We start from the raw sequence: 141,655 nt of genomic DNA, 5'->3' as shown, positions 1-141,655 counted from the left end.
GGTCTGGTGGGTGGGCGCAGGGATGTGCCCACACCCTGCAGGACCCTGCACACAGGCACCCCCACCACAGAGGACAATCTGGCCCCAGAACTGGGCCCTGGGGGTTGCCCAGGGTGGTGGAGCCTGGGGCCCTCACTGTCCACAGCAAACCCCCCCCACCAAGTCGCTTTTCTCTTCCCTGGCCCTGTTGTCAGATGACAGCCAAGGAACACACACAGGAATTCCCGGGAGCTGGGCCCACAGCCTGGAGGATTTGGGGCTCATGGTAACTAGGCCCTTCCCATTCATGCACCATGAGGCCAGGCTGCCACCTGGCCACCACATAGACACTGAAGACAGGGCAAAGGGTGCTGGGGGACAGATCCTGTGCAGCCTGGGGTGATGAGAGTGCACAGGCACCTCAGGACATTTGTATGTGAGGGACCTGGATTAGACTCAAATGAACAGCCTGGCTGATCCCGTGGACAGATGCCACCATGTCCTTACATACAAGGTGCCCCAGGGGTCCTTGTCCCCTGACCCCTCTGCCTCTCATGGATGGAGGCCAACAAGAGACCCATGAGGGCTCCTGACACCCCCATCCTGCCCAGCTGAACACACCCAGCCCCCAGCAGCCCCTAGGGAGCAGAGCCAGCGCCAGCACCCCTCGATGTAAACAGCAGTGCTCATACCCACTGCCCAGGGCAGAGGACCCTCCCAAACTCTGGCCCGATTGCAACAGCCTCAGGGACCCCTCACCTGACACGGGACCTTGGGTCAAATGCACACAAGGGAGGTGTGGGCAGCTAGGGGTCTATGTCATGCTCACGCGGGTTCCAGCCCTTGGCCTGCACACCAACTCCTGATGGCAAACCCTCCTGGGTCTGAGGCATTTCTAGCACTTGTCACCATGCTCTGGAGAGACAGGTTGGAGGAAGATATTTGTAGAAAGAAAGGAGGAAAGTGTTTCACCCTTGCAGCTCATGCACAGCCTGGTCTGCTCCCTTCCCACCGTCCCATGAGCTGGGGTGGCTGCTTCCCCGTTGCACCCCCACCCTGGCTCCCATCCGGCCTCCAGCGCCAGGCCTGGCAAACATTTGCCGCATGTATTTTGAGTGAATGATATGCAACCTCAGGACTCCAAAAAATATTTTGTCAGCAGAGCCCTGCCACTGCAGGGTCACCCCGAGGGTCACCATGGGGGTCAGCAGCATGTCCTGGTCGAGACTGTGCTGGGCAGACAGTGCCTAAGTATCCCACGTGAGTGGTCTGCAATCCTCAGAGGACCGTCCCAGCCACTCGTGCAGTCCAGCCTGGTGAGCCCCACAGTAATGCTGGCGGCGTTCAGAAGAGGCGGCAGGAAGGGGCAGACGGCATGGCCTCTGTGACACTGCCTGGCCGCGCCCCTCCCGGATCTCAGGTTTGGATCCTGCTGCCTGCACAGCGAGCAGTGTGGTATGGAGCCTGTCCTGGAGCCGGTCAGTAACCCCCACCCTGTCCACGGTCCTCAGGTGTGACCTCTGACGTTCCTAGGGACCCCTGCCCTGGATGTCTGGGGTTTGAGGGGCTGGCCAGGCCCTGGGATATAGGTGAGTCCATAGCAGCAGGCCCCATCCTGCCTACCTTGGTGACCTTTGCAGGGCTGGCTGGTCCCCGCCTTCGCTTGGACTGTCAGGAAAAGGCGCCCTTTCCCGGATGCTTGGCCACCACCTGGGGTTGTTCCTGTTGCTCTGCAGCCAGGAGCCTGGACTGTCAGCTGCCCCACCCATAGGGGAAGCTTCTTCCAGGTCGGAGGCCACAGCAGGGAGCCACGCCGCTGGCCAGGAGCAAGGCTGAGCAAGGCAGGATCAGGGAGGGGGCGACAAGTGTTGGGGGGGCAGTGCCTGGGGGTCTGGGACCCTGTCCCTTGCAGGCAGCCACTGGCACCCGGCCTGGCCCAAGCCTTGGAGGGGCGACAGAAGGAGCCGATGGGGCATTTACTTGTCCATCGGAAACAGGTTCCCGGGAACAACCCGGACCACAGGCCTGGAGGGGTGAGGCGGTTCCATCTGAGGAGTGGGGAGGGCTCCAGGGCCAGGTCTAGAAGGCGGTCCCCTCCTTGTGCCACCTGGGGGTCGGTGGCTCCCGCAGGCCCAGATCAGGGTGTCAGCATGGAGCTTTCCTGATGCCCTGCCCCTGCAGGTCTGTCCCCGGAGGCCACCCCCTGGGCCCTGCCAGCCGGGATCTGGGGAGCCTGACTGCCCCCTGGGACCCGCGGGCCACTCCTTCAGGGAAGGCCGCTGCCAGAGGCATTCCTTTCACTAAAACAGACAAGTAGGAAGAAAGAACAAACACCGGAAGAGAGGCGTCCTGGGAGGCGGCTTCTCCCTCCTCTCCTGAGTCCCGCCCCGCTCCATCTTGGTCAGACATTCAATACTTCCTTTTGGAGAACACATAGATTTGTTTGACTTGGAATATTGAATTTGGAGGCCGTTCAGCAATTTCAAATTTCAGGAGTGGGGCAGTGGGGAGACACTGTAAATTAAAAAATTCTTTCCTCTTCGGTTTCTACCCAAGATTGTATATTTTTTGATGGCAAAATTAGGGATTAACTATAAACATCTGTTTGTTCAATACTGACATGGTTGGGGGAACAATGACCACAGCACAGGCGGGGGGGGTGGGGGTGGGGGGGTGCTGAAAGCCCCAGGCCTCCGACCAGGACTCTGAGAAGGTGCAGAGGGAGAGGTGTGGGCAGGGATGGGGACGGGAGGAGGTGGGGGAGAAACAGCAGACGACCCCAGGGCACCTGCACAAGCCTCAGCCACCATCTGTCCACACCCGCAGGCTTTCCCTGCTCTGCCCTTCCCGCTCAGTCCTCCCGGGGGAACTCCACGCGCACCTGGTGAGCAGCAGGCTCTGTGCTGTGCCCTGAGGACATGTGGGCATGGGCAGCGGCCACCGCACTCTACATGGGAAAGTGACACTGAATGACAATTCTCAGCTCATGACAGGTAAGAGGTAAGGGCCCGAATGGGGACACAGAGTGAGTGCAGGTGGACAGTGAGCCATGTCTGTGTGCGGCAGGGCTGTTGAAGAGGGTGTTCTCCCCACAGGGAAGGGGAAGACTCGGAGGAGGAACTTGGGGCAGGCCTTCCAGGCAGAGGGGGTGGCCCATGCAAGGACCCAGGGGCCGGAAGGCACACACATGTGGTGCTTACACAGGCTGCTGAGTGCAGAGGGCACGCAGGTGTAGGGGGTGAGGCCACAGGTGCAAAGCCACAAGAACCCTGGAGCTTTGTGAGCCATCAGGGAGCAAGATGAGTTCTGTGCATGGTGGGTCCTGCCCACAGCGTTTAGGAAGCAGATGGAAGGATGAAGGGAGGGCCATGGGACCACGCAGAGGCCAAGGTCTCCGTGGAGGTAGGTGAAGGTGGGTCAGATGAGGGTGGACACGGTCTGGGGGTGGTGCTGCCATTTGCTGTGGTGGGCCTGGGGAAGGGGGCTTGAGAGAGAAGGCAGGAACTGTGCTGCAGACACGGTGGGTTTGGGGGGCCTTGGAGACACGCGGGGAGGCCCACGGCACACTCACTGTCTGCACCCTTGCCACAGGAGCCTCAGGTCTCTCTGTCAGCATCCCCAACCACCGCACTCATGTCCACCTCCCTGTGATGGGCCCCCCTAGACTTAGATGTTCAAGTCCTGACAACAGAATGTGACCTTGTTCAGGAATAGATCATCGTGGACGTCAGTTGTTTAAGATGAGGTCAGGCTGGAGTCGGGAAAACCCTAATCCAGAAAGGGGACCCCTGGGCACAGACGCACTCTGGAGATGCCGCCGCCGGGTGCAGAGGGAGGCAGAGGCAGGAGGAGGCTCCCGCAGCCTAGGACAGTCAGCGCACTTCCAGAAGCTCAGGGGTGGCCCCGAGCCCCCGAGCCCACTGTCCCTTGGAGCAGGGAGAGGCTAGCCCACCCACACCTGCGATGGATTTCTGTGATGTAAGCTGCCCTGTGTGATGCTTTGTGCGGTTGCCCCAGGAGGTCGGAGGACGCAGAGCTCAGGACAGAGGCTGGCTCCTGCAGGGGCCTGGCGGGAGCAGGGCGATGACAAGGGGCCACCAGGGAGGCTGGGGGCTCCTGTTCCTGCAGCAGCAGAACTCCAGGGTCTTCCTGAGAGATGGGGGAGCAGGGAGGCCTGAGCAGCAGTGCCCTGTCAGCTGCTGCCCCATCAGAACCCCCAAAGCCTGGTGGCCCCACACCACATCTGCTGCATCTGTGTGGGCGCCGGGCTCCTCTGCCCTGGGGACTTGTGAAGGTTGGTGATGTGCCCGGGAGGTGGCAGGAGCCTCCTGCTGATCCAGCGAAGGGATCAAAGGATGGAGAGCCAGCCCGGCTCCCCACCCTCTGTCTTGTCTTTAGTTCCTCAAGGCACCATGGCAGAACGGACTGCCCTTTGCCCAAAGAGTGAGTGAGGAGTGAATGAGTGAATTGAGTGAATGGGTGAGTGAAGGAGTGAATGAATGAATGAATACATGAGTGAATGAGTGAATAAATGAGTGAATTGAGTGAATGAATGAGTGAACGAATGAATGAATGAGTGAATTGAGTGAACAAGTGAACGAATGAATGAATGAGTGAATGAATGAGTGAGTGCACCAGGGAGTGAATGTCGCTCCCTTCCCCTCCTCTCCCCCTCCCCTCTCCCCTCCCCTCTCCCCTCCCCTCCCCTCTCTTCCCCTCTATGCCCCAGCAGACCTTGGGAGGGCAGCTAGGTGAGGGGAGTGACCAGGGGACTATGGTCACTGTGCTGCCCAGGCCCAGGTAGGGGGCAGCTGCTCCCTGGAAGCTTGGGCAGGACCTGGCTCCCAGCCCCAAGCCTATGCACAGGGAGAACCCGCGGGGCTTTGTCAGTCTGCTGGCCCACCATGACCAGACCCCGCTGTCCCTCCGTCCCTGCAGCGCGCAGGCCGTCTCCCCGAGGCCTCTCTCCCAGCGCTGGACGCCGTCCTCTCCAGTGCTCGCTGCCTCTTCTTCATGGGGCTGCTGTCATGGCCTTGCCACCGCATGGGCCGGGGAAGGCCCCTCTGCAAACAGCCGCCCACGGGGGTGGCCAAGTGGGCTGACCGTCCAGCTCCGGGGACTCACCCTGGGGTGCATGCGAGTCCCGGCCGTTCTCACGGGTGTCCGTGGCAGCCCTGGCTGCACCTGCCAGAACTTGGAAGCACCCGGGATGCCCTTCGGTGGGTGACGGGCACATGAACCATGATCCATGGGGACCCGGGAAGACCGTCCAGCTCGGGAGCCCCCCGGGCCTCAGAGCCAAGGACACAGAGGAGCTGGGCGTGCGGAGAGGGGGCGAGGCTCCCCGCCGTGACACTGCGCGTGCGGGACCGCAGCAGACACGCCTGGTGGATGCACCCAAACGCCCCAGGGTTATGGGCTCTGGGGTGCTGGGCGGTGCGTGGGGCGGGGAGGGCGGCGTCACCACCCCAGGGCAGCTTCCGCATCCCCAGGTGACACGGTCCCCACGTGCGCACATCAGTGGTAGCGGCTGTACCATCTGGCAGGGGTGTGGAGGGTGGGGGGCACACATTTTAGTACCTTTTCAATTTGCTATGAAGCGAAAACGGCTCTAAAAATAGTGTTTATAGCCTTTCGGCACTGCGGCCGCAGCCATGAGTATGCTCAGGCTTCAGAAGAGGCTTGCCTCCAGTGTCCTCCGCTGTGGCAAAAAGAAGGTCTGGTTGGACCCCAATGAGACCAATGAAATCGCCAATGCAAACTCCCGTCAGCAGATACGAAAACTCATCAAAGATGGGCTGATAATCTGGAAGCCTGTGACTGTCCATTCCTGAGCTTGGTGCTGGAAAAACACTCTGGCCCGTGGAAGGGCAGGCATATGGGCATTGGTAAGAGAAAAGGTACTGCCAATGCTCGAATGCCTGAGAAGGTAACGTGGATGAGGAGGACGAGAATTCTATGCAGGCTGCTCAGAAGATACCGTGAATCTAAAAAGATTGACCACCACGTGTATCATAGCCTGTACCTGAAAGTGAAGGGTAACGTGTTCAAGAACAAGCGGATTCTCATGGAACACATCCACAAGCTGAAGGCAGACAAGGCTCGCAAGAAGCTTCTGGCTGACCAGGCTGAGGCCCGCAGATCTAAGACCAAGGAGGCCAGCAAGCACCGTGAAGAGCAGCTCCAGGCCAAGAAGGAGGAAATCATCAAGACTCTCTCCAAGGAGGAAGAGACCAAGAAATAAAACTCCCTTTCTCTTGTCTGTACATAGTGGCCTCAGCATGAATCAGATCAGTTATTCAATAAAACAAACCTTTATCTGCCAAAAAACAAAAAAATAAAATAAAATATAGTGTTTATATTAATAAAAAGATACTGAAAAATTCTAAAATCTAGAAACAGGAATTTATTATTATTTTTTTAATTAATGAAGAGGTCTACCGACACAGGGGGACACTAGTGTCCTCTCTGCAGCCTCTGCTGGCCGACCAGGGAGAGGACACAGCTCCAAGACTCTGACTCATATGTCACCCGGGAGCACCCACTGTGCCCTGGACCTGCCGTGTGTGGGCAGAGGGCTCTGAGGCCAGGGAAGCAGTGGCCCTGCCCTTCTAAGTCTCCCACTTGGCTGAGAGGCAGGCACATCGTTGAGGATGGTGCAACTGAGTTGTGGGACTCCAGGGTAGGAAGATCTCGGAGGGCTTCCTGGGGGGAGGTGGCTTCTCAACTGAATCTGAAAGGGAAGCAGGAGTTCAGCAGACCAGGAGATCAGGGGGGCGTCCCCACAAAGCATCCAGGACATGGCCAGCTAGGGAGGGTGGGGGGTAGGCTGCAGGGGGGCACCCACATCCCTGAGCACATTCTCTATGATGCCACCCTACAAAGAACATTTGCAAGGTGCTGTGTTAATATAACCATTGACAATGGCAAATAGGCAGCAGGAATTGGCACAGGCCTGGGGGCACATGTCTATGGGTCCTGCCTGAGGGGCCGCCTGAGGAGGGGAGGAGGGCCAGGTGGCACTCCCCAGGCCAGGCCCTCCCGGCAGCCCTAGTGTAACCAAGGATTTAATCTACAATGTGCACAGTCTCCTACAACTTCATAAGGAAAAAAAACCAGAAAACAAACCAGGTGGCCCATAGGAACGGGGAAGAGGTCCCAAATGAGCACGTCACCGATCAGGATGCCTACATGGCAATCATCACAGCAGAAGGCGCTAGTGGAAAATTCCCGGCGAGCCGACACTGCATCCACGGAATGGGAGCCCAAGGGGCCTCGGGGAGAGGCAGAGGGCATGGCTGGCTCACCCATCTCCGCACTCTGGGAGCTACCCCATGGCAGGTTCTCAAAAGTACAGGGCCCCCTGGCTGCCTGGTGCACCCCAGCATCCAGCCCAGGACCTGATGTTCCTTACCTGACCCGGCTGTCCCTTGGAGCAGGTCTCAGGGTCCCAGGGCGGGCAGCTCATGCTGCTGAGCACAGAGGCAGGCAGCCTGCATGCCTGGCCCAGCGTCTGCGGCACCCCAGAGGGGCCCACTGGGCATGGGCACGGCCTGGAACCCATGCGGCAGACCTGCCCCGCACGCTGTTTACTACTCTCCGTCCCTATAAATACCCGGCCGAGGCAGAGAGCCTCCCGATCATATTATGACCAGCCAAATAAGACGCCTTTAGTAAAAAGAAACACACGGCCCCATTTATACACAAGTGTGTAAAATATATTAAAATAATTTTAAACGCATGAGTCACCCAGAGAAGAGTGTGTTTTTTAAAATCTCACAAACAGCACTTTGTGGTCAAGAAGGCAGGGAATGGGGGCTCGTCCTACAGACCCAGACCTGGCAGGGATTGGGGCACAGACGTGAGTGGGGCACAACCGTGTCCCCCACACTGGTCGGCCTTCCCTTGGTGGGCGCATCGAGTCCCAGCTCCCGCCAAGCGTGGGAGCCTGAGTCTGGCGCACCTTCCCCCTGGCACAGTAATCCTCTCATGGCCCCTCTCACACCTCACACCACCCGTGTCGGGGAGCTCACGCCCTCAAGGCCTCCTTGGGCAGCTGACAGGAGCCCCAGCCCAGCCCTGCTCCTGCTCGAGGCCCCCACCGTCAACCGTTTCTAAGCTTACAGGTCAGTGGTTGTGCATCCACGTCCAGAACTCTGTTCATGTCGTAAAACTGAAACTGCACGTGTGACGCGCTGATCCCCGAGCCCTCCCCCTCCTTTCTGTCTGAGTCTGACTGCTGTCAGAGAAAAGTGTGTTTTTTAAAATCCTGTGGGCTGCGTCCTCGTGTGATCCTCATTTCTCCTGGCAAGGTGCCCCCTGGGTCCATCCATGGTGTAGCAGGTGCCAGGATGTTCTTTTATTCCATGCTCTGGATATACCTCGTTTTCCTTATCTATTCATCCATTGGTGAACACTTGGGTGGTTTCCACCTCTTGGCCACTGGGAAGGATGCTGCTGTGAACATGGATGTGCAAATAGGCATAAATACCTTTTTGTTACAGAATCAAAGGAGGCGGTGAGATGTGCACGCATTCATGGGGCATGCAGGCTGAGGGTGCTCCCGCAGACCCTCTGGAATGGCCCCTGTGTCCCACCCCACCCCCTCGCACCGCCCTGGGCTTGCACATCCTCCAGCAGCTGGGTGCCGCTCACCTGGCAGGGCCTAGGCTCCAACAACCACGTGGCCCCCTCTCTACAGGGGCTCCTGCCAGGTTGTGCTTCACAACACTGTCTACCACTCAGGTCTCCTAGACACACAGGAAGTGCAGGCTGGTGTTCAGAAGTCTGGACGGCGCTGGCAGGGACTCTGGGGCTGGGCTGGTGTCCTTCTCTGCTTCCACCCTCAGCTTCCTTCCCGCCCCCTGCCACACGCCAGGGACCATGGCCATGCAGAGCCTGCAGTGCTTGAAGGTGGGTGGATGGCATCAAGGGCCCCAGAAGCTCTGAGCTGGGAGGGGTCCTCAGGAGGCCCTACAGTCCCAGACCCCATGGCTCAAATGCAATCATACCAGAGCCCCACTAACTCAGAGCTGTCAGGGGAATGCTTGCTATGGTCCCACTCACGTTACCAACAGCAACACGCCACACAGGTGACAGAGGGGTATGTTTTCCAGTAAGTTCTGCGGTGGGCCACTGGGAGTGAGTGGCCACGCTCCCCCTCCAATTTCACCAGCCATGGCTCACTCACTGGGGGCGGGGGCTGGTGACAGCAGAGGCCCCCAGCCAGTCCAAGGCCGGCCCTGGCAGGTGGAAGTCAGACCTGGGCCAGCATTCATTCACGCACTCACTCATTCCCTCGTAACAGGCCTGCCAGTGTCTGCCCACAACCTGGAGGGGACGTGTATTCGCATCCAGGTTCTGGGCAAGCCTAGGGACTGTGGGAGCACAGCCTGGGGTCGGGCCCAGTGCCAACTGGGATGGGGATGCTGCTTCTGCAAAGCATTTGTGGGCAGCCTGCTAAGGAAGAGCAGAGCGGAGCCTTGGACCGAGGAGTCAACATAGCCCTGGAGGCCGGGGCCTGGACAGGCTGGCCCCTGGAACTAGCCGGAAAAGGTGTGTTCAGAGAAGAGGGTGCAGGGAGGGCTGGCCTGATGAAGAGTTAGCAGTAGCCCTGTCCCCGAGAGCATGTAGCCCCCCTGCCCGGGGCCACACCCAGGTTGCCCTGGCATAGCCTGCCACCCCAAGGCGCTGGGAGGAGGGTCCCTGCGTTCTAGAGCAAAAATCAGGAGAACTTTCTCAGGTGAGACCTTCACGGGCATCCTCAGGGCACAGCAGGGGTCTGGGCCCAGATCTCCAGGCCTCTAAGTGGCATCTAGTCCTCTGGCCTGCAGGTGTTTCTGGTACACTCAGCATGTCCCAGGAAGAGGGGTGCAGGGGCCAGCAGGACACCAGGACAGACATGCCAGAAATCCATCAACTCACGACCACGACGATGACAAGGATAGTAAGTGCCATGATGACATGAGGGGGGAGTCGGGAAGGCAGGGGCTACTTCCTTGCTGGCATCCCAGCAGCTCCCATCAGCCGCTGAGACACCACACCATGTCATGCCCTCAAACTCATTCCAAAACTCCTTTGTGAGCAAATCCCATTCACTTCAGTAGTCAGGCACCTCAAGGAGGACATGAGATTTTTTTTTTTAAGATTTTATTTATTTGAGAGAGAGAGAGAGTATAAGCTGGAGGAGGGGCAGAGGGAGAAGCAGGCAATTTGCTCCCCTGCAGGGAGCCTGATGCAGGACTCAATCTCAGGACCCCAGGATCATGATCTGAGTTGAAGGCAGATGCTCAACCACAGCCACCCAGGTGCCCCAGGATGTGAGATTTTATGATCAGTCACTATTTTAATGAGAGAGAGAGGCATGGAAAGAATGCATCACCCAGCCAGTGAGTGGTGAAGTCAGGCCACCTGGCTCAGGAGCCATGCCCTTCACTGTGAGGCAAGCTGCTTCCATTGCTCCTGGCCAGACAGTCCCAGGAGCCTCCATGGGGTCAAGGACACGGAGCTGGAGCTGGAGCTAGAGCCAGAGGAGCTCTGTCTGCCCTGGAAGTGGAGGCGGGTCACCCAGGTTCCTCACCTATGACAAGGGCTCGACTCGATAGTCTCTGTGTCTAAGGGCTTTGAGGCTATTCGGTGCGCAGTGACCGGGGCGCTGCCCTGAAAAGGGTGGAGGCAGCGTGTGGCAGGCTTGCAAGCCTGGGGAGGGTGGTGTCGTGCAGAACTCTGCACACCCTCAGGCAGCACCCTGGAAGGTGGACAGTGCTTGGCTCCAGACCCCGCTCCCAGGCCAGCCCCCCACCCCCAGCCTGTTCAGGCAGGAAGGAAGGACCCAGCGGAGGCCCTGGCAAGGGGAAAGATCTTGGCCACAGGTCACCTGGGCTCTTGGAGCTTACAGAACCCCTGCAGGGGGTGCCCGCCCCCGCCCTCCCCGCCCCCCCCAGCCAAAGCCCAGAGGTCCCAATCCGGGTTGCCTGGCCGAACAACCAGCACTGCCTGTCATGCAAGGGAATGCCAGGTGCAGAGCAGCTATGCTGTGGGGTCCCAGGGCTGTGGGCGGGTGGGAGAGCTGGGGCTGCCATCTGGCACAGACCCGAGGGAAAGGCACAAGGCAGCAGGGCCGAAAGAGTCCCAGCCAGCAAGCTGCGCTGGGAAGGCCAGGGCCCAGGAAGCAGGGAGGCTGGAGCCTTTGAGAAGCTGACACACAGTGGGAAAGCCTCGGGCAAAGGCACCTGAGCTGCCTGCCTTCCATGTCCCGTCTCCGGGCCACACCACCCTCAGGTGAGCAACACCTGGTGTCACCTGGCCATGGGGGATACGGCCCTGGGAGGAGCCCCAGCCCTGAGGTCCCCAGCTCTGAGGTCCCTGACAGGTCCTCCCCTCCCCTGCTCCTCAGTCCCCTTCCTGTACCCCCCACCCCACCCCCACCTCACCCCTGCAGGGCCCTGCCCTCTGTCTGCGCCTAGGCCAGGCTGTGCGCTCCTGGTGCACGCAGCGCCCACTCCCTCCCAACCACATTCGTGGCTCCAGTTCTGCTCTGGGTCCGGCACGCCCCCTCCTGCTGTCTCTCCTCTCTCCCGCGTTCCCCAGGGCCCGCCCCGCCTCCACCTGCCCTTTCCCGGTGCCGCCTCCAGTGCACAGCGCCTGAGCCTCGCTAATGCGTTTCGCATGGCGCGTCAGTCAAACGCCCTTCTAATGTCCTTAAAGCACGCAGAAAATTGCATCCTTATGAAAAAAAAAAAAAAAGCAAATTGCCTGGTGGAGGCGGAGCTGCCGCTGGGCTCTGGCAGCCGGGCGCCCAGTTTGGAGGGGCCAGCAGCGGAGGCGCCTGCCCCAGGCTCTGAGGGCTGCCGATTGGAGGGAGCCAGGATGCTGCCTTCCCGGTAGGCCTGGGCCCACAGTCTCGTCCCCTCACCCACTACCTTTAACCACCTCCCCACCCTTGTTCCCCCACTCCTGCCAGCATTTAAGGACAAACTCCTAACTGCCTCAGGACCTTTGCACTTGCTATGTGGGCTGCCTGGCATACATTCCTTCAGGTCTCAACTGTAGGTTCAGCTCCTGCCAGAGCCTCACTGACCATGCTGACCACACTGACTAAGCCCCCAACCCACTCATTGTCTATCACCTGCTTTATTTTCTATAAGGCATGTGTGACTCTGAAATCATCTTGTGGGTTTAATTGTGGCTCCTTTGGGACCTACCCAAGGCCCCTCACTTCCCAGATAAGCTCCTGGGGTCAGAGGCTATAGTGCAGTGCCTGGTGCACAACAGGCATTTAATAAATACTTAATGAACAAGTGGACACACTCATTCTGGGCAGGCAGAGGCTGTTGGGAACCCTAAGGCATCTGGGACTGCCCAAACTGAACCTCTTCGCTGCTGGGTGAGGGGCAATAGAGACCCAGAGTGGTGAAGTCAATCCAAATTCTGCTGCTAATAGCTGTGTGTCCCTGGGCAAGTTGCCGAACATCTCTAAACTTTATATTCATTTGCAAAACGGAAGTAAGGTACCTACCTTGCTGGGCTGTCACTGGATCAACACAGAGGAGGGGCCTGTCGGGACTGCACTGGGCACTGCCCACCATGCTCAGTAACCGCTTTGTTAAACAAAGGAATGGCCCAAGGAACTGCTTGATGAACATCAGGGTCCATGATGCCACTAAAGTCAGACACTGATATTTCTGGAGGCTCTAATAAAGAAACATTTGTGAAGATATTGCCAATAGAGTCGTTACCTGATGTTTTCATGTTGCCGGAATTTTTATGTCATACTTACTCAAAGATTTCTTTGGGAGCCCTATTAAGACATTGATTTTTTTCCCCCCCACAGATCACTACTGAGTTTATATAAAAAGGAAATTTTACATAAAAAGGAAGTCCGTGGCTCGGGGTGTCCCAACACTTTTCTAAGGTCAGAGCTGTGTCTGAATCTGCGCCATCCTGCAGCCAAAGCCTGAGCCCCTTGGCCTCTGCCTGGAAGGCCATCTGTCCCCTGTCCCCCACCCCCATCTCCCTGCACCTCAAGGAAGGTCTCCCTCTTCCAGCTGGCTTCCTGGATCTCTCCTTGAGGTGAGGGGTCTGTGCACCTGCTGCTGGGACAGTTGCATCCTGCAGACACGAAGCCCACAGGGCCCTGGACACCTCCCCCAAACTGTCATATGAACTGAGAGTTCAGAAAAGGGAAGATGTTGTCTTAAACCTAGTGAGGTTCAGGAAATCGGTGTAAGAACTAGGGCAAGGGGGGTATAAGTGAGAGGCCTCTGCAGAGTTAGGCCATGAGGTACCTCCCTGGGCCCTACTGCAGACAGGAACAGGACCTGCCTTACTTTTTTTTTTTATTATTGGAGTTCAATTTGCCAACATATAGCATAAGACCCAGTGCTCATCCCGCCAAGTACTCCCCTCAGTGCCCAACACCCAGTCACCCCCAACCCCCCACCCACCTCCTTTTCTACTACCCCTTGTTCGTTTCCCAGAGTTAGGTTTCTCTCATGTTTTGTCACCCTCGCTGATATTTTCACTCATTTTCTCTCCTTTCCCTTTATTCCCTTTCATTAATTCAGTCGGAGAAAGACAAATATTATATGGTCTCATTCATTTGGGGGATATAAAAATTAAAGCACCTGCCTTTCACCGAATCCTGTGCATCTGGGGTCGGGGCCAGGGCCAGGCTGGCTCTGTGTGCCTGGCCCTGTCTCTGTGGCCACCCATCTGCCCTAGTCACTGAGTAAGACTCCCCCGCTCCCGGAGAGGTGGTGTCAGACATTCCCTTCAGCTCCAAGAGTGCAGGCCTGGCTGAGCTGGAGAGGCTGGTGGGGCACTTGTGGTCCTCCTCAGCCTTACTGTGGCTCCTGGAGAGGCCTAGAGAGTAGAGGCTTCCTGGATGAGCTGGGACTCTCTCTGGAAGCGGGATCTCTAGGTGGGATCAGAGCTGTCACTTCCGAGGCAGGAGCTCCTCTAGACTGTATAAAAATATCAGGCCGTGAGTGACCTACAATGAAGGAGATGCCCGGTTTGTCCTCTCACCCTGGAGGCCTGTGAGGGTGGGCAGTTGTGCCAAGTCCAGGCTGAGCAGCTAAGGCTGCTCCCTCCTCTGCGTAATGGAGCCCCCTCCCTCCAGGAGGCACAAACTTCCCACCGGCCTGACTGGTGTGGCTGGGCCTGGGTTCCTGCTCATCCAACCTACGGGTCCCACCAGTGGCGTCCAGGACTCCAGAGAGGGAGAGGGTGAAGCCAGAGTAAACTCTCTGTTTTATGCGGTGGAGTGGCATGAGGAACCCCCGCTTCCGGCTGCACCTGTCACGTCTAGCGGTGCGGGCTCTGCACCCACCCTGCGTGCCCCAGGCCCGCCTGCATCGGACCACCCGTCCCCAGAAGCTCCAAGGTGCCACAGCCCAGCTAGGCTCCCGCTTCCACCGACGAGTGCTGCGTTCTCGGGGCCGGGGTCACAGTGCCCCCTCCCTGCCTCGGACCGGCAGCCAGCCGTCCTCCAAGGTCTCCGCCGGCTGCGGGGCCTCGTCCCAGAAGCACGGAGAGCGCAGATCTGGCGGCTGTCGCCTAGCGCGGCAGCCCCGCTCACCCAGCGCTGAGCAGCCCTCCGGGGGACCTGGACCTTCCAGCGGAGGCGGGGGTCCCAGGTGCCCAGGACGCTTCCCCCACCCAGCACCTCGGTTCTTGCGAGACGCCTGAGCCCGCTCCCTTCCCCGGCCGCCGGCCCTGCGCTCCGGAGGCGCCGCCGCGACCTCGCTCAGCCCCCGGCTAGTGTTTCCCAGGACTTGGGAGCGGAGAGACGTTCGCGCGGCAGGGGAGCGGAGAGGAGAGCGGAGAGGACAGCGGGGAGGGGAGCGGGGAGGGGAGCGGACAGGGGGTGAGCAGACCGTCCCTCCCTGCCCGCCGGGCCCGCGGTGAGGGTCCTCTGCGCCGGGTGGCTCCCCGCGGACTCAGCGCGTCACCTCCGACGGGGAGGATGCGGCCCTTCCTGCAGTCCCGGCTCTGCGCGCCACGGCTGGGGCGCCGCGGGCACGCCGTGGCTTCTCCGGGAAGGGCTGAGCTCCTCCTCCCGGGCTGTCCCGAGCTGCCCAGCCGGCCGCCCCTTCCGGGCCCAGCGAGGGCCGCAGCGGCGGGCAGCGCCGGGAACCCCTCCCACCCGCTCGCGCACGAGGCCGCTCCGCCTCTGACGGGCTGGCGACCTCGACAGCAGTGCCTGCTTGGCTCCCCATCTGCTTCTGGTGGGCCTGTGGTCCTTAGACTGTTGGGGCCCCTATGCTCAGGCGCCCGATTCTCCCTCCCCTCCCACCCCCCACACTCCGCTCTGGTCCCTCAGGCCCTTCCGTGTGCTCCAGTGAGGGGCTGCCTTGGGGAATCCCCGCAGGACCGCAGGCCAGGTGCCTAAAGTCGCATTCCTCGCAGTAAGTTCAACCCAGAACCCAGAACCGAGTGGGAGGGGTGGGTCAGAACCCCTCCTGCTCTCCTCTGGGACCCTCCTTGCTTCTACAGCTGCCCCAGCTGCCAGAGGCTGAAGCTGGAGTCCAGGCCCAGGGCCCAGGGGGCCGAACTGTGGGACAGAACTTTCCCTGCCCTTTGAAGCGCACATAAGGAAACGCAGCAGGCCGAGAGTTGGGCTGGCGCCCCGGGGGTGGGAAGGATACCGCCCACGCCACAGGCAGTGGCTGGGAGGCTGGGAGGTAATCCCCCAGGGCCGGGAAGGATGGGGCGCTGTCAGCCCGACACCCCCTCCATTGGCTCCAGCGGCCTGGGCCCCCAGGGGACGTGCCACCTAGTAGACTAGAAGCTGTTTGCAAAGTCGGGGTAACGGCCTTTGAGCAGGAGTTAGTTTCCCTGAGACCTGGCAGGGCCGGGGCCTCTGAGATTGTCTGCAGCCCTGGGAAAACCCACTCTCCCCTCCTCCTGCCCTAACCAAGGCCCCGGGGTGCTCGGGGACTGGAAATCCCAGTGCTGATTTCACCCAGGAAGGTCAGGCTTCCATGTGAAGGGCAGCCGTGGCCACCCCAGGTGGAGGCCATCACTGTCATTTTCACATTCCGACATGCGAAACCCGAATCTGGGTATGCTGTTCCTCTGTCCCCCGTATTTGCGGCTGGAGGACCCACCTGGAATTCTGCAGGGCCAAGATGGGGTCTCTCCCTGGACTTTAGCCAGCAAAGTGGCCATCTCTCCATCCCCATACTCTGGTGGTGGTCCTCATAGAAGTACAAGGACAGGAAGCCACAGGCCTGCCCAATCCAGCCTAGAGGGACAGAAGTCAACCGAAACCCTCCCGCAAGGAGAGGGCGACTGGGGGCCCACGCGGCGGAGCTGCACCTCTGGAAAGGGCGTCTTGGCACCAGCTGGGTTGGCCCGATGTCCTCCGCCTGGTCAGGTGCCCTCGCTGCCGGGAGCTGGGGCAAGGTGCCGGCACTTGGCGTGTACCACGTACATCGCAGAACGTGAAGACCCGGCCGCAGGCGCGCTGCGGGTGGAGCTGCGGCGGGTGGCGCACCGCGGTGCGGGCCTCGAATCCCAGGCGTCCCGTCTGCCTGTTGAAGAGCGGGCCGGGACCATCTCCAGGACCTCTCAGGCGGTTCTCCGAGTCCCTGGAGACCGAACCAGCAACCCAAGGGGCTCCAAGCCCCGGGACACGTCCGGAGCCACCTCCGCGGCTCTGGGGCTCCGGGGCTCCGGGGCTCCGGGGCTCCTGGTCCTTTCCGACCCCTGTGCGGCCAGGCTGCCCGTGCCCGTGCCCGTGCCCGTGCCCATGCCCTGGCCTGGGAAGAAAGTGCAGGAGGCTCACCCTGGCCCCTCACCGAGAGGAAGCGGCGCCGCGGATCCTGCAGCGACCGGGCCGCCTGCCGAGCATTCCGAGCCCAGGGGCAGGTCACCTTTTGCTTCCACAGCCCGGGGTGGGGGTGGGGGTCCCTCTCACCTCGCCGCGACCCCCTCTCCAGCCCCGCAGACTCAGAAACCCCTTCATCAAGGCCCACTGTGTCATAAAATATTTTATTGGAAAAAAAATCACTGTCTTCGCAAGAGAGGGGTAGAAGCCCCAGCGACGGATGTCGGGGACCCGGCCTCGGGGTGGGATCTGTCCCGGCGGGCCGGTCCGCGCCAGCCTCGGGGGCCCCGACAGGCGGGAGCAGGTGCGCGCCGGCGACGTCGGGACGCGGAGGGCCGGCTGAGGCGGGTGGGGGTGCGGGAGAGGTGCGGGCGTGAGTGCGCGGAGCTCCAGGCCCGGGTGCCGGACGCCAGTCTCCAGGCCGGGGCTGGGAGCGCACGGGGGCCGGGCTTGGCTGCAGGCTCTGTGTCCTTTCTTGCTTGGCCCCAACTGTCCGCATTCAAGGTAATAACAAAACGTTTAGAAAGCAAACGGCGTGGCCGCGGAAGGGCCGCTCTCGGCTTCCAGCGGGCGGAGGGGCCTCGGCGGCGCGGGGCGCGCTCAGTCCTCTCGGCTCCTGTCGATGGTGTCGCCGGGCGCCTCCGCCGGCTTCTCCGCCTCCTTGGCGCGCTCCTGCTCCGTGAGCTGCTCGCTCGTGGGAATGGAATTCTTCTTGGGCCGCCCCTTGGGCTTGGTGGGAGACTCCAGGCCGCCGCCCTGCAGCACCTGCGCGGAGGACGGCCGGCCGGGCGGTGAGCGGGGCCGCGCAGCGGAACCCGCGCTCTGTGCGCAGGCACGGCCTCCCCGGCACAGCCAGGCTCTCTGAGGCCGCGCCTAGCCCGGGGACAGGGCAGCCGCCATCTGAGCGCTGCTGGGGAAAAGCAACTGAAGGGTTGCGCCTAGGGGTTCAAGGCTGCCGGAAGGCCTGAGGGCGCAGCAGAGCAGAAAGGAATGTGGGCTGTGCTGGGGCACCCAGGGGCAGGGACAGAGCAGAGAGGGTCCCTGCGGGCACCAGGCCCCAAGGGAACAACAGGAAGGGTTGGGTGGAGGTCTCCGCGGTGGGGGTGAGGGTAGGGGGAGCTCCTGGAAGGCAAGGCGGCCTGGGCAGGAGCTCCTGGAGGGCAGGGGGTCCTGGTGGGTGGGTGGGAGCTCCTGGATGGCACAGAGGGTGACTGGGGTGCGAAAAGTCACAAGCACACTCACTATTTTCTTCCACTTCATCCTGCGATTCTGGTACCACGTCTTCACCTGCAACTGGCTCAGACCCAGGGATTCCGCGAGATCTATTCTGGAAAGAGCAGGATGCACCTTCAGCGGAACAAGGAGACCCCCTCCCACCCACCCTTCCACCCACGTTGGGCTCAGCCTGGCCCCCGCGGCTACCTGTCGGGCGTGGAGAGGTATTTCTGCTTCTCAAAGCGTTTCTCTAGGCCCATCAGCTGGAGCTCAGTGAACACGGTGCGGCTCCGACGCCCCTTCTTGGCTTTGGCACCCGGCTCTCCGGGGCCCGGTGTCTCCAACTTCCCCCGGAGCTGCAGCTCAAGCGGCAGGTGCGGTGCGCTGGGGGCACCGGGCAGTCCAGGCCCCGCTGCCAGCAACGCAGAGCCCAGCCCGGAGCAGCCGAGCGGTGCCAGCGGGAACTTAAACACCGCTGCCTGCTCGGCCTTCAACACGGCTGCAGGGAGAAGAGAGTGGAGAGCCGGTGAGCTGGGGCCGCGCTCTCCTCCTGGAGATCCCCGAACTGTGCATCCTGGGAGAGCTCACGCTAGGCCAGTGCCACCCAGCTCGAAACCTTCCTTCCTGCCTGGCCACTAAGTGCAAGATTTGTGCTGCACGCCTCCAGTGACCCTCTTCAAAGCCAGTGTCACTGGAGTCTGGGAGGAGGGACCTCCCCACCCCCCAGGCCTCCGCCTGGTGTTCCCCAGGCCCCAGCGGCCTCTGGGATTCTCTGAGAAGCACAGTGTGTCTTTCACAGAAAAAGGAAAGCAGGAGGAAACGGCGGCAGCGAGTCAGGAAGGTGAGCGTTTGCCCCCACCAAGTCGGCATTGCCACGTCCCAAAGCAGGAATGGTAACTGCCTGAGCACATCTGCTCTGTGGAGCGGGAGCACAGCCACGCGGCATGCAAGCGGGGGTCTTCAGCCCCGGAGGGCTTGGGCACTTCCTGGAAACTCCAAGCACCCCCTGCACCAGGAAACTGTCCTTCCTGTTGTCTCTGTTTGGACTGTTCCTGCAAGATGTTTCCATGTTTTCATTAGTCCTATGATGATTTTTTTTTTTTTGCCCGCTTCAAACGAATTGTTAGGCACAGTGCAAAGAGCAGCGGAGAGGCTGCATCTGAGCTGCACTTCAAACGAACAAGCTGGCCCTGCTGCCCTTCGTGCTGGTGGGGCAGTGCCTGGGGGCTCGTGGGTGCAGAGCAAGGCCAGGGGCAGCTCCTGCTGGAATGTAGGCAGCCTCCTTTCTCGGATGCTCGCCCTGCTGGAATCGGCAAGGGACCGGGCAAGGTGCCGGCAAATGTGCAGAGGGGAGAAGCCATCCTGGGGTGGAAGGTGGGAGAGCCAGGACACACAGACCCCATGGAAAGAAGGCCACCTATGAGTGGAGAGGGCCTGGCGAAGGCTGGAAGAAGAAGAGGTGCAGTGGAGAGAGCACCGGCAAGGAAAGGTGGCATTAGCCAACGAAGAGAACCAGTGGCGGCAGCTCAAGCTCCAAGGAGGCCCAGCCGACCTGGAGTTAGGGCCAGGCGGACACGGCTCACCGCCAGGCCTCTGGTCTCCCGGCAAGGCCCGAAGGCAGCGGAGCAGCAGCACGGGCCACGGGTGCCCCACCCGAGACCCCACCCGAGACCCCAAAGCCAGCGTCTGCCCCCAGCACGGCTCTCGGAGACTCGGGCTTCTTCCCCCCACGGTCCGGCTTGGCCGCCGTGGGTAGCCGCGGCCACTCCCGACCACTGTCCTCGGCGTAGGCCCGGGAGCCCGAGGCCCGAGGTCACTCCGACCCGCAGTCTGACATCCGCAGTGTGGTCGGGCGCCCGCGCTGGGGATGCGGGCTCGGGGGCTCGTGGGCTCATGGGCTCGTGGGAGGCCGCAGGTCCGCGCCGAAGGAGCGGACGCCCGCCCGGCCCGCCCGGCCCGCCGACACCAGGCCTGCTTTCTGCGCGGCCCAGCGCCCACCGCTCCCTTCCCGGCCCGCGCGCCCGGAGCACCCGAGCTGCGTCCTGGTCCTCGAGGCTGCCGGCCCGCTCCCGCCCCACCCCGCCCCCGTCGGCCCCGCACGTACCCAGGTGGCTGTGGAAGGGCCGCGCCGCCAGCAGCGCCTGCACACCGAACTTGAGCAGCTCGCCCGCGGCGGCGGCGGCGGCGGCGGCTGGCGCGGCGCCCTTGGGCCCCGGCGGCTCGGTGAGGATCTCCTCGATCATGAAGCTGCGGTAGCGGTGCGGCGGGGGGTCGGCGCAGCCCTCGGGCGGCCCGAAGCGCGCGGCGCCCGGCTCCCCAGGCCGCTGCATCGCGGCGCCCGCTGCTCGGTGGCGGCGGCGGCTCGGGCGCGGGGGCCCGCGCGGGGCTCTAGGCCGGCCCGCAGCTCGGGGCGGTGCGCGGGCGCCGGCTCATGCCCCCTCCCCCGCCGGCCGGCCGGACCCGGGACTGCGCCCCCGCCCCGCGCCGCCGCGCCTCTAGCCCGGCTGGCCCCGCGTCACCGCCCCGCCCCGCCCCGCCCTCGCCACCGCCCCCACCCCCCGGGCCGAGCCCGAGGGAGGCCGGAGCCGGGAAGGAGGCGGGAGGGAGGGGGCCGCGAGAGGGGCGGGCCGGCGGGCCAGAGGGGACCCGGCGGAGCGCACGCCCAGGAGGGCGAGAGCGGGAGAGAGCTCGGAGACCAGACCCCCAGACATGGGAGCGGAGGGTTCGAGACAGAGGTGAGAGAGGGGCCAGCGCGAAACGGCGAGGCCACACAAGACGCGAGACAGTGATGAGAGGGTGCCACGGACGCCGGGGCGTGCGCACGGAGAGGCCGGCGGAAGCGCGGGAGCCAGCGGGCCGCGACGTGCCGGAGGGCACAGAGGCAGGCAGGGCCGGGCGAGGGGCAGTGGAGAAGCAGCGGGGACGGCGAGGAAGGCAGCGGCTCGGCCCCGCCGGGGTTAGGGAGGCCTGCAGGGTCGGGGGAGGAGAGGCGAAGGCCGCGCAGCGTGGCTGGGAAAGAAGTCGCCATGCGCAGCCTCCCCGCAGGCGCTCACAACCACCCGCCAGCGCAGGATGCAGCAGCAGGCAGGGGTGCAGGTCTCAGACGGGGGCTGCACCTGTGCACTCCCGCCTCAGTTTACCAGACACGGCCTCACCTGTCCCGAGCTGCCCTGACGGCTTCTCCTGCCCAGATGCGCTTATTATATTGCCAAGTGATGTAGGGACACATCCTCCCTGGCGATCCCCCTCCTGAGGGGCGGGTTCTGTCCCCCAGCTTAGAGGGAGAGATGGTGCCATGCCACCGCCTCACCTCCTCCCAGCTTTAGAGTGAGAGGGAAAACTGGCACAAGGCGGAGCTGGGTGAGGGGGCACTGGGTGCACTGGGAGTCCCCCCATATGCCTGAGACAGGTCCAACTTTCCCTGGTCCCCCGCCCGTCACTGCAGGAATATAAATCCAAGCTGTGGGGTGAAGGATCCCCCCAGCTCTCTGCCCAGTCTCTCTTTCTGGCTCTGCCACTCCCAGCAAGCCACTGCCCAATCAGGGCCTCAGCCTCCTGACGGGTCCTGAGGAGCTGCTGCCTCAGGGCTCCTGGGAGGCTGTGATGACTGAACAGGATATGCCTTAAGGTCTGTTGGGGAGGATGCACCATTTGTCTGGGCAAGGAGGGTGGGGTGTCCATGGGTGTCGATGGGTGTCTCTGGGAGGCTGGGGACAGTGCCAGCCCTCTCCTCTTATCCCTCTGGAGTCCATCTGCCTGGGTCCTGGACCATTTCTCCCATGATGTGAGCTCTGCTCCCGGCCTCAGTGTTTGCTTCTGGGAAATAGGGCCTACCATACCTATGGCCCTACACTCTGCAAGTTGATGCAATTTCTCTAGTTCCAGCTGCTGGCAATGAGATCTTGTGGCCAGTTCCAAGCACTGGCACCTGCCCTAGACCCTTCAAGAACTAGGAGATGGCCAAGACATCCCTCTGGATGTCCCTATGGACAAAGAGAATGTCTTAGCAGAGGCTCTAAGATCCCAGCTGCCTCTCTCCACAGTGGTTGGGTGACTTGCTGGGGCTGCCCCTTCCTGAAAATAACAGCCATCATCAGGTCTGAAAGGTGGTCTCCAAGTGTTCTACCTGTGGGTGGTCCTCTGAATCACTTGGTGATTGTTTGGAAGGGGACAGGATTAGTATCTCACACCCAGCAGGCCTCCCCCCCAGTGAGAGGTGGCAGGATGGTGGGTGGGGCCATGCTGCCACCAGTCCAAAAGAGAAAAGCCAGTGTCTCCTGCCACGCTGGGCAGCTTAGCCTGGACGCACTGCCCGGGGGGGGGGCCAGAGGAGTGGGCTGCTTTGCTGTTACCCCCTGCATGCATCAGCACCACAGCCTATTCCTCTCAGCTCCCCCCACCCCAGTAGGACCCACAGGCCACTGCTGCCTCCATCTCCTCCCCCACCTCCTCCTCCTCTCCACTTCAGGGTCTTTCCAAGGGCATAGCCTGGGGGTGTTTTCATTGGAGGGTTAGGCCCAGCCACCCCCATTCTATCCCTTCACTCCCATTTGGACCCCTGATGGAAGCTGCCCAGCTTTGAACCACCTCTTCTGGGCAGCTGCTATTCTGGGGGGGGGGAGGGGCTCATGTCCCTTAGATGAAGACCTGGTGGGAGTCCCATTGCGTATTGAGCAGCCCTCACCAAAGCTATTTGGCCGGCAGTCGGTCTCCTAGGTCTGGTTTGGGGGAAGGTCATTTTCAGGGTGAGACCTCCCGTCTAGATTTTGGGGAGTCAGAAAACCAGCGCAGCCCAGACTGTACCTCATTCCACAGGTGCCTCCCCCAGCCCTTTGGACATCCGCCAGGGCTCCTTCCCTGTGGCCCAGCGGGGGCTGCTGCACAGGGAACCAGGCCCGTGGCTCTTTGGGGAATGCCTTTCGGGAAGAGTGGAAGGCCTTGTCGAGGTAAAGTTCTGCCTGGCAGGCCCGTCACCATCCCCCTGCATCCCAGAGGCGGGAAGGCCTCTGACCTCCCCCAGCCCGACAAGGTCTCCCCGCGTCTGGCGATCCCAAAGCAGACCCAAAGATAAACCCCTTTTAGGCGAAAAACTGCGCGCACACAGCGGCAGGGCCTCCTCTGCTGGGGAACTGCGGCGTCGGCCGACAGAGGGTTCACAGCGGGTCCCTCCTGCCCGTTCGAGCCCCGCAGCCCCCACCCCAGGGGCGCAGCAGCCCGGCCAACGCCTGGGACCCTGCCGGGGCCTCTCGCCGCCGCCGCCGCGAAAATCCCGGAAACCGTCCGCTCGCGGCGGGCGCAGTGGAAAAGGTGACCTCAGCGCCCAGGCCAGCCACCCACTCCGGCGGCGGGCGCGAGGGGCTTCGGGCGGCAGGGGGGTCCCGGCGCCGCCCCGACGCCGGCTGGGGCCCTCCCCCCAGCGCTCAGCTCTTCCGGACCCCACGGCCCAGCCGGAGGGGAGGCGCGGGGCAGGGGCTCCCTCCTCCCCTAGCCAAGCCCCCGGCCGGGGTGCGCAGGTTCCAGACGCTCCCCCTCCGCCAGCCCAGCCTCCCCCTCCCCGGAGCCTCCCCGCGGGATGCTACAGTCGTTGGCCCGGAGGGGTCCCGAGCCCCGCGCAGCCGGGAAGCTGAGCCGGGAGCGCGCAGGCCCGGGTGAGGTCGGCGGCCCCGCGCCGCCTCCGCGCGGGTGGAAGGTCCCGGCACCAACTCCCCGCCGGCCCCCACCCCGCCCCTCCCGGCCCGGCCCGTTTCCCGGCGTCTCCTCTCGCACCTGCGGCTGCGGGTTAGAATCTTATGCGGCAAAACGGAGCGGGGTGGGCATGCAGGGTGGGGTGCTTCTGGACCTGCGGTCTCCTCTCCGAGTGCAGTCACCCAGCAGCCGCCTGCGGCGAGTCCCACACCTCCTCCCGGTGGATAGAATCGGGAACCCGGGTCCCCCTGGCTCCGGCCCGCGCAGGCCTCCGGCCCCAGCACGCGGTCCTCCTCCGCTCGGCGCTGCGCTCCAGGAAGCCCCGCGTCCGATGGCCCCGCTCCGCCTCAGTGGGCAGCACCGGGAGCGGGAGCGCACCGTCCGGCTTCGGCCCCGGCTCTGCTCGCGCTCCTGGTGCGTGGGTTCGAGCCTGGTGACCGCCGTCCTGCCTTCGGAGGGGGAAATCGCGGTGTCCTCACGCTCGCAGGTCACATGGTCCAGGGACGCCGAGTTACTTGCTCGTTGGAGAAGCCGGTCTCTGTGGCGCCTTCGTTTAACAAAATTTCGATGTCGAGGGTGGACTTTTCGTTTTGGATCATTTCAAACCCTTGTGAGCTCAGGGCTCAAATCGGGTTTGGGGACAGTGCCTCAGGACACATCCCTCTGTCTTCCCTTCAAATTATCCCTTTTTGGGTATTTTACAAACTTGCTTCTTTGGAATGTGTTACTTTATTTTTGTTGTGTGGTTATTTTTCTTCAGCGTATGGTTTTCTTTAAAAAGGATGAATTTTAAAAGAAATCTACAAGCAGGTAATGACTGGCCTGACATATCAAAGACCCAGAGTGACCCTGCTGGACAAGCACAGACCCGGCCACCTCGGCTTCATGCCCACCTTTTAGGCGGCTCCCGCAGGGACCTCAGATCCCAGCTAAGCGGCACACGCTAGTCTGGTCAGCGGCTGAGTCCACACCCAGGGCCGGAACTGGTGGCCACTGAGGCCTGGGTTTGGTGGGGCCCCGCAGCGCGTGCTGGAGCTGCTGGGTGACCGCACTGGGGCAGGATGTGGGTAGTCCCACGGCCTCCTAGATGTGCCCCTCCTAGATGTGCCGTGTGCTCTGGGCACTGCGTACCCGGGAACGGGCGCCAGGACCTGGAGACTGGGTCTGACTCCTGCCCTGCGCCCATCCGGGATCACACTGGGACTCAGGGGCTGCTCCGCCTTCCGGGAGAGTGAGTGTCGGTGCAGGCCGCCCCCAGGGCCCTTGCGGCTTCATCCTGACAGGTGCCAGGTCTTGGAGGCGCAGAAAAGGAGAGGCCCTGGGGCAGCGGCCAAATCCCTCGGGCGCCATCGGCCAAGTGGCCGGGTCTCCTTCCTTTCGTTTTCTTTGTCCTTCATTCTTTGCTCTCTTGGTTTTCTTCCCTCCCTCCATTTAGTTACCCTCTTTCTTTTACTTTCCAGCTCTTCCACCACCTGGCCCACCTTCCGCTCTGGCAGTCTGGCTGGTGCTTCCTCTTGCCCTTCAGCTCCCCTCTCCCCTCCTTCCCTTGCTTCTTTTAGTGAGCTGGAGAGCCTAGCCACCACAAAGGGGAGGAGTCGCACTCACCCGTGGCCCCCAGGTGCCAGAGGCACAGACGTAGATGTAGAGGTGAGGGGTCTGTGGCCTGTGTGCTGGGTGAGGGTGAGGGTCTCCTTCCCCCCCAATCCGAGAGGCTGCCTGGGGGCCAGGCTGAGTACCCCCAGTCCTCAGGTAGGTTGCAAGGGGCTTGCTACCTCCTCCAGGTTCTGTTCGGCAGCAGGTAGGAGGCCAGTCCACGTTAAAGTAAGGACTCACACTTGCATCTCTCCTGCCTGATGCAGAAATCCCTTCTCCTGGGGACTGGGGCTGAGGCTGGGGCTCCAGGGGACAGAGAAGGCACAGCTGCCCTATCCCTCAGATACCAGGGCAGAACCAGCCCCTGGCCCCCAGATTCCAGGCCAGCGCTCCTCCCTCCTGCTGGTCTGAGTGATGATGGGGTCGGGAGTCTGGTGCCCATCCACATGCACTGGGGCTTTTGGGGCACCCCCAGGGCACCCCCCCACCCCCACCCGTGCTTCCTGCACCACCTGACCTGTCCCTGGGTGCCAAGAAGGGACTCAGAGGCCCAACTCACAAATGTCCAAAGGCCACGCAGAACACAAAGGACTCCCATGACCCCAGGACCCCTGGTTTCCAGTCCTTTCCTCCTCCTGCCTTGGAGCAAGCCCACTCCCTGTCCACACCTCAGTGTCCCCAAATGATACCATGAAAGGGGTGACCTGAATGAATGCTCCTCCTTGCCACTTCTAATAGCCTAGATCAGGGTCCCCCAACTTTTTCTGTAAAGGACCAGATAAGTCAATAGTTTAGACTTTACACCCAGTCTACTGCAGTAGTCCCGCTCTGCCCTTCCATGTGGACATCCCACCACACTTCATTTCTGCACACTGACACTTGAGTTTTATTTAATTTTCATGCGTAACAAAATACTATTCTTATTTTTATTTGTTCTGACCATTTAAAAATGTAAAAGCCATTGGCAGTTTACTGGCCATAGAAAACCAGGGCTGATGGTTTTCTAGTCTACTTTCAATTCTCATGGCACAAACATACACACTTGCATGTCAAAAGCATTGCATATATATATACATACATATATATATGTGTTTTTTAGCTTTTCTCACAAAAGCACCCATTAGTTTTACAGCACTGGGGCCTTGGACACATAAATTATGTAGTTCATTCCTTATGACCATATTTGATGTCTCAACGATTTAAAATCTTCTTTTTTTAAAATTCTTTTTTATTCATTTATGATAGTCACAGAGAGAGAGAGAGAGAGAGAGAAAGAGAGGCAGAGACACAGTCCGAGGGAGAAGCAGGCTCCATGCACCGGGAGCCCGGCGTGGGATTCAATCCCAGGTCTCCAGGATCGCGCCCTGGGCCAAAGGCAGGCACCAAACCGCTGCGCCACCCAGGGATCCCTAAAATCTTCTTGATGCTAATATTGTATTATACCTGGATGGTGTACAGCTCATTTAATAGATGGACTTTCTTGGAGATCCCTGGGTGGCTCAGTGATTTAGTTCCTGCCTTCAGTCCAGGGCGTGATCCTGGAGACCCGGGATCGAGTCCCACATCAGGCTCCCTGCATGGAGCCTGCTTCTCCCTCTGCCTGTGTCTCTGCCTCTCTCTCTGTGTCTCTCATAAATAAATAAAATCTTAAAAAAAAATAATCGATGGGCTTTCACAATAGTCCTTAGGGATTGTTCGCCCCACTTCTCAGTGCCTTGCATACTCCTGGTAACAGGGAGCTCACTCTCATCAGTGGTAGCCCTAAGAGTCTCTAAGGGCTGAATCCTCTGGAGAACCCTAGCTACCAAAAGCCCAGTGACCTGCCTGATAGCCCTGGAGGGACAGAGACCACTGTGGATATGAGTACCCCCTCCAGGGCCCATCCTTTTCCATCTCTGCTCAATTCTATCTAAATCCTCTCCAGCTGCTGAAATGTGGATGGACAAAGCAGCAGTGGGGGTGAGGGGGTGGGGGTACAGCCTTGATTTTCTGGAAGTTTCCCAAGCCCTGAGCCTTTGCAGGCTTTTGCAGCTGCCAAGTGACAAATCTTGCAAGGAATAGGCGTAGGGAAAGGATATGACAGAGAAATAGCTATTACAAATGTGTTACTTGCTAGAAATATTTCCAGGAAATCTTGCTCATGATGAGGCCTCCCCTCGACACCCCCTGCTTGTGTATCTTCAATGGGTCTTGCGCCCTCTGCTGGTGGGATTGAGTTCTAGCCAGGCCCCAGGACCTCCATCCCTCATGAAAATGAAAAACAAGCCAGAATTTTCTCTCCCTTTGTATATCAGATGCTGACTGGATACTAAAGAGACAAAAAAAAAAAAGGCATGTTGCCTGTCCTCCGGGAGCGCAGTTTAGCGATTTTGCTGTGGAGAGCTGTCGACAACGTGCTCATGGCTGATGGCAGGGACGGAGCTGTGGACGCAGGTGGGGACAGGTGGGGACAGGTGTACAGCTTCCCAGACCAGGTGACACGGCATCACACGGAGCCAGGGGCGAGGAACTTGCAGACACAGTTGTGGTGAGCTCACAGCTCATATGGGGGTGTTAACGCTCCAATCAGGGGGCTGGCGGTGCATGTCGGTGTTTAAATTTTGGATATTTTTAGTGCCTGCCACAGCGGGCCCTTGGAGACTGCCCAGCTGGGACCCCATGCCCCATGCGCCCTCCTGAGGGCCATGAATGTTTTCTGGCCCCTGCTGCTGAGAGAGGGCATCTCTGCACCCAGTTATCGGCTCCAGCGTGCGCTCCCTAACTGGCATCGCTCTGGGAACTGTCTGAGCACCAGCCCCCCAAATTATGTCACTTAATTCCGCTTCTGGGCAAGGGCACTTTTACCCTGAATTCACAGGTCAGGAAGCAGGCACAGAGAGGCAGGGCCAGAGCTTGGACCGCTCTCCCCGTAGATCCACCACGGCCTTTTTTGGGCTCCGCCACCTACTGACTCAGCCCCAACTTTCTCTCCAGCCCTGATTGCCACCGAGCTTCAGACTAGTAGCCCTCACAGCCAAAGGCCCACCGCTGTACCATGCGCACAGTGTCTAAATCTGGACTCATCATCCCCTGCACACCCCCCTCCCCAGGCCGCTGTTCCTGCTCCCACAGGAGGGCCGGGGGCGGGGGGGCTGGAGATCCACAGAGCAGTCCTCGCTGCAAACATACCTCGCTGCCTGCCGGCTGGAGGCAGCCCTGGGAGGCCCCACTCCGGCCAGAAAGCACACAGAAGGCAGGGTGTCCCCATCAGGGGGCAGGGCAAGCAGGGTACTGGCCCCTTCCACAGGCTGGCCCCTTACTGGCCCCGACTGGAGCCCATCCTGACTGTCTGGGAGAGCAGATGTTCGTCAAGGACAGAGGATGACCACACATGGTGGCTTTGAGTACCCCAGGAGCAGTCAGGGGAGAAGGCAGCCAGGTAGGTGTCAGGGCGGGGTGGGCAGGCCGAGGAGGCCAAGGGAGGAGGCCAAGGAGCAGTGTGTGCTGGGGCTGGAAAGCTCTCTGGAGCCTAGCTCAGAGGGGTGTCCAAGCCCTCCTGGGAGGTCTGTTTAGTCCCCTTGCTTTGAAACTGAAAGGCTTGTTCTAGAAACACAGAGGTTCCCAAATGGTTTGACATTTAGTGCTGCATATGGCAGCATCCTCGGCCAGGGAGTTGTAGACCTTTCTGGTGCCCAGGGACAGCTGTTGGAGGCCCGTGGAAGGTCTGGAGACCTCTGTGGTAAACACAGAGCCAGACAGCCTCGTACAGACTATGTTGTTCTCGGGAGTATCGTTGACTGTGCTCTGAAGGGCACTTCAGTGCACAACCCGCACAACTGTCCAGCAGTCCTGCCAGGTACTCATTGCCTTCATTTGCTCTCATGGAGCAAAATGGGGTGGATGAGACTATTGTTGTTCAGCTTATCCTGGTCTCCAGGCGCCTTTCCCAGATGAGGAGCCACGTGTTGGAGCGAGGGGGAAGCACATCCTTTCCACACACATCACATAACGGACCTACTTAGTTCAGAAATCCAGTTTTAAAATGCTTTGCTGTTTTGTGTTTCTATTACAGAGGAGAATAAAATTTATGTGTTGAAGTTCTGAGCAGGGAGGGATGGACGCAAGGCCGGTTGAGTTCCGTGAGCGCCCCCTGGTGACATGCCCTGGGTGACCCCGAATGTGGGCCCACCTGTGGTTTGATGGGCTTGTTACCTCACCTGCAGAAGGGACGTGCTGATGTAAGGAGGGTCCCTCACCGGTTGTGTTGAATAGACAGAGAGGGAGATGAGCCCGGATCTGACCTAATGGGGGGACAGGGCCTCCTTGAGTCAGAGCTGTTCTGCAGGCCTGGAGGTCAGATGCATGTGCTGAGGGGCCCACGGATGAGCCACGGGGCCAGGACCCAGGGCGGACTCTGGGAGCGGAGGGTGAGGACGTAGCTTCTGCCGACATCCTGGGAGAGCTCTGAGGCAGCCCTGTGGTCAGTGGGCCTGCAGCTGGGCCGTCTTGGAACCCTGGCAGAGGACTCCCCCCCCCGCCACTGGGCATGCTGGAGCCACAGACACACTGAGCTGACAGGGTGTCCAGTGCTGGGCCCCTGCGCTTGTAGAAGCTTGTTAGGCAGCAGTAGAAACGGATTCAGGGAGAAGCCCTGTGCTGTCAGACCTGACGTCTGCCCCGGGAGGCAGAATACAAGACGATAGGATGGTCTGGGGACCCAGGGGTAGAACTGGGGGTCTGCCCTGCTGAGGGCCCACCGTGCTCCTGGTCCCCACTCACCTGCTGACCCCCAAGGAGGCCCTTTTGGCAGCAAGCTGGCCGCATGGGCCGGCCCTCTGGCGGAGGACAGGGGGTGTCGCTGTGGTCACTTGATGTCCTGGCATCCAGATGCCATCTCGCTGTGATTAAGTCCCAGGAGGCCCTGCCTGTGTCTGTAGCTGCAGAGAGGCCCAACGGTGGACACGGCTGCTCTGTCACCCACAACTACTTGACTTTGTGGGGCTCTGGGGGGCAACACAAAGTAGCAGGTAGAATTTAGGCCTGTTCTTTGACCTGGGTCTGGTGGGGGGGGCCAGCCGTCTCAGCCCCCATACCCACTCCCCTGCAAAGGCACTGCCCACAGGGGGCCTCTCCTCCCTTGCCTTGACAGACTTCCCTGTGCCCTTGCTTCCCTTGTCCCTCCAACAGACGCTTCTCCCTACAGGAGGACATGATGGGCACAGCAGCCTTGGCAGCCTTGCCTACGCAGTGAGGTGAGCACATGAGGAGTCGGGAAGGTTCTGACTACCCCATGGCTGTGCCGTGTGGACACCATGGGAGGAGCCCCTGCCATCTGGCAGAGGTTTGCCCAACTCCGTTGTAGCTGAACACAGCCCACTGGCAGCCACCCTGCAGTGTGTACGGACAGGCTCTGGAGCTACGTGCCAAGGACACGTGTCCAGCAGTCGGGGCCCAGGGCCACGTCCACTAGCACCCCCGAGGCAGAGCAGGGAGCCAGGCCTTAGGCAGCAGCCAGTCTCTCCCCACCTGGAGGGGCTGGGTGGGCGCAGGTGGTGGAGGCATCGGAGGCCGGCCCACACCCTGCAGGAGCCCCCTCAGCAGCTGCAGCAGCTCAGAGGTGCGCAGCCAGAGCGCCCCAGATGCCCAGTCCCAGAGACTGGCAAGGAGACTGCGGTGGTTCTTCTGGAAAGCTCACAGTGCTGGGAGCCGGGTGAGTGTCTCGGGGTTTGGGGTCTGTCTCCCTCCACCACCACCCTGAGGCCTGGTGGAGGCTGTGATCCAGATAAGCACTGCTGTGGACAGTCCCTCCTGAAGCCACCTATGGACAGTCCCTCCTGACAGCCATGTTGCTGAGGGTGGGAGGTCAAGGGACGGGGATGCCAGCTTCCCGGTGAAATCACTGGGCTGGGGGGCCTCGGGTCCAGCTGTGTCCCGGCCCCCAGACACCGCTCACCCCTCCCCAGGCTTGGGCCAGGCCCTCCTTGGGGCCCTTCACCTGCGTGGCTCCCCCTCCTAGAGGGGGCCCGAGCTCCCCCCTCCCTGTCCCCCAATCCTCGGACCCCCTCCATCTCCTATGTGCACTGCCTGTGCCTCTGGCATGGGGTGGGTCATGTTCACATGGTCGCCGTGCCCCGGGTGGAGGGTACAGGGGTGAGGGTGTGGCTGCCTTCCTGCCTGGCCCACGACGGGAGCCAAATGAACAAAGCTCCCCCCCACACACACACCCATATGAGTACCCACCGCTAGGGTGACTCCATGTCTCCTGCTCGGGGCTCCTGCCTTCCCTGGACCCTGGGTCATCGACCCCACCCCACGGCCCTGCTTCTGCTCTTCCTTCCTGCTCCCCTCAATTCCCACCCTCTGCCTCTCTCTGGATCCTACTCTCCAGTCACTGGTACTGCTCCTGCACTTCCCAATGGGGAAACTGAAGCCTGGGCAGGGCCCCCACTCTGAGCCATGTAGGTGGCAGCAGAACCTGGAGGACCTCGGTCAAGACACTGCAGGGGAGGCTGTGGTGTGTGCCAGCCTCCCTGCGAGTCCCTCTCAGGAGGCTCCTATGGGACCACTGGCCATGAGGGGCTCTGGGGACTTCCCATTGGTTGGCATGGTTTGGCCCGGGGGTGACCGTGGTCACCCCCCTGGGCAATCCCAGCACACCTAGAAGGGGTAGGCCAGGCATTTGGGAAGCAGGGGCTCTGAGTCTGGTCCCTACTCTCCACGGAGGGTGCAGCTGGGGGTGCGCTTTCCCAGGGCCCTCCTCGTCTGATGAAACCAGACTGTGCCATGTTTCCAGGACGGATCACTGCACCCCAATAGCCCTGGCCCCCCTTGTTGGCCTGGGACTGCGGACAAGCCGCAGGATTCGCTGAGCCTCAACTTTACTGTCTGTATGGTGGGGACGGTAACAGCCCCACGTTCAGGGATTACTGAACCTGAAATGAGGTGCTACTTGCAAGGTGCTTCACAAAAGATCAGCCTCAGAGGAAGTGCTCACCGACTGGAAAAAGTAGACACTTTCTGGTGCTCTGACAATCCTCGCTGGTGGTCACTGTGGGCGCAGGCATTGAGCTGCACGCATAAGTCCCATGGATTAGGTAGCTTTGTCTTCATTCTTCTGGCAAGGACGCTGGCCTGGAGGCATTCCCCACACCAAGCAGGGCAGCCACGGTCCGACTCCTGTTCCAGGAGACCTGCAGGTGCCTGGCTGAGGAGGGGGAGCTAAGTGGCCCAGCAGCGATGGACCGGGCTGGAGGGAGAGATGGAGGAAGGTCCCAGAGCCCCTGTGGTGGGTGGCAGGGGGGTGGGGTGGGGTGGGGTGGGGTGGGGTGGGGTGGGGTGGGGTGGGAGTGGGCAGGCAGGCCTGGTGCTGGATATGTGTGTTTGAGAGTGGCTCAGAGGCTTGAGGGTAAAGGCCTGCTGCAGGCGGTTCTAGGCACAAAGGTGGCATGGCCTGGTACCCTGCGGCCCCGTCCCTGTGGACCCTGTCCCTGCAGACGGCTGAGTGCTCGCCGCCTGGAACTGCTGGCTGGCTGCTGTCACATGCCCGTCCCCTCTCTTGTCCAGGCTTGGCTTTGGGTTTCAAGTCTTGGGGTGAAGCCAGGTGCGTTCCCAGGACAGATGGGGACAGAGGAGATATGAGCATCCGGACTGGACTGTCCCTGCCCCTCTGGAGCCCCGGCTTTCTACCCCAGGACTGTGGGCCTCGCCTGTGTTGGGAGGACCTGGGACCCCACAGACAGGGTGGTGGTGGAGCTATGAGGGGGGGGGAACCCTGGGAATTGCCCCCAGGGCTCTGAGCTCAGCCTGCCCCTGGCCTAGTACAGGGTGGAGGGCTGACCGCGTGGCCCCATCGCCCTCTGCTGGGCTCTGGGGGAACTACAGGGCCTCTCCAGCCCCGGCTGCCTCCTTGGAACCTTCCTGCAGTCCTTCCTGCAGTCCGGGTTGCATGTCTCCTGTCTTCTCTCAGCCACAAGCCTCTCAGGCCTCTGAGAGCGAGACTCACGGCCCCACCACCATCCCAGCAGAGAGCCTCATGTGTCCAGGGGCATGGGGGACGTTCTGACATTTAACAACGGCCATGAGGAGGGTTCTGGAACAGGGGCAGCTCAGAACAGCAGCGTGTCTCGTCCCACGGTGCTGGAGGCTGGAGGGGTGAGACCAAGGTGTCCACAGGCTCCCCTATGATGCCAGGGCCTTCTTCCCCTGTGTCTGTGTCTCCAGATCTCCCTCCTCAAGAGGCCTCCAGGGCTCACCCTGACCCAGCCTGATCTCATCTCAACTACTTACACCTGCAAAAATACCTGTTTCCCAAGAGAGTGACCCTCAGGGGTCACAGGGAGTTAGGACTTTGGTAGGTCTCTCTGGGGGAACACAATTCACCAGGACCGCCCTGGGAGCATCTTTGTACAAGTTGGAGATGCCGCCTCTCGCAGGTCGGCATGGCCACAGCAGCAGACCACAGGCTGGCACTGAGCCTCTCACTTGCCCTCGAGGCAGTGCCCTTGTGCAGTGGAGAGCCCGCACAGCTGTGAGCAGCCCCGTCCCGGAACCTCTCGTGTATAACACCCACCCAGGTGGAACGTCCAGACTGGAATTTCAATTTCAAGCTGGGCCAGAAGGAGCTTTGGAGCCAAGGGTGGAGGCCAAGGCCAGGTCTGCAGCCGGTGAGACCATACAAGGTGCATTGTCGGCAGAGAAGTGAAGAACAATCACAAAGCTGAGCACGAATTGATCTGCTTTTTATTATCACCGTGCGCCATCTGCGCTAATGTAGCCCAAATCTTCCGTTGGTTTTAGTTCCAGACAACCGAGACGGAGATTTCAGACCAGCACATGCTCCCTCTCTGCCTGTCCATGACTGCCGCGGCCTGATGAGAGTTGTTCTGAGAACTGGGACGTCCGCATCTATCATGAGGGCAGGAGGCCTCGGGACCGTTGGCGGCTGTGGCACTGCCGGATTGCACGTCCCGGACACCCAGGGTAGCCCACGTCCCTCCGGAAGCACAGCAACCACCAGGACAAAGGCAGATCTCAAGCTCTATCGAGTGGCCATCGTGTGAGACCGCTGGGAGTTTCTATTTGTGTTTAAACCTCCCGACAGTGAGGCGGACACTTCTGTGCCCTGAACGTGGAGGTCACTACTAAACTGTGGTCAAATGGCAAAGAACAGGGGCGCCTGGGGGGCTCCATTGGTGAAGCGTCTGCCTTCGGCTCAGGTCGTGACCTCAGGGTCTTGGGATCGAGTTCCGCATGGACCCCGGGATCACGCCCTGAGCCAAAGGCAGATGCTCAACCACTGAGCCACCCAGGCGTCTCGGTTCTTCCCCTTTGAAAAAAATACATTCGAGGGAGTTAGAGGTATTAATCCGTCAGTTTCTTCCTATTGTGTATATGTCTGTTTTTCACTGGCATGTAGGTCAGGAAAAGTTGACTGAGCTCTTTTAGGGCCGTGATAGTGGTTATGATTCATGTCATTTCGTGATTATAACTAAAACCAGCTTTGTGGCATAGTAGGGGGCAGTGCTAAATAACGAGCCCCTCGGGCATGCTGGGAGCGCTGCTGGGCCCAGCCCACACCATTAACTGGAATCATCTCCACTAGCTTGGGGCCCAAGCCCGGCTCTGCCCAGAGCCCTCCACCCTCTGACCCATCTGTACACCTGCAGCTCAGTGTCTGCAAGGTGGACACAGGTGCGCCGCTGGCCCTGACGCCAAATACAGGCTGATTCCGCGTTTGGTTCCCAGGACCCAAACAAGTTTCAGGAAGCTTTGCCCCCAACGATGAAAGCTGCCCCGCTCAGGTAAGCTTATAAGCACCCCCGTGGTGCTGACTTGTGGTCAGTGCGGGGCCGGCGCACGTGGACACGGGGGGCCAGACTGTGGGCAGGAGTCCTGAGGGCAGGTGTGTCCCCTCCGTGGGCCTCCCACGGACCCACAGACACTCGTCGTGGTGCCGCCGTCAGAAGGCAGCAGGCCGCGTCCTCACCACTGTACACACAGCACAGCTCTCTGCTGCTGTGTACGCAGCCTGGGTCCCACTCCTTGCCTTGGCCCAGTTTCCCCGCCTGTGATTGGATGGCTCTCCAGGTGCCCCTTCCCCTGCGGTGCTGTCGTTTGTGTGCCGGCTCTCATTGTCCAGCACCTGTTCCTCCGTGAGCGAGCCACTTACTCGCTCAGCCCTGGGGGCCAGGCACAGTCTCCTACAGATGAGCAACCCCAGGTGAGCTCACTGATAAGTTGCCTGTTTCCTTGGCCGTGAGCGTGGAGCTGGGGCTGGAACCTCAGTGCTTGCAGCACTCGCTGGCCGCTAGGTAGGTCACCAGTGTCCACTGGTGACATTGAAACATCGTGTGGCAGTGAGCCCACTAACCTTGGAGGTGTGCGTGCAGAGACGGGGTGATTTGTCAGGCAACTTGTGGAGGCTCAGATGGAGGGTCGGTGAACACCCCGTGTCGGTAGCAGCATCGTGTTAGTGTGGATCGTGCGGACATATTAATGGTGGTGACTCTTCCAATCCACAAGCGTGGAATGTCTTTCCATTGATTTGTATCTTTTTCAGTTTTTTTCATTGCTATCTTATAGTTTTCAGTATATAGGACCTTCCTTGGGTTAAATGTATTTCTGAGTATTTTATTCTTCTTTGATGCAATTGTAAACGGGATTCTTTTCTCTCTCTCTCTCTCTCTCTTTTGAGAGAGCATGTGCACACACGAGCAGGGTGAGGGGGGAGAGAGAGAATCGTAAACAGGCTCCACGCCCAGCTCAGAGCCCAACACAGGACTCAATCCCATGACCCTGAGATCATAACCTGAGCTAAAATCAAGAGTCAGATGTTTAACTGAGCTGCCCAGGTGCCCTGTGATTGTTTTCTTAATTTCTCTTTCCAATAGTCTATTATTAGTGTATAGAAGCGCAACATATCTTTGTGTATTTTGTATCTGGCAATATTACTGAATTAATTTATGAGTTCTTGAAATTTGGGGGGTGGAGTCTTTAGGGTTTTCTGTATATAATACTGTGTTTCTGCAAATTGTGGCTATTTGGCTTCTTCCTTTCCAATTCCAAAGCTTTGTATTTCTTTTTCTTTCTTAAATACCCTGGCTAGGAGCTTGTGTTTTTATATTTAAATGAATTTCTTTTTTGTTGACAACACTTAATTGGGTCTTGCTTTTTTATCCATGTGACTCTTTTAATATGAACATTTAAAGCACTGATGTCTAATATAGTTATCCATATGGCTGGATTTAATTCTGCAGTATGGATATTGTTTTATTTTTCTTTATTGCTTTTTTACTTTTTATCCCTGTCTCCTTTTAGGGCAATAATTTTTGTGGTTTTAGCTTGTCTCTATGCTTATTTTATTATGTGGATCTCTTTTATTTACTTATTTGTTTTATTAGTTGCCCTAGGGTTTACACTGGTCACAACTTATGTTCAAATAACATTATATCACCTCATATATCATATATGAATCTTACAACAGTCAACCTGCATGTCCTTCACCCCTATATTTGTGGGTTGTTATCAAACATTTTAACCCTACATATGTTGTAAACTGCAAAATACCTTGTTGGGTTTTGCTTTAAGCAATCCATCTTCTTCCTTTAAGAAGATTTAAAAATGGGAAAATGTATTTTTTTTTAATTCCATTTATTTATTCAGGAGAGACACAGAGAGGCAGCAACGTAGGCAGAGAGAGAAGCAGGCTCCATGCAGGGAGCCCAATGTGGGACTTGATCCTGGGACTGCAGAATCATGACCTGAGCTCAACCGCTGAGCAGCCCAGGCATCCCATGGGAAAATGTCTTTCAAATTTACCCACATATTTGCCAGTCTAGATGCTCTCCATTTCTTTTCTGGAGGAACACAATTTCCTCCTGGTAGCATTCCCCTAGTTCTTGGAGCAATCCCTTTAATGTTTCTGGTAGTCAGGTCCACTGGTAGCTCAGCTTTTCTTTCATCATTCTTGAAAGATGTGTTCACTGAGTATGGAATTCTGGGTTGATATATATTTTTTCTCTCAGCACCTAAAAGTGATGTTACCTTGTGTCCTGGCTCTCATGGTTTCTGCATAAAAGGCCACTGTCCCTGTCCCCTTGGCTGTGTGCCTTTTCTTCTCTAGCTGTTTAGATTATGAGGTAACTTTATGGGGTTTTCTTTATATTTCTTCTGTTTAGCATTTGCTGAGCTTCATGGATATTTGGATTTGCAATTTTCCTCAAATTTGGAAGTTTTCAAGCATAATTCTTCAAATATTTTTATGTTTTTCCTCTCCTCCTGGGACTCCAATTACAAGTCTGTTGGACCACCTAATATAGTCCCACAGCTCACTAAAGTTCCAGGAGGGCTTTTTTAGGATTCTTTTTCCCTGCGTGCTTCATTTTGGTTATTCCCAATTGCTAGCTGTGAGGTCGCTGGTCTTTTCTTCTACAGAATCTCATTTGCGCTCAATCCCATCCAGTTTATTTTTCACTTCAACGTCACATTCTTCATCTCTGCAACTTCCGACTTCCATCTTTTTCATACTTTCCCTTTCTTTTCTCACGATGTTCACATTCTCCTTCATAGCCTTGAACACAGTTACAAGATTTTTAATGTAATTGTCTAGTATTTTCATCCATTAACACCATTATCTGTCACTTCTTGGTCTGTTTATGTTGACTGCTATTTTTCCTGATAGTGGGTCCTTCTTCTTGCTTCTCTGTATCTCCAGTCATTTGTGGATATTATAACTTTATGGTGCTATTTGGTGCTAGGTGGTGTTACATTATTTTACAGGAGATTGTGTTTTGTTCTGGCTGTAGTTACTTGCAGATGATTCCAATCCTTTTGAAATTTTTTTAAAAGATTTTATTTATTTATTCATGAGAGACACACACAGAGAGAGAGGCAGAGACATAAGCAGAGGGAGAAGCAGGCTCCATGCAGGGAGCCCGATGTGGGATTCAATCCTACAACTCCAGGATCATGCCCTGACCCAAAGGCAGGCACTCAACCACTGAGCCACCCAGGCATCCCTCAATCCTTTTGAATTTTAAGATTTACTGCAGGGATTTCAGAGCAGTACTGGGTCTAGGGATAACTTAGCCCTGCCACTAGGCCCTTGTGAACACACTGCTCAGTGTCCCAGGCATGGCAAGGACTATGGGAACATGGACTATTCCCAGCCTTATCTAAACTCCAGGAATTGTTGCCTACTACTTTGCGGGTTTCTTTCCTTGGTCTCAGAGAGTTTCTTCCCATATATGCGCAGGTACTCTGACCAAGACTCATTGGACCCTTCTGCAGATGTCTACAATTCCGTCTACAACACCGTCCCCTTCTGCATTCTGTCCTGAAATTTCTGACCTTCTCGACGTCCCCAGAACCCAATATCTGCATCCTTAGCTCAGCGAGACCTCTGAGTCCTGCTCTGCTACTCAGATGACACCCCCAGGCAGCAAGTCAGGGCACCTGTGCGGATCGCCTGCCTTTCTGCGTCTCAGTCCTGTGCTACCTGCTTTCCGATGCCTGGAAACTGTCATTTCAGACATTTTCCCAAGTGTTCTATTTTTGTATGGCCAGAGGGCAATTCCCATAGCATTTAATCCTTCATGGGCAGAAGTAGAAGTCATCCACTGAGTTCTTAATTTCAGTTATTATGGTTTTCAATTCTAAAATTTCTGTTTGATTGTTTTTAATGGTTTCCAGTTCTCTGAGAAGAATTTTCCATGTTCTTGTTGGACTTATTGAAGACATGAAATATGAAACTTAAGTATTTTCAAGTTCATGTCTGATAATCCCAGTATCAAGGCATTCTGCGGATCTGTCTTCAGGCTTATTTTTTCTCTTAATTTTTGGTCAATTATTGTCTTTTTTTATGCTTTCCTAAATATGGTTGAATGCCAGAACTTTGCGGTGTAAAAACTATGAAGACAGCTAGAGACTTTGGATTTTTTCCTCATACAGAGAAGATTTACTTCTGCTTCTAGCAGGCAGTTAGGAAGTGAAGGGTCACCTTATTCACACAAGACACTGAGTGGCCTTTTGTCCTCGTGATTGATGGTCTGCTCTCCATCTGCCCTTTCTGTTAGGGTGTATCCCTCCGGGGACCCAGCCAAGAGCCTGGAGTGTTGGACATCCACCCCTCCTCTGCCACCTGTGAATGACACTTGTCCCCAGGTCCATGCAGCTACCAACAGTGCACTCCACAGCCTCTGCAGAAGCAGCATTTTTAACTGGCAGGTACATTCCTTGAGGGGAAGATATACCAGATGTCGAGCTCCCTACCCTCCTTCTGCAATGCTGTTGAGAGATGCTTGTTTGGACTGGGTCGTTTCTACTGGTCATTCTTGGTTCAAGGGTTAGTTCAAGACAACTGTTCACTGGTTCACTGTTACAGGAAATAAAACTCAGCCCTAATTTCTTCCTAGCGATACTTCTGGAGCCTGAGAGGGCAGAGGCTGCGCCCAGTGGTGAGACCCACATAACTGGAAACTTCCCCACAGCTGAGGCTCACTCTGAGCTCCTGAATGCCAAGGCTGGAAATGTGAACACACCTCTCTCCACATCTTCCTGAAGCCAGGCAGCAGGATCCTTGAACCACAACAACTTTGCACAGAAGAGGTTGACTGCTATGACATGTGCAGCCACCTTGTTAGGGTATAGTAGGTATGATCCTAAGCTTAGGGACACAGTTATCCTATTAATATCCAGGAAAAATCATTCAGGTGGCAGTTGCTGGCAAATCCAGGCCCTAGGAGTTGGATTTTCTGAGGGTATATCATGGAAATCAAGTCCAAATGTCTGTACAAACTCCGGACCCATTTCGTCAGTCACCCCTGGAGACCTCCTCAGATGTCCACTAGCACCTGGGCTTGAGGGCCCAGGCTAAACTTCCTGTCTTTCCCCCAGATCCCTGATTTTCAGAGAAACACTTCTGAAAGGACACAGATGATACTGTTTTCATAGGGGCCACATCTGGGGAGTTGGAGAACCAGAAGGTGGGGGCCGCTTTTGCTTTGTATCTTTTGCTCCTCTGTGGTCTTGAAAACAAATTTAAACTATGAATTGGGTTAAATAAAATAAAATAAAACAAACCTGTCTCCCCATGCTCCCCATCATGGCCATCAAGGCAAGAAGCCCTGGAGCCTCCCTGACGTGCCATCCCAGACATCCCAGCTCACCTGGGGCCTGACCCCCTGCAACCCCACCTGCAGCTGCCCTGGGGACCTCTGGCCTGCCCCCCTCCTGCCTACCCCCACCCCAGTCCAGCTCCACTCCTGCCCCCTTCCTAATTGTCCCGAGTGTGTGCCTGCTCGGTAGAGCGGTGACAGCGCCCTGTCCCCATTCCCGGGTTAAAGTCCCAAGTGCAAACATAGAACAGAAACTCCTCCCAACCTGAACCCAGGCCAGCCGGCTGTCAGAGGGTCCATTGGCAGAGATGTCAGCTCTAGTCATGATGAAAAAAACTGCCACTGCCAGGGAGCCTGCTACGGTGCCTTACGGAGGTCAGCCTCTGGGTGCTGCTGGTACAAGGGAGGGAACGGATCTGATGGGCAAGCAGACTACCAGTACGCCAGCCCAGGTTCAAATCTGGTGGCCCCCAGACGTCTCTTGTAGCTGCTTTGGGAAAGCTGGGTTCCCAGCAGGCCTCAGAGAGGGTTGCCCGTCCCAGGTTGTCTGGCTGTGTCCCTCTTCTCTGCAGTGGGGAGAGGTGGGAAACACTGACCTTGTGTGAGCTGAGGGAGGACACACACGGTGGCAGTATTCTAGCTCACTGCTTGCCTCCAACTCTCCTGATGCAGGTTCCACCGGATTCCTCACCCGAGAGCAAGGCTGCTGGTAGAGACATGACCAGCTGTCCTCCAAAACTGGACATGGCCACCCAGCCAGCCTCCCTGGCATTGCGTGTGACCCTCACCATGGCCACAGGGTGGTGAGTAGACGTGCTGAATGAATGTCAGTCCTGGGAGAGGGTACCCTCCTGTCTTTCCGTCACCTCTGTAATGGTTTTCTCGGGCTGCCATAACAAAGTACCGCAGCCCAGGAGGCTTTAACACAGAGACTATTCTGTCCTGGGCCCGGGGGCCAGCAGGCTGAGGTCTGGGTGTAGGCAGGCCATCTCCTCGAGGCCTCTCTCGCGGCAGGTGGACCCTGCCCTCCCCGGGTCCACACACAGTTGTCCCTCTGTCCCTTGCGTGTCTGCACCCTGACCTCTGCTCAGTCATACTGGTTGAGGGCCCACCCTAATGACCCCATGAGAACCAATCTTTATCATCTGTGAAGACCCTCCCCCCAAAGAGTCACATTCTGAAGCACCAGAGGTCAGGGCTTTGACTCAAAAATGCTTTGAACTGAAAAAAATGAAAACACACATCAAAACACGTGAGGTGCACCTAACGTGGTGCAAACCATGTCTGGTGCTCTGCAAACTAGTGAGGTGTTTGCAGTGTAGAGGGAACCGTGTTGACACATCCATGGCTGCCCAGCAAGTGCCAGAGGCCGTGTGATCGGCCCCAGTAAATGCCGACCCAGAACCCCCATCTGCTCAGCCCACTGACCTCCTTCAGGAGCTCTTGCACGGGTCCAGCTGCCGGGTCCAGTGGGGACACCACGGGATAACCACTCCTTCCTTCGGGGCTTTGATGGCAGCCTTCATTCCTGCCAATTTGCCATCCTGGGGGAGCAGAAGGTCCAGGTGCTGCCATCTAGCCTCTCCTACCACGATGAAATCCAGATCCTCCTGGGCCACTGTGCATACCTGCTCCCAAAGGTCATGCTAAGTCCAACCCTACTTCTGCGTTGAGAGGAACAGGGAGCGGTAGTGGTGTCTTGGAAAGAACGAGGATCCCCCCGTGAGGCATCAGCCCAGGAGAAGTTATCAAAGGGCTTTAAAGCAGAAGAAGCTGCCTCCCTGGGCAGCAGAAGACGAGCTGCTTCTGCTGGTGGGGGAGGCTCAGGGTGACTTGTGGGCTCAGGATTGCTGGTTTCATCTGGGTCCAACCACATTTCTCCCTTCCGAGTTTCTCCATCGTCAACTTTCAAGATCCCATTCCTTTCTGATCAATACCCTAACTTTTATGTGAGAAACTTGGCCAAAATTGAACTCAACTGTCGAAATTCAGCAACCCGCATAGATAAATGTGCTTGATTCCCATCAATATCAGTCTTGTGGCCACAAGAAATGATGCCTTTCAGGGGCTGTCATGGCACCTCCCTGGTTCCCAGAAATGGCTTGAGCCAAGAATTAACACCTTCGAGCTTCTCATTGTTTCTGGGAAAGAGCTCAAGGGCACTCATTCCTGCTGTGATGGCCAAGTACAGCTGCTGCTGCTCCAAGGCACATCCCGTTACCACCTCTTGCTTCCCCTTGGTGAGTACAGGTCTGCATCCTGGGACCAGTCTCAGAGTCAGTTCTCTACCCATTTGGATCCACACAAGGGACAGAAACCACATAGTGATTCAAGGGGGAGGGGAGTTGAGTCTAAAGAAATATTAGGCTGTGATGGGCATAACAACGAGATGAATAGAACTCTCTAGAGGGAGCCTGATGGCTGGATAAACAAACCGTGGCTCATCACAGGGAAAACACGTGTGCCACATGGTTCTTGCGTGTAGCACACCTGGGGAGAGCAGACTTGGGAGGGGTCCTGTTTCCCCAAGCCTGGGGCTCTGACATCGGCAGCAGCAGGTGGCTGCAGCCCAAGATGGCACAGGATTCTGCTGGTGGCCTGGCGGGAGGTGGTCCGTGGTCTCTGGGTTCACCTTTGCTTTGACCAGGCAGCACATGGTCTCAAGTATGGGGGGGATCATGTTGGGAGAGGCGCAGCTGCGTGGGTGCAGCAGTAGAGAGAAAACGTGGGATACAGCACGTGGCTGTCAGAGGGAAGGACCCCTTCTTCCTGCCCTGGCCTCTGGTGCTGCCCGCTGACATGCTGGGCCCCCTTACCCTGACAAACAGAGACGTGGGTGGAGCCCAGGCTGTAGGAAGAGGTACTTCTGGGGACATGCTGGGGCTCAGGGGCAAGGAACACACTTGGCACGTGCCCCGGCACAGAAGCCATGCCAGTGTTTATCAGCAGGTGGACGGGTACACAATCGTGGCATGTCTGTGCCTCGGGAAACACCAGGAGCGCCTGGCTGGCCTGCGCCCAGCACACGCCCATCCCATCGCAGAGGCATTTTCCTGAGCAGGAGCAGCAAACACAAAAGGGCACCAGCATGTGGCTGTGTTTATGGGAAAGACTCTAACAGGCAAAGCGTCCGCTGGGTGGGGCTCCGGGGAGGAGAGTTCACCCCCAAGGGGCACACAGAACTTTCTGGGATGATGGGAAATGTTCTCTATTTTTATAGTCACGCTGCTTAAGTGGCTGTACATATTTTTCAAGACTCCTAGGCTCTACACTAAAACCAGTGCATGTTACTCATGTAAGATATGCCAGAATAAAGCTATTTTTTGAAAAGTTAGTGGAAAACTATGGCCTCTCAGTAAAAGCAGGACTGTGGGGGATTCAGACCGTCCAGTGTTGGGGCAGGGACCCCACGCCGAGGGGCAGGCTGACAGGAGGAGAACACACAGGGGGCGGTGGGAGACACCGACGTGTTGACTGTGGCGTCAGGACCAGTTGTTCACATGACCACTGTGGAAGCTGTGCACATTCGTGTGGGCTTCCCTCCTGGGCTCCTGGGTGTGTAAACCGAGCTTTCCTGCCTCCTCCTCCCTTTGTGCGTTCAGCAATTTGGGCAACGATTCATTTCTGTGACTTTCTGGGGTCACAACATTTCCAAGTAGGGACTGAGCCTGAACAGGAATGAGCCTCCGGACACTGTAATGGGGAGTAGGGGGACTTTGTGCGCCTCCTCCAGGGGATGGGAAGGGAGGACCCCCACAACGTGTGACTGCATCCTGTTGGAAAAGTAGGAGGCTTCTGTTCCATGGTCATCAGGACGTTAGGCGCAGGTGGTGGGAGGCAGCGATGCTGGGCGCCGCAGGGGCAGGCTCGGGGTTGTGCTGCTGTCACTGAGGCACTGCTGCCGTTTGCCCTTGGCTTTTGCTGCTGGAGCGGAGCGTCTGAAGCCTGCCTCTCCTAGGGGCTCCCAACAGCTGGCTTCTTGGCCCTGATTTGAGAGGCGCTGGCAGGAGCCCCAAAACAGGTGGAGGGAAGATGCTCCTCTGGCTGTGACCCCTGGAGGTTGCTCTGCAGGTGGGGGGGCATTGCTGTGCTCCGGGACCCTGGGCTCCTGCATCCCACCCCAACCCCGGGGGGAGCAGGCGGGAGCAGGTGGCCAGTCCCAAGCAGGAATAGTGGTAGCCCCTTGGGCTCCTGGTTATCATTCCTTCCTGTTTGTTCCTCTATCTCTTCAGTAAACAAAGCCCACAACAAAGGCACTACTGTCTCTGGAGGGATGTTCTGGCTCAGACCCTTCAGAACCTTCATCCCAGGCTCTCCCCAAGCAGCTCTTCCCCTCCTGCTACTTTCCCTGAGGGCAGATCTCTAACTGTCCGCTCCCTTCAGTGACTGGAGCTGGCCGGCCTGGCCTGGCTGAACAGAACTGTGGTTCCTTCCCAAGGGCCCTGAAGCCCTGAGCTCTCTGGTGGCCCTGAATGGTGGTGGGGGTGGGGCTTGTGCCTATAGGGCCCTCCCACCACTCCTGGCTCCCATGGCCCCACCCTCACTGTTAGGCCACCGCAGAGAAGATGCACAGACGTTGGGAAACGTTGGGAAAGTGCGGAAACTGAGGATTTAAATAGGAACTGGCGTCTTATGACCTATTATGTCCAGAATGTAATAGAAAACCACTAGTTCACCCAAGACCCAGGCAAATCTCAACTTCACTGAGAGAAGACAATGAAAAGAAGCTAACACTTAGAGGATGCAGATGCTGAAATTATCTGGGAAGGATTTTATTTTTATTTCTTTTTTAAAGATTTTATTTATTTATTCATGAGAGACACAGAGGCAGAGACACAGGCAGAGAGACAAGCAGGCTCCCTGCGGGGAGCCCCATGCGGGACTTGATCCCAGGATCCCAGGATCACAACCTGAGCCAAAGGCAGATGCTCAACCCTTGAGCCACGCAGGCGTCCCTCCAGCAAGGATTTTAAAGCAGCCATCACAGAAATGCCCCAGAGAGCAGCTCTGAGCACAGTTGCAACAAATGAAGAAAATAGAAAGTCTAAGGAGAGAAACAGAAGATGTAAAGGAGATTCAATGGAACATACAAATGAACAACTCAGTGGATGGACATGTGGCCCATGGACAGGAGGGGTTGGAGGCAGAAAGAGAAATGACCCAACCCCAACAAGAAGATAAGCTGGAGAAACACACACATGGAGCCCCCAGATCCTGTGGACAGAAATCACACATTGAGGCACCAGAATCTCACAAGGACGAAGAAGGTGAGCCAAAAGATTTTCAAGGAAATCACTGCAAAGATTCCCCAAATTTAGCAAAAGACATAAACTTGAAGATGCAAGGAGTTGAGGATAAACAGGATAACGCCAAGGAAGTCCACACCAAACATCACAGCCGAACCCGACACAGAAGCAGAACACTCAGGCAGTGGGACAGAGGACCCCTTATCTGCAGAGCAAACAAGCCACCGGGAATCGTGGCGGCTGGAGGATGCGACGTCCCTTGCTGTGAGCACAGACAGAGGACAACGTGGCCCCAGAACCCCATCAAGAGGAAAGAGGAGGGACGCCTGGGGGGCTCAGTGGTTGAGTGTCTGCCTTTGACTGGGGGCGTGATCCTGGGATCCTGGGATTGAGTCCCACATCGGGCTCCCGCAGGGAGCCTGCTTTTCCCTCTGCCTGTGACTCTGCCTCTCTGTGTCTCTCATGAATAAATAAATAAAGTCTTTTAAAAAAAGATTACATGATAATAGTTTATACCTTTAAACCTATGATTGGACTATTTTAAACATGGTTTTAAAAAATTTAAATGTAGATGTGAAGATCTTCCCAAATCTTAACCAACATGGAACATTCTTTATCGGTTTCCCAAGCACCTGAACTAGACACCAAGTAGCTAGGGTGGCCAGTGGGTACTGCATGGCGTGGGCCTTGCCTGCCTTCGGCTGCTCCTCGTCCACTACCTGGGCTGTCCTGCGTTGTGGGGAGGCACCAGGCCTTATCCCCACTAGCCACTTCTTGATAATGACTGCAAATAAATTGACAAACAGTTTAAGCTCAAGGACAGACGTGGGGTCATGTCCTTTCTCTGGGGCTCTTGTCTCCTCCATCTGTAAAATAAGAAGGCTGGACTGGACTGGAGTTCAGCACCCAAAACAGGATTGGGATTCCTGGGGAGCCTCGGCGGTGGGAGCAGACGGGCGTGCTAACAACCCACGGCGCGGCCCATGGAGGGACTTGCCGGCCAGGTGCAGCTTGACTCAGTTCATGAAGGAGGGGCTCCTCTACCTATTGTACCATTTCCACGTTCAGAAGGGGGAATTGTCCACGGAAGTGAGGTGGGGAAAGCAGAGCCGGGGTTCTCCGAGGCCGAGTGAAACCAGAACCACGCTTCTCTGCTTTTAAATGGAATTTATCAGTTTAATAATGTAACTGGGATCATCCAGTTAACAGGGGCGACAAAGATAAAAAGAAGTGTACTCTCGCTTTACAGACGCTTTTCAAAATGTGACCCCTCCCAGGGATGACTGCACATCCTTCTGATAAAGTTGGAAGCCAGTGGAATAGTCAGTCGTCTGCTCGAGCAGTTCGGGGAGTACTGGGCTTGAGAAAACCTGACTTGCAGTGTGTTCCTCAGTCATCTGCTGCCATGGGGTGGCACAGCTCTCGGTGACAGCATCAGTCTGGACCCATGCCTCTGCCTTCACTCACAGTACCTTTTTCCTTTTAAAAATCTAGTCTTGATTGTTCTCTTTGGTAAGGACTGGACTACAAGCCTGAGGTTACTACTTCAGCCTGGAGCTTTTCCCAGCCTCCCCTTAATCACTCACATCAATAATAAAAACAATGAGCTGCCACTCGGACCTCCCACCCAAGAGCGTCCACTGCTCTTTCTAGTACCTTCTGTCTTCCAGTGTATTGGCTGGGTGGCTCTCTTTTGAATAGATATAACAGGCAGGTGGCAGGCTCCCCCTAACCATGAGTGTGCCAGCACCCACAGCCACTAGGAATTGCAAGCCAGCCTGCCAAGGTCAAGTCATCTCTGGAAAGAGCCATGCTGCTGAGGAAGAGAGCCGCACATAAGTCACCTGTTGTCTTCCCTCTCCAGGGCCAGGCTGGAGAATCATGCAAGGTCAAGGTGCTCTCGCTGGCTCACGTGCTCTTGTGCCAGCTGTGGTTGTGGGCCTTGTCCATTCTGGAAGATAAACACTCCCATGAACTGCCTCAGGTGTGTACATGCCTACAGCATGGCCAGGCTTCCCCACCACGGGGATCTGTGCACTATCCAGAGACTGTCCGTGAGCATTGGGAAACCCCTTGGGCCTTGGGATCAGACTGTTCGGGGGTTTAGAGCTTGATTCCTCCACTTAATTGGTAACCTTTGTTCCTCTCTGAGCTGCTTCTCCTGGGTGAAATGCAGCAATCAGAGTATTCCTATCTTGTGGAGATCGGATAGGCTAAGTGTGCAGAGCACTTACTGCAGAAACAGGCACTCCACAAACGGGCTACTTTGGTTGTCAGAATGTGGCTAAGCTCCTCTTGAATACCTACACATTTATTTCCTCAAACCATCAATCACTTATCCCGTAAACATTCACTAAGTGCCTAAGAACACACCAGTTGTGGAGCTGCGAGGGGGGCTGAGATGCATGGGAGACGATGGTGGGGGGACCCCACACAGAGCAGGGCTCTGTGCTAAGTGCGGGGTATTGAGCAGATCAGCCCCAGCATCTGAATTTCGGGTTCACACATTCATTTAGCTAAGAGACATCATGGCCCATGGCAGCTCTTGTAGCTTTCTGGGCACCAGAATTTCTTTAGGAGTCAGTGTGCTCAGGAGAGAGCACCCGGGAGGCCCACTTTCCACTCCAGCCTGTCCTGTGCTGAGACCCTGCTTCCCGCCTGCAGCAAGGGGTACCTGCTTTCTCACCAGGAGCCTCGTGCCCTCTGCCTCGATGGTACTGAAAGCAATGGTGCCTGGCAAGATCATCCTGGCCTCTTCCTTAAGGGCTGTGTGGTTTTGGTCCTTATCCTGGGTCCTCCTGATTGGTCATGTTGATTTGTTCGTGTTGTCAGCCCTGTCACTCAGCCTGTCCTCTGACATCATGTTATTACAGTACAAGTGACACACTTGCATAAAAATTTCAGGAAAAAGTGGATATTCCTGGAAACAAAATTACTCAGAGGCCACATGTTAAAGACATTCCACTGGGCTAATTTATTCTGTTTCCCACAGATCTGCTGCCATGAGTGACTCATCTTTAAAATAGCTCTAGAGGGATGCCTAGGTAGCTCAGTAGTTGAGCATCTGCCTTCAGCTCAGGGCGTGATCCCAGGGTCCTGGGATCGAGTCCCGCATCGGGCTCCCTACAGGGAGCCTGCTTCTCCTCCTTCTGCCTGTGTCTCTGCCTCTCTCTGTCTCTCATTTAAAAATAAGTAACCTCTAAAAATAAATAAATAAATAAAATAGCTCTGGAGTTGTGCATCTAGAATAACTCAAGGAAAAAAAAAAAAAACAACCCTTGTCATGATCCTCACTGAAGCATCAGTCTTATAGCACAATCATTCCAGAACAATGAAAACTAAAGACGTAAGATGAAACCATAAGAATTTTACAATCATGCTGTGTGAACATTTTTACACTTCTGAGGGTGGAAGAGATATTTCTAAGCATGACATCAACGGCAAAAAGCATTAATAAAATGACTAACAAAATTAAAGCTTAAAACTTTTATATGACCAATGATTTCCCAAAATAGTGACATAAATTGGGAAAAACACTTGCAACCCACAAGGGGTACTTAAGAAACAAAGTGCTTTCACAATTGCAAAGCCAGCAAGTCATTTAAGGATAATTTACAAAATAATGTCCAATAAGCCTAAACATATTCAACCTCACCAATCAAAGAAATACAAATGAGGGACACCTGGGTGGCTCAGCGGCTGAGCCTCTGCCTTTGGCTCAGAGCATGATCCTGGGGTCCTGGGATAGAGTCCCGTATCAGGCTTCCTGCATGGAGCCTGCTTCTCCCTCTGCCTATGTCTCTGCCTCTCTCTGTGTGTCTCTCATGAATAAATACATAAAATCTTTAAAAAAAATACAAATGAAAACAATGAGATATAATTTTTTACCATTACATTGGCAGAGCTTAAATTCATGCATGATGCCAGTGTTGGCAAGTATGTGCACCAATCCACACTCTCACACATTCTTTGTAGAAGTGTAATGGGATTAATTTTCTGGATGGCTGTTTTCTAAATATAAAGAAGCTTTTCTTATTTTTTTTAAGATTTTATTTTTAAGTAATCTGCACACGCTATGTGGGGCTCAAATTTACAACATGGAGGTCAAGAGTCGGGTGCTCCAATGACTGGGCCAGCCAGGTGCCCCTAGCTGTAAAAATATTTTAAGTGTGTATTGTTTGGCCCGGCAGTTCCACTTCTAGGCATTACACTAAGGAAAGAACAGGAGCTCACAAAGTGAGTTGTAGCTTTGTTTATAATTAAGAAAAATTTTAACCTAATACCTCTAGAGGAGAGTTAAATTATGTCACATTCACACAATGGAATATTATGCTTCCACTGAAATGATAATGATTCTGTGCTCGATTTGGCAGCACATACCCACAAACTGGAAGGACACAGAGATCAACATGGTTCCCTCTCAAGGGTGACATGCATATTCATGATGTGTGCCCTGTTTTTTTTTTTTTAAGCTACACCTGTGGTAAACGTGGCATAATGGACAGGGCTGTCGAACCACTGTGTTGTACACCTGAAACTGATGTAACATTGTGAAGCAACTCCATTTTTTTTAAAGTAAAAAAAATAAAGGTAGGCCTTGGATAGTAAAAATAATTTTTAAAATGATGAATCTTTGTCCTTTGTTGGCTTCAAGAAGCTGCTGTGTGGTGAGACAGTGTAGGAAGGACCACGTCGTGAGAACTGAGGGCAGCTTCAGAGCTGCGAACAGCACACTGCTGACCTCAGCAAAGAAAGTGAATTTCCTGCAGCTGCACTGAGGCCAATGCAGCCAGTAACTCAGTGGAGGAGCTTGGAAGCAGGTTGTTCCTCATCAAGTTTTTGATGAGGCTGCCACCCTGTCTAACACCTCAGTTACAGCCTGGCTGCGAAAACCATGAGATCATAAATATGTGTTGTCTTCAGCTGCACAGTGTGTGCTGGTTTGTTGTTGTTTTTTTTTAAAAACACATTTATTCAGTGTCATGATCAGACTATTACATTTAGCCATCAACAGCATGGGTGCAACAAAAAAAAATCGACATTAAAACGCTTTGTTGGAATGCTTTACACTTTCCACAAAATAGAAACTAAAATAACCTGTTATACAATTAGTCACAAATACAGTCCTCAAGGTTTTTGCCCATACATGAGTATTGTCTAAAATATGTCTTCTTTGTAGCAGCTAGGCCCTGCCACCACTGTGCTTGGCTGAGTTCACAAATCCATTGTAACCTGTACCTTCCCTGTCACTTCTCTGGCTCTCCTCTCCTGCTAAGCTTTGTTTCCTGGCAGAAATTAAAACCTTCTGCCACAGTGCCGGTGGCTCAGCAGTTTAGCACTGCCTTCAGCCCAGGGCCTGATCCTGGAGACCCGGGATTGAGTCCCACGTCAGATTCCCTGCATGGAGCCTGCTTGTGTCTCTGCCTCTCTGTCTGTGTGTGTGTGTGTGTGTGTGTGTGTGTGTGTCTCATGAATAAATAAATAAAATCTTCTGCCACTGCCATAGCTGCTGCTGCTGCTGCTGGAACTGCCATAGCCACCTTGGTTTTGTGGTTTGGCAAAATATTGGCCTCCACCACCATAGGAGCCAGAGCTTCTGCCTCCAAAATTTCCTCCTTTCATGGCTCCAAAATTTGAGGATTGATTGTTGTAATTGCCAAAATTGTTGTAGCTTCTGCCACCTCCAAAGTTGCTTCCACTAGCACCGCCATAGCCGCCTCCACCTCCTCCGTTGTTATAGCTGTCATAGCTGCCACTCCCACCATAGCCACTGCCCTGGTTTCCATAACCCTGTCCACCACTCCCATAGCCTCTGCTTCCTCCAGAGTAACCAGGGCCACCTCCTCTATAACCACCATCATTACCAAATCCGTTACAGCCATCCCCACTGCCACTGTATCCACCACCATCTCAACTGCCACCGAAGCCACCTTTGACCACTGAGGTTCCCTCCACAACCAAAGTTTTCATTCCCACCAAAACCACCTCCACAACCACCACCAAAGTTTCCAGAACAACTTTGGCCTCTTTGGCTGGATGAAGCACTAGCCATCTCTTGCTTCAATAGGGCTTTCCTCACTTCACAGTTGTGGCCATTCACAGTATGGTATTTTTGAATGACAATCTTGTCTACAGAGTCATGGGCATCAAATGTTACAAAAGCAAAACTTCTCTTATTGCCACTGCCTCGGTCAGTCATGATCTCAATCACTTCAATTTTCCCATAGTGTTCAAAATAATCTCTTAGATGATGTTGTTCAGTGTCTTCTTTAATGCCACCAACAAAAATCTTTTTCACAGTTAAGTGGGCACCAGGTCTTTGAGAATCTTCTCTTGAGACAGCCTTCTTCAGTTCCACAACTCTTTCATCCACCTTGTGTGGCCTTACATTCATGGCTGCATCCACGTCCTCCACAGTGGCATATGTGAGAAACTCAAAGCCTCTGGAGCACTTGGTGTTTGGATCTCTCATTACCACACAGTCTGTAAGCATTCCCCATTTCATTCATTAAGTGGTCTATGGATATGGTTAAACATGAATCCCGTCTTATATTAAGAAATAAAATGAAAGAAATTGCAGTCAGAGCTTTTGCACTGCTAAGAATAGCTCATATTAAATGGAGAAAATTGCATTATGGCTATTTCAAACACAGTTGCAACGGTGATAAGGAAACAAAATCACAACTGGGATGACTGCTATGCCGGACAACTCACTCTGCCTGAAAGAGGACATTGGAGCTAGGCTAACAGGCCACATGCTTCAATACAAGCCCACAGCCTGTTCAGGAGTGATTATCCATTTATCTTCACTGCACTGGATGGAAGCAGTGAGTAGACTATATACTTGAGAAGAACATAACTGGAAATGATGCCATCAAGTAAACCATTTTAATATTAAGCAAAGAATGTGGAAGGTTGAAAATATGACTTAAAGATTCTTATTTGTATCAGAATTTTCTCATTAATGCTGTAACTCATTGGCCAGGCTACTGAATTAGTCCAATCAATCATTAGTTTTTAGAGATTTGAGTGGAAAGAAAAAATAGGTAGGAATTAAAATAAATGGAAATGCTAAAAAAAGAAAAACCCTATCATCTTAATGTAATCTAATTTGCAACTTTTTTATGCCCTAAGAAAAAACATTACTTAGAAGGTGTCACCAGCAACATAGTATCACATATCAAAAATAAGTTAAAGATTTTCCTTGCAAGTGGCTCTAACTTAAGAGCAAAGCTGTGTTTTCCTTCCATACCACCCACGGTGTCCTCTTATCTCAACATTATTGCTCTTTATCATGAGCCCATCATAGGGCTCCCTTGTTCCAAAGTTAATACCAATTTGTCTAGGCAGGGTTTCCTGTAGCAGGAATAATTAAGAAGCTTCCCTGATGGATCACCTAAGTCATTTTTAGGTAAACAGAGCAGTCACTAGACAGATGAGAACTGACATTTCCATCCACATTAGTTTGAAAGGTATTCCGTATGTGATAGGCTTCTCACAATGATACTTGTACCCCAGGGTAGCAGCAAAAGGAGAGAAAGTACGTGTTAGCACGTCAGTTCTAATTGACTCTCAGCGTTAGAAAATGCATCTACACTAAAATCCACAACTTTATCCACTAGGAAAGAAGGATTCGGACTCATGGGAATACATTTAGTTGATAACTAAGCCTCTGATCAATTTTTCTTCCCTTATCAATATTTTGACTAGAAAGCGCTATACTTAGCTTGTCTTCTCCAGTTTGTTTTCAAGACCCCCATTCTGTTATCACTTCTTGGGGTCCTGACAACCCCCCTCCTTCTTCCTTGCCTCCCCTCCAGGGTGAATGTGTTTCCACACCATCCAGGGTTACCCTCTCCTGTGCTCTTTTCTCCCCACAGACCTGTAGGGGCTCCCTACAGGCAGAGCAGTGTCTAATTTTCCTCAGTAATGGCGGATGCTTGGTGCAGCAACAAGCATTGGAGAGCCATTTAAACCAGTCCTGGTGCTTATTAATAAACCCTAGTAGGGGTACTCTTCTCCCTTGGACAGTGCTGAGGAATAGCAAGTTCAACCTTTTTCACCTCACTTTCGGACTCCACTATTTATTTAACATGTTCTTTTGCATTGTCTCGACATGACAATATTCTTACATTGGTTTATTATGAGGCCTGCTTCCTGAGCTACAGAAGAGTAGCCTTGTCTTGTTATTTCCTCCACCCCCCCCCCTTTTTTTTTAAGATTTTATTTATTTATTTGGGAGAGCAAGCGAGAAAGCACGAGCAGGGGGAGAGGCCTAGGCAGAGGGAGAAGCAGGCTCCCCAGGGTGGGGGGAGCAGGAAGCCCCATGCAGGGCTGGTTCCCAGGACCAGGGATTATGACCAGAGCAGGCCCACCGAGCCACCAGGCGCCTCGTCATCTCGCTAATTCGCGTCATCTGTAGGTCAGGGCGGCCCCCGTTGACTTAGCACAGTTACATTCCTTGGCCCAAGCGCTGGCGACAGTGCCTAGCAGCCGGTCCCCCATCGCTTGCTGGATCTCCAAGCCCTAAGCACCCTGCACGTGCCCGCCTTTCTGTGCACCGTGGGGTTGCTGAGAACTCGGCAAGGGGATGCCAGTGAAGCCCTGGCTCAGGGTCAGGCAGAGCGTGTAGGTAGCTCCGCACACCGCGGGCACCGTCCCCCTCCTTCCTGGAGGGAGAGCTCAACCGGGTATCTCCCGGCCCGGGACGTGCTAGGTCCGTAAGGGTGGGAGGGACTGCAGGCCGGGTCCCCGCGTCCCCAGCTGACCCCGCCCCCCAGGAGGGAGAGGGCAGCCTCGGGCATCGGCGCGGGCCCCGGGGTTCGGGCTCTGACCAGGTCCGCGCGCCGGGCAGCAGGTGCGGGAGCCACGCCGGGGCCAGGGGGAGCGCGGGCGTCGGGGCGGGACCGCCTGCGCGCGGGGACGGCGGGACCCGGGAGCCCCCGGCCGAGCCCCCACCGCCCCGCCGCCCGCCGCCCGCCGCCTCCCGGGCCGCCTCGGGCCGCCATTGGCTGGCGCGCATCACGTGCGGCAGTGCGCGGCGGTGATTGGCGCGCGGCGCGGGGGGCGGGGCGGCGGCGCGGCCCTGGAGCGGCCTCAGCCGGCGACCCGGCGGCCCTGGCAGGCGCAGGCTGTTGCGGTGCGCGCGAGGGGCGCGGCGGGGCGTGCGGCTGCGGGAGCGACCTCGGCGAGCGCGGTGAGTGCGGCGGGGCGCGGCGGGGCGCGGCGGCGCGGGGGCCAGTCGGGCCTGGCAGGTCTCCGGACAGGCGGGGGTCGGCGCCGTGCGGTCCAAGCCGCATCCCGGTGCGGCGGCCGCGGGGGCGGGGGGAAGCGCGTGGGAGGCCGGGCGGGGGTCGTTCCGCTGTCTGCGCCGGGGAAGCTGAGGCTGGGGTGGAAACCTGAGCCGGAGCCCCCTGCGCGCTACCCCGCCGCCCGCTTGCCCGCCCCTAGTGCGGAGGCCCTCGGGTGCGCGTCCCTCCTGGTGCAAGAGACCGCAGGTGTGGATCCCTCCAGGTGCAGGGGCCCCATGTGCGTGTCCCTCCAGGTGCAGAGGCCCCAGCTTCGGGTCCCTCCAGCTCTGGGGATCTCCAGGTGCGAGAGCCCTCAGGTGTGTGGATCCCTCCAGGTGCAGGGGCCCCAGGTGCGTGTCCCTCCAGCTCTGGTGTGTGTGTGGGGGGGGGTCTCCAGCTGCTGATCCTCAGGTGCGAGAGCCCTCAGGTGTGTGGGTCCCTCCAGATGCAGGGACCCGGCTGCAGGTCCGTCCCAGGTGTGGGTCCTCCCAGGTGCGGGGGTCCCTCAGCTGCCGGTCCTCCGGTGCTGCACCCCTCCCCAGGTCTGGCAGGGACGCCGCTGCTGGCCCTGCGGAGCTCCTGAATGGGCGCACCTGCTGGGAAAGTGCTCACAGGTTGGCTTTGCCCTGTCGTCCTCCCCTCCCGTCCCGTCCCGTCTGGGGAGCGCTCCCTTCCACGCTTCTCCGAGCCTCGGGAACTCCGGGCCCAAGGCAGTTCCTTTAGAGTTAATATTAGACCGCAGCGCGCCGCGGACGGGGTCCAGGACTCCGTCCACCTCAACCTGCCAGCCGGGGCGGTTACGTGCACGGCCCGCCTGTGCCTCTGCTGTAATGAACGGTCTCCCCGGTGTGGGTGTGGATCTTACACTTTTCGGGGTCACAGCAGTTAGGAGAGGCTTCCGACAGGGATGGGGCTTGCGCGTCAAAATTCCACTCGGAAATCTGGAAATTATCCTGAGGACAAACCTGAAATCACAGTTCTCTTAAAAGCACATCTCAACCTTTTTGCAAACTAAAAATGCCTTAGAATCTGAAGATTTTCTCTAGCTTTAAGCAGTATAGCGGGTGTGAAAGTGTACACATTGGGATGTTTCTTTTCTGGTGACTTTATCTGTTCTTTCTCCCATCACTGCAGCCTCACCAAGAGATACATGTAATTATTTAGTTTATTCGTGTATTTCCTTTCCCAAAACGTATGTAAGTCGAATAATCAAAACATTTTTTTTTGCAAATGTTAACTGTATCATTTAATGCACTTAATGTGTTGTTACTGAAAAAAATACATATTTTTTTGTGGTTCCTGTGAAGGCAGCATTGGGGAGAGGAAATAATGTGGGTTTTGGTTTAAGGAAGAACTGGTGTTCTCATCCCAATTCCAACACTTTCTTGACCTTGGGCCACGGACTTTCTGGCTGATTGTCACTTTGCTCATGTTGAAGACAGCGATGGTGCCTCCAGAGGGTTTTATCTGAGACAGTGGATAGAAGGCCTTGGTAGAGTACTAAGCACAGCTGTTTTTCTACTGTTCTCTTTCTCCTTCACTGTTTTTTTTTTTTTCCTTCACTGTTTTTAGAGCAGATTTGTGAGCTCCAATCCTGCTATAATATTCAGGGTCATTTTCATTTCCAAAAAGGATGCAGTTTACTTTTGAGAATCTACTCTGTGCAAGGCATTAAAAAATCCATAAAAATAAGAATGAGCCACCTTTTAAATTTTTTGAGAACTCGGAGAGCGTGGACTATTTAGCTCCTAATCATGCTTTCCTTTCTGTGACTAAAATCATCCATTTGTTAACTTAGTATTTGTGAATGGTTTTTAGTATCAGGCTTTATGTTAGGTGAAGGGGATATACCAGTGAGAAAGGCAGACAGCATCCCTGATCTTACAGAAATTATATAGGAAAAAAAAAGCAATCAGCAAATAAAACAAGATAATTACAGATTATGATAAATGCTTGAACAATGAAACTATAAAGTCTCTGAATGTTAACATGATGAAGAAATGTGTTTCTGAGTTTATAAAAAATAGTGGTTGGAACATTCTCTTAAACTCTTAAGTCTCATTTAACCTTATGAAAAGTATATTGTGTCAGAAAAAGGAAACTTCAGGAAAATAAAAGAACACAGTTAAAGATTTCACAGGCCTGAAATACCTTTTACAGTTGATCTAAGAGATGTAACTTATGTTGGTTCCATAAAAATGTCAAGGCTTCCATAGTTCTTTGGCTTAATTTTTAAGAGGTTGTAATCATTTTTTTTTTTTCTTGGAAATCATTCCCTTTAATGGCGATTAGAATGGACAACCTAGTTTGGTAGAAAATTGTGGCCCCAAAAATCTGTCTCTGTGATCTCTGAAATTATTTTTTAAAAGATTTATTTCAGAGAGAGAGCATGTGAGCAGGAGGAGGGGCAGACTCCTCACTGAGCACAGAGTCCCACTCCCAGTTCTGTCTCACAAACCTGAGACCACAACCCGATGATCACCACCTGAGACAAAACCAAGAGACGCTTAACCGACCGAACCACCCAGGTGCCTCTCCATGGTCTCTAATTTATTGATCCTTAAGCTCATGAGAATTTTAACACAAACAATGAGTATGGACTGACCATTAAACAAGTGTCTGAGGGATGCCTGTGTGGCTCAGCGGTTGGGCATCTGCCTTTGGCTCAGGTCGTGATCCTGGGGTCCTGGGATCAAGTCCTGCATCCGGCTCCCTGAGAAGAGCCTGCTTCTCGCTCTGCTTATGTCTCTGCCTCTTTCTCTGTGTCTCTCATGAATAAATAAATAAAATCTTTTTAAAAAAAATAGGTGTCAGGGAGCAACTAGCCCAGGAACCTTAGACATAATGTATAAGTTACCCATTTTTATGTTTCTGGTTGACCAAACAGTGATCAATCCAATCACAGCAAATTAAACAAATTGGATTTTTAAGGAAAATTTTGCAAATAACTAGTTTGCAATGATGAGAATTTGAAATTTCCCAACTACTTACACTTGCATGAAAAAATAATAGGGTTTCTGCTTATTATTTTCTCAGTTTGTTATTAGTCACATTTTCTGGGCTATATCTAGGTAAGTATTTGGACATGACTTTTTTGTCATGGTTTACAACCTAACATTTGTCCTCTTGGGTGGTAAATCTGTTTTTTAAGTTTATTTATTCACGAGAGACCCAGAGAGAGGGGCAGAGATAGAGGCAGAGGGAGAAGCAGGCTCCCTGCAGGTGAGCTCAGAACCCTGGGATCACGACCGTAGCCAAAGGCAGATTCTCCACTACTGAGCCACCCAGGTGCCCCTTGGGTGGTAAATCTTATTATTTTAGTCCAAAACCTTTTGAATGGCAGGTCTCACCACAGGGCCATTGCCTAGCCTCATTGTAGCAGCTAAGAAAGAGCACTCCTGCTCCTCTTTCCTTCTGTGTGAGTGTGAACACAATCTCTCTCTGGTCAAACCTTCCTGTCTGGATACTGTCTTGATTTTAGCATAGAAGGTGGCCACTGCAGGTGGAGCTTGGCTGGGAGAAAGCCCACTGCTAGTTCCTTGAGGAAACAAAATCACTAACTTGATTAGTGATCACTAATACCTTGGTCTTGCAGCCATTTCTATTCACTGCAGTCCAAGCAGCACCATCTTTTCTGCATGGTTGATCTCATAGTTTGTGCTTTTCAACCCTTCAAGAGAAAAGATGTCTGGCCCTATATATAAACTCAGGACTTTATTTCATCAATAATTTTTTTTAAGATTTTATTTATTCATGAGAGACACACAGAGAGAGGCAGAGACACAGGAAGAGGGAGAAGCAGGCTCCATGCAGGGAGCCCGACGTGGGACTTGAACCCAGGACTCTAGGATCACACCCTGGGCTGAAGGCGGTGCTAAACCACTGAGCCACCTGGGCTGCCCTCATCAATAATTTTTGAGCCCTTACTATGTGCCAGGCATTGTAATGCTTTAAATGGATCTGTTTTGATGGATCAGTGGTAAATTCTTGTATAAGAAGGGCCACATGGGGATCCCTGGGTGGCTCGGTGGTTTAATGCCTGCCTTCAGCCCAGGGCGTGATCATGGAGTCCCGGGATGGAAAACAACATCAGGCTCCCTGCATGGGGCCTGCTTCTCCCTCTGTCCCTCTGCCTGTGTCTCTGCCTCTCTCTCTCTCTCTCTCTCTGTCTCTCTCTGTCTCATGAATTTAAAAAATATATATATTAAAAAAAAAAAAGGGCCATGTGATCTTAGCTCCTCACAGAAACATGTTCTTATTTAGAATCGTGCCTTTCCACAGTCAATCCTGATGCATTACCTTTATAGTTTATAAAGACTAAATCAACTCTACGTGGAAAAATATCAGAGATTTTATATTTTCTCCTTTTTACTATACTAAATTAAAAAAAAATTTTTTTAATTGTCTTTTAGGAATTAAATTGCTCAGTAGTTTGGTGTCGTGATGGTGTTTTTATTTTATTCTCATCCTGGTACTTTTTTATAAGAAGTTTGCATATAGCATATAGGGTTTTTTTTTTTTAATTACATATTTTCCCTTAAAGGTAATAAGTACTTAGTGTCAAATTTAGAAAGTATTGATAATCAGAAAATAAAACACACCCTGTTAATATTTTGATATATATTCTTCTAATCTTTTGTCTAAATACATATTTTATTTATATATTTCTTTTATAAAAGATTGTACTCTGCATTCTATTTTATAGCTTCTATTTTTTTCTAGTTATATGATAAATAAATATACTTTTTGCTCAGGTGATTCTGATTCTTTTTAAATGGGTGTTTTATTGCTAGAATAGGGACCAGAAAAATCCATTTATTAAATTACAGGATAAATTTAGAAACCCAAGTCACCAGTCCAAGAACAAACTCCAGTTCTCTGTTGCTTTCCTTCCCAATTGTGGCTTCCACCCGCACTGCAAGGGCTGTGTCCGAGAGCCTCTGAAGGAAGGTTACCCAAGCAGTTGCCCATCGGTAATACTGTGGGTTCTCTTCAAACCTTGTCAGCCAGTCCTTAGAATTTTTATCTTTTACTTAATTTCCTGGAGGCAAAGCATGGATAGTAGACTCGGGAGGATTTGGGGTTAGTACCAGAAAGTAAAATCACAGGCTGAAGTTTTTTCTCAGAATTGTAGGGAAAGCGGAGGTAGCTGACTAAAAATGTATTTAGCGTTGAGTAATAAATATTTGAGTTTAAAAAAAAATTTTTAAGCATTTTATTTATTTATTCATGAGACACACACACACACACACACACACACACACAGGCAGAGACACAGGCAGAAGGAGAAGAAGGCTCTAAGTGGGGAGCCTGATGTGGGACTCAATCCCAGGTCTCCAGGACCAGGCCCTGGGCTGAAGGTGGCGCTAAACCGCTGAGCCACCCAGGCTGCTCAGTTTAAAATTTTTGTATTCCAAAGAAAGTGGCCCCAGTTTTTAAATTCCACTAAGCCTTTTGTATAGTACCTCAGACTTTCTAGGAATTTTGTTGTGTTATCATTGATGTGTAAATATATTTGACTATTAAACTATGGCTGTTTTGAAATATATGATAGTTTTGTCTTCATCCACAGTGAGAAATTATATATAAAAGACTCAGGCCACAAATTAAATTTATAACAGACATTAAGAACAGTTGTAGGAATATATTGTAATATGTAGCATGAAAATAAATACCTAAAATGTATATAATAGTAACCAGGAGAACTATAGAATCTTTTGAAAATAGAAATATCATTCCCATACAAGTAAAACTTTACTGAATATAAATATTCAAGGAATACTGATAAGCCAGAAAGAAAAGAAAACAATTCCACCACTGTTAATATTCCGTTAGTTTACTTTGTTACTCCACAGTGGGTTTATTCATAATGGTCATATAAAAGGACAGCTCTCCTGTGAGTGCTTTACCCTCTTTATTTGCAGAGAACATACATCCATTGTATGTTATCTATTTTGAACCTGTTCTGTGAATGAACAAACTTATTTCAAGGTCAAAAGCTTTGATCCACTCTGTTAAAAAACTAGAGCGGATTTTGACTTTGGCTATCTTCAGACATCTGGCTCATTGTGTATCTTTAGGGAAAGGTATGAGTGAACTAACTTTTTGAGTTTGGGTTAGTCATTTGAGTAGCAACTGAACAATAGCAAAATAAATAAGTACTAATGGAAAATATGGAACATATAAGGGAAAATAAGTCAGCTGTACTCTCCTGCCAGCATTTAGTCTCTTTATGTACAACTTTTGTGTTTGACTTTCTTTAACAGAAATGTTTTATCATTTCAATTCAATTTTTAATATTTTAATATGTTCCTAAAATGACACACTGCTGCTCCCACCAGCCTGTCTTTCTCAGCTCCAGCAGGCTGTGCTCCTGGCTGCCACCCACCCTCACCTGGGTCCTTTGTAGGGCTCAATGTCATCATTGCTGTGGTTCCTGGAACACTTCTTGGGCTTCTTGGTGTGTGTCAGTGGCCTACCCAAACAAGCTCGCCTTCACCGTGTCTTGTGAGCACCGACATCACGCTGTTCTCTCCTTCCCCTCTCTTCCCTTCCTCCCCCAGCTGACTTGCTCTCCACATTCCCTTCATAAGGCTCTTTTGCAAAGATCCTAGCATGCATCCCATGTAGCCTACATGTGCTGATTTTGTCAGTGTTTGTCAGAATCGGCATGTTTTTTCCCGTTGAACAAAAGCTCATTGAAAGCAGAGATGATAAGTAGGAGCATGGAGGAGGTTTTCTTCTCTCGGTGATTAATTGTGTGTGTTTCCTGGTGCACATGGGAAAAGCATTCTCATTTAGATAATTTTTCTTCTCTTCCATCTGACGCAACAAGTTGATACTTCAAAACAGGGAAACAGAATGCTAATTATGTGTAGAGTTTTAAAGTGTGAGTGCCTTTAATGGTCTAAAGTTCTAGAAAGTGATCATGCAATAATTGTGCTTTTCAGTTAGTGCCACCCAGAGTGTTGTTTTCTAATTGCCTATCACTTGGATCTGCAATAGACTCCTTGAGTCAAACTAGAAAATTCCCCATGTTCATGTAGGCCGAAACAAATCTGAACTCTTTTTCTTTAGACTTAAATTTTAGACTTTTAAATTCTATACTTAAAAAAAAAAACAAAACAAAAAACCTCTCCAGTTGATTATAACAGTATAGAATGGAAGTAATATCCTTTTGTCACCTAAGTGGTGAAATTTGTTGGTTTCAACAGTTGGTTTCAATGCCTGTTGTACTGGGCATTTGGGGGAGAGATCTTCGCATACATTCGTCACTTATTTTGTGCCAGATATTGAACCCAAGTCAGCCTGTTACAACATCTGGCCTTCATCCTAAGCTGTCCCTCAGGCCATGCAGGTCAGGAACTGTTTTATTCATCCTCGTATTCCCCCATGTTTCTATAGTTCTTGGTGCCCAGTAGAGACTCCAGTATTAATTATATTGCATTGGACTATTGTTCATGTGAATCCTGAAGCATCCTGGCCTTTCCCCTCTCTAAAACATACTCCAGTTTGTCCTTCTTAATTTGAGTTCCTGATATATTCTGCCCTCCTACTTTTAAAAAAATATACCTGCACAATGACACAGTTTTATATTATTATTGAGCGTGTCAAAGGTTTCTGTTACTAGCTATAACTGAAAACTGCATTTTTGTTTTATTATTTTGTAGCTCAGATTGTTCCAGCTTTTGCCATTGGGAGCTCTTTCATTTGGTTTCTGTATCTCTGACATATTCCCAGCAGTTTATGTTTTGAGTACTTCCCCACTTTCTGGTACTAGAGGATGCTCCAGACTCATCGTGTATATTGCCTGTTCCAGGCCTAAAATCAGCCATTTCAACAAGGGTCTCTGGATCCTTTTATTGGAGAATGGTATTAAAATCAGAATTTGCTCTGATGTGCTCATTGCTACTGGAGTGTCATTGTTTTTAGGTCCTGGCAGTGAGCAGAGCTAGGAAATAAATGTATGTGGGGAATCCCTGGGTGGCTTAGCGGTTTGGCACCTGCCTTCAGCCCAGGACATGATCCTGCGAGACCCGGGATCGAGTTCCGCATCGGGCTCCCTGCATGGAGCCTGCTTCTCCCTCTGCCTGTGTCTCTGCCTCTCTCTCTCTCTCTCTGTGTGTGTCTCTCATGAATAAATAAATAAAATCTTTTTTTAAAAAAAAGGAAATAAATATATGTGTATTTATTTACCTGTGTATGCATACACGTCTATAATTTTTACTTTTACTCATCGGTTTCTGTATTAAGCAAAACAGGAATTCCCACTGATGTCTCAGACTCTAATTCAGAACCCCATGGTTCATTTTAACCTTTTACCCTTTACTTACCTGCTGTCTGTAATCTTACACTCCCTCAGTGAGAAGCCTGACTTCTGCCATTCACCATGTTTTTAACCTACTTTTTCAGTCCCAGTATATATGTACAGCAGTATCATAATAGTTAATCAGCACCTCCAGGAGAAACAGTATTTCCAACTACAGTGGAAGTAGTTCGGTTCTTTTGTTTTTCAGTATCCAGTCATTTCCAAACTTAGGTCCCTTTTTCCCATCCTCCCCGTGAGTTTATGTAGTACATTTCTAATATTATATTCTTTTTTTAAGGATTTATTTATTTTTGAGAGAGAGCACATACATGTGAGCAGGGGAGAGGCAGAGGGAGAGGAAGAGATAGAATCTGAAGCAGGTTCCACACGGCACACGCAGTCTGTTGTGGGATAGATCCCATGATGCTGGGATTACGACTTGACCTGAAATCATAAGTCGGACACTTAATCGACTGAGCCATCCCGGCACCCCATAATACAATTAAATTCTTTTGTCGTAGTCTGCATCCCCCATCTCTCCACCTCCTTGTTGATTTTTAAAATTTTCATTTTAAAATATTACTTTAACGATTATTGTTTGTGCTACAAAATAGTTCTAGGGGTTTTGACAATGGATGGCATCATGTATCCATCCCTGTAGCTGCCCTCTGAATGGCTGGACCATGCTGCAGTCATTTCCACCCGCAGGGAAAGAAGGTTCCTGTTGCTCTCCACTTGTACCACCATTGATACTGCTAGGTTTTCCTGTGTTTGGTTTTTGCTAATCTAATAGTTGTACAACAGCATATCATTGTGATTTTAACTAGCATCCCTATACTGAGCATCTTTTCGTATGCTTCTTTTCATCTGTAGATCTTTAGTGAGGTATCTGTTCAGATCTTTTGCCCATTTTTTTTTTTGTTTCAGTAGAAACTAAAAAATATATCAAGGTTTCATTTTTAATTTCAAAGTAAAGCTCAAATAATACAGAAGTGTATAAAGGGAATAAAATAAGATAAATGCTCCCTGTTTTTCTCCAAATGTAAATCTTTTAAAACTGGTGTTTACAGATTGACACATGCTGCCAATTTCCCCCTGTGCTTCTAATTCACAAATGCATTTTTCTATCATTTTGAAAATATTTACAGATAAATGTAACTAGACTAAAATTATTACTCTGAAACTTGCTTTTATTTTTAACTTATCACTCTGTTACAGTCCATCTTCTAGCTCAGTACATGTATACCTAATTTGGTGAAAACAACTGGTTTGTATTCCATGAGAAATACATGCTAGAATTTGCTCAGCCATTTCTTTAAAAATTTCAAATTAATATCAGTTTCTTTTCTACAAGAAAAATACTATAGCAACCACAATTCATACACGCTGATGGCCTTCCCAGTTTTTCCTTAAATAAAGATACAATATGTAGGTATCTATAATATTTCTAATTACCAACCAGTATATGAGCAGAAAAGAGTAGTAGTCCTCCTGCAAATGTTAAATTATTTTCTCTCTATCCTGGAACCTGCTCTTAGTGCCATCATGCTCTCCCGCCGTCTCCGGTCACCCATTCTCTCACTCATTTGCAAATTTTAAAAAATTGAGTAGTCTTCTTATCCAGCCTTACAAGCTCTCGGCCGATGCAGGGTGCATGTCCTCTATCAGACGTGGGATTTGCAGGCATTTTCTCCCAGTCTGTCTTCTCATCCTCTTCACAGTGGCTTTCACAGAGTTCAGTTTTCTTTTTTTTTCTTTTTTATTTTTTCAGTTTTCATTTTAATTAAATCCAACTTAAAAATTTTTTTCTTTCATAAATTTGCTTTTGCTTTGTACTTAAAAATCATCACCAAACCCAACATCAAGCAGATTTCCCCATGTTTTCTTCTAGAAATTGTATAGTGTCTGCATTTTATGTGCAGGTCAATGATCCATTTTGAGTTAATATTTGTGTGAAGCTCAGTTTCTGGCATCACTTGTTGAAAGGTTGTTCTTTGTTGAATTGTCTTTGCACCTTTGTCAAAAACTGTGTTTTTGTGGGTCTTTTTCCAACTCTGTTACTTACCATTGATTGGTGAGTCCATTTCTCTTGCCCCTCTATGGTCATTACTGTAGCTTTATAGTAAGTCTTGATATCAGATAGTATGTGTCCTCCAACTTTGTTCTTCTTTTCTAGAATTGAATTGGCTATTCTAGTAACTTTACTTATTCATGTAAATGTTAGAATAAGCCTAAGTATGTTTCATAAAATCTGGCTGTGATTTCAATAGGAATTACATTAGGCTATAGATCTGCTAAAGGAGAACTGACATCTTTACTATGTTGAGTCCTCCAATGCAAGAACACTGATCCTGTACTTAAGAACTTAAATAATAGTGAAAGGGAATATAAGGGAAGGGAGAAGAAATGTGTGGGAAATATCAGAAAGGGAGACAGAACATAAAGACTCCTAACTCTGGGAAACGAACTAGGGGTGGTGGAAGGGGAGGAGGGCGGGGGGTGGGGGTGAATGGGTGACGGGCACTGAGGGGGGCACTTGATGGGATGAGCACTGGGTGTTATTCTGTATGTTGGTAAATTGAACACCAATAAAAAATAAATTTATTATAAAAAAACTTCATTTTGGGGGATGCTATTATAAATGTATTGTTTTTTAAAATTCATATTCCAAGTATTCACTGCTGGTATATAGGAAAGCAGTTGACTTTTATATCTTGGCTATGTACCCTTCAATTTTGCTAAATTCACTTAGATGTACAGGAGTTATTTAGTAGATTCTTTGGGGTTTTCTGGGGGTTTCATAGACAGTTATGTTGTTTGTGAATAAAGACAGTTTTAATTCTTTTTTTCCAATTTGTATACCTTTCATTTATTTTCCTTGTCTGATTATACTAGCTAGGACTTTTAGTATGAAGTTGAATTAGAAGTGGTGAGAGAAGACATCCTTGCCTCATTCCTGATCTTAGGGAGAAAATTTAACATCTCATGATTTAGTATGATGTTAGCTGTTATTTTAAAAAATAATATTATTAGGTTAAGGAAGTTCCCTTCTAAGTTTTTTGAGAGTTTTTATCATGAATGGATGTTGAACTTTCTGATGCATATATTTTTTTAAAAAGATTTTACTTAAAGTGAGCAAAACAGAGGGAGAAGCAGACTCCTTTCTGAGCAGGAATTCCCCATGCAGGGCTCAATCCCAGGTTCCCAGGATCATTATCTGAGCCGAAGGCAGACGCTTAACCAACTGAGCCACCCAGGTGCCCCAATCCTATCTTTTTTTCATTCAGTCCATTAATATGAATTATATTGATTTACAGATGGTGAATCAGCCTTGCATTGTTAGAATGAACCCCATGTGATCATGATGTATTGCCCTTTTTATATAGTCAATTTGCTAATATTTACATCTAAATTCATGAAAGATGGGGATCCCTGGGTGGCTCAGTGGTTTAGCGCCTGCCTTTGGCCCAGGGCATGATCCTGGAGCCCCAGGATGGAGTCCTGCATCAGGCTCCCTGCATGGAGCCTGCTTCTCCCTCTGCCTGTGTCTCTGCCTCTCTCTCTGTGTCTCTCATGAATAAATTAATAAAATCTTAAATATAAATAAGTAAATTCATGAAAGATGTTGGTTTATTGGTTGTTTTTTAATAATCTATTTATCTAGTTTTGGGATAAAGTAATGCTGGCCTTACAAAATGAGTTGAAAAGTAATCTCCCTTCTGATTTCTGGAAGAAATTGTGAAAGTGGTATTATTTCTTCCTTAGGTGTTTGGTAAAATTCACCAGTAAAACCATCTGAACCTAGTGTTCATTCTTGGGGAACATTTTCTTCTAATTTAATGCCTTTTTTAGATATAGTGCTATTCATATTGTGTGTATTTTTTGGAGTGAGTTTTGTCTCCTTCAATAATTGGTCCATCCATTTTATCTGAATTATCAAATTTATGTCCATAGAACGGTTTGTACTATTCACTTGCTAACTTTCTGATGTCTCTAGGATTTAGTAGTGATGGCTCCTATTTTATTTCTGATTTTGATAATTTGTGTCTTCTCTTTTTTTTTTTTTTTTTCTTCTTGGTTTGGTTTACCATTTATTCCCTTCTACTTGCTTTAGGCTTCATTTGTTTTTCTTTATCCCATTTTTGAAGTTGGAAGCTTAGATTATTGATTTTAGATCTTTTTTCTATGTCCATCTTAAAAGTAAAACAGCCAGTTGTTTTATAAGCAAAATGGCTATGTATGGGAATAGAAGATGAATTGCAATGTAGGATGTTTAGGTTACTACAAACGATGGGCACATTTAGAGAACAAAGGAGAGGAATGTACTTTTATGGAGGAAAGGGGGAGTTGGGAAAGTGTTCTAAGCAAAAGTCCATTGGAGGAAAGAGAGTACCCAGTAATGCAGCCTTTCATTGGCTGGGCCTTGACCCTCTCTCATTGGCTGGGCCTTGACCCTCACTCATTGGCTGGGCCCTGACCCACTCTCATTGGCGGGGCCATGAGCCTCATTGGGCTGTTGGCAGGTGAAGAGAAAATCTTCCTTCCCCTGCAGGAGATAGAAAGTGAATTAGGTCCTGTGGGAATGCAGCCTACAGCTCCTCCTGTTGCAGCTACAAGAAGGGGTGGGCATGAGAACTTCCCTGTCTGACACACCAACTCCATTTTATTTTATTTTATTTTTTAAGATTTTAAAATTTATACGTGAGAGATACAGAGAGAGAAGCAGAGACATAGGCAGGGGAAGAAGCAGGATCCTTGGGGGGAGCCTCATGCAGGACTCGATCCCAGAACCCCAGGATCATGACCTAAGCCAAAGGCAGATGCTCAACCACTGAGCCACCCAGGCTTCCCCCAACTCCATTTTATTTTATTTTTTTTAAAGATTTTATTTATTTATGAGAGACACAGAGAGAGGCAGAGACATAGACAGAGGGAGAGGCAGGCTCCATGCAGGGAGCAGGATGCGGGACTCGATCCCGGGACTCCAGGATCACGCCCTGGGCTGAAGGCAGATGCTCAACCGCTGAGCCACCCAGGCGTCCCTCAACTCCATTTTAAATGAGGTTTCCTTTACTCATTTCCACATTGCCCCTTTTAATCAAGATCTTTCCCTGAAAGCATAGCTGGTCCCAAGTCAGGTAGGTTTTCTTTCTTTCTTTCTTTCTTTCTTTCTTTCTTTCTTTCTTTCTTTCTTTCTTTCTTTCTTTCTTTCTTTCTATTTATTTATTTTTAATTTTCATTTATTTATGATAGTCACACACACACAGAGAGAGAGAGAGAGAGAGAGAGGCAGAGACATAGGCAGAGGGAGAAGCAGGCTCCAAGCACCGGGAGCCCGACGTGCGATTCGATCCTGGGTCTCCAGGATTGCGCCCTGGGCCAAAGGCAGGCGCCAAACCGCTTCGCCACCCAGGGATCCCAGGTTTTCTGTATTTAGTGGTTGTCCTGCCCTAGGTCAGAGGGAAAGTGCATAGTAGTTGGAAAGCACTTCAGGCACAGTTGAGTAACAAGGAAGGTGAGGAGGGAGAAACTCCCAGGTACTTTCCATCTGAAGTCTCTGTCTTTTCAAGGTTGTTAAGTGTTGGAAATCATCTTGAAGTATGAGTTAGAATCACCTTATTGTGCACATAATGTTTGCAAAAGTTTGACGGGCGATAAAATGCAAAATTTGGGGCACCTGCATGGTTCAGTTGGTGGAGCGTCCAACTCTTGATCTCAGGACCTGATCTTAGTTTGTGAGTTCAAGCCCACTGTTGGGCATGGAGTCTACTTTTTAAAAAATGCGAGACTTAAAAATAGTTATAAAAAACAGAAAAAGTTACATGACAATTTCAAGTTATATTATGGTCTTTGCAAGTTTTGCCATGTGAGACGTCATGGTGCCATCAGCAAGTGTGACCAGCTCTGAGGACTGAGGATGGTGGGCACAGGGCAAGTGTGGTGACACCAGCCAGACAGTGCATATTTGTTGAAGCATCTGACAGGTAAAGCAGGTTCCCCGATCGCTGTGAATGTTGAGAGGAGTCTCCAGGTAGGACAATCTTTCTTAAGAATTTTAGCCACAGAAGAAATAATAGCCTGTCTACAGGGGAAGCTTTGGTCTCAGAACATGCAGACCACGACTAAGATGGGGAAGCGGTATGAGATCCATTCGCCAAACCTGGAGTGAGAGTCTGGGAGCAGGGCGGTTATCCCTGGATCATGGTTTGAGCAGGTGGAATGAGCAATGTAGGCACTTTCTGTGGCCCCATTACCTTTCCCTCACCAGTATCGGTTCATGAACGTGATTGCTGTGTTAAGAGACCAAGGGTTTAAAGCATGTACATGGTAAGTACTGGGAATCTTGGAACCTCTGGTGGGCAGATTGTTATTTGGTCCAAACCAGAGTTCTCCCTTTTATCAAACCAGAAACTATTAGATTTCCAACACTGTTTTTCCTTTTCTGAAGCCAATTTTTGTGATTTCTGGTAAATTTTTCCAAATTAATATTTGGGAGAATGTCCCTTTGGACCATGATAGAAGTCCAGCTATTGGTTTCCTTGAGAGCAGCTTCCCCCCAGAAATACCCGTGAAGTGGTTTCTTTAGGCCTCCAGGGAGTCATATCCAGAATGCCCGGGAACATTAGCAATAGCCTGAGCAGCCAGCAAAAATATGACATGTAATAAATTTTGGATATAGCCACTTAAAATTTTATCTCTATTGGAGGTAAACCTCACTATTTCCATAATAGTAAAAGTCATGGGCTAGTGGAAGGTGTATCATCTCTTGGTATAAATGCTTGTTGGTTTACCCTTGGCTAGGGTATCAAGCTCGAGTCTGGGCATGTAATTCAGCCTGTTTGGCTGAAGTAGCCAAAGGTAAATGTGCTGCCTCAGTGACTTGAAAGGGAGTTCACGTAGCAGACCCAGCACAATACATACCAATTTCATTTTTTAAATAAGAACCATCAGTAAAATGTAAGAAATCTGTGTTTCATCTGCAGAGCAATTCCTGTAAATTGTCACAGGGTGTGGAAAGGTGATCTGTCAGCCTCAAGCAGTCACAAGGGGTCTTGTCAGGGATGGAGGGGAGAAGAGTGGCAGGATTAAGGCTATCGCAGTGAGGTAGAATTACACGAGGAGCAGTTAGCGGAGGATGTCAGGAGGTGAAGCAACTGGCTGAAAGTATGGAGCCTGAGGGGAACTCAGGAGGGCTCCTACTGCGTGGGGCACAGGGATGGCTAGAGGGGACCCCGTGACTGTTTCCGCAGTGGCCTTAACTAAGAGGGCAGTGACAGGAATGGCTGCGAGGCAAGGGGGGATATACCCGAGCCATAGTCAGGGCCCAGTTGTTGGCTGTAATGCCCTACGGGGAGAGGATGGTCCCCGTGTTTTGGGGGTGAGCGCTCTGAGGGCATTCCCTTTCCTCTCACATACAAAGAACAAGGGAGGGATCCCTGGGTGGCTCAGCGGTTTAGCACCTGCCTTTGGCCCAAGACATGATCCTGGAGTCCCGGGATCAAGTCCCACATCAGGCTCCCTGCACGGAGCCTGCTTCTCCCTCTGCCTGTGTCTCTGCCTCTGTCTCTCTGTGTGTCTTTCATGAATAAATAAATAAAATCTTAAAAAAAAAAAAAACAAAGAACAAGGGAAGTTGATAATTAGGATGTCCAAACTGTCCAAAGTCTTTTCCTCAGAGTCCCAAAAGCTCTGTCATCCTTATCTTTCCAAATAATAGGGTCAGATGTGTTGATTTTCAGGAAAGCATATAGAGGTTGAGCTGTAAGAGTTTGCAATCCAATTTCGACCATACTCAGTCCAAGAAAACCTCATCATTGGTGCTTAGTTGTAGGTTTAGGGACATTCTGGATGCCTTGAAGTCTATCTGGATCCAAGTCTAGTCCTGGTTCTGAGATCAGGGGCCCTAAGTATCAAACCTCAGTTGGAGCAAACTACCATTTTTCTTTGAAGATTTTATGTCGCTCTAAGGGCAGAAGTTTTAACAGATGAGCAGTGCCTTCCTGTGAAGAGGTTTGAGAGGAGGAGCAGAAGAGCAAATCACCTACATATTGGAACAAAGTAAAGCCTGGAGAAAACCTTCTGTTGTCCTATCAGCTTTTCAGGTTTGTGAAAAGTAAGGACTCAGAAACCCTGCAGCATAACTGTCCAGATGGATTTCAGTTCTTCCCTAGTGAAAGCAAAAAGATTTTGTCTGTCCTTACTGGAATGCTGAAGAATGCACTGCATAGATCAGTTACAGTGAAAAACTTGTCTTCAGTGGGGTTGGGTGACAGTATGGGTGGGGTCAGGAACAGCAGGGTGCTGAGGGGTAGCAGTGCTGTTTGTTGCTCAGGATCCTGGACCACCCTGCATGCTCAGCCACTGAGTGTTCTCACAGGTAATCTAGAAAGATCACAGAGACTAGTGCAGGAGATAACAAGGCCCCGAACCTTATCATCTTCTGTTATGGGACTTGATGCCTTGAAGGGCTGCTTTATCTACAGGGTATTACTTATTTCTGGGGAGAGATTTAGAAAGATCTATCTGAATCTTGATGGGAGGTGCACTGTGGATTCCTCCAAAATCCACTGGAGATTTTGCCCATAAGGGGGATGGCCGCTGATCTAATAGGAACAGATGATTCATGTCTTTGGAATCAGCTCCGGTTAGCTCAGATGCAGAGCAAATAAAAGATATTGAAGGGGCACTTGATTTAACTTCTTATAAGTGGAGTAACCTGTAGGTATGCTTTCTGTCTGCCTTATTTAGTAATTTATTTCATCTTGCTTTTGCATTTTTGTAAAAAGTCAGTCATCTAGCAGATGTGGATAGATAGATTTTTGTTCCATTGCTCCATTTATCTGGCTTTAAGCTCCTACCTCATTGTTTTTATTACTTCAGTTAGAAATTAAGTAGTGTTAGATGGACAACTTTTTTCTTCTTTTTCAACAGTGTTTTGGCTACTGGGGATTCTTTGCAATTCATATGTTTCATAATTGGCTTTCAATTTCTACAAAACACCTCATGGGATTTTGGTTGAGATTGTGATGGTTGTGTTGGTCATTATGGGAAGAATCGGTATCTTAAGTAGTCTTCTGAACTATGAACACAGTAGATCTTGCCGCCAACCCCCCTTTTAGGTCCTCTTTAATTTTCTCAGTAGTGCTTTTTTAAAAAAAAAAATTTATTTATTTATTTGACAGAGAGAAAGAATGAGAGTAGGTACAATCCGGGGGAGTGATAGAGGAACAGGGAGCACCAGACTCCCTGCTGAGCGGGGAGCCCTATGTGAGGCTTGATCCCAGGACCTGGAGATCATGGCCTGAGCCAAAGGCAGATGCTTCACCAACTAAGCCACCCAGACGCTCCTTAGAGTACTATATAGTTTTCAATATACAACCTTTTTATCTTTTTTATCAGATACATCCCTAAATATTTCATATTTTTCAGTACAATTGTAAATGTGTTTTTAATTTTAATTTAGTTATTTATTCTTATTATATAAGAATGTGATTAATTTTATATATTGGTATGTATACCATAGCCTTGCTAAATTGGCTTATTATCTTTTTTAAAATTTAATTTCAATTTGCCAATGTAGAGTATAACATCCAGTGTGCATCACATCACCTGCCCTCCTAATGCCCATCACCCAGTCATGGCTTATTATTTCTAATAGGTTTTTTGTGGATTGCATCAGATGTTCTGTTCTATGTATGATAATTTGTCATCCTTCAATAAACATAATTTTACTTTTTCCTTTCCAGTATGAAAGCCTTTCACTTATTTTTCTTGCATTATTGCTCTGACCTCCATACTGTGTTAAATAAAAGTGGCAAGAGTGGATGTGCTTGTCTTGGGAAATACATTGAGTTGAATGAAATCTCAACATATCAAGAATTTGTCGGCCCTCTCTGAAAGAGAGTGCAAGGCTGGTTCAATATTTGAAAATCATTTAGGGTAATCCACTATATCAACAGGTTAAAAAAACAAAAATTATGTATCTATATCAGTTGATGCAGAAAAAGCATCTGACACAACTAAACAGTGACTCATTATTAAAAACTCTCAAAATCAGGAGTAGAGGGAACTGACTCCACTTGAAAAAGAGCATCTTGGGACACCTGGGTGGCTCAGTGGTTGAGTACCTGTTTTTGGCTCAGGTTGTGATCCCGGATTCCTGGGATCGAATCCCAGGAATCCCTGCATGGAGCCTGCTTCTCCCTCTGCCTATATCTCTGCCTCTCTCTCTGTGTTTCTCATGAATAAATAAATAAAATATTAAAAAGAAAAGAAAAAGCATCTCAAATGGTTTATAGAAATAAAACTATAATTCAAGCTTAGAGAAGTAAAATTGGATTTGTGTATCAATCTTAAGTCTTGCCAACTTACTGAACTCACTTATCAGTTCTGTAGTTTTTTAAGTCAATTCCTTAGAACTTTCTAAATACAACATCCTATCTGCAAATAGAAATAGTTTTACTCCCTCCTTTCCAATATGGAAGCCTTTTCTTTTTCTTGCACTGACTGGAGCCTCCATTACAGTGCTGAGTAGACATGATGGAGTACATATCCTTGTCTTACTCATGATTTTAGGAGAAAGCCCTCCATCTTTCTGTAAATCATGATGTTAGTTGTGGATTTTTCATAGATGCCCTTTATCAGGTTGAGGAAATTCCCTTCTTCTGCTAGTGTATTGAATGTTTTTACCTTGAGAGAACGTTGGATCTTGTCAAATGCTCTCTCTGTGTCTGTTGAGATGATCATGTGGTTTTTGTCTTTTATTACTGATATATTACATTGATTTTTGAATGTAAACCAACCTTGCATTCCTGAGATAAATTCCACTTGCTCAGGGTATATATATTTTTCTATATGTTGTTAGATTTAGTTTGTGAACATTGAGGATTTTTGCCTCCATATTTAAAAGAGATGTAGTCAATATTTCTTTTCCTGTGATATCTTTCTCATTTTAGTATCAATTTAATACTGTGCTCATAAAAGGAATTATGACATGTTCTTCTATTTTTTGAAAGAATTTGAAAAAGGATTGATGTGAAGTCTTCTTTTTTTTTTTTTAAATTTTTATTTATGATAGTCACAGAGAGAGAGAAAGAGGCAGAGACACAGGCAGAGGGAGAAGCAGGCTCCATGCACCGGGAGCCGATGTGGGATTCGATCCCGGTCTCTAGGATCGCGCCCTGGGCTAAAGGCAGGCGCCAAACCGCTGCGCCACCCAGGGATCCCTGAATTCTTCTTTACATGTCTAGTAGAGGGACGCCTGGGTGGCTCACCGTTGAACATCTGCCTTTGGCTTAGGGCATGATCCTGAAGTTCTGGGATCGAGTCCTACATCGGGCTCCTGCAGGGAGTCTGCATGCTTCTCCCTCTGCCTCTCTCTCTATGTCTCTCAGGAATGAATGAATGAATGAATGAATGAATGAATGAATGAATAAATTAATTAATTAATTAATTAAAATTTATTTTTTTAAAAAATAAATAAATGTTTGGTAGAACTCACTAGTAAAACCCCATCTTGGCTTGGCATTTCTTTGTGTGAAGTTTTTTGTTTTTTAAAATATTTTATTTATTTATTCATGAGAGACACACAGAGAGGCAGAGAGACAGGCAGAGGGAGAAACAGGCTCCATGCAGAGAGTCTGATGTGGGACTCCATCCCAGGACCCCGGGATCACGCCCTGGGCCAAAGGCAAATGCTCAACCACTGAGCCACCTGTCCCTGTGTGAAGTTTTTTAAATAATTTAATTTCTTTACTTGTAGATCTGTTCAGATTTTTCTATTTCTTCATGAAGGTATTCTTGGTAGTTTGTATCTTTCTAGTAATTTATTTCATCTTACTATAGTTGGATGTGTCTTTTGCAGATATTTTCTCCCAGACTCTGGCTTACCTTCTCATTCTCTTGCTATTGCCTTTTGCAAAGCATAATTTTATAATCAAGTCCAGCTTATTAATTATTTCCTTCCTAGGTCATGTGTTTGGTGTTGTATCTAAAAAGGCATCACTAAAAAAAAAAAAAAAAAAAAAAAAAGAAAAGGCATCACTACACTAGGGATCATCTAGGTTTTCTCCCGAGTTCTCCTCTAGGATATTTGTGGGTTTGCATTTTGCATTTTGCATTTTTTGGTGAGGTCTGCCATCCACTTGAGTTAATTTTTATGAAGAGTGTAAGGTTTGTGTCTAGATTTTTTTTTTTTTTTGTAGTGGTTATCCAGTTGTCCCAACACCATTTGTTGAAGAGACTGTCTTTCCTCCATTCCTTGTGTCAACTTTGCTCCTTTGTCAAAGATCAGTTGACTGTATTTATGTCAGTTTATTTCAGGGCCTTCTGTTCTATGGATCTATATTTTTGTGCTTTGGCTAATTCCAAACTGTCTTGATTACTGTCACTTTATAGTAAGTTTTGAAGTTGGGTAGTGTTAGTCCTCCAGCTTTGTTCTCCCTAAGTATTGTGTTGGCTATTCTAAGTCTTTTGCCTCTCCATATAAACTTTAGAATCATTTTAATGATGTCTATAAAATAACTTATTGTTATTTTGGCCAGGACTGCATTGAATCTATATATTGAGAAGAATTGACATCTTGACAATAGTGAACCTTCCTATCCATGAATATAAATAGCTCTCCATGTATTTAGTTTTTCTTTGATTTTATCAGAGTTTTGTAGTTTTTCTTATGTAGATCTTATATATTTTTTGTTAGATGGATCATTTTAAAATCCATTCTGCTAGTCTTTTACTTGAGTGAGTGGGCATGTGATCCATTTACATTTAATATAATTACTGATAAATTAGAATTTATGCCTGCCATGTTTATATTTGTTTTTTTTATATGTCCTATGTCTTTTGCATTTCTTTATTCCTTGATTCTTGCCTTCTTTTATATTAGATTTTTTAAAAGATTTTATTTATTTGAGAGAGAATGTGTGGCAGGGGGCTGAGAAAGAGCAGAGGGAGAGATGGAGGGAGAGGGAGAGAGAGGATCACAAGCAGATTCTGAGCTGAGCATGAATCTCATGACCCTGAGATCATGACCTGATCCAAAATTAAGTTGGATGCTTAACCTACTGGGCTACATAGGCACCCCATTTATAGTTATTTTTATAATACCTATTTTGTGAACTTTTTATTACTCTGTGTGGATTCTGGTTACCCTTTAGTGTCCTTTATTTTGGCCTCAAGTATAGTATTTCTCATAAGGCAAGTCTTCTATCAACAAATTCTATTTTGTTTTGTTGCGGGTTTTTTTTTTTGGGGGGGGGAGATGGTTTGTTTTTAAACCTGGAGATGTTTTAATTTCTCCTTAATTTTTTTCAGGGAAAGTTTAGCTGGACATGAAATTCTTGGTTAACTATTTCTTTCAATACTTGGAAGATGGTTACCTTCCTCTCTCTTCCATCTTTCTGATGAGATGCAGCCATGTGTTCTATGGGGGGTATACTCTCTGCATGGCATATTCTGAGCTGCAACTTCCTCAACTCTAGCTTAGTGGCTTATTTCTACCTGCTTTCTTTCCTCCAAAAGCTTACTGAGGTAACTAGTCCACAGATAACCTCTTCTTGTTCCTTGCTCTGTCAGATTATTCTTTTTTAAATATCTTTTCACTGAAGTCTTAGAAGGAGAAAGCTAGTTTATAAGCCCTAATCCACCACCTAAACCAGACATTCTGTATATCTTGCTATAGAAGGTCTGATCTAAGCCTTTGAAGAGCCAGGAGCCACATACCTGCTTATGTTTTAAATCACCCAGGCTTGTCACCCAAGTATTTGAAATATGTTTCGCAGAATAGTTTTCTCATAGGGAAATAGTTCAGGAGTTGAAGAGATAGAAAATCACGTTATCTTCATAGTCTAGAAATAAATGGGAATAATCAAGAGAATCACAAGCTGCTTTACCTATTTTAAGCTTTTCATGTTGAACTACCTGAAATAGAGAAAAAAATTGAACAATATGTCATAGGGATATTTAAATGTGAACATAATTATATATCCAAAATATTTATGTACTTATGAAAAGGAATATTCAGTTAATAAACATCTGTTGGTTAATAATCCAAATTATGCTGTCCAAAATGGTGTGGTATTTGTTGCTTGACCAAAAAGTGGTCCTGTGGGGAGTCTTACTTCCTGCTGATAACAACCACATGTCAGTGACCTGATTCCAGGTGATCACTTGGTCCAAACTAAGATTTGGGGAGGAATATTAGTACCCAGGTCTCACCTAGGAATATGAAGCTTTTTCTAGGTCTGGTTGATGATATGGGGCTTCTTAATGCATTTCAGAATTTCATGAAGATTGAGGAACTGTAAAAGGAAGGTTTTATTATCTGACAGCTGAACAGAACCCAGGAGACACACTTTCACAGTAACCTCTATTAATATCTGCTGTTAGATAAATGTAATGGTTTACCTAATGCAGCAGTTCTCAAAGTATTGCTGGAAACCAGGTAGAAATGCAGATTCTCAGCCACACCCAGACCTACTGAGTGGAAATTCTGTGGGTAGGACCCAAAAGTCTGGGTTTTTAAGAAAACCCCTCTGATAGGTGTCAGATCGGTAACTGTTGATATCTTGATGAATTCGAAGTATCTATGGTGGTGACATTAATGTCAGGTGGGTTCAAACCTGTAAGAATGAACCTTGTGTGGCTGTAGGAAAAGGCTAGGGACAATGGAAACCTTGCTTGCAAAAAATCTGCTCCACCTATGGTTAACATTTTACCCATTTGCTTTATCATAATATGTTTTCTGAAGAATCTGAACCAAACAGCATATTTCTTTAAATGATGAAAAAGCAAGGATCCTGCTGTGGTGTTGTTTTTCCCTGATCTGTGATGAGTCTCCTGAGAGCCCAATGACCTTCCCTGAGGTGCATTTAAGGTGTGAGATCACAGAAGTGGGTGAAATTCATAGCAAACTGTAAGACATCCGTATATTCAAGGCAGCCCTTAGTCCTTTCCCTGAGGACTTAGCTTGCTGGAAAAGGCTGGAGGGGTCTCAAGAACAAATAAACATTTTTTTAAATGTTGCCTGCCTGCCCCCAGGGGTGATTTGAGGAGAAAAAGAATTTTATCCAGTTTCATCATTTTTTTTGAGGTGCAGATTCAGAAGTGAGGTTGTTTGTTTTACTTCATGTGGAATCATAAAGAGTGCTTTAATTCCTTAAGGACAAAATACTAGTGTGGTATCAGGAAGCTATGCTTTATAGCATTCGGGCCACTACATCTTCAGTCAGCCCTACATGATAAGGGATGTAAGAAAATGTGTAGTTGGTATTAGGGAAGCCATCCTAAAGCAGATAAAATTTGGGTCAAGGATTGAAAATAAACACCCACCTCTCAAGGAATTAGAAGGAACACAGATCTGTCTGGTTGAAGACCTGCAAGAAGTTAGAGACATAAATGTGATCAGGAAAGCTAAGAGAAATGCCACCCCTTGTGTTTGTACGGTGGTACTGTTGTTTCCTTTCATGGCCTCAGCAATAACCTTGACATGAGGAAAGGCATGATTACGGTTTCCCCTTTACAGATGGAAAGGTTGAGGTTCAGCGAGACTAAATGGTGGTGGTGGTGGCAGCTACCTTTGACTGAGCAGTAATTCGTGTATTCATTCATTCAGTCTTTACTGAGGACCTGCTATGCACTGGGCCCTGTTCTATGCAGTAGTTGACAAAGCAGACAAAACTATATGCCTTCATGGAGCTGAGATTCTATTCTAGTAGAGGAAGACAGTAGGATAAATCAGTAAAGTATGTACCATGTTAGGTGTGTTTTCTTCAAACATCCTGAGGAGAACAATGAAACAGGGAAAGGGAGCTGGTTTAAACTGTGAACAGGGTGGCAAGATGGGTTTTGAAGAGAGGGGTAGCATGACTTGGCTGAAGTTAACAAGGTCACTCTGGCTGCTGTGTTAAGGACAGACTGAATTATTGATAAGGCATGGAATTAGGTCTGTTATATGGGCTTGTAGGTCATCTCGGCAATGACTGCAGGGCAGATGTGAGTCTACGAGATACTAGTAAATGTGCTTAAGATCACAGAGCTGTTAAGTGGCAACAACTCTGTCTAACATGTGTGTGGATTTTATGACTGTGCAGTCAGATCAGCTGTGTTTTTGTTTCTGTTCAGGGGGAGGTGGCCAGAATGTGTAAAGGAGCTTTGTTCTTGATACTTGTCTTTGGCACAGCAGTGAATTAAGATTTGGCTAAAGGATTAGCAAAATGTCTGCACAAAGCAAAACAATTTTGAAAATCTTGCTATGGATAGAGGTCTGAAGTTTTTCTGCAAGCTAAGGAATTATCAGGGTAGCAGAGTTAAAATGCATACAGTAACATTGAAGTTTCTTTTATCCAGTGTGAGGTCTTTGCTGTTGAGAGGCTGTATGTGTGGTGGTGAAGAGCACGAAAAGAGTAAAAGGTGGGGGATCCTTGGGTGGCTCAGCGGTTTAGCGCCTGCCTTTGGCCCAGGGCGTGATCCTGGAGTCCTGGGATCGAGTCCCATGTCGGGCTCCCGTCATGGAGCCTGTTTCTCCCTCTGCCTGTGTCTCTGCCTCTCTCTCTCTCTCTGTCTATCATAAATAAATAAATAAAATCTTTAAAAAAAAAAAAAAAGTAAAAGGTGTGAATTCAGATCCTAGCTCCACTATTTAATAGCCGTGATTTGACTTTTCTTTACGTTTGTTTTCTAATCTGTAATATGGGAATAATGTATGAAACTAAACACATTTTTGCCAGAAGATCCAGCAGTCATGCTCCTTGGTGTTTGCCCATAGGAGCTGAGAACCTATGCACACACAAACACCTACACATGAATGCATACAGCAGCTTCATTCATAACTGCCAGGCCTTAGAAGCAAGTCAGATGTCCTTCAGCAGGTGACTGGATAAATAAAATGTGGTTCATCTAGATAATAGAATATTATCCAGCACTCAGAAGAAATGGACTGCCAGGCGATGAAGACATGTAGAAATCTTAAATGCCTATCACGAAATGAAAGAAGCTAATCTGAAAAGGTGATGTACTGTTTGATTCCAATTATATGACATTCTGGGAAAGGCAAATCTGTGGAGACAGTGAAAGATCAGGAGTTGTTGGGGTAGGACAGAGAAGGGGATGGCTGAATGGAGCACAGAGGATTTTTAGAACAGTGAAAATTCTCTGTGTGATCCTATGATGGCACATATGTGTTCATCTATGTTTATCCAAATCCATAAGATGTCCACCATCAAGAGTGAGCCCTAAAGTAAACTGTGGGCTCTGGGTGATGACGATGAGTCCATGTGGACTCATCGGCTATAATAAATGTGCTATCAGACCAGAGTTTTGATAGGGAGGCTGTGCGTGTGGGATTGGAACAAGGTGTACAGAGGAACTCCTTGTACCTTCCATTTGGTTTTGCTATGAACCTAAAACTGCTCTAAAATACACAGTATTTTTTTTTTTATTGAACTAATAGTAGTAATCCCCAAATGGCGTTGTGGTGAGGATTATGAGTTAAGACAAATAAGGGTCTTGGAACAATGACTGGCATGGACCAAGCTTATGTGTTTTATTTGTGAACATAAAAGTATATAACTTCTGTAAGTTCACTCCCATACTTGGAGATCCCTATTTTTGCCTGTACAAACTTAAATTTTTCAACCTCAAATTCTTCTACCATGATTGCCATATAGGAAGTAATCCTGCTGACACATGTCTTTAATGTGGGCAGAGGGCCTCTTGCAGCAGGAGAGGTAGAGTGCAGGTTGACTCCTCACCAGAGGTCCCACCTCGGGTATCTTGAGGCATCCCTGATGGCCCTGATGCCAGTGGAGCACAAGTGCTCTGCAAGTCTGGGGAGGATTATGCTGCACTTCTGACCTCCCAGCATTTCTTCTTCTTCTTTTTTTTTTAATATGATTTTATTTATTTATTTATTCATGAGAGACAGAGGCAGAAACACAGGCAGAGGGAGAAGCAGGCTTCCTGCAGGGGAGCCCAATGTGGGACTCGATCCCAGGCCCCGGGGATCATGACCTGAGCCGAAGGCAGATGCTTAACCACGGAGCCACCCAGGCATCCCTTACCCCCTGCACTTTTAACACAGTCCCCACACATTCTCCCCTAAAGTACACCTGCAGGCTTTTTGTCGGGAAGATGGAAGAGAAAACGATGACCTCAGAACTTGAATCACCATAGAGCCCGTCTTTTGTGTGAAATGACCTTTATGAAGGAGAACATTCTTTATGTCAAACTCTTACTTTGTGACGACTCTTCTTAATGGTATGAGTGATCATCCATTGCTGTTCTGAGTTTTAAGTATTAGGTACTAATTAGTGAGCCTGTGATTAATCCTAAATGTTGAGTCATTTTGAAGAACTTCTTGGGATGAAAGCAAATTGTAGGATAGAGAGAGCAAAATATCTGTCATTAGCAGCAGGAAATGAAATTAAATAAGATGATTGTACAGTGAAATGACAGGATTGCTGTTCCAACCCTCTTTCTCCTGACTCTGCAACCAGGACTCATGAAATGAATTCAGTTGTGAATGAAGTTAATGTTTTATAAATCTTCTTGAGAAAGTCAGCCATTACTAACTGCCAGCAAGACTGTTTTATAGATAATGAAGGGAATACTTAATGAAGTCTCATACTCTGATACTGGTTTGCAAATTAAAATAACAGTACTATATTGGATAACTGTATGCCAGAAATTATGCTAGAAAAGCACAGACTCAAACAATCGTTCTTTATCCCCACAACAAGCTAAGAAAGATATAATAATTCTCATTTGCAGAAGAGAAAATTGAAGCTTAAAATGGTTTGTATAGCTGGCAATGAACAGAGTCAAAGTTTAAACACAGAACTTCTGGCTGAGTTTAACCTCATCGGGCTGGATGTGACTGGGCAGCAGTTATATCCAGTGGGCTATATATGTCAGTGTCTTCAGGCAGAGTTCCCGTGACTTCCAGTTATTCAGAGAGATCCAGGGAGGGGATTCTGCTTCCAACCACAGTGAAATTACAGAGACCAGCGTTACCCTTCTGCCTTAGACAACTGGAAAACCAGACAAAGTATATAAAAATGGGTTTGGGACTGTAGAAAGCAGGCAGCTCGGGACGATAATCTCTGAGACAAGAGAAGAGACACGGGTAGCCTGAGATGGCACTGGCTCCTTCCCTGGAAGCAGTTTCCAGCTGCCGCATGGGAGGAAGAACGTCCTCGGGGATGCACCAAGAGCCAGAGTGGCTAGAGTTTGTGATGACGGGAGCAGCACAGAGAGGGCGGTGGCCGCGTGCAGAGGGCCTGCCGGTCTCTGCTGGTCCCGGTGTTTACGTGAATACTGATTCATGCACACTACCCAAGGCTGGGGACAGACGCAGGAAGGAGTGGACAGTACAACTGCCAGGGCTCTCAAGGGCTGGAAGCGGATCGTGTGCCCACCAGCCAGAGAGGAAAGGCCTCGCGACGCCCAGAGGAGCAGGTGGAAGCCTCAGAGAGATGTCACTTAAACCATGAGACTGATCTAGCCTGGAATGAAGGCTGCCCTACAGCTGCCCTACTGGTTCCAAAGAATTAATCTAATGAGACAAGGAAGAGAAGTGAGTGGTTGAGGTCGTTGGGTAATTAATTGGGGTTTTCTGGAGGAAGCTGGAAGGTGAAGCCGACAGCAGGACCAGTGTTTGGGCAAAGAGGGGGCTGTTCACTTTGTCAGGCAGTGGAACTGGGGCTGCTAGACTTTGTAGATCAGAGCAGGTGATGAGCGGCTGCAAGGAGAAGGAAGAGGAGCCTGTGTGGATGGTTTTGATTATCTGTTTTAACTCTCAGACTGAAAGGTCTGGAAATACTCCGTTTCCCGTTTCCCAAACTGATGTTTATTACATATCTCGGATCTTTGAAGGTTTATAGTTTACTCTAAGCATATACAGTAACTCTCAGGTAATTAGACCATTCAAGAATACTTTCCTTTTTTCCACTGGTTTTTCTAGGTTAAAAGAATTACTTTTTCATAAAAAGCATGTATTCGTGTTGTTTGACATATATTTAAGCCACACATAGATTATTAACAAATAGAGCTTTTATTTTACTTTTTTTAATTTTACTATTTTTAAGATGACTTTTATAGTCACATTTGGATACATATGATATTGTTTGAAGTTGGGTCATCTTTAATTTTGTAGATTAACTATATGTTTTAGCAATACTGTCAGCCTGCAACAAAGGGATAGCATTTATCTATTATCTATTATTAAATTGAGATTTACATGCTGCATTAGAGAAACTTTTCTTATTTTGGTAGGAAAGTTAAAGTTAAAGGAAAAATCTCACAGGTTGGACAACATGAAACAGTAGTACTGCTAGGCAAAATACACCAAGAACATATATATGATAAACTAATTCTTAAAAGTGTGATTTTTAAAATTACGTTCTTAAAAAAGATTTTATCTATTTATTTGGGAGAGAGAGCATGTCTGGCAGGTGGGCAGGGAGAGGAAGGGGGGAAGCAGACTTCCCGCTGAGCAGGGAGCCGGACATGGGGCTCAATCCCATGACCCCAGGATCATAACCTGAACTAAAGGCAGATGCTTCACCGACTATGCCGTTTTAAGTTTTAAGCTTTAATTCCAGTAGTTAACACACAGTGTTATATTAGTTTCAGGTGTACAATATAGTGATTCAACACTTCATACATCACTCCGTGCTCATCACGACAGGTGCACTCCTTCCTCCCATTACCTGTCCTCCCCATCCCTCACCTACCTCCCCTCTCCTAACCATCAGTGTGTTCTCTGTAGGTAAGAGTGTGTTTTTTGGTTTCTCTCTCTCTCTTCCTGTGCTCTTTGTTTGGTTTTTTAATTTCCACACAAGATTTCATTCTTTTTTAATGGCTTAGTAATACTCCATTATGTGTGTGTGCACACACATGCCACATCTTTATCCATTCATCAGTCAATGGACGCTTGGGCTGCTTCCATATCTTGGCTATCGTAAATGCTATAGTGGATATAGGGGTGCATGTATCCCTTTGAATTCATGCTTTTAAGGGGAGGAAGCAAACACCCAGTAGTATGATTAATGGATCATAGGTTCTATTTTTAACTTTTTGAGGAAACTCTATACTGTTTTCCAGAGCAACTGCACTAGTTTGCGTTTTTGCGTTTCTACCAGTAGTGCACAAGGGATTCTTTTTTTTCTCTACATCCTTGCCAACACTGGTTTCTTGTCTTTTTTTATTTTAGCCATTCGGACAGGTGTGAGGTCATATCTTACTGTGGTTTTGATTTATATTTCCCTGATGATGAGTGCTGTTGAGCATCTTTTTATGTATCTGTCGTGTCTGTGTCTGTTGTGCCATTTGTCTGGATGTCTTCTTTGAAAAAAATGTCTATTCATGACTTCTGCCCATTTTATAACTGGATTATTTGTTTTCTGAGTATTGAATTTTATAAGTTCCTTATATATTTTTATACTAACCCTTTATCAGATATGTCATTTGCAAATATCTTCTCTCGTTCAGTACAGACTGTCTTTTAGTTTTGTTGATTGTTTCCGTATTTTGATGTGGTCCCGTTGGTTTATTTTTGCTATTATTTCCTTTGCCTCAGGAGACATATCTAGAAAAACGTTGCCACAGCTGATGTCAGAAACATTATTGCCTGTGCTCCCTTCTAGGACTTTATGGCTTCAGGTCTCACATTTAGGTCCTTGATCCATTTTGCATTTATTTTTGTCTATGGTGTAAGAAAGTGATCCAGTTTGATTCTTTTGCATGTAACTGTCCCACTTCCCCAACACCATTTTTTAAAAATTTTTTATTTTATTTTATTTATGATAGGCACACAGTGAGAGAGAGAGGCAGAGACATAGGCAGAGGGAGAAGCAGGCTCCATGCACCGGGAGCCCGATGTGGGATTCGATCCCGGGTCTCCAGGATCGCGCCCTGGGCCAAAGGCAGGCGCTAAACCGCTGCGCCACCCAGGGATCCCCCCAACACCATTTATTGAAGAGAATATATCTTTCCCATTGGGTATTCTAACCTGCTTTGTTGAAGATTAATTGACCACATAATTGTGGGGTTTTTTTCATGGGCTTTCTATTCTGTTCCATTGATCTGTGTGTCTGTTTTTATGTCAGCACTGTATTGTTTTGATTACTACAGCTTTGTAATATAACTTGAAGTCTGGAATTGTGATACTACTAGTTTTGTTTATTCTTTTTCAAGATTGCTTTGGCTATTTGGGGTCTTCCATGGTTCCATAATAATTTTAGGATTGTTCTAGTTTCATGAAAAATGCTGTTGGCATTTTGTTAGGGATTGCATTAAATCTGGAGATGGCTCTAAGTAGTATAGACATTTTAACAATATTTGTTCTGCCAAGTCATGAGCATTAAATGTCTTCCATTTCTTTGTGTTGTCTTCAGTTCTTTTCACCAGTGTTTTGTAGTTTTCAGAGTACAAATCTTTCACATCCTTGGTTATGTTTATTCTTAGGGGTTTTATTACTTTTGGTACATTTACAAATGAAACTGTTTTCTTAATTTATCTTTCTACCACTTCATTATTGTTGTATAAAAACACAACAGCTGTCTGTGCATTGATTTTTATATCCTGCAACTTTGCTGAAGTTAATCAGTTTTAGTAGTTTTTTGGTGGAGTCTATCAGGTTTTCTACTACAGTATCACATCATCTGCCAATAGAATTTTACTTCTTTCTTACTAATCTGGATGCCTTTTATTTCTTTTTGTTGTCTGATTGGTGTGGGTAGGACTTCCAGTACTATGTTGAATAAAAGTGGTGAGAGTAGACATCCTTGTCTTCTAAACTTAATCCAACCTCTTCCCTTAGGGGAAGAGCTCTCAGTTTTTCCCCATTGAGGATGATTAGCTGTGGGTTTTTCATATATGGCCTTTATTATGTTGAAGCATGTTCTTTTAACCCTACTTCCTTAAGGGTTTTTATCATGAATGGTTGTTGTGCTTTGTAAGTGCTTTTTTCTACATCTATTGAAATGACCATGTGGTTCTTATCCTTTCTCTTATTGATGTGATGTATCACATTGATTCATTTATGAATGTTGAACTACTCTTGCATCCCAAGAATAAATCCCACTTGACTGTGATGAATGATTTTTTAAATACATTGTTAGATTTGGTTTGCTAGTATTTTGTTGAGGATTTTTGCATCCGTGTTAATCAGAGATATTGGCCTGTAGTTCCCCATTTTAGTGGTGTCTTGATCTGGTTTTGGTATCGGGGTAATGCTGACCTCGTAGAATGAATTTGGAAGTTTTCCTTTCTCTTCTATTTTTTGGAATGGTTTGAGAAGAATAGGGATTAACTCTTCTTTAAATGTTTGGTAGAATTTGCCTGTGAAGTCATCAGGTCCTGGGCTTTTGCTTATGGGAATTTGTTGATTACTGATTCAGTTTCATTGCTGGTAATCAGTCTGTTCAAATTTTCTATTTCTTCCTGCTTCAATTTTGGTAGTTTATATGTTTCTAGGAATTTGTCTGCTTCTTCTAGGTTATCCAATTTCTTGGCATATAATTTTTCATAGTAGTCTCTTAAATTGTTTGTATTCCTGTGTTTTTGGTTATTTCTCCTCCTTGATTAGTGATTTTATTTGAGTCCCCTCTCTGTTTTTTTTTTTTTTTTTTTTTTTTTTTATGAGTCTGGCTAGAGGTTTATCAATTTTGTTGATCTTTTCAGAGAATCACCTCCTGGTTTCATTGATCTGTTCTATTGGTTTCTTTAGTTTCTATATCATTTATTTCCTGCTTGAATATTTTTTTAAAGATTTACTTATTTGAGAGAGTGTGTGTGTGCATGTGTGCTAGTGGGGGGAGGGGCAGAGAGAGGGGAAGAGAATCCTCAAGCGGACTCTACACTGAACATGGAGCCCAACTTGGGGCTCAATCCCAGGACCCCGAGATCATGACCCAAGTCAAAATCAAGAGGTGGATGACCAGCTGACTGAACCATCCAGGAGCCCCATTTCTGCTCTATTCTTGATGATTTCAGCTGCCTTCTACTGGTTTGGGCTTTGCTTGTTCTTTTTCTAGCTCATTCAGGTTATTATTTTTTTTAAGATTTTATTTATTTATTCATGAAAGACACAGAGAGAGGCAGAGACAGAAGCAGGCTCCATGCAGGGAGCCTGATATGGGACTCAATCCCAGGACTCCAAGATCACACCATGGGCCAAAGGTAGGCGCAACCGCTGAGCCACCCAGGGATTCCCCACAGTCAGGTTATTTTATTAGAGATGTTTCCTGCTTCTTGAGAGAGGTCAGTTATTGCTGTAAACTTCCTCTTAGAACCACTTTGGCTGCATCCCAAAGATTCTGGACCCTTGTGTTTGAATTTTTTTTTAATTTTTAAGTTTTATTTAAATTCAATTAATTAACATATAGTATATTATTAGTTTCAGAGGTACAGTTCAGTGATTCATCAGTTGCATATAACCCCCTCATTATATCACGTGCCCTCCTTAATGTCATCACCTAGTTACCCCGTCCTCCACCCACCTCCCCTCCAGCAATCCTCAGTGTGAGAGGGTTCCCCTTTCTCCACATCCTCACCAACATCTGTTGTTTCCTGACTGTTGAGTTTACCCATTCTCACAGGTGTGAGATGGTATCTCATTATGATTTTGATTTGTATTCCCTGATGACGAGTGATACAGAGCATTTTCTCATGTGCTTGTTGACCATATGTAGGTTGTTTTTGGAGAAATGTCTGTTCATGTCTTCTCATTTCATGACTGGATTTTTTTTTTTTTGTTTTGGGGGTGTTAAGCTTGATACATTCTTTATAGATTTTGGATACTAGCCCTTTATCTGATAAGACATTTGCAAATATCTTCAACCATTCTATAGGTTGTCTTTTAGTTTTGTTGACTATTTCCTTTGCTGTACAAAAGCTTTATATCTTGATGAAGTCCCAATAGTTCATTTTTGCTTTTGTTTCCCTTGTGTTGGAGATGTATCTTGCAAATTTGCTACAGCTGATGTCCAAGAAGGTGCTGCCTGTGTTTGATGGATTTTGATGGATTTCTGTTTCATATTCAGATCTTTCATCTATTTTGAGTCTATTTTTTTAAAGATTTATTTATTTATGATAGACATAGAGAGAGGCAGAGACCCAGGAGGAGGGAGAAGCAGGCTCCATGCTGGGAGCCCGACACGGGACTCGATCCCGGGACCCCAGGGTCGTGCCCTGGGCCAAAGGCAGGCGCTAAACCGCTGAGCCACCCAGGGATCCGTTGAGTCTATTTTTGTGTATAGTGTAAGAAAATGGTCCAGTTTCATTCTTCTGTGTGTGGCTTGGACCCTTGTGTTTTCATTTTAATTTGTCTCCATTTCTTATTTCTTTGATTTCTTGGCTCACCCATTGGTGTATGATTTTTTTTAATGAAGAATTGATATTCTTAATATAGAAAAACATCTTGTAAGTCCATAAGAAAGGGGCAAATGTCCCAGTAGGGAACAGGGCTAATAAGCTCTGAAGCAGGCAGTTTAAAATTCATTTTTTCATTTAAGTATAGTTATATTTATTTCAGGTATATAACATAGTGATTCTATATTTATACATTACAAAATAATCACCATAATAAATCTAGGTACCGTCTGTCACCATACAAAGTTATTACAATATTATTAAATTTTCAGGTTTTCCCCATTGAGTCTCATGTTAGCAGTGGGTTTGTGTCTATAATGTCCATATCTCGTAGCATGGCACTGTCCAGTGGAATATAGTGTGAGCCTTGTAGTCAATTTTAGATTTTCTAACAGCAACATTAAGGATAAAAAGAATCAGAGAAAATTAATTTTGATAATATATTTTATTTAACCCAGTATATCAAAAATATTTCAATGTAGAATCAAGGTAAAAAAATTGTAGTGAACTATTTTAGTCTATTTTGTGCTAGACACAAAATCTTGTATTTGACATTTGACACCTACAGCACATCTCGAGTCTGTACTAGTCACATTTCAGGTGCTGGGGAGACATTTAGCTAATGGCTATTATAGGCAGCAGGAGTCTGGCACTTGATAGGTGATTCATAAATGAACATGCCATAGGTAAATTCGCAAAAACTAATCCTTTTTTTTTTCCCTTTTCCCTCGACAGACTACCATGCCTGCGGGCATCTTGCCTGAAAATGAAGAACCATGTTCCACTTTGGTGAATAACGGTGCATATGCTGCAAACATGAAGGGTAAGAGTGCTTTGATATATTTGTTGCCTCTTTGTACAAAGTGGCCTTAATAAAACAGTGTGAGCAGACATGACACACAGCTCGAGGCATCATACTGGGATCCTGAGTGCAGCTGCTGCTTATGGCTTTTGTTTATTTCTGCCTCACTGTTTTGACCTATTAAAATTCATTTTCAAAATCCTGAATAACAGGTCTTTTGAGAAGACATGTTGAAAACAACGTTTATCTCCTGTGTTATCCTCTCAGACTGAAATTATCTGCTCCTCTCATCAAACGCCTCCTTGTGAGTCAAGCTTTCCTTTCTTTCTTCTCTCCTTCCTCCAAGTGTCACTTAGAGGCACGTTGAGGAGCACGGAGCCCCAGGTCCCCCAGTCTTTCTCTCCTCTGTGCCATCCCTCAGTTTGGATCTTTTCCACGGCAGCCCTGGAAAGGAAGGGCGCCATGACTGCACCTCTCGCTGCCACACCGGCCCTCAGGCTGTCCCACCGTCGCAGGTGCTAAGCCAGGGGCACACCCCGACTTCCTGCCACATTGGCACCACCAGTGGGGCCACCACCACCAGCACTGAGCCAGATGTTGAGTCATTTTTCTTGGCAGTGCCCTTTGCGTGATTTTCTTGTGGCCTGCTGTCGGTTCGCATTGTTCACAGTAGTGCTCCTGCTCAGGGAGCTCTGAAGGACTGTCCCCTAGGGTGGATCAGGTGATGTAAGGAGGAGTAAAGGAGGAAGGGTGCCTCCAGGTACTGGACTTCTTTGTCCGCTGGGAGCATCTGGCTCTCCGTGATTGTAGCAATCCAACCAGCCACCAGGGGGAGCCGTCTCTCTCCAGGAAACTAAGAGTGTCCTTCCTGAGACCCGGCAATTGGAAGTCCTCCCAACCATCCTTCATGAGTCGGTGCGGGCAGCGCTCCACCATCCCTGTGCACCTGCTTCCTGGCCCAGTGGTCTTTTCCTCTTTTCCCTGTCCCAGCCCTGGAGTCACCCAGGGAGCTCTGGTCCCTTTCAGTGGAGAATCATGTCCAGGAACCATGATGTGCTCACTACTGCAAGGGCAGAGCTAGGATGAATGTGTTAATAAGTGTGCACAGTGAGAATCCACAGAAAACTTGTGACTCCCCAAGGACTTGAACCCTGCCAGCTGCCTGTTGACCGGGAGCCTTATCCATAACCATTGATTGACACAGCTTTCGTGTGTTACATACTGTAATTGTACAATAAAGCAACGTAGAGAAAACACATTCACCATACTGTGCTGTATTTACCAAAGGCACATGCAGTTCACATGCATGCCATTCAGGGGTCACCTGCCGGCGCCTCCTTGTGTTGGGCCCAACTTCTGCTACGTGACCCTCCCCCTGAGGCCTGCCTCATGGCTGTGTTTGATTATGTATACACTTTTAATTAACTGAGGTAACTGTACCATCACACGCAACTGCCAGTTGCAAACAGAAAGACCCTTGAGGCAGTTTCCACCACTGGTAACGTCTTGCAGATGCAGCGTGATATCGCAGCCAGGATGTTGACGTAGTTACAGTCACCATACAGGACAGCACCAGGGCGCCTGGACGTTCGGTCGGTTGGGTGTCTGCCTCTTGGTCTCGGCTCAGGTCGTGATCTCAGGATTGTGCTCCACACTGGGTGTGGAGCCTGCTTGAGATTCCCTCTCCTGCTCTCTCTCCCTTACCCCATGCTCAGGCGTGCTCACTTTCTCTCTTTAAAAAAAAGGATACGGGACCACGCTGTCACTACAGGGATCCTCTTGTTGCCCTTCTGTATCCAGACCCACTTCCACCCATGATCTGGCCCCTCACAAGAACTGATCTGTCCCCATTTCCCCATAAATGAAGTCATACAGCACAGGACCTTTAAACATGGCTCTTCTTACCTGGCCTTGTTCCCTTGGTTTGTGTGTCTCTCCGGTGTGCTTGTTAATGCTGAATGGCACTCACCAGCAGGGCTGTGCCATGGGGTCGACCCATCCACTTCTGAAGGGTGGCCTGGTTGTTGCAGTCCGGGGCAATCTTGGACAGAGCTGCTAGAAACGCACACATGCGGGTTGACACGTGAGCAGGAGTTTCTGTCACTCTGGGAGAATTGGTTAGGAGGGCGACCCCTGGGTCGTGCATGCTGCAGGGGCATGTTTAGTTTTCTCTGAAACTGCCAAGGGATTATCCAAAATGTATGTGTCAGGGATCCCTGGGTGGCGCAGCGGTTTGGCGCCTGCCTTTGGCCCAGGGCGTGATCCTGGAGACCCGGGATCGAATCCCACATCGGGCTCCCGGTGCATGGAGCCTGCTTCTCCTTCTGCCTATGTCTCTCTCTCTCTCTCTCTGTGTGTGACTATCATAAATAAATAAAAAATTAAAACAAACAAACAAACAAACAAAAAAAACACAAAATGTATGTGTCATTTTACGTCTCCCAGCAGTGGATAAGTGGTCAGGTCCCCCTGCAGCCTCATGGGGTGAGGGGCTGTCACTGTTACCTTCCCGTCCCTGCAGGTGTGTGGTGGTGTCTCATCCTGGTTGCTGGCCTCACTCACTAGGCCCAGGAGGTTCTGGGAGATTCCCTGGGATTTTCTGTATAAATAATCACATCTGCAGATAAGGGGCATTTTCTTTCTTTTCTTTACAGTCTCTGTGCCATTCTCTCCTTTCCTCATTGTGGCGGGCTGATACTTCAGAGCAGAGAGGGCATTAGGAGGGCAGACAGCCTTGCCTTCCCGCTGACCCTGGAGAAGATTTTGCGGGCGCTCTGGAGCAAGGGTAACCCAGTGCCCTCCACTGTGAAATTACTCAGATCTTTTGTCACGGATGTTGTTGGAATTTGTCGTGTGCTTTTTCTGTGTCCATTGATAGAATCATGTCTTCTCTAGCTCATTGATGCGGTGGATTATATTGGTTTTTGATGTCTAACTGTCCTTCCCATACCTGCAATACATCCCATTTGGCAGTGCCGTACAGTCATTCATGCATCGCTCGGCTTGGTTTGCTGACACTTTGTTCAAGATTTTGTCTTAAGTTCTGGGGAGACACTGGACTGTCATTCCCTTTTTTTGTACTATCCCTGTCTGCTTAGGTAAAAGAGTAATCCTAGCTTCATAAAAGGGGTTGGAAATGTTCCTTCCTCATCTGTTTTCTGGAAGATATTTTGAAAACCAGTTTTAATTCTTCTTTAAACATTTGGTAGCATTTTCCAGTGTCTTAGCAGGAGGCTTCAGCCCCCGGAGGCTGCAGATTTTGGGCTCATCATAGCTTATTTTCAAGTCACACCTGTGGCCTTTCTGCCCCTCAAGATGCTGAGGTGCCCAGACAGGTTAGAATAAATGCACACAAGAATCTTCAAATCAGGACTTCTGTGCTGGTCCTGGAACTAGCGATCAGGGTCCCACACTGGGAAGGTAGACTGCCACGCTGGGGAGAGGGTGGGCGAGGACAAGTGATTAGTCCATAGACGGGGTGGTCCCGGCACAGAGACAGACGTAAACCAGTGACTGAAATAGAGATCCCAGGGAGACCCCTCACGTAGGTGGTCAGATGCCATCTGCCAAGGGCGACGAGACTGTCACCAGTTGGTGGTGGACAACCTGGGTGTACATGTGTAGGGGAATGACACTGGGCCCTTACCGTGTACCATGCACAAAAGTTAACTCAAAATAGCTCAAAATCCTAAATGTAAGAGCTGAAGGTATAAAACTCTTAGAGCATTTCCAGGGGAAAAGCTGCAGAACCCTGGATTTGGCAGTGATTTCGTGGCTGTGACACCAACAGTACAGGCAACAAAAGAAACAGTAGATAAATCAGACTTCATCAAAATTTAAAACTTTCCTTCACAAATGATGCCATCAGCAGAAAGGAAAGTCTGTCTGTGAATGGGAGAGACTGCTTGCAGATCACACATCCCTCTCATTCGGACCAGTCTCCAGAAGGTGTAGAGAATCCTAGATCTCAACAAGCAAACATGAGCGAGCGGATTCAGAAACAGGTGCAATAGATGTGTCTCTGAAAGGACACACAGAGGCCCCACATGTGCAGGAGACGTTCACTGTACCCATTACAGACATGCAGGTGAAAACCACACTGAGGTACCACTGTGTGTCCAGTTGGATGGCTGTTAGCCAGCACGAGGACCGGAAATGACTGGTGTCAGTGACTTGTGGAGAAACCGGCGCCCTCATCTTCCTGCTGGTGTGGGTGGTGCAGCCACCATGGACATCTGCCTGGGCATTTCTCAAGAAATTTAAAAAGCAGTTAGGATGTGATCCAGCAGTTCTGCTTCTGGCTGTAAGCAGAGAACAGAAAGCAGACTCGGCAGGTGTCTGTGCACCCACATTCCTGGAGACGATCGCAGTAGCCCAAAGCGGGAAACACCCCACAGAGTGTGGGTGGACCCTGAGGACACTACACTGAGCGACAGCAGCCAGACATGCAAGGACGGACACTGTGCAACCCCTCATCTGCAGGAGACCCGGAGTGCTCACATTCTAGGGACAGAGGGGTGGGTGCCAGGCGCTGGGGTGGGGGAGATGAGGAATTAGTGTTTAATGGGGATAGATGGCGGGATGGTCACACATGCAGATGGATGTCCTTAACGCCAGTGTAGGTAGTGTGCCCTTCAAAAGGGCTACAGTGGCCTACCTTGTGTTATATATATTTTACCGCAATTAACAAAGGGAGGTTGGGATCCCTGGGTGGCGCAGCGGTTTAGCGCCTGCCTTTGGCCCAGGGCGCGATCCTGGAGATCCGGGATCGAATCCCACGTCAGGCTCCCGGTGCATGGAGCCTGCTTCTCCCTCTGCCTGTGTCTCTGCCTCTCTCTCTCTCACTGTGTGCCTATCATGAATAAATAAAAATTAAAAAAAAAATCATTAAAAAAAAAACAAAGGGAGGTTGGAAGGCACTTTCTCTTCCTCTTCTTTTCCCTTCTCTTCCTGAATACGTTGGTCCAAAGCCATTGACGGGGCCACAAAAAGTAGCCGCACACACCAGAGGGCGGGTGAGGCTGCAGTGCTGGAGACCAGGCGAGGGGCGGCCCCAGCCATGACACCCACACAGGGGGCCCCACTTGGGCATTAGGGCCTCGGGTCAGGTTGGGAGGGTACCTGTCCGCCCGGAGGGCCTGCATGCTGATGGCTAGGAGCACACCCAGCGCCCGGACTCGTGTCCTAAGCACCACTGCTCAGCCGTGAGCACCCGGGCTACTTGGGTCTCATCATGAGGAAACAGATCGTCTGCTAAATAATGGGTGTGTTCCCTGCACAAGTCAGGGAAAGACTGGAGCTTGCCCTGGAGCAAATCGGTGAGATGTGGGCCAACGTGTGGTTCTGACATGCTGTGGGCTGATTTGCCGCAAGGAGCATGAGATCTGGGGACAGAGGCACCTGGTCCTGTGTCTGTCGTAACCTTCTGGCTTGGGGGAATCTACAGGATGTCTTGTTTATGGGAAACATATGCTAAATTATTTGGGGTACTAGGGCAGTGTATCAGCAGCTTATTCTCAGATGGTTCAAGAAAAAAAATACTTTATTATCGCTTTCTGTAAGTTTGAGATTGCTTCAAAATGAAATGTAAAGTCTTCTCCAAAAAATTTTTAACATCAAACTGAATTGTCCAGTTGTGGTGTGTGCTGCTGAGCAGCCTACTGAGACCACAGCCGTCCGGCACCATCGGAGACCTTAGCTAGAGCAGAATTCAGTGGCTGGTGGAGGCAGAGGCCAGAACGATAGGTGGGACAGGCGACCTGCATGTGAAGTTTTGCCAAGAAGGGGAATGGAGGGCCTTCTGACACAGGGGCCTGTGGTGAGGGGTCTGGAAACAGTGATGTATGCAGGAACGCTGGGACAATTAAGAAACCGCGGCCCTTGGAGGGGATGACCTGGAGAAGTTCTGCTTCAGATACTTGAAGATCTTAAAAAAAAAAAAAAAAAAGATACTTGAAGATCTTGCAAAGTCAAAGAGATGCTTTGTTTTAATTTTTGGAGGAAAGAAGTAGAGTCCCTGTTCACGCTTTGGGCCGTCCAGCCACTGAGAGTTTGGTAGCTGTGCCTCCCACCACAAAGCACGGCAAGCAGAAGCTGCTCCCGGATGTGAGTGCTCTGGTGGCTTCCAGCTGAGGACATGTGGTTGTCCAGCTCCCACTGTGCCCTCGGCCCACGGTCACATGGCTTTGTTCTCAGCCCCTTCTGAGATCTTGAGTATAAGAGAAAATGACTGGAGCCTGGGGTTCCGCTCTGACCACCAGGTGTGCGGAGTGAAGAGGAATCACAGAGGGTCTCCCCGTCGCTTCCTGTGTGCACCCCTGGGGTAGACGGCCCGCGTTTGTAGTGACCAGGGACTCCCGCAGCCCTTTAGCACTGTCGTGTGTCGGGGAAGGCCTGTTGCCCACCTGCAGTCAGGTTGAGGGCCACAAAGGTATAACGGTGTGGAGCCTGGAGCCCAGTGCTCACGTTCCCAATGCCCTGGTGGCAGCAGAGGCATGGACTATATAGGATGGGCCCTGGGGAGTACCCCGTGTCTTGTGTTCCTGCTTTCTCCTGGAGCCTGGTCTCTTTAGAGACAGCATGTGTGGAGGTAAGCAGAAGAAGAATGGTAGCATGGCAGCGCCCCTGAGTCCACGGCCCTGGGATGCAGACGTTTGCCTTCCTCCGTCCTTAGAAGAACACGTCAGAGGAGCAAAAACATGAGATCTTAGCAGGGGGTGGGACAACTGCACTCATGTGGATTCTAGTGGCCTGCAAATAAATGACAGTGATGTTCTCTCCATGGCTGCCAGGAGGACACTCTACCTTTTAAGTGTCTGCGGACAGCTTGGCCCTTCACAAAACCACTCAGAAACATCCCATTTTATTAGTCATGACATCACACGGCTCCTGTATCTAGAGAGAGCCTCTGTTGGTTTTCCTGCTGGTAATTTACATATTAAAATGTTACCTCTGAGAGTTGGAACAGTTCATCACTGACAATCTGTGATTCATCCCAACGTAAAATTTTTGGTGGATTTTTAGGTTGTTAGATGACTTTATGCCATTTAGCATAAATAAAAACTGGCTTTCAAAGATGGGTTTGGCTGCAGTTTAGGCATTTTGCCAACAAATAGCGTGGAGCTGGAGATGGTGGGTGACAGTCCTGCTGTGTGGGGAAGGAGCACCCACGGGGGGACAGAGCCCCTCTTGAGCAGCAGATGTGGCCCCCACACCCTCAGAAATCGAGGGATGGTGCAGACTCGTGTTTGCCTTTGGCTCCGCTTCACTGAAGACCTGGCTGCGGGGGCCCTGAGTGCCAGTGAGCCCACACGGGTAGTTACACGTTTGTGGGAGGTCGGCTTGGTTCTCCACATGTCACAGCAGAGATAGTTCTTGAGCTGATGCACAGCCACCCCTTCTCGGTGTCGCCCAGATGAGGCCAGCCATCGTCAAATTCATTTTCATGCTCGGTGCTGTTGAAAACCCCACAGCGGGGCCTGGTCTGCGGACGTGCACCTCTCGCTCCCGCACTGGCGCCAACTTTCTGGGACTTGGGCTGCTGCTCCTTGTGCCGTGGTGCCCCCAGAGCTCTGTGCTGGGCTTCCCCATGGCCACCTGAGCCGCCTCGGCCTCTTGCCAGCGCCCTGGCTGCCGTCTGTCCACCTACATGGCTTCGGGCCTCGCATAAGTCCATTCCTGGCATCACTGTCCCACAGGCCCAGAGCCCCCACAGAGACCTGCCTGGACCCCCTGCCCTGCGTGGCTGGTGCAGCGCCCTGGCTTTGTGTGCACTAGGGCTGGGCCACCAGGCCTCCCTCTCCTGTAAGGCTCTGTGGAGGCCCTGCTTCTCCTCCATTGCTTACATTAAAGAAAATTCTTTTCGGTCACCTTGTGCACATAACAAGGGTGTGAACCGGCCCTTGGGGAGGAGTTAGGGCACCACATGGAGCTCCGTGTCCATCCTGTTTGACAGAGTCTGTTCAGGTGGGAGATGGGGGAGCGCTGGAAAGGGCACATACTTCCAGTGTCACCGAGCACAAGAACCAGAGTGGCCTCTGCGACCCGAGGTTGTTTCTGTCTGTATGGGGCTAAGACCCCACTGGAGACAGAGACGTGGGCTGGGGCGGGCCTAGCATTCTCCCGGGCGGAGGCAGCGGCAGTGTGAGAGTTTCTGTGTTCTCCACATCCTTTGCCCTCACATCACAGCCTCCTCCTCATCCAGCTCCTGAGAAGAATGTGATTCTTGGTGGATTTTTTCCGCCAGCCTCCCCAGAGACCTTCCTGGAGCTTCGTTTCCCCCAAAGTGGGTGACAACAGGCATAAGATGGGGTCCTGGAGTCTGTGCCAGGCAGGGCCGCCTGCCCACCTGATGCAGGCATGATCCGGGTCTGTGTTTTCACGTTCTGGAAGCCCGTGTCTTCTGATTGAAACATGGGCCCTACAGACATTTAATGTGTTCTGTCCAAGCATTTCTTTCTTTTATTTTTTTAAACAGTTCTATCAAGAAAATTCCAGGGGACTTTCTGGTTTTGATGAACTAAATGCTGTTTTATTCATGTTACGAGGTACACTGCGCATCCTACTTCATTACGGTTCACTTCCTATTTTCTCTGTTCCGGAGAGGAGTAGAACGAGAAGCTTTTTCAGAATGTTCAGATAATAAGTACCTAAGGAATAGCAGAATTTACACCTTTCAGTATGTGTATAAAAGGCAGTGTCTGTATCATAAACGCATTTTTCTAAATTTATTGCACCGCGTCAGGTGTAATTGTTTGTGCTGGCAGACCTATCCACGGGGGATGAGAAACAAAACAGCACAGCTGCAATTTAGTGTAATCTATTTAAAATACATGTTCTTCCCTCTCCTTGAACAATCTGTCCAAAAGGCTGTCGGTTCATGTGGGACTCCGCCTGTACGGATTCCCATTCTCCGAGCGGGAATCAGTAGTTTCTTTGTTCGTCGCCATGGGAACAAACCAGCCTATCCCCAGCGGCTGTCAGGTCTCGCAGGGCAGTGCGGGGTGGCTCAGCGGAACTTGGTCGCTGAGCGGGCTGGCGCGCTGCAGTCCCGTGCTGTCCCCGCAGCCCAGCCATGCAGGACCTGCCCCGGCGGTGCTCCGCCCTGCCCTTCCTCAGCTCCTTCCTCCAGGGCCGCCGGCACTCGTCTTCGGACCCCATCCTGCAGCAGGACCGGCGTGGCTCGGCCGCCCAGACGCTGTCCTCATCCTCTCTCCAGGTGATGGTGGCCGTGGCCTCAGTCAGCTGTGCCGAAGGAAACCCAGCCTGCCTCCAGAGAAAAAGTAAAGCACAGCTTTGAGTTTAAATTCAGACTGTTGACGGTTAATTCTCCGTTGTTCTTTCTACTCTCTTGTGCTAAGAGCTTCAGTGGACATGTACTAGCAGATAAAGGGATTAAATGTATTGTGCTTTTGCATTTAAAAATGTAATTTTTGAAAAAAGTCATCCCCTTGTTAAGAGATCTGCTTTTACTGTTTCTTCCTCTTCATTACCAATGTGACAGGTGGAGATTATTGTGTGTGGAAGCCTTTTCTGTATTAAGAGACCGTGCACTCAGATGAAAAGGAAACGGTTTTACTTCTGACAAAATGACAGAAATGTAGCACCGGCTTGTCATCTACAATCCTGAGATAACACAGAAGCTGTTTCTGGTGTTACTGTTCCATTTGGAGAGTGGAATCTTGAGTCCTTCCTCCCTTGTATGTTCTAGGAAACTCAGGACGTCCAACACCAAAGTACACGAAAGTCGGAGAGCGCTTACGGCATGTGATTCCCGGACACATGGCCTGCTCCATGGCGTGTGGTGGCAGAGCGTGCAAGTATGAAAACCCTGCCCGCTGGAGTGAGCAGGAGCAAGCCATTAAGGGGGTCTACTCGTCGTGGTAAGTGACCCTGTGGGTGTGCAGCAGGCAGTGGCTGTGGAGGAGGCCGCGTGTGGGTGTGAAGTCAGAGCACCACACCTCCGCCTGGCCTGCAGCATGATGAGCTGTGTGATCTCAGCATGCCAAGCCTCATCTGTAAAACAGAAATAATAAAACCAACCTGTAGGGCTTTTATTGATGAAATGATGTACGTAACGTATCTTAAAGAAATGATAACAAGATAGCTCTTGTTATCATTTATTGTTAAGATATCTTCTCAAGTTGCTAGAAATAACGTGTTCAGCTACACATTTGAGAAGGCAGGAGGTAATTACATGTTTTGTCCCTTTCACACGGGTACATATTAGCCCCGTTTTTCTTTTGTTCCCGTCTTCTGTATGAAAGGGCACGCTTACACGCAAGTACACTGTCCGTGTGCCTCAGTACACAGTGGAACGCCTTGTGGGCTCAGCACAGGGTAAGATGCTGCATGGTTTGTGGTGTGCAGATGCGACCTGCCTTTCAGAGGGCTTGGTTTCCCTCTTCTCCTTATTAATAGTAAACTATTGAGTAGGCCTCTTTTGATATAGTGATATCTCTGACAGATTCTGATCATCAAGCCATGTTACCTTTGAAACCCGCTGAGAGGAATTTGGGGTTTAAAGAACACTAGTGGTGGATCATTTCCTGCAGTGAAAATCCATTTCCAAACTAGACTTTTGTCAGCTGGCCTCCCTAACCTGCAGCTGGGGCTTTTTCACACAGGCCTGGCTGGCACGTGTGTGGTGACAGAGTCGGGATCTGCTGTTGCTACTGTTCCCCACAGATCACAGTCTGGTCTGAAGACTGTTGTGCGAAAGCAAGTGCTGTGCCTCGGTTCAGTCAGACCACAGGTCTCCAATAACGCAGCTTGAGATCACAGTGATGTTTTTGGGTCATTGTTGACTAAACATCTGAGTCTTTTTCACCTCCTGCGCTTTCACAGCACTTCTCTCCTTGTCTCCATATAAGTGCTACTGAATTTGGGGGGGCCCCCATCAAATTTCAGGGCTTGCCCCCGTGGGGAGGCATGATGTCTTTTGGGATCGTGCTCTGCTCAGCTGATGTCTCCGTCACTCCTTGGGCTCCTGTGACCCACTGCTCCTGACAGACTGCCTGGCATATCTGTCACCAGAGCCCTTGTGTGTGGGGGGTGGCGGCTGTCTGTTGGGCCTCTGCCCGTCTATCCTCAGGCCAGGCACTGTGCTAGACACTATCAAACTTATCATCTTCATAAGGCTCCTGAAAAGTAGCCATGGTTAGTGTCATTGTACTGATGAAGGAACTGGGGTCCAGAGTAACCTACTACCCAGCTAGACATAGAAAATCCAGCACTTGAAACCAGGCCCAGTGGACTGCCAAGCCCATATGTTCTGCTGAATTACAACAACTCAGCATTTATTCATAACCACACGCCAGAATTTGTGCTAAAGATTTCACACCCACATGGTATTGAATGCTCATGCCAACCCGGCGAGGCGGGCGTTATCACTGCTTAACACCATCAGTAACCAAGGGGCAGAGTTATTTTGGCTGCAGAACGAGGGGCATCTACCAGGCCCTCCAGAGTCTCATGAGAGTCCTTGGAAATATGCTGCCAGAGTCCACAGATACTTTACATGCTGGGGTTTTTTTCAGGGATTCAGGTTTCTTAGAGCCCTCATCAGGGTGCAAAATTGAAGCCAGAACCTATATAAGAAAATTGTTCTAGGGGCACCTGCGTGGCTCAGGGCTGAGTGCCTTCAGCTCAGGTGGTGATCCTGGGGTCCTGGGATCAAGTCCCACATCGGTCTCCCCACAGGGAGCCTGCTTCTCCCTCTGCCTGTGTCTCTGCCTTTCTCTCTGTGTCTCGAATGAATGAATGAATGAATGAATGAATGAAAAGAAAATTGTTCTAGAGTTGTTAACATCGTAGAAAAAATAGGGACTTGATATCTCATTCTCTTAGTTCTTAGAGCTAGAACCTTCCAGGTTTTTGCATCTCATCAGCCCCTGCTCCTTTCTAGGGTCACTGAGAATATCCTGGCCATGGCTCGCCCATCCACCGAGCTCCTGGAGAAGTATCACCTCATTGAGCAATTCCAGAGGTAAAGGCCATGTTGCTGACACGCTTGCTAAGCCAACTTGAGTTTTCTCATCCATTGCTTTTGGCTTCAAATAAACAATAGCTGCTTATTTCAACTAGGAAATTGAGGTTTGGAGAGTGATTAATAATGTTTATTATTGCCAAAAATGGGTTGGTTTTTTTAAAACCCTAGCTCTCAATGTGATGACTTTTTTCTTTTCTCCTGTAAGCCATGGCATAAAAACAATCATCAACCTGCAGCGCCCTGGTGAACATGCCAGCTGTGGGAACCCTCTGGAACAGGAAAGCGGCTTCACGTACCTTCCTGAAGCTTTCATGGAGGCTGGCAGTGAGTGTTCCACCTCCCCTCCATGAGTCACCAAGAACAGTACCCAGACTCGTCAGCTCACAGGGTGATAGAATGACCGCTTTCTGCGGGGGCAGGGGCGGGCTCCCCACAGAGAAGATGAGCGCTGATTCCAAATAATGCCACCATTCTTCTCTAGTGCTGCTGCTCAAAGTACAGGATTGCTTTTGTCTGTGGGAGGGATCCTGGGAGGAGCCCTGTCAAGACAATGTCCTCATTCGCTACCCTAACAGTGCCCTGGACCATCCCAGAGTACTTTCTGCTTCACACAGGCACCATGCAGGTGCAGTGAGCACCCACTTGCCTGGATCACACAGCATGTGCATGGCAACGGGATTGGAACACAGGACTAACTCATGCTTTTATTGCTGTCCAGCTCTGCTCCCGGGTGGAAATCAGGGGTTCTTTAGGTGACAGTCCCAGAAGCTCCAGTCTTGGGAGCCTAGGGATGGAGTCAGGACCAGGCTGGAAAGGACCAGCCCTGGCCACTTTGGGGACTTGTTTTTAAGAAACGTGTATCTAGCTTTTTTGTCTCCCCTGGATGGAAAATCTGTATGTCCCCACCTATGCCACTTATCAGTCCTTCAGACACATCTCCGTGCTTACACAACATGCCCTGCCTTCCCTCCGTAGCTGAGTGATTTGGGCAAAGGTCATGGGCTTTATTAATTTCCAATCCTGTTTCATCTTAATTCTCTCTGGCTGAGTTTTAGCAGGCAATGTCTTAGGTAATATAGAAGGTGCTTTGTAAGAAGTGTTGTTAACAATGAACTTGCTGGAAATGTAAAAAGCCTATTATTTTAGGCCTATGCATCCAGTTCAATCCATGTGCCTTACAGCTTTACACTTCTCATGACTTCACTCACTCTCTTCAAATGGCTATGCAAGGATATCTCCTGTATGTTGATTGTTTTTTCCTGTTTTCTTATTTTCATCATCCAGTTTATTTCTACAATTTTGGATGGAAGGATTATGGTGTAGCATCGCTTACCACCATCTTAGATATGGTGAAGGTGATGACATTTGCCTTACAAGAAGGAAAAGTAGCTGTCCATTGTCATGCAGGGCTTGGTCGAACAGGTAAATTCTAGGAAGTGGGCTTATTGTCTTATAACATATTTAAATATGTAAAGAATAATATTTCATAACTCTAGAAGATAAATATTTTTCAGAATCCAATCAATGTTTTGAAGTCAAATGGTAGGAGCTACAGAAAATTTGAAATGTCTTAAACAGTTTCAGTGACCATTTTTTTGTGAGAGTATTTTTGAGAGATTTAGGCCTGAAAACTCCTCATATTTAGTAAACAGATGGGTTTCCACAGCTCACTAAATGACCACTCTGGTTTTTCTTCAAAGGAAAAAACCCCAGCACATTATTTTAATGAGTAATGTCTTTTAAAAATGTAATTTTCCTTAACCAAAGTAATGACAATAGAAAGCATTGTCTCACTTTGTGTGTTCTAAGCATTTTACACGCACTGGTTAAGTCTTCAGCAACAATGTGACTTTTGAAGGAGGTTAAATAATTTGCTACGTTAGTAAGTGGCAGAGCCAAGATTTAAATTCATGGCTGGAAGGATTATATTTGCGAAGAGAGTCTATCTGTGCCTAAAATTACAAATAAAAATAAATTATTTTACTTAAAAATGCAGCAAATGTCAATGCAGTGCTGATACTGACACAAAAATAAATACCATAGGATTAGATTATTAGTTGTCTTCGGGTCCAACCAGACATCCAAGCTCAGCACTGTCCATGGGTCCCTGGGTACCTGCCTCCAGGTCTCCTACCTACTGGCAAGGGCATTCAGGTGAGGACTCAACCCCGCCTAGAACATCAGCTCTTAGGGTCCAGCCAAGGCCTCACTGTTCCTGGGGGTTCTGTACGATCGCACTGCAGTCTCCATACTTACTCTGAAGTGCCGTGTCCCAGTGAGAAAGATTTCTAGGTCACTGCCCCTACTAAGAGCCATGCAGTTTGCAGAAGTCCTGATTTTCATCTATGACGTGATTGACAGACTTAGTGAACCATACAGATGTCTTCTGACTTGCCTTTTACCCTCCTATTAGTTAACTATCAGTTGGATTAATTATTTATCACCAATTATGTTATTCATTTTAATTTAATATTAGTTAACAAGAATAATGATGTCTATAACGTTAAGGTTGTTGTTTCTTTTAATAAGTATTTATAAAGTTATGTCTTGGTCTGGAGAAAACTATTAGTGCAGACAAAACTCCAGAAATAGACTGTTATTGTGAATAATTCCCAGAGAAAATACACCCAAAAAGGAAGAATGCCAGGCTGGGAATGTGGCAACAGGTGATGGCAAAGATGGCAGGAGTGGGAAGTAAGTGTGAGCCAGGGCAGGTAGTAGAGTGGACTATGCTCGCTCCTTATATTCCTTAGACCCTCTTCAACGGGGTAAAAGTGTTCCTGCTGTACTTCCGGCTCTGAACTGCTCTTAGAATATTCCATCCAGTCAGTCCATAACTCTGCCTGGACCTTCCCCTCACCCACACTCTCTCCCTCATCCCCCTACTCTCCTTCATCCCCCCACCGCACTCTCTCCCTTGTCCCCTCACCTACATGCTCTCCCTCGTCCCTTCACCCACTCTTTCCCTCATCCCCCCACCACATGCTCTCCCCCATCCCCTCACCACATGCTCTCCCCATCCCCTCACCCACATGCTCTCCCTCATCCCCTCACCACAGTCTCTCCCTCATCCCCTCACCCACATGCTCTCCCTCATCCCCTCACCACACTCTCTCTCCCATACCCTCACCAACACTTTCCCTCTCAGGGTACAGAGATGAGTGTGGATTCTCAGTCATGGGGAGAAATGACCTATAGACAGGGGAATAAACACTTGCACAAGAAGTCAGTAAGTTATAACTGTCCTTAAAATGTTCCTTTATATGATTTACCACATATTCAAAATTTAAATCTCGAAGAGTGATAAGTTATATGTGTTTTCATACCCATCCTCTGTTTTCATACCCATCTTCTCTTTCCTTCTAGGTGTTTTAATAGCATGTTACTTAGTTTTTGCAACAAGAATGACTGCTGACCAAGCAATTATATTTGTTCGGGCAAAGCGGCCCAATTCCATACAAACTCGAGGACAACTGCTGTGTGTGAGGGAATTTACTCAGTTTCTGATTCCTCTTCGCAATATATTCTCTTGCTGTGACCCCAAAGCACACGCTGTTACTCTAGCGCAGTATCTCATTCGCCAGCGGCATCTGCTTCATGGTTATGAGGCCCGACTTCTGAAACACATTCCCAAAATTATCCACCTCATTTGCAAATTGCTCCTGGACTTAGCCGAGAATAGGCCAGTGGTGACAGAAGAGGTGGCCGAAGTGCCCAGCCTGTCTGCCGAAATTGAAAAGACGGTTTCTGAGATGATCACCCTGCAGCTGGATAAAGAGTTGCTGCAGCAGGGCAGCGACGTGTCAGATTCCTTCCCCCCAACCGCGGTGGCCACAGACTTTGAGAATCAGGATGTGATTCTTTCCAGCGAGCAAGAGATTGACCCTCTTTGGAAGAGGCGGAATGTCGAGTGCCTTCAGCCCCTGACTCACCTGAAAAGGCAATTCAGCTACAGCGACTCAGATTTAAAGCGGGCTGAGTCGCTTCTGGAGCATGGCAGTGCTCCGTGGACAGGACCTGCCCCGGCCTTGCTTGGCCATGACCCCGAGCAGCAGAAGCCCATAAGCCACTGGCACACCCCTCAGTCTCCGCAGCTTGATCCAAGTAAGGAAACGCTGGTCCGAAATACGTTCTCTTTCTGGAATCAGGCTAAATTTGGAGGCCTGGAAGGACTCAAAGATGAGGGGGCACCGGTTTTCCATAAGGAGACTATGGCAAAGGTTCCGCGGAGCAGAACCTTCTCTTCAGGTGTTTCAGGTTCATACAATCCTGGGGAACCAGCTCTACCGGACCGTGCAGATATTGCCAAGGAGCCAGGCTGTTCTCTGCAGCAAGTGCCCCGCTGTCAGTGCAAAACTCCTGCTGGCTGCTGCTCTGACCCTTCCCGCAGCCCTGTGTCTTGTGGCTTCAGCCCCAAAGCACCCTTCTCGGCTGGACACACTCAAGTCCCCAACAGCAAAGATCTGCCCACAGATGCTCCAAACACTGCTTTGCAGTCTGAATTGAGTGTCGAAGCCAGGAGAATACTGGCAGCCAAAGCCCTGGCAAGTTTAAATGAATGTGCAGAAAAGGAGGAGGTGAAAAGGAAGGTAGAAATGTGGCAGGTACTTGTATTTCATTTAATTGTGTTTGTGTGGGAAATACATATGGCAGAGCAAAAATGTAATACATGTTACCAAATTCAAGGGTTACAGGAGTTTGAAGACCTGTTGGTGTAATACCTAACTTTTGAATTTCGGGTTTCTTGATCTCTGTGTGAAAGTGCTCGATGTTTAGCACTTAGCGGGGTCCTTGGAGCAGGGCATTGATACCAATGCCTGTGGCAGCTTTCTACTTTCCCACTGGGTGCATGGACGGACAGACCACAGCACACAGCTTTAGGAACTGATGTGAGCATCTCTAACCTGAGTCTGATAGGGAGCCATGCTTGGAGAACCACTGACCAAGTGAAATCAGAGAAAATTCTTTTCCAAAGCATCAATCCAAGTGTTGAGTGAGGTCAGAACACGTGACGGATGCTGTCAAAGATATTATTTATGTAGAGAGAGTGAGAGGAGTGTGGGGGGAGGGGCAGTGGGAGAGAGAGGAGCACAGAGCCTGACCTGGGGCTCAATCTCATGACACTGAGATCATGACCTGCCCCAAAATGGAGACAGATCCTTTACTTACTGAGCCGCCCATGTGCCTAGTACATTAGTTTTACCTAAGATTGTGTCTTCAGGGCCATTTCTTGGCTTTTGCTTAAATTAGAACGTGAAATTTTATTTTTTTTTAAGATTTTATTTATTCATGAGAGACCCAGAGAGAGAGGCAGAGACACAGGCAGAGGGAGAAGTAGGCTCCATGCAGGGAGCCCGACGTGGGACTCGATCCTGGGTCCCCAGGATCAGGCCCTGGACTGAAGGTGGTGCTAAACCTCTGAGCCACCCGGGCTGCCCAGAACGTGAAATTTTAAATTTTAACCCTTTTTATGGTGTATTTTCATTAGAAACACAGTCTTCAATCGGTTGTGCTCTTTGCCCTGAATGAGCAGCTGGTGTAGACAAAAGGCAGGCCTTAACACCTAGTTACCAGAGACTAGTCAACTGCCCAAATGTGCGGCTGACCTGGGGAGGCCTGGTTCAGTGAAGTCTAGACTTGTTAGCCCATCATCTCCCACAAATTATTTGTGTGGCTGCTCCTCTGTAGTTTACATAAATTAAGCAAGGCCAATACATGTTCCAGGAGGGTCAGAACCTTCCAGATACAGAGGTGGGAATACTAGCCACAGAGCCTTGCACCCAGTCCCAGCTGTGGGGCTGCAGAGCATGTGCATGCTGCAAGTCAGAACTGCAGGTGTTTGCTGAGCCAATGGTTAAATGTAGTGACTTCTTACTCCAAAGTGAACAAGCCTTTGGGTCAGTCAGCCTCGATCTGTGAGGACATGTGGCTGGCCCCCTCCCTCCCAGGTCAGCCTAGCATGGTGGACTGTTGCAGCACTTCACACACAAAAGCATTCCGGGGGTGAACATGACACTTTTGTTTGGATAGGCTTGCCCTTTATTTCACTTTCTGGATTTTGTTATATGCCTTTGAGCAATAAAACATAGCTGAGTTCTGGAAAAAGCCCAGTGAACTGTGATTTGGGCAGCACAGTGCAGCCTGTTCCTGTGCTGGACCCTCTCGCCTGCTACGTTGCAGGGACCCGTAGGGCAGAGGATACCCCAAGATCCTTCGTGAATCTTCACAGTCCACATGAGTTAAGTATCACAGATAGGAAAGCCAAGGGTCGGGGGGTCAAGACACATGCTCAAGGTCACATGGCCCGAATGTGTATGACCCGTGGGGAACAGGGCCTCCACACAACTAAACATAGTGGCTTCTTTATGAAATAATAAAGAGGAACCAGAGGATCCCAGAGCCAAGGACCCTGGCGGGGGCAGGAGTACCACATCTGGACTCATGCACAACCTAGGGAATGAAAGCTGTCTGCCCTGTTGTGCTTTGGGCTCCTGGGTAAGCACCCTCTTCCCTGCACCCACACACCTGCCATCAGGGTCTCACTACAGGTGTTGTAGGAATCGAGTAGGTTATGTGCTACCGGCTGTCCTAAGTCTTGTGAAAATACCAGAGGCATGAATGAACAAATGTGCAAGGATTGCGCTTGCTGCATACGCTGTATTTACTAGCACATACATCTGAGCCCCATCAGAAGTTAAAATTCTTCCTGCTTTTCCCTGGTCTCTTCACAGCAAACTGTTAGGGGCTCCTGTTTAACCCCCAGCACGTGGCATGTGGGCAAGGCCAGCTTGCCCCGCCCCGTCCAGTCTCAGGGTGTGGGGCTGGCTGCATCCAGGCCTGCAGGGGACTCTGAAAAGGTGGGTGAGAGAGCTGTGTCTGCCGCAGCTGCCCGCCATTCAGCAGTTTTCTGGGGCACACTTGGAAGTTTTAGCTTTTCCTCATTCTGGGGTAACCTGAAAATGTTGTCTTATTTGTGCTATGTCATCCACCATTCTATATCATCGCAGTACGTATTTCTGTTTTGTCCCAAGGAACCTAAAAGGAAGGCTCCCTCTTCCTGAGCAGCATCTATGGTTTCAGAGCGGGGCAGAGAGCTGAGCTTTTGGGCCAGCCAGTCCCTCTCTCAGCGGCTTTAGCACACCCACGGGGCTGCGGCCAGCTTCATAGACGGAAACCGAGGCTCGGAGAGACTCAGCATCTCAGCCCTGTGTGGCGGATGGGGGGCGGTGTGTGTCTCAGGGCCCGAGACCTTCACTCATGGACAGGATGAGGGCCTTCAGACCTCAGCGTGTGCTGCCTCCCTGTCCCCCCATCCCTCCCCCATCCCTCCTCAGCATCATTGCCCCCCCCACTTCCTCCCTCTCCCTCCCCCACCTCCCTTCCCTCATCCACCCCTGCCCCTCTGCCTTGCTCCCCCTCCTCCCCTTCCTCTTCCCCTCCCCTCCCACCCCTCCCCCACTTTTCTCTTTCTTCCCTTCTTTTTAGAAAGAACTGAATTCCCGAGATGGAGCTTGGGAAAGAATATGCGGCGAAAGGGACCCTTTTGTCCTGTGCAGTCTAATGTGGTCCTGGGTGGAGCAGCTGAAGGAGCCTGTGATCACCAAAGAGGATGTGGACACACTGGTTGCCAGCCGTGCAGATGCCGCAGAAGCGCTGTTTCTATTAGAGAAGGTAAGGAGACTGTCTGGCGAAGTTAGCTGAGGCCCTCAGTGTGGGCTTTACGTGCAGAATCCCACATCTGGGTCTAATGTACATGTTTCCAAGCTAAGAAATGCAAGCCAGCGTCACACGTAGGAGCTGTGAACCAGACGGGGAGAATGCCTGTATCCCCAGCAGCACCACGAACATGGCGAGGGCTTTCCATCAGACTTCTCTGCATTTGTTACCTGGGCTTGGACAACTGTCCGCTTCAATCACACATAGACCCAGACGCACATGCATGCACACCTTGAGAGTCCCTTCTGTAGGCTGCCCTCCCAGCCCCTGGGTGAGGGGCTGGGGGCGGAGGTCACCCCAGGGGTGGCCAGGCCCTCACCAGGTCATGATTTCCGTTGTCCCCTTCATTCATCAACGTGGCCTGGACAGGGCGAGGCCCCGTCTTACAGGAAAGGCCAGCAGCATGTGTCAGCAGGACGCAACCCCCAGTGGCTCCGGCACACAGCTCACACCCACCCATCATGGGGCTCCTGCCGCACCTGGCCCTCCTCCCCTGCAGCCCCACTCTAGGATATTCACATTCCCCCGCCAGCCATCCCTGTGGCAATCACTTGTGCTTGCTGGGTTCTCCTCATTTCTGAGTACGCCCTCATGGTAGATCTTCAGGAGCCAAGTCAGTGGCTCTGTGGGGAGCATACTGGGTGCACATGGGCTCCAGCGCAAAGTGTCTCCCTGTCTCCTGTAGAGCGAACAGCCCCTGGGAGTCCAGTCGGGCACGTTCCTTGGGGACCCTCCCTGTTAGGTTCCAGTGGGCGCACTGGGAGAGCACCCCATCCCTCTGCAGCTCCTGCCGCAGGCATGCGCGTGCTGACGCGGGTCCCCACTACATGTCCCCGTCCCCGTCCTGCTGTCCCGCCAAGGCATGTCAGCATCCACCACCTGAACTCAAGCAGTTTTGTCCAGAGATGAGTGGATTCTCTCTCATCAGCTCCCTGCAAGGAAGACATTTGACTGGAAATTACACTTATATTCATTTTCAGTTATACTTGGTGTCATGATGGAGCAGCTTTGATTTTTACCTCCTTGAAAGCTTGTCAGACAGTGTTAACACCGCATGGGAACAGCACCAGAGCCCTTGGGTAGACAGTTGGGTGTTTGAGGTGACGCAGCCTGGTCCCACTCCAGCACCCAGCTCCACAGTGGCTTTGAGTCTATGTCTTGAGGCATTTTCCAAACCATTTGTTTGATTGTGATTTCTGCCAGCACAGGGCCAACACCAGACCATCCTGTGCGTGCTACACTGCGTAGTGAGCCTGCAGGCAGTGCCCGCGGACGTGGAGGAGGCCATCCTCGCCCGTGCCATTAAAGCCTTCACCAAGGTAAGTCCCACGCTGCCGGCCACAGGTTGTAAACCAGAATCCAGGGTCTCCCACCTGCTCTGAAATAAAACCTTCTGCATGTTTTTCTGTAACAGAAGCGTGTTTAACATTTCTCAAACATAGTTGTAGACTTTGGCCAAAAAATACTTGTTTCTCAATACTGATATATTGGAAAAAGCTTAACTGTGGGTTTTTGAAGGAGAACATGGGGAACAAAGAGCTTTCAGATGGAAATAATTGGATGTTGAGAAAAATCTTGAAAATCATGTGCCAGGCAGGAGTCAGAGAATGTTTTCTGGCCAAGCCCATCCTCTTTGGGCCTCCACAGGTAACCGGCCACTGAGAACCCAGCATCCAGCATCGATGACCCAGTGCCTGGCCCCGGTTGGGCAGAAAGTAAAAAAAAAGAAAAATCTACGCACAGCCTTCAGGCTTGCAGCCTCTGTTCTGGCTGAAGGGAGAACCGGGGCCGTGTCAAGGAGGAGAGCTCCCCTCACCCCTTCAGTCTGGTTACTCTCACAGGGAATGTGACCCTGTGATGAAGCCCAGTTTTTCAGCCTCGGTGTCCGCGGTAAATGGTAGCAACGATGCCTGATGCCCCATATGATGGTGCGCGCTCCCCACGGCCTCCCCCTGCACACTCTGAAGTGCGGCCTAACCCGCTTCCCATTCCATCTCCAGAGCTTTGCGGCCTCTTGGTTTCTTCCCAACAGTTTCCAGACCAGTGGCTCAGACCCACAGTGCATGGTCCTTTGCACCTCACGTTTATGTCTTCACAGACCATGAGGCCACCTGCCCTTGGGGGGGGTGGCAGTTGGGTGCTTAGCAATGTGGACAATTCAAACCATTATTACCGTTAATGAGAAGCTTTTGCAGATAGGTTAGGCGATATAATGAAATTTCTGAATGTAACTGAAAAAAATCCTTAGTGTTGGTTTCTCCTAATGTGGTAGGAACTCTCTGCAGTTTCTGTTGGCCTTTTAGGGGAATCCTGATGGAAAGTTAAACACAGTTGTTCCAAACCCAGCTTTGGAATGGTTGAGGGATTTTCATGGCTCCGTCTTCAGGTGCGTAGTCCCATGAGTGGAGGCCCTGACCACCCATCCTCATGCTGGGTCCACTCTTTTAGGAAGGATGTCCCGTGCCCCTTGGGCCAGAGCTCTCCAGGCTTGCCGTAGCCCCTCAACAGACAGTGGGGTCACCTGTGCCCAGGGAGGTCACCCAGGATGCAAAGCCCCTGCTGTACCACCCCACCTGGCAACCCTCACCTCTGGGGTATGGGGGCCTCCAAGGGCCAGGGCAGCCACGTGATTGTGACATACACGCTGCCCGGATCCTAGAATTATTTGTGTTTGACCTGGCTGTCTTGTGTCCATACACGTGTTAGCCAGGCTGGAGCCTCTGCGGGCCCTCCTGGGGAGCCACATGTTCTGTGGGAGGGGGAGAGAGGGGACGGGGAAGAGGTGTGGGAATCGCTCTGGGCCTCTGTCCTATCATCACTCGACCCTGCAGCCCACTGAGCTTGGGCAAACAGCCCAAATACATGGACACAGTATGTCCCAGGAAAGGGCAAGGACACTAAGGCCCGTGGATGTTTTCTCCGTGGCAGACGGACACATGGGACTCTCACATTTACCACTCAAGAAACCCTAAGGTGGCGGCTATTGTGGTGTGCCTGGGACAGAGGGCGGGTGTGAGCAGGGCAGCCCCTACAGCAGTGAGGACGCCTCCCCTCGTGTCCATTCCCAGCCCCCCCACCCCCCACGAGTAGTTAGGCTCCAGATTCAGAGCTCTGCCCTCTGGCGGTTGGCGGTCTCTGAGTGTGCACATCGAACAGGAGATCCAGAAGGGCAGTATTGACAGGATTGGCATTTCTATTGTGGTCTCTCAATTAAAATTAATGTGTACACCATGTTGTGGGTGCTGTTTTATTGTATAGAATTGTGTTGTAAGTCAGGTTTTTCTCCATTCCCCCTTTCTTTTCACCCAAAATCAGCTAATTATAATTCTGTTACGGTTGGTGTCCTGAGTCTATGTGTTCTCTGTCAGCAGGTTGATTTTGACTCTGAAAATGGACCAGTGGTTTACGACACCCTGAAGAAAATTTTTAAACACACGCTGGAAGAAAACAGGAAAATGACAAAAGACGGACTTCAGTCTGGCGTTTAGTGCCACTTCACCCGTGGCGGACAGCTCGGACCCGGAGACGTAGGTGGCATTTCTGCACACAGGTGATCAGGTTGGAACCTGAAGCCACTTGGTCTCACAGCACTTTAATGTCAGATGCTCTTGGCTTGTGCTCAGAACACTCATTTCTGTTGGGAGCAATTATTTATTTTAAACTATCCGGGAGCTACATTTTTGTGTCAAAATTGCCATCATGTTGGTGCCACTTCCTTGTATTTATTTGACAGAATTAATATTCTTGTAAAAACATGTTAAGTATGTGGTGTTTACATCTTTATTCTTTTTGACATTTTGGAGCAAGTTGTAACTCTTCTTTCCGAAACAGTTATTTTGTCAGTGGAACCCTTGCTGGAGTTTTACCAAATAGGTCATTTTAGTAGTAAGATTTCAGTGGGGATCAGTACCCCTGAACCATGACCTACGGAAGTCACAAAGTGTCTTAAACTGTTTTGTATTTGTTAATAAGAAAGCTATTGACACAGCAGTTTTTAAGGAATTTTTTTTTAATTTGCAAGCTTTTTGTTTTTCTTTTTACAAATGTGTCAAAGGGTTTCAAAGTAATACTGTTTTTCAGAGCAATTTAGCTTTGTGTTGAAGGGTTGACTGAAGCGGTTGGGATTTTTACCGCAGGAGGTAGCCTTGCTCTTGAATAGACCTCCAGACCCCAGTGCCAACCTCTGCTGACACAGGAGGCAGGAACGTTTCCCAGAATGTCCAGCCTGACGCCCACCAAACAGCGTCTTCACAGAGGAAGGCCATGTGGGCAGCTGCTCGGAAGCAGTACTCCACAGGGAGGACCATCAGGTGGGGCAGGCTCTTTGCAGCAGCGTGACCACCAGCCCACACCTTCCACCGTCGTCTTGGGACCAGATCTTCAGCCATGCATCACTCTGAGAACTAGGATTCTTAAATTAAACATGCACATGTAGGCCATGATCACCCTACGGGCTCTAGATAAGAAACAAGTGAACTAGTTACTACCTACCTAGTAACTGCCTAACTAGTCTTTGTGAATCATACCAATGGTGGCTCAACCATTGAGCCGTTGAAGCCATGATGAATGTGAGCAGTGCCAGAGGCCATAAGAAGGTGATCATTTCTCCCAATAAATGAGATATTCATCTAACAAATTCCACGCTAAGGCTATGACCTAACTTTAGAGACAGAATTTGGGGGGAAGGAGGCTAACCATGGATGAGATGCCCCAACTCCTGCATCTCTGAATGAGGCACAGGCGCATCAGAAATGTTGTAGTCTTTCTCTGTCCTATGAACTCCAGTGGCAAATGAAGAATGCTGTTTCCTCCCACACTGTTTGAATTTCCTTAGGAAATCAGATCCAGTGAATTTTAATAAACTGGGTTGCCTGTTCTTGAAATTTCTCATTTTTAAGTGCCTGACACAGGAAAGAAGGTACATTATATCATTATATCCAAAGGTACATTATAAAAATATGTTTTTTACCCAAAAAGATGTTTACCGTCATTTCTGTAAGTCTCACATGGGCAGCTGCCAGCATGGCTCACTGGACAAATGGCTAATGGCCCAAGTGTCTGAGATGGTCTTGCACGGCTACGATGTGACTGCGGCAGTGCCAGCCCAAGGACAAGAGCTGATGGGAGAGAGAAATGAGGCTATTTGCAGGCTTTGTGTGCATTTGAATAAAAGTATGAAAAGAACAACATAGCCCTCATGCATGTTTAGCTTGGAGCTCTTGGGGTCCTGATGATACAGGTGTGATTGGCGATGGGATGAGCCTAACGGGCAGACAGGGTCATGGCCTGGACATCAGCCAGGCTCTGGTCATGCCGGACTCTGCTGGTGCAGGATGAGCAGGCAGGCTGGAGGGGAGAGGGGAGCTCTGGGGGGAGCAGGTGAAGGGAATCTTAAGGCTGCTGGGGTTCCCGCCTTCCTATTTTTGAGTGGATGAGTTCTCTGCAGCCCGAAGGATCGTTCTTCCAACCTGAAGAGCTTACAGGGTTGTGGGATTCAGCTCAATGGAAGCGTGAAGGGCAAGAGCACACGCACCCACACTGTGGCCATGCATGTGCATTGTCTAGAAGCACTGTTTGCCCTTGCCTGGGGGAGTCCCAGTCTGACTGACTCTGGACCATGCCCTCCTCCTTCCCGAAGCCGCCTGCCTGTGCACTACTGACAGAGTGCCCGCTGGGGACTATAGACCTTATCGGCACCGGGCTCCAGGGGGAGCTCTGTGGAGCACCGAGCTGTTCGTGACTGGGTGAAGGTACCTGCCTCCTCTGTCCTGCAGAGCCGGTGGGGCTGCCCTGCTACTGTCGCATGATCTCAGCGTATCTCACTTAAGAAGCACAGGATTTCCGGCCACTTACCAGTTTTCTCTCTCAGAGTTCATGGATGCCCTCTGCACCAAGTGCTGCTGGTTTTGAGATTGTTTTATCTGTTTGCAGAACTCATTCTATAGCCAGCTGCCCAGTCTTATCTCAAGAAGAGCATGTGCTTTCATCATGTCGGGGGCCCATGAAAAACCACGTGTCCAACTTCAATAAAATTTCTCTGTTTTCTCTCAAATGGAGGACACCTGCTCATGTGCTCGTGCGCTGTTTCAGCCAATTCTCTAGATGTCTAAAGAAATCTCCAGAGACAATATTGCTGCTGTAGACAACATGCATTCCCCAAGCTCCCGAGAGCTGAAGGTCCACAAGTAATTTCGGGGAGTGATTAAATCTGACAGTTTACTCAAGACATCTTTGTTCTTGTTGTTCCAGGTGAACAAGGATCGATATATTTTCAGTGCAAGTAAATCAAGAAGGACATTCCCTTTGGTGCTTTTTATTTTTATGAATAATGGCTCAAGAGTATCACCTTATCTAAAGGAGCCTATTTGGTGCTAGATGCATGAAAATCGTTTACAGATAACGTGGCCGGAGAAAAATTCAACTAATCCTATGATGCAGTCAGGCATTTTATTTTAGTTATGCCCCTAGGTGTGAGCTGGCCTCTGACTTGCCCGCCACTGACAGTGAACCTGTCTTGCAAGCCATCACGATGGATGCCCAAGCAGTGTAGCTCAGGGAAACCTTTGCTGTCAGCCGTTGTTTAAAACATCCAGTCATAAAACACAGTGTCCAAACCAGACTTTATGATCATCAGGCCCCATACGCTGGAAGTAAAAGTTTCGTGCATCCACGGTAATTTAGATCACAACAGAGGGCTATTATGTCCTCACTTCCTGGCTTTCTTGATGAAAATGAAAAGATGTTTTACCCTTCAGATTGCCTGTTTTGGGGAGAAGTTATATTTTTGGAGTAGTTTCCTGCTTACATGGCCGTTTAATTACAGCCTGAAAATAGTTCTTGGCTTTGACTTAGTGAGTTGCTTTCTCATTTTCTTTCTTCTCTTAAAAATAAAATTAAATTAAAAATACTCAGACACTGAATTAGACTGAACTATGTAGAATAAATAGCCTGCAGGTCAAAAATGATCAAATGTGGCCATTTCCTGTGGTTCAACCTAATATTAAATTTAATGCTCCTGAGGCCAGTAGGTGATACTTCCTGAATTATTTTAGCAGAGTTTAGATTAGATGATGAATTATTTTCTAAGACTATTCTCTGTGTTCACAGTGGCTTCAAAACAAGTAGGAGGGACCAATGTGAAACTCCTCCTCTTTCAGCAAGCAATGCCCTGCCTCCTCTGTGTGTGGCACTCTGCTGATGCTGGGGACACACCAGGTCATTTTTTCAGTCGTTTGTCTTCCATCGGGAGCCTAGTTTAGCACATGCTTGGAACTAATGCTGGAAGCCTCATTTTTTTCTAAAGATTTTATTTATTCATGAGAGACACGGAGAGAGAGGCAGAGACACAGAGGGAGAAGAAGGCTCCATGCAGGGAGCCCAATGTGGGACTCGATCCCAGGACCCCAGGATCATGCCCTAAGCCGAAGGCAGACGTTCAACTGCTAAGCCACCAGGAAGTCTGGAAGCCTGATTCTTAACACTGTCACTCACTTAATTCTGAGCATCCTTCAAAACTCAGCTCTGATTCCTTGGAACAGAGTATATTAAGTATAGTCAAATTCGGCTACATGACTATACAGTCCAAGGAGATGGAGGGATATTACAGGCTGAATTATATCCTGAAATTCATGTTGAAGTTCTAACCCCTGGTACCTAGAATGTGACTGTCTTTGAACATCAGATCATTGCAGATGTGATTAGTGAAGATGAGGTCACTGGGGTGGCCCTAATCCAACAAGACCCATGTCCCCATGAAGAAGAGGAAATGACACAGACACACATGGAGGGATGACCAGGTGAGGACACAGGGAGGACGGTGTCCACCTGCCAGGAGAGAGGCCTCGGGGGGCCGGCCTGCCTGAGCCTGGACCTTGGACTTCCTGCCTCCAGAGCTCTGAGAACATACATTTCTATTGTGTCATCCGGGGCCATGGTGTTTGTTGGAGCAGTCTGAGCTGACCCATGCACTCCGCAGTGCTTCCAATGTACCTGCTGTGTGCTTCTCTGTTGTGTCACCTCAAACAGCACATCCCTTGGTTTTGCTTGTTTCTTAACTCTATACAAATTGAAGAACACAATATATATTCTTCTGTGACTCACTCACGTCCAACACGTTCCTCACATTTATCTGTGTAGGTATATGTAGCGCTGTGGTTCCTGTGTGTTCACTGGGGTGTGGCAGCTCTTGTGTGGATGCCCCACAATTTGCCCCTTGACTTGTGATTGGCGTTTGGATGGTTTATATTTGTAGGTAAATATAAACATGTGGGGGCACAATAGGAAGTTTTTCTAGTCTGTGGAGCTGCGAGTGGAATTTATGGCTTCAGGGCACACACATGTCCAGTTTCCTTTTCAATGACAAGGTTTTTCTAAAACCTTGGTTGCATCCATTTATCATCCCAGCCGCGGTGAATGAGCGTTCCCATTGTTCAGTGGCCTTGCCAACACTTAGCACTTACTGCGTTCTTGGTTTCTGCTGAATTCCACTGGTGTGAGATGGTGTCCCGGTGAGTTTCATCATGTGTTCCGGGAGGTCATTTGTGTTTCCTCCCCTCTCCAGTGCTTGTGCACACATGTGACTGTCTCTCGGCACTTACACACATGATGCTCAGTTGGTTTTCTTTCTCCCCATCCGTGATCCTGCCACATGCCATGTAACTCCTGGCACAGAGCAGGGATCAACAATTGTGGGTAAAAGAAGGAAGATGGTGGAGGAAAAGAGGGGAGTGCTGTCCCCCTGAGATCAGGAAGAGCTTAGGGAGGGCTGCCCCACTCCTGTCCACATTATGCTAGAGGTTCTGGCTGGCGAGATCAGGCAGAAAAAACAAGTATGACGCATTCAGAGGAGAAAGTAAAACCATTTTTATTTCCAGACATGACTATCCATGTAAAAAAATCTGATGGAATCTACAGAAAAAACTATGACAACTATTACGTGAGTTTAGTGAAGTGGGGAGACACAAGATCAGTTCACCAAAACCCACTGAATCTCTACATAGCAATTAAGAATCTGAGGTTGAACAATGGCATTTACCAGAGCATCAAATGCTAAGGGATGAATCTGACAGAAAATGTGAGCCACCTGTTGTGTCCATTTCCAAGGGCCACAACGGATTATCACAGACTGGGGGGCTTCCAGCCACAGACTCCAGGGGAGGAGCCTCCCTGCCTCTTCCAGCTTCTGCCTCCATCTTCACACTGTCTTCTGTTTCTCTGTCCTCTGTGGAGCTCTAATAAGGACAGATTTAGGTCCATCTGGATAGGGATCCCTGGGTGGCGCAGCGGTTTAGCGCCTGCCTTTGGCCCAGGGCGCGATCCTGGAGACCCAGGATCAAATCCCACGTCAGGCTCCCGGTGCATGGAGCCTGCTTCTCCCTCTGCCTGTGTCTCTGCCTCTCTCTCTCTCTCACTGTGTGCCTATCATAAATAAATAAAAATTAAAAAAAAAAAAGGTCCATCTGGATAATCTGGGATGATCTCCTCTCGAGACCTTCAAGAACAACTGCAAAACTCTCCAAATAAACTCAAGTTCTGGGGATCCCTGGGTGGCTCAGCAGTTTAGTGCCTGCCTTTGGCCCAGGGTGCGATCCTGGAGTCCCAGGATCAAGTCCCACGTCAGGCTCCTGGCATGGAGCCTGCTTCCCCCTCCTCCTGTGCCTCTGCCCCCCCCCCCCCCGTCTCTCTATGTCTATCATAAATAAATAAATAAATCTTTTTAAAAAATTAACTCAAGTTCTCAGGCTCTGGGGATGAGGGCATGGATAGAATGGGGCAGGGGAAGATAAGTGGCATTCAACTCACTGCACCTGCACACTGAAAACAACAAAATATTTCCCAGAGAAATTTCAACAGACCTAAGAAGATGGAGAAATACACCCGTTCGTAAGTCAGAGGGGTCAGGATTATTAATATGTCTGTTTAGATTAACCTCTGGATTCCATATAATCCTAATCAAAGTCCAAGCAGGCTTTTCTTGTAGAGGTTGACAAACTGATCCTGAAGTTCATATGGAAAGACAGAGGATCCAGAACAGCCAAAAGAACTTTGGAAAAGAACACAATTGGCAAACTAATGCTACTTGATTTCAAGAATTATTAGAAAGCTACACTAACCAAAACTGTGCAGTACTCATACAAAGATAGGTAGGTGCATCAATGGGACAGGATAGTCCGGAGAGAAACCTACATGCATGTGGACACCCGAGTTTGGACAAAGATGAAAAGGCAATATGGAGAGAAGAGAGTCTTTAACAAACGGCACCAGAACAATTGCACATTCATATGCAAAATGACAACAATAATTAAAAACCCTTGGACTACCTACAAAAATCAACTTTTAAATGTAAAATTTTAAACTGTAAAATTTCTAAGAGAAAATATATGTGACCTTAGACTAATCAGAGATTTGTTGGATATGACACAACAAGTGTGGTCCATTAAAGAACAAGCTGATAAACTGGACTACATCAAGATTAAAAACTTCTGCTCTTCAAAGGACACTATTTAAAAAATTGAAGACAAGCCGCAGACTAGGAGAGACTCTTTGCAAAGCATGTATCTGATAAAGGACTATGTGAAACCTCTCAAAACTCAACAAGGTAAAAGAAAAGCAGCCCAAACTTATAAAAGTGCCAAAGATTCGAAGACACCACCAAAAATACAGAATTGGCAAATAAGTAAATGAAAAGATGCTAAGCATCTTTTATTGTGGAAAGGCAAATGAATCTGCACAGCAAAGGAAAATACCAACAGAACTAAAAGACAACCTACAGGATGGGAGAAGATATTTGTAAATGACATATCTGATAAATGGCTAGTATCTAAAATATATGAAGAACTTATACAACTTAACACCAAAAAATCAAATAATCTGATTTAAAAATGAGCGGAAGACAGGCACATGAAAAGATGCTCAACAACAGTTATCATCAAGGAAATGCAAATCAAAACCACAATGAGATACCACCTCACACCTGTCAGAATGGCTAAAATTAACCAATCAGGAAACACAAGTATTGGTGAGGGTGTGGAGAAAGGAAAACCTGGGTACACTGTTGGTGGGAATGTAAACTAGAGCAGCCACTATAGAAAACTGTGTGGAGGTGCCTCAAAAATTAAAAATATAACTACCTACAATCTAGCAATTGCACTACTAAGCATTTACCCAAAAAACACATCACTAATTCAAAGGGATGCATGCATTATCTACAATAGACAAATTCTGGAAAAAACTCAAATATCCATTGACAGATGAATGGTAAAGAAGATGTGGTCTATACAGACAATGGAATATTACTCAGCCATCAGAAAGGATGAAATCTTACCATGTGCCATGATCTGGATGGAGCTGGAGCATAGAATGCTAAGTGAGATAGAGAAAGACCAATACCACATGGTTTCACTGATGTGGAATTTAAGAAATGAAACAGACAAAGGAAAAAAGACAAACCAAGAAACAGACTCCTAAATGCAGAAAACACACTGCTGGTCATCAGAGGGGACATGGTTGGGGATGGGATGAGGGAGGTGATGTGAGGAAGTGTTGAATCACTGCAGTGTATGCTGCCACTCATATAACACCGTATGTTTACTGGAATTCACAGAAATGTGAATAAAAACCACAAGGCGATACCATGCACACCTTATAAAATGCTGAGAACGCAGAAGACGGAGGGCACTTGGTGTGGGTAGGGATCCGGAGACATGGGCACCGACTCAGGCTGCAAGTGGGGATGGAAAGCGGTACAGGTTTTGGAAAGCGGTCTGGCAGGGGCTTCAGGAGCGTGTGACCTGGACGTTCCATCCCTATACGTCCAAAACCAAACATATACGTCCTGACAAAAATTTGTCCAGGGGTGTTGACAGCAGCTGTGTGTGGACTAGCGAAACACTGCAAACAGCACAAGAGTCCGTGAACAGGAATCTGGAAAACCTCACGGTGCTGGATCCACACGTAGGATGCCACGCGGCCAACTCTCAGTGATTTGTACGGCGGCCGCAGTGACTCAGCCTCACGGTGCCGAGGGGAAGAAGCCAGGCGGAAGGCGGAGGCGCCATGTAACCCCTTGTACATAAAACTGGGGAATGTGGAGAACGTGTGCGGACCGCGCACAGATCTGGCCGCCCGGGGCCGGGGGAGGCCCCTGGGGAGATGCGCCCTTCGCGATGCTGACCGGCTGCTGGGTTCCCAGATGAAGTTCACGGCTTCCTGTCACAGGCTTCCAGCTGCACATTTGGAATGCCCTGTGCCAATTTCACGTCGATAACACTGTTCGGAAAAGAGACCGTATTTGTGACAAGACAGGAAATCGTGTTTTGGAAGGAGAACCCGTAGGAGCGGGTGGGGACACACAGGCCATCACAGTCAAGGGCACAGGAGCTTTAAGTGTTCTTGAATTTCCATAGCAGCGCACGTTTGCCCACATCATGCCCGTGCTGTTGTTTTAAAGTGGAAAGACGTGGCTCGCTCGCACTGGTTGAGCTGCACCTCCACAGAGCCGCTCCGCATCGGGGTCTTTGTGCAGCGGGAGCCCTGTGTCCGCCTCTCAGCCATCTCTACACGAAGCCAAATGCAGTTCTGATTTTAAAGGTTTGTTTCTGAAGGACCGATCTGAGGAGAATCTGCTGTTTAACAGACGTCCCACATGGCCTGCTCCGTTGGTAAAAGTGAGAGACTGTTTGCCCAGACTGTGACTCATGCGTGGACTTTCTGGCCACCCCGCCCACTGGAGCTCGGCCTCTCCCGCCAGATGTTTGTCTTCCTGCTTTCTCTGCCCGAAGGCTTCAGAGGAGATTGAGCTGCCTTAGCCGCCCGATTGCTTTTTCAACAATGGAGAACGTTGACAACCGGCAGTCACATACTCGCGTGAGGGCGCAGAAACCTCGATTTAATTACAGGGCCTCTGAGGGGCTCGGCCGCCACCTCCCGCGAGGGTGCTGCCGCCGCCGGAAATCATCCCCCGGGAACTCTGACAGAGCCTCCTGGCCGCCACCCAGGGACTGTGAGTCATGAAGAAACCCCGTGTGCAAAACAAACCCTTGGCAAACAAGAAATGGCTCTTCAGAAGGCCTGTGTCTGCGTGGGATGGGGGGGAAGTTGAAGGAAACGCAGGACCGTGTTCGTTGTGTCCGGCGTCACTCGCGCAGGCCTCACCGCGGCCCCTTCCAGCCCCGGGGGTGACAGGAACAAGCAGCCGGCGCCCCAGGGTGCGGGTGGCCCTGGGAGGATGGGCTGTTGCTGCGGAGGAGCAGCGCCCCCAGAGCCGTATTCCCCTGGGAAGAGGGAGGACTCAGGAAGGGAGGGTGGGGAATGGAGAAGCCGCTGGAGGTGCTTCCGGCCGCGGCCCTGGGACCAGACCCTCCCCGTCCTGGGCTGTGGGAGACGCTGGCCTCACGCTGGTGCCGGCTTTCAGCACCCCCACCAGTCCCACGTGTGAGATCCACGCACACGGTGGGCAGCGCGGCCCGTCTTGACGCTTTCCTCCCTGGGGCCCCGACCCCTCCCTGCCGCTGCAGGGCCTCGGCCAGCCCGAGACGCGCATGTCTCCGCTTAAATACAGAAGTGTGTCCGGGAGGCCGGGCCCCAAGCTGGCAGTGCCTCCCGCCAGGCCGGCCTGTCCCTCCCCGAGGAACCGAGGCACCCGGGTACATGGACGGGGTGTGTGCCGCGGCAGGCGGGGCCACGCTCCTCTGTGGGGTCCCCCCCCCGCCCCTGAGCCAGGGAGGTGGCTCTAGGCCCTGCTGGGAGAGGGTGGAGGGGACGCAGAAACGGCTGCCTGGCTGGGGCAGATCCGCCTGGGGCGCTGACCGCCGACTGGGGCACATGCAGGCGCGGGGTGTGACCCTCTCCAGCTCCTAGGGCCAGCCTGGTCTAGAGGAGCTGCCCCCCCCGCCTCCCCCCAGGGCTGCGCCCCGCGGTCCAGCCCCCCTCAGCCACCGCAGCTTGGCCGCCTCCCCCAGGAAGTCCCCCCAGGGGCTGCTTACTTGAAAGTCAGGTGTACTGAGTTAATGTAGCCAAGCACTCTACCTCTCACGTTCCTAGTCTTGCAGACCCCCCAGTCACAGAACCAGCATCACAGAGGAGATCTGGCAGCAGGTCGGAGCCGTCCCTGTGTGGCCACCCTGTCCTGCTTCTGCCTCAGCTGTCACGCAGCCGCAGGCCTGGGCCCCGACCAGGTGCGCCACGCTGTCCTGCGTGTCCATGGTGGCGCCTGGGTGTGGCTCGGGAGCTCCCACAGCCTGTGGGTCTGTCCTCACAGGAGCTCGCGCTTGTGAATGAGGACACGGCCCTGCCTGTGCGCCCACAGGCCCTCCCGTGAGCTCAGCCCTCTGCGCTGGTGAACCCCGAGGCCCTGCCTCGCTCTTGTCCATGCCCACCATCTGTTCAGCTCAGGCTCCTGGGCAGTGGTCTGTGCCCCATCCCCTGGCCAGACCCGCACCTCTGCCTTTCTAAGGAGAGTGTCCTCCCCTCCTCCTCCTCCCTTTCCAAGTCCCATGGTCTCAGGGAGCCCATGACCCCCATGACCCCCATGACCTCTGAGCCCCCTCCTTCTCTGCCTCTGCCCTTCTTCCGGTGACATCTACACTTCTGGGCCGTCCCGGGTAGACCCTCTCTGCACAGCCCCCCAGGCCAAGTGACCTCTCTGGGCTGGTTGTCCTGGAACCCCACTCACGTCCACATCTGGGGGCTGCGGGTTCTTGGAAGGCAGGCGGCTTCTGACTGAAATCTGACTCCCAGACCAGCAGGCACCTGGCTGTGCCACAGCGTCCGAGGGGCACATAGAGCAGTCTGTGCCACGGAACGGGGCCATGGAGGGAGGGGCAGACGGGAGCCCCATGCACCAGTCAGAAAGCCACAGGGCCAAGAGGGGGCAGGGAGGCAGAGGGTGTTAGCCTTTCTCAGGTCGACGCCCAGGCTGGCCCCGAGCCCACAGGCTGACCTCCTCCCCTGTCCCCCGGAAGCAGCATGGACCCCACCCTCCCCCCTTGGTGCGCTGACCCCCCTGCCCAGAGGGGCTCACTTGGCTGCACCCACCCCTCCAGGCCCTGTGACGCCACCTGAGCGAGCTCGGTCCTGGAGATGGACAGTGGGGACGGCCACACAACAGCAGATGTACTGGGCAAGCCGAGCGGCTCACTGATGGATGGCTGGAACAGTAAATACCAGGGCGCCTAGGCAGCTCCGTCGGTTGAGTGTCTGACTCCTGGTTTCAGCTCAGCTAGTGATCTCAGGGTCAAGAGATCAAGCCCCATGTCAAGCAACTGCCCTTGCTTCGTGCTGGATGTGGGGTCTGCTAGAGATTCTCTCTCCCTCTGCGTGAACCGAAGGCAGGGGAGCAGCACGGTGAGTGCAGGGCAGTGTGCGTGCGCGGTGCTGGTGAGCCCACAGAGTGGCGGCTCCGCGGCCCCCACGGCCAGCCCGTGTGTCCAGCAGGTCCGGTGCTGACTCTGTGCTTCTAGAATGGAGGCTGAGGCTGAGGGTGGACAGTGGGTCCTTATTGCTTTCTCCCTGCTGCCTCTGGCCTCACAAGCACGTCAGGAGTGGAAGGAGGCCGTGCGTCTCACAGGGACCGTCCTCGCCTGCAGGACCTCACAGGTGAGCAGCGCAGCCCGTCAGCAGTGCGGTCACAGCCCGCGGAGCATCGCGCGACATCAGCCTCTCCATTTTCATGAGGTACAGCCCCGGGCAGTTCACCACCCCTCTCCAGGCCTCCGGTCCCTGGCTCAGGTGGAGGCTGCGGCCTGTGCCTGCCTCCTTGGACATGAGGACAGCGAGAGGGGATGTGGCAACAGCCTGGCCGGGCTTCCCACTGTCCACACTCCTCGCGTCCCCACAGGCCAGGAGGGCCCAGGCCCCCTCTCCGCAGGGGCTGGAGGCAACGGGGAGCTAAGTGCACACTGTAGGCTGTCGTGTGCAAGCAGGAGGGTCGCACAGCCCCCCAGGCCCCGGAGCTGGAACAAGCCTGCAGAACACTCGAGTGGGCGGTTTATCTTCTGTGTCAGAGAGGTCAGAAAGCTCAGTAAAGGGCTGGGAAGTGAGTGTGTTAGACTCACAGGCCACATGTGGTCTACCTTACGTATTGTGTATTCGCATGTCTGTTTCCTCCTACGTCTTACACGTAAGACCCACTTGCATCAGGTGAGCTGTGCTGCAGGCTGGCTGTAATTTGCCCCCCATGCCGGCCAGTGCCCAGGGCGTCTGAGGAACTGCCCTTGCGTCTTGTCCCTGGAGGAAGGCCTGGCACCTCTAGCCCCATGCTACTGCTCCCCGGCTCCCACAGGCAGGCCTGGGCCGGTCCTGCTGCGCCAGTGGGCAGTTCTGCGGTCCACTGTTGGAAACAGAGAGGCTTGGGGCCCTCTGCCAAGGTAGCAGGTCTCTTTTTGGTCAGCAGGCCTCAGAGTCTGCCCCACAAAAGGCCTGTGGATACCTGGCAAAATGCAGACAGGCGGCCAGAACCCTCCTCCTCCCTCAGGCGGGGACAAGGAGTGTTCATTAGCACCTGCGGGAGCACCACGGTGGATGGTGGATACGATACAGAACAGAGGGCAGATGCAGGTTGGGAGGGCGTCCTGGGAAGAGAGAGTGGCGGATTCTAGGGTCTGGGGAGGGGCCCACACCTGGAGATGCTGGGCTGGTCTACTGGTGAGAGCTTCCGAGGAGGACGTGGGACATGCCCCCAGCAGGGCAGGTGAGGCCCTATTGAGGGGTACAACAGGTCCTGCAAAGGGCTCTGCACTCTGTCCTGTGGGCAGCAGGGAGTCAGCAGCTGGACCTGGAAATCATAATCCACACCACCCATCCGAGGACCTGATGTTTGTCTGTCCCCCAAGCTGGAGCGCTAGAATCACCATGAGCTGCTGCAGGTCCCTCGGGGATTTGGAGGGGAAGGGAGGAAGAACGCAGAATGGATCTCAGGAGGGGGAGCTGTGGAACAGAGGGCAGCCCATCACAGGTGGAGGCCGGGCCAGACAGTCATCCGTGGGGCGGACGTGGGGGTGGGGGAGGCAGTTCAAAATGCCAGATGCTTGGATTGACTCATGCTTTTCATTTTTCAACATGGAAGTTTCACTTATTTGTGTGTTTGTTTAAAGTCCTCTCAAGGTTGCCCATGCCAGGCTGAAGGGTCAGCAGTAGAAACGGCAAGGAGGGGAAGCCACACCCTCTGCATGGTCTCCCCCCGCCCCCCCCCCCCCATTCTGGGACAGCCTCTCCCTGTGAACCTGTTCTGGAGCCTTCTTCCTGTGGTGGCCTCACAGCACAGAGTAACCTGCTCATGCCCTAGCGTTCCTTTATGCCAGCTGTGGACGCGGCCGGTGCTGGCCTCCTCTGCCGCCTGGGCCAGTCCACGCGGTCCCCCAGGGTGGTTCTGTCACATGCTAGACAGTAGAGAGGGGGAATTCCCTGGGGAGCAAGGCTCCTTCCACGTCCCTGCCACCAGACTTGGGAAAATCGAGGATGGGGAATGTGCGGGTGGCCCAGCTGAGCCTGGGTTGGGGGTGTTCCCCAGAGGGGGGCATGCGTGGAGCAGGTGTAGTCCAGATGGACACAGTGCAGTGGAGACTGCCAGCTTGGTGGGGGTGGGGGGACCGGGGGCTGCAGGGATGACGAGCCCACGACCTGGTGCCGGCCTTGGAGGAGTCTGGCCAATGTCCTCCCCATGGAGCACTCACACCCCTAATTCAACCCAGCACTGCGTCCTTCAGTGAGTGCCAGCAGGGTGCAAACCCAGGTCCTGCCGGGGACAGCAGAGGTACCGCGGCCCAGGCCAATGTCGTTGGGACAATGGGCAATGCTAGTTCTAAATCCAGTCCTCTTTGAACACTGGAATAGGCGCTTTCTTTGAAGAAAGTGACAGAAAATTCACTTTGAGAACAACAGCACTAGTAACCTGCTGACAGGAACCCTGGAACAGCTGAGGGAGGAGCTGTGGGGGCAGGGTGGGGTCCCCAGGTCACCCACACGGGGGCGGCTTCAGGTTCCTGCCACGCTGAGTGTGCACCGCCGTCCTGTCCGCACCACCGCGCGGTGGGGCGAGGGCACGCAGCTGGTCCTTCACCCCCATAAATCACGTACGTGTCTCCATGGGATCCCCCAGACCGAGGTGGAGGGTGTTACCTTCTTGCCAGGCAGCCAGCAGCCCCCAGGGCACACGGGACACCCGTGACCCCTTCCTCTGGGGCATGGTTTTGCCGCAGTTCTAGAGACAGGATAATACATCATCCTTGACTCACAACCAGTTTCTTCTACTCAACACAGTTTCTCAAAGACTGGTTCTCCGGACCAAGTCCCAGCTGCAGTGCCCCACCTACACACGCACACACACCGACCATCCCCTGTCCGGACACGCACTTGGTGTAGCCGGGACTTGGTCCAGAGCTTCCCCTTTGGTCACTGGAGTACCCCACGCATCCTCCAAAGAGAAATGGTCACAGTTACTTACCCCGGGGGCGGCGCTGGCATGGTGGCTGTGTGGCATGGGTGTCCCCCTCTCACGTCCAGAGTCCCCGAGGGGGCCCAGAGGTGTCTGTCCTATCCACCCTCACATCCCCAGGATAGAGCATGTGGAGTCAAAGTTTGCTGAACAGGTAGATTGTGACGGTGGCACCTGGCCTTGTTTATCCTGCTTGAAAATGTAGGTTTTTTTTTTTTAAGATTTATTTATTTATTTATTCAGAGAGAGAGAGGCAGAGACACAGGCAGAGGGAGAAGCAGGCTCCATGCAGGCAGCTCGTTACCCACAGTCCCCAAGGGGTGGACCTGCCGGGGTTGGGGGGCTCACGGGAGCACCAGGGTCAGCTGGCCAGTTACTGTAACTTCCGTGGGAAGGAACAGGTGAGGCAGAGTGTAGCAGGTTTGGGAGTAGCTGTGTGAGTGACCTCAGCGGGTTCTGGGCACAGGGGATGTCTGGCAGCTGGTGCTAGGTGAGCAGGGTGGGCGCAGTGAGGGGACATGAAGGCGGCAGAGGCCGCTATGCAGCTCCACGTGGGCTGGTTTGCTAGTGGAGGCAGCCCCCAGGCGAGCTCCTCCCCATCTCCGGGCACGGCTTGTCCCTGTGCAGTCCCCAGATGCCACAGCCTGGAATGCAGCAAAGGAGAGATGCATGCGGTCAGTACACTTGTGTCCCCAGTCCCCGGTGCAGGTGCCCTGTCCTGTAGGCAGCCCGGGTCTTCGCTCATCCCAGGAGACCTGCTTCCTCCCTGTTGGTACTCTCCTGTGTGTCATAGTAGTCTGTGAGCGTCCTCAGGGACAAGGAACCCAGGAGAGGGCTGGCAGGCGGTAGCCTCCCCTTGGTGACGGAAACCTGCCCCAGGTTTGTGCCTCTGTGTTTTAGCTCATCTCTCTGAGGGGAGGAGGAAGCAGTGGGTTGCAGAGAGCCATCCTGGCTGAATAGGCACTGGATGGGTGTGAGGAGGCACCAGAGGCACCGACGCCCCGGAGCGCAGCTAGCTCGCTCAAACTTGCGGAGAGCATGGGGAGCCGCGGATCTGGTACCCAGTTCTCGCCGGGCTGCCCAATCTGCCAACTTGCTCAGCCTTACAGCTGAAATCAGGTGTTTGCTCAGGAGTATAGCAGACGATTCCTTTCCAAAAACATTCCCACTGCAGCACTGACTGTACTCTTCGCTCCCCACGCTGGAGCCCAGGGGCATAGCCCACAGCAGGATTTAGGGGACCTCAGAGAGCAGTGCTCAAGCAGTTACAGCATCTTCAGATTTAGGAGGATTTGGCCACCCCTTGCCATCCCCAAAACAAAGACACAGGGCGGGGTAGGGTGGGAGCAGCGAAGCTGAGGTCCTCCTGTTGGTTTCGGCTCGACCATTTGGAGAGCTGAGCACGTTTGTGCTCAGGGGGTACATGAACTCTCGCCATGTTCCGTACGAGGCTCCATATGTGGTGCACTCACACGCCCGTGTGTGCAGCATGACAGTACAAAACCGTGTGTCCTCTGCACCCCACAGCCCAGTCAGGGGACCTTCAAGGGTAATTTGACATGTGGAGTATGCCCCTTTGGTACAGACCTGAGGACGATCCCGTGTCAGATAAAACTCAAAGATGAATTGGACACGAGGCCAGTCAGCTTTAGTTCTAGCCCATCTGCTTCCCTCAGCCACCCCGGAAGGCCAGGGGTGCTCCTCGCCTCACAGGTTATGGAGCAGCGCCTACCAGCGTTAGGCTGCTCAGTCCCTGTGACTCCCTGCTTCAGCTGACCTCCTGGGCCACCAGGCGTCTGCTCTGTTCCTTCAGCTGTCCCTCCTCCTACAAGGACATGAGGACACTCCTGGGCAGGCCGGCCATGCCAGTAGGAGGGCTCCAGAGGAGAGTGTGCTGTTCGGTGTTGCTGTTAGGACTCTGCCTTCGAAAATCAGTTTTGTCTGCCATAAATTCTCAGTGGTTCTGCATTGTGGTCGGTGGTGATCTCCCCAGCAGAAACATGAGTGTTCATCCTGAGCCCCCTACTCATGGAGGGAAAGTGAGGGGTCCTCTTCCTTCCCTTCCTCTTATGAGCCCGCAGTGGGTTTGATATTGTGGAGGCCTTTATGATGTCATCAGTAGCCACCATGTGTAGGATGTCCCCCGAGTGGTAGGCACCACATCAAGTGTGCTATGGACACCAAGCCCATCCTCCTCACAAGCTCCAGGAAGCTGTGGGGTGGCCAAGTGGAAGGGTCTCTGCTCTTGGTGCCAGAAGCCATCTTATTCTGTGTGGCCCCTTCCTAGCCATGTGTCCATGGGCGCATAACCTAGTGTCTTGGGATCTTCCCAGCTTCCTCGCACAGTTACCATCTAAAGCGGTGGTTGTGAGGATTCCCGGTACTCCCATGGAGTACCCAGTATGGTATGCTCGTGCCAAATGTCCCTTGATGCCTGCTGAAGAACACATTTCACAGATGTCACTGGACTGGGGCATGGTAGGTACTGAGTGCATAGAGCCGGGACATGGAAGGAAATTGCATCAACCAGATGTGCCTAACTTGTGGAGAACCAACATGTGGATGTGCAAGCTCTGTGGGGACCACGTCTCACCAGGTGGCCGGGATTTCTGATGAGTGTTGTTGAGGATATTCCCCTGGTGCCACAGAAATCCCAGAGTGTGGCACACACAGTGCAGGGATGGTGCACATGGCTCGTGTGTGTTTAACTCATGTTTGCGTTTAATTCACATGGTTTTCCCTTCAGGGCACAAGCTGACAGAGGTGACGTAGAAATTATGCACTGTGTTACTCCAGAGCCTGATTCTCCTTAAGCATGTCCAGAAACTTGTCAAGTTTTTAAATCAGTGCCTTGAGAAATGGGTGAATTCCAGTTGCTTTAAGGGCTTCCAAAAATAGTCATTTAATGATGCCATCATAAGACAAACATATATAGTGTGTCCCAGCTTCTATGGCCTATTCCCCTTCTTTCATGACTTTCCCCTGCAATAAAGGTCTTGGGAATTAACCTTTGGATACAGTTTGTCAAGAGAACAAGACTTTCTAAGTCACACACACACACACACACACACACACACATCTACATGCTGAAGACCAGATGGTCTTTTAGAAACGAATTCTAGTGGTGAGCTTTCAGTTCATGTGGAGAAGAGACCCCTGGGGGCTGATATCTGGCCACATGCACCACCTGAGCATTGGTCCTGCAGGTCGGGTTCTCTGAAAGCAGAAGCTGAGACACAGTTTGGGGTACAAGACACGGAAGGGAAAGAAGTAGATGAAACAGAGGGAAGGCAGACCACACATCTGATCCAGGTGGGGAGGCTGGAGTCCACGCTGCCCTTCAGAATGCCCCACATTGGGCTGAATGGCCAGGCTACTCCAGGTGGCTGGGTGTGGGCTGCTCTGGGGGGTCGCAGCAGAGGGTAACGCAAAAAAGCCTGACAGCTGGAGGCTGGCCCCGCCATGGCAGCAGCAGATCCTTCCTGGAAGAGGATCTGGGAAGACTATCTACCACGTTTTTATAGATCTTCTCAATACAAGGAATGTTTGTTAAAATTGAGTTTATTACTTCCTCATCTGACCAAGATAGAGTAACAGGGTCTGAATTTATCCTCCGTTCTGAAAAGGTAACAACAAAGTAAACAGAAAAACATAGAAACAATAGTTTTCAGGACTCTGGACCTCAGGCAAGGAAGGATAATAATTCCTGAGGGATGGAGACCTAGAGATCTGCGGAGGGTCCCATGAGGGCCCAACAGAGATCTGGGCAGCAAGTGTTTGTGGGGAAAACAGATTGGGGAAGTAGCCACAGGAGAGGATTGAGGAAATGGTGTCTGGAGCTCTGACAAGACTGAGAACAACACCTGTTACAGCTGAGGAGACTGGAGAGAGTTTCACACCATGAGGCATTAGGACAGGTGCTCAGCTCCAGCCCCATCCAACAAATGATGAGAGCAGGAGCTGACAGGATCAAACTTAACTGTATTCAGAACACAGTTTAAGATTTGTGCAAGTTCAACAATATCCAGCATCCTACAGAGTAGCATTCACCCTATCTGGCCTCCAATCAAAGAGGATCAAGCAGGCAAAGGAGCAGGAAAATAGGGCATATGTTGAAAATGGTATCAAAATCAAACTGGAATGGACACAGATGTTGGTATTAGTGAAGACAATAAAAATTGTTTTAACTGTATTCTATGTTTGAAAGTTAGAGCCACTGGAAGACAGGAGAAGCTCTCCAGATGGGATTAACAGTGGGTTAGATGTTGGGAATCCAAGCTTTGTGAACACGGGGCACCGAAACGGAAGCTACACAAAGTGAGACACAGAAAGGAATACAAACTTTCTGAGCTATGTGACAATGTCAAGTGTCTCCATATCCAAGGACCTGAGTCCCTGGAGGAAATAATAGGGTGGGAAGGGGTAGGGAAAGTATTTAAAGAAATGGCAGCCAAAAATGTTCCAAACTTGATGGAAGCTATAAGCCCACATCCAAGAGGTTCACCCAGCATCAGACACAGGAAATACGGCTGTAACTGTGCCAAAACACATCAGAGTCAAAGTGATGAAGAGAAAATCTTAAAAGTGACCAGAGGGGGAGAAAATATATTCCATACAGAATAAAAATAGGAGTGACATCAGATTTCTCCCTGGAAACAATATAAGCAAGAAGACAGTGGAGCAAAATTTTAGAAGTGTGTACTTAAAAAAAAATAAAAGTCAACCTAGAATTCTATACCCATGGAAAATATCTTTCAAAAGTGAAGGCAAAATGATAACCTTTTCAGACACACAAAAGCTGAAAAAAATTCCTCACCAGCAGACCCACACTTCAAGAAATGTTAGAGGGAGCCTCTTCAGGCAGAAGGAAAATCTGGATCTACCCACAGAAGTGAAGAGCACCAGAAATGAAGCCAACATGGAACTTGGAAAGATTTTTCTTGTATTATTTAAATCTCTCTAAAAGAAAATAGCTTTAAACACTACGCTATATTGTGGGGTTTACAACACATAAAAGTGAAATGCATAACAAGAACATCAGGAAGGCCAGGAGGGGCAGGGTGGGAGTGCAGTGTATGTGAAGGGCCGCAACAGCCCTCACAGGCAGACTGGGATAAGGTAAATACTCTTAGCCCTAGAGCAACCACTGAAATGGCAAAGCAGAGTTACAGAGAATGTGTTAGCAATGGAGATAAAATGAGATCACACACACAAAAATACTCAATCCTAAAGAAATAGAGGAGAAAAGGAACAAAAGAGTGGACAAATAGAAACAAATAGCAAGATGATAAAGTTCAAAACTGGGATGCCTGGGTGGCTCAGCGGCTGAGTGTCTGCTTTTGGCTCAGGGCATGATCCTGGGGTCCTGGGATTGAGTCCCACATCAGGCTCCCTGCATGGAGCCTGCTTCTCCCTCTGCCTATGTCTCTGCCTCTCTCTGTGTGTGTCCCTCATGAATAAGTAAATAAAATATCTTTTAAAAAAAAGTTCAAAACTAGCCACCTCAGTAATCACATGCAATGAAAATAACTCTCCTGATTAAAAAGGTGATTGCCAGAATGGATTTTAAAAAATCAAGACCCAGTTATAGGCTGTAAGACACACAAATGGATTAAAAGAACGGGAAGAAAAAAGTCATATTTACATGAATCAAAAGAAGTTAGAGGTGCTTCACCAACATCACAAAAAGCAGATCTCAGACCAAATAATAGAACCAGAGGGAAAGAAGATCACTTCATTTTTTTTAAAGATTTTATTTATTTTGATAGAGAGAGTGAGAGAGCAGGAGAGTAGGGGAGGGGCAGAGGGAGAGAATCTCAAGCAGACTCCCCATGGAGTGCAGAGTCTGACATGGGGCTCGATCTCAGGACCCAAAAGAGTGTCACCTGATCTGAAATCAGATGTGGGATCCTCCACCAACTGAGCCACCCAAGCACCCTGAAAGTCACTTCATTTTGATGAAGGAATCAACTAATCGAGAGAACTTAGTGCACTAAGTGTTTGTGCACCTAGTAAGGGAGCTTCAAAGTATATAAAGCAAAACCTGATGGAAAGTCCAGGAGAAATAGACAAATCCATAATTTTCAATACCATTCTTTCAGTCACTGGCAGAACAAGTAGGCAGAAACCCAGCAGACACACGGTAGACTCAGTCAACAGTGTTGACCAGACCTGACGTGTGTACAACCCTTCCCACTGCAGCCACAGAGCACACAGTGCACCAGGATGGACCAGGGAGCAATCTCCCAGGACTGAAATCACACAAGGTACGATGTCCAACCACAGTACAATTAGAAATCAATAACAGAGATCTCTGGGAGGCCTCCAAGTATTTGAAAACTAAATAACCCACAGATCAAAGAATAAACCAAAATGGAAACTACCAGCTATTCTGAATGGCATGGAAATGAAAACACAACATTCACTCTTGAATACATCCCACTTGGCCATGGTGTTGTATTATATTACTGTGGTGGTGTACTTTCTTTCCTAACATTGTATTATTCCCTCTTGCAAATACATTAAATCTTTAAAAAAAAAAAAAAGTAAAAGTAGTCTTCTATTTTAAAAAATACTCACTTAATTCAATGGTTATTTTTCCCTTCTCATTTCTTACTTCATATATTTTTATTTTCTCTCTTTTTCTTGATTAATTTATTTGGTGGTTTATTTTGGTGTTATTTTAATAAAGCAAGATTTTATTTTGTTAATTATAGTATTGTTTTCTATTCTCTATTATTTATTTTTTTAAGGTTTTATTTATTAGTTTACAGAGCACATGAGAGAGCACAAGCAGGGGGTGCAGCAGAGGGAGAGGCAGAAGCAGACTCCCCACTGAGCAGGGGGACTCGATCCCAGGACCCTGAGGTCATGACCTGAGCTGAAGGAAGACGCCTCACCAACTGAGCCACCTGGGCACCCCTTAAACTCAACAATAAGAAAATAAACAATCAAAGTAGGCAAAATATTTGCACAGACTCTTCACCAGAGAAGGTATACAGATGGCAACCAGCACAGGAAAAGATTCTCAGGGTCACTGGTCACAATGAGATCCTGCTCACACCATTAGAGAGACGAGGCCACATGGAGTGTTGGTGAGCATGCAGAGGAAGTGGGGCTCTATGCACAGTCACAGGGAATGTAAAATGCTACGAATGCTTTGGAAAACAGCATGGCAGTTTCTTAAAAAAGTTAAACGTAAGATCCAGTCATTCCACTCCTGGGTCTCAGTGCTCAGGAGGAAAGGAAATATACATGCATACAAATACATGCCCACAAACATTCATAGTAACTTTATGTAAAGTAGACCAGAGCTGGAAACAACCCAAACATCCAGACGAATGCACAAACCGATGCACACAAAAACCTGTAAATGCATCTGAAAATTGCTGTGTGAAGAAAGCCAGACCAAAAAAAAAAAAAAAAAAAAGAATATTATCTTCTTTATATAAAATCCTAGAAACTGCCACATTAAGGCACCTAGGTGGCACAGTTGGTGAAGCACTTGCCTTTGGCTCAGGTCATGATCTCAGGGTCCTAGAACTGAGCTGCACATCAGGCTCCCTGCTGAGTGGGGAGTCTGCTTGTCCCTCTCCCTCTGCCCTTCACCCCATTCATTTTCTCTCTCTCTCTGTCTCTCAAATAAATAAAATCTTGAGAAGAAAGAAAAGAAAGAGAAGAAAAGAAAAGAAAAGAAAAGAAAAAGTAAAAGAAAAAGAAAAGAAAAGAAAAGAAAGAAAAGAAAAGAAAAAGGAAAGAGAAGAAAAGAAAAGAAAAAAAAAGAACTGCCGTGTAGCCCGCAGTTGGAGAATGGAGGGAAGGGATTGCCTTGGGGAGGTTGGCAGGTGGAGAGGGGTGGAATGCAGGAGGCTGCAAAGGGCCACAGGACAAGTGTGCTCACCACCTGGGGTGTGGTGATGGCTTCCACACACCAAATATGCTTTGAAACCTATCGAATCACATACTCTGGGCATGTCAATTATACTCAATAAAGCTGTTTTAAAGACTCAGAGGATGTGTTGAAGAGCTGGGTTTACTGCACTCCTCCAGCCCACGGCAGGATCAGTAAGGAAGGCATCCACCTCCCTGATATGTTCACTTGGATGTTTGTATCTGTTGGGTGCCTGTCGGGTGCTTGACACTGGGCGTCCTGTGGCAAGCGACACAGGGGCCCTGCTCAAGGATCCATGCCCAGTGTCCTGGATGGGCCTGTAGTTGCACATCCGTCATGAGTATCTCAGTTCTGCTAACAGAACAGGGATGCATTAAGCTGAAGTTCAGTGGTGCTGGATGCCACGAATGGTCTGGAGCGCTGGCCCCTAGTACCCGCGGAGTGGGAGGGCTGCCTCCAGGGCACCAGTTGGTCTCACCCCAGTCCATGGCACGGCTGCCGGGGGAGCCAGTTGTATTTGAAAGGAGATCCGGGGTTAGGGAAACAAGCGGGTCTGTTCTTTTGTGAGCGTCCCCATGCACGTTGCTGCCCATGACAAAATAATTTCACAGCATCACCTATCATAAAAACAGAAATTTGAAGGGCTCACTCAGCATTGCCATCTATGTTAAACTTTTTTGTTGCATTTGTAGCTCCGTTCTCTAGACACATGCTAAAATACTTAGAAAACACATCATTTTATATTTATTTATCACAAAATAGATCATTTTACAGGTGTAAAAGAAGGCCACAATTTGTTGTATTCACTCTTTCGTGTATAGCACAGAACCGTGCGTTTTCTTGGAAGCTACAGAACAACCACACTAATATTAACGCAAAAGAAAGAGAAAGAGACATTGACCATCTTACCAGACCCAGGTGGGTGAGGGGTACGGATGAGCTTACCTGCTGCTCCCAGTCCCCTCGGGTCTGTGTTGCCTGCGGGAGCCACCATCCCAGAAAACCCTAACTTCCGCGGCCCTGACGCTTTGTGGACCTGGCCCTCTGCTTCCCCTATGTGGGCAGCTCCCCGCCCCTGCCCAGCCTTGCTGCGCCCTGTGATTGCCCTAGTCATGGGTGCCCAGCCCTCCCCACCCCGGGTCTCTGTTGGGGGGGGCCTGCAGTGGTTCCCACGCGGCCCCACTAATGGCCCCACTTTAGCTCATGCCCTGCCCTCATTCCACACCCCAACGGGTGGTGGGGGTGCACATCCTGGGAGTGAATCCATGGCTTGCCCCCTGCATCCCCACCGTCGGCACCCCCACTTCCAGTCAGGTGGGGCATCCTTTGTGCCCACAGCCCTTCTGCCTAGACAGCCTTCCCTCAGGTAAGACCAGTGCTTGACCACCCTCCGGGACTCTGCTAGAGGATGGCTTCTTCCAGATGCCGTCCCAGACCAGCCCAAGAGCCCCGGAGCCCTGGGAGCTCTGCCGGGGCCGCCACCCCGCCCCTGCAGCATGTCCATCTTTCTGCGAGTGGTCATACCTCTGCGGCTGCCCTCAGGAGGGTTGGGCTAGTGGGTCGAACAGGACGCCTCCACCCACGCCGGCCTGGCTACAGACAGCAATAAGGGAAGGCAGGCATATCTATTGATCAACTACACTGGCAACTTGAAAGGTTTTGGAAATGGTGATTCTCGATAAATATGCAGTGATGGGGACAGCCCCATCCTTCCCAGGCCAGTGCCGTGTTGGGATGTGTTTGTGTCATACTACAGTGACCGGTGGTGACATGGGCAAGGCCAGCAGGGACCCGCAGGTGGAAGAGCCACCACTGCCTGGGAGGTGTGTGAAGGCGAGCCCCATCTGCGGAGGGCCTACTGTGCACCTCCTGGCTGTGCACCCTGCAGGGTCCTCTCCAACGCCATTCTCTTGGGCACCCTGGTCCCCTTCCCACAAGCAAGAATCTCAGATGCAGGGGTCTCCAACCATCAGAGCCAAGAGGGCACCCTCTGGGGAAGAGCTGCAGGGAGCTCCAGGGGATGGGGACAGGATGAGCGCATGGACCACACAAGGAGGAGCTGTGGCTGCAGACAGTCCAGGGCGTCCACAGCTTGACTTTTTCTAGAACTATCACAATGGGTGGGTCTGAGATTTCGTTCCCCTCAAAATTATTGGGTGATCCTTCCATTTGGCCACTCTTTAACAAGGGCCTGCACTGGTCTTAATGAAAACTCAGTGTTTGAAAATCTAAGGGTTCTGTTTCCTCACTGAGATACCCAGGGGCAGGGAGCTAGCCCAGGCAGCTCAGTGCCCTCATGCCCTGCCCTCCTTTGGGTGTGCGTGTGCCACATGTAGTCACAGCGTGCTGCCCCGCCTTGGCACCAGCCTGGGCACTGGCCTGGGGTCAAGACTTGTCCCAGAGGCCCCCCCATCACTCCAACCTCTGCTCCTGTTGCTTGCCTGGTTGTCCTCAACTGCAAGGGAAGCAGGAAACGAGTGCAGTCCTTTAGTTGCCCACTCCTTGCTGGCACCATTCAGGGTTCTTTGGGTAAGAAAGGTGAAAATAGGTGCTGGGCTGGTGACCCTCTGGGTCAGCCACACCCAAGGAGTCCCCAGCTCGCGGAGGACGGGAGGCCCAGACGACACCATGAAGCCACCAGGGGCTGCCTTTCCTAAGGAAATGTTCACACTGCCTCCACTCACCTGGGAGTTCCCCACGGGCACTGCCGACTTGCGGATCATGATCAAGGCCACTGAGGGCAGCCGGCTCAGTGGCATCAAGTGCCCAGAGCCACTTTAAAAAGGCAGCTGGAGAATCAGCGCTCCTCCAAGTTGGCGAAGCGACAGCCAGTTGCCCAGGAACTTGATGCTCGCTGGCAGCTGGACCAGCCAACAAGGCTCTCACAGCAACACTCGAACATAGTGCAGTTTCTCCATGAGAATGAGATGGTCAGGGTAGAGAGACTCGGGGGGCTGGGGGGCACGTGTCCCCAGGTCCCTGCCACGGACGCTATTTCTGTCTGGTGTTATTTTCAAGAGCTCATCACAGGAAGAGACCTCGCCACCTCTGTCACCCCGAGGATGACCCAGTGCTGGCCGGCTCCTGGCAGGTGAGCTGCGGCACCCAGGGCCACCCACCCAGCGAGCAGGTCAGGCACGGCGCCAAAAGCAGAGGAAGAGACTTGCCCACCTTGTCTCCTTCTGCTCTGCTCCACCTGCACGTCCTCGGCACAGGGAAGTGACACCGGCCAGGCCCAGGGAATCAACCACAGGACTCAGTACTTTGGCCTCGAAATGCCGGCAACTTTGATCATTTTGGCTGCAACTTGGAAGTTGCTAGACTTCACTTCTTAAAAAGAAAGAAAGAAAAAAAAAAGACTCCACATTAGGGTTTCTCTCCTGATTATGGGGGGTACCTCACATCGCTAATTGACCATCCAAAACTTTTTCTTCTCTCTCCTTTTTTTTTAAACAAAATCTGCTGTAACAGCTTTGCTGTCTGAGGCTCATACAGGAGGTTCTGAGTTGTGGGGGCCACAGGCTGGGCCGTGGGGTGAGTGTGCACGAGGGAGTTCTTGGCACAGCAGAACAGAAGGGCTTTGTGCTCTGATGACTTTCATGGCTCGGTTGGGGCTCAGATACTAGAAGTCACAATGGCAGCGATTCTCCAGAAGCGAAGCCAGGCCGGGTCCTGCCCGTGGCCTTTAGACTTCCATCCTAATAACCACAATTTGTCAAATGCTTAGTATAACTACGAGGCACTCTTTCTGCCAGTGAGTTCATTCTGTTCCCCGAGCAACTGAAAGAGATGAGATTTATTATTTCCACTTCAGAGGAGGAAACTCGGGTCCAAGAGCTGAGATAACTACCCAAGATGACGCGGTCCTTGGGGGCCCGGGGAGAAACAGGTCGTGCTGCAAATCCCGTCCAGCGTCCAGCGGGAGGCCTGGCTGGTTCTAGCCCGCCCCAGAGTCCTGGAAGGCAGCACCGACCTGGAAATGTCCCCTTAAAGGACACTGCTGTGGCTCCTCCGCAGGGACGGAGCTCTTCCTAAAGCCAGCCCATCTGTGTTTAGTTAAACATTTGCCATAACATCCAGTGCACTCATGCGGGGTCCTTGCCGCCCCGATTACGCGGGAGCCTTGCATCGAATCCTCCACGTATTGACATAACCCATAACTAGCCTCAGAGGGTCAGCAGCGGGGAAACCTGGAGGGAGATAGGAGACTTGTGCCAAACCACGGTTGGCTGTGTGGTTTCCAAGGCCAAGGTTGTTCTCAAGCACCCCACTCCTGCTACCCCCTGTTCAGCCATCCCCCTGGTTGGTCCTGGGGGAGAGAAGGGACATCTGGGCAGTGTGGGGTGGCCTCGGGGGTGATGGGACCTGGAGACTCAGGCCTGTCTCTCTGCTTTTTCTGTGTTCAATGCCCGTTTTGCTCATTTCCTGCAGAATGACTTCTCCCCTCATTACAGAGTGGGGTGTGAGGCTGTGGGGGGTGAGCGTGCGGGGGGAGGGGCTCTTCTCCCCGTTCCTGTTAATACATTTCCAGGAAGGGATTCTTCGTGGCCTGGACCCACATCTGGCCAGAGCAATGCCTCCAAAGAGGAGGTGGTGAGGACACAAACTCAGCTGACCATGGAGCCAGGCTCATAATACAAATGAAGCAGGCGGGGGCCTGTGGCTGGGGGGCAGGGGGGCGTGATAAATAGCAGAGCCCACTCTGTGCATAAAGAAAAGATTGTCCTGTTGGAATGTAGGCTGAGTGTAGCCAGAGATCCCAGTTTTTTTGAGAAAAGCAAGAAATCCAGATTTTTTATGTTAAATGTCTTGATTCTTTTGAAAGCTGTCAGCTAATTAAAAATAGATTTAAAACACTGTGTGGGCAGAACAAAGCCCTTCTGTGAACCAGATGGGACCTCCCGGCCATCACCAGTTTGCAGCCTCTGGTGGAGACAGACAATATAATAACTGCCCGTCCACCCCGGGGGCTCTGGGTGGCATCTGTCAAGCGTGGGGTCTCCCCACTCCGACCGTGACTTCCCAGGCCAGCTCTGTTGCAGGAGGTGTGCAAGGCCCTCTGGAGCCACGGAGCCACGGGCAGTCAGAGCGGGGGCCCTCTTCCTTTGGGTGGATGCACACGGGTGCCCTGCAGTGGCCTGGGCCCCCCAAGGCAGGGACCCAGGAGAAAGGGCAAGAAGACGGAGCTCTGAAGAGCACAGAGGCCCAAGGCAAGCTGATCATCTGCCCCTTTGAGGATCTGGCCAGAGGAGCAGAGCCCAAGCAGCCCCCAGTGTCACCTGGGTGCCCAGGGAGTCCCCGGGACCGCGTCTGCTTTGCTCCATGTTTAGGCCACCAGAGAACAGCAGTGGGATCGGCAATAGCGAGGCGGCAGGGGCCCGTGAGTCTTCTCACCACCCCGCGTCTCCTGCTTGCTCTGCATTCTCACACTGTTCGCTGGTCATGGCCCCACTGTGACCTCTCCACCTTTGGTGTCCGAGCTCAAGTACTGCAAACTGCCCTTGTCACTTCCCTTTTGATTCCACATGAGACTGAGCACCTATTGTGTGCATGCGGCCCTGTTCTAGGGGAGGACCCAGCAGGCCTGGCTCAGGGGCACTACGATGACCAGGTCTGATCGAAGTGGGAGCTCAAGCTGCGTGGTCAGGAATGGGCTCTCTGAGCAGGCCAGGCTGCTGCCATCTGAACGGCATGGACCCGCCAGGCAGAGGGGGACAAGCGTGGCAGGCAGGCAGGCAGGCTGCGTGGTAGCAGGAGTGAGGCCCCCACCAGCACGCAGAGTGGAGATGGAGGCTGAGGCCAGGCCATGGTGCAAGCTCCCACTGGAACCCGAGGCTTACTGCAGGCGGGCCTGGGTTGCCGCGGGTCCCACGCTCCTGCCAGGGATATGCGCTCCTCCTGCCTCTTCCCACCGTTTACACTTCTGCTGCAGTCAGTGTGAATGCAGCCTGTGTCCAAGGTGCCCCCTGGGAAACACGCTGGGGCTCTCAACCATGTTCGCTCTGTTCCAAAGGTTGTGAGGTGTCTCCACCAAGTGCCCTGTCCACCTTTGTAGGCCCACCCGCAGGACGAGGCTCGGTGTGGGCATGCCCTCAGTGTGGGCGTCCCCGCACTTCTGGGGCGGAAACCAGATAGAAGTCACAGGGCTCTGTCACCATGCAAGCTTTTGTGGGGACGCCCTTGATACCACCAGGCGCCTGGTCTCCCTCCAGGT

The 141,655-nt window shown here is 50.6% G+C and overlaps 2 protein-coding genes, 1 long non-coding RNA gene, 1 other non-coding gene and 1 pseudogene across 12 annotated transcripts; 4 read left to right on the top strand and 1 right to left on the bottom strand.

Annotated features, from left to right (window-relative positions):
• Positions 1-5,590: 5,590 nt before the first annotated feature.
• Positions 5,591-6,245, top strand: LOC112644891 (60S ribosomal protein L19-like; annotated as a pseudogene).
• A 10,716-nt stretch (positions 6,246-16,961) lies between these two features.
• On the bottom strand, positions 16,962-20,378 carry BARX1 (BARX homeobox 1). Its single transcript, XM_025421892.3, has 4 exons — positions 20,133-20,378; positions 18,236-18,527; positions 18,056-18,140; positions 16,962-17,578 (listed from the first exon to the last, which is right to left on the bottom strand). The coding sequence occupies exons 1-4, from the start codon at positions 20,356-20,358 to the stop codon at positions 17,414-17,416; spliced, it is 768 nt and encodes a 255-aa protein (XP_025277677.1). The 5' UTR covers positions 20,359-20,378; the 3' UTR covers positions 16,962-17,413.
• A 276-nt stretch (positions 20,379-20,654) lies between these two features.
• LOC112644890 (uncharacterized) lies at positions 20,655-43,709 on the top strand. 2 transcript variants are annotated; one of them, XR_004806670.2, is made up of 6 exons: positions 20,658-20,763; positions 39,358-39,508; positions 39,697-39,934; positions 41,071-41,201; positions 42,464-42,638; positions 43,345-43,709. It is a non-coding gene; the product is annotated as an uncharacterized LOC112644890 (long non-coding RNA). The 2 variants fall into 2 exon arrangements; XR_003126864.3 differs by lacking the exon at positions 39,358-39,508 and having other exon boundaries at positions 20,655-20,763.
• A 6,292-nt stretch (positions 43,710-50,001) lies between these two features.
• On the top strand, positions 50,002-50,105 carry LOC112645713 (U6 spliceosomal RNA). The gene has a single exon (XR_003127208.1). It is a non-coding gene; the product is annotated as a U6 spliceosomal RNA (small nuclear RNA).
• Positions 50,106-54,719: 4,614 nt separating this feature from the next.
• On the top strand, positions 54,720-114,311 carry PTPDC1 (protein tyrosine phosphatase domain containing 1). 8 transcript variants are annotated; one of them, XM_035701469.2, is made up of 11 exons: positions 54,720-54,840; positions 89,349-89,436; positions 99,125-99,296; positions 101,321-101,401; positions 101,610-101,728; positions 102,689-102,826; positions 104,771-106,008; positions 108,890-109,075; positions 110,329-110,439; positions 111,424-111,506; positions 112,492-112,683. In XM_035701469.2, exons 2-11 carry the CDS (start codon positions 89,355-89,357, stop codon positions 112,535-112,537), a joined length of 2,256 nt encoding a protein of 751 aa, XP_035557362.1. In that variant the 5' UTR covers positions 54,720-54,840; positions 89,349-89,354; the 3' UTR covers positions 112,538-112,683. The 8 variants fall into 8 exon arrangements, 5 of the variants coding, with proteins under 5 accessions (XP_035557362.1, XP_025279419.1, XP_035557359.1 ...); XM_025423634.3 differs by lacking the exon at positions 111,424-111,506 and having other exon boundaries at positions 112,492-114,311; XM_035701466.2 differs by lacking the exons at positions 54,720-54,840; positions 89,349-89,436 and adding an exon at positions 98,410-98,696.
• Positions 114,312-141,655: the final 27,344 nt, after the last annotated feature.

Source organism: Canis lupus, chromosome 1 (genome assembly GCF_003254725.2).
Source record: "Canis lupus dingo isolate Sandy chromosome 1, ASM325472v2, whole genome shotgun sequence".
Classification (NCBI taxonomy): domain Eukaryota; kingdom Metazoa; phylum Chordata; class Mammalia; order Carnivora; family Canidae; genus Canis; species Canis lupus.
Note: the sequence above shows the minus strand (reverse complement) of the source record. Positions and strands in the feature narration are given on the sequence as shown.

Excerpts from the sequence above, each read along its gene's own strand:
- BARX1 (XM_025421892.3), bottom strand. The coding sequence starts at position 20,358 with ATGCAGCGGCCTGGGGAGCCGGGCGCCGCGCGCTTCGGGCCGCCCGAG. Across the intron at positions 18,141-18,235 it reads TACCTCTCCACGCCCGACAG|AATAGATCTCGCGGAATCCC; the intron begins GTAGCCGCGGGG and ends TGCTCTTTCCAG. Across the intron at positions 17,579-18,055 it reads GGATGAAGTGGAAGAAAATA|GTGCTGCAGGGCGGCGGCCT; the intron begins GTGAGTGTGCTT and ends TCCTCCGCGCAG.
- PTPDC1 (XM_035701466.2), top strand. The coding sequence starts at position 98,489 with ATGCAGGACCTGCCCCGGCGGTGCTCCGCCCTGCCCTTCCTCAGCTCC. Across the intron at positions 98,697-99,124 it reads AGCCTGCCTCCAGAGAAAAA|GAAACTCAGGACGTCCAACA; the intron begins GTAAAGCACAGC and ends TGTATGTTCTAG. Across the intron at positions 99,297-101,320 it reads AAGGGGGTCTACTCGTCGTG|GGTCACTGAGAATATCCTGG; the intron begins GTAAGTGACCCT and ends GCTCCTTTCTAG.